The sequence below is a fragment of the Harpia harpyja genome, chromosome 7 (assembly GCF_026419915.1).
Source record: "Harpia harpyja isolate bHarHar1 chromosome 7, bHarHar1 primary haplotype, whole genome shotgun sequence".
NCBI lineage: Eukaryota > Metazoa > Chordata > Aves > Accipitriformes > Accipitridae > Harpia > Harpia harpyja.
In genome coordinates this window covers 36,928,839-37,073,017 of record NC_068946.1, presented here as the reverse complement: position 1 = coordinate 37,073,017, position 144,179 = coordinate 36,928,839, and the positions used below count along the sequence as shown (strand labels likewise).

The 144,179-nt window shown below is 38.3% G+C and overlaps 1 protein-coding gene across 2 annotated transcripts; it reads right to left on the bottom strand.

Annotated features, from left to right (window-relative positions):
* Positions 1–74,036: 74,036 nt before the first annotated feature.
* On the bottom strand, positions 74,037–141,280 carry GRB14 (growth factor receptor bound protein 14). Of its 2 annotated transcripts, XM_052793307.1 has the most exons (14): positions 140,926–141,280; positions 139,135–139,267; positions 103,001–103,157; positions 96,585–96,706; positions 94,590–94,664; positions 87,459–87,596; positions 86,266–86,376; positions 85,979–86,074; positions 85,320–85,400; positions 82,938–83,054; positions 82,779–82,836; positions 82,600–82,687; positions 78,785–78,878; positions 74,037–74,668 (listed from the first exon to the last, which is right to left on the bottom strand). In XM_052793307.1, the coding sequence occupies exons 1-14, from the start codon at positions 141,066–141,068 to the stop codon at positions 74,522–74,524; spliced, it is 1,560 nt and encodes a 519-aa protein (XP_052649267.1). In that variant the 5' UTR covers positions 141,069–141,280; the 3' UTR covers positions 74,037–74,521. The 2 variants fall into 2 exon arrangements, with proteins under 2 accessions (XP_052649267.1, XP_052649268.1); XM_052793308.1 differs by lacking the exons at positions 139,135–139,267; positions 140,926–141,280 and adding an exon at positions 123,690–123,767.
* Between the last annotated feature and the right edge of the window lie 2,899 nt (positions 141,281–144,179).

Sequence of the window (144,179 nt, the reverse complement as noted above, 5' to 3'; positions counted from 1 at the left end):
AGATGCAAGTCTAAAGATGAGGACCAAAACTGACTAGACTACAAATTCCCAGGAAGGAGTTTAAGTCAGCTGCTGTTGAGACTTAAAACTAGCAATCCATCAGTACCCAAATGTTTCACTGGAATAACACCACAGAAGAAGGAATCCAGTATGCAATATTTGCCATCTTTTTGTTTGTTTTCAGTGATGTCCTTAACCTACTTTCTATGTCTTTCACAATTTCTGACACTGTTCAGTTAGCTCAATTTAACATTTTTCTTGCTCTTCTGTACTGCTAAAATAAGTCCTTCCGTTTTGAATTGGAAAACAAGAAGGGAAGTTTTTGATAACACTGGGTGTATCCTTCAGTTTGTTGTAGCCAAAACCCTAGACATTGCTGACAAGAAAGATCTGTGTGTCTTAATTCCAAAATGCAGCAAAAAGCAGCTTGTTTATTTTTGCACAAGTCTGAAATTAGTAATGAAGTTACTCTATGACAAAACTGAGCTGCAAAATTAAAAACCCATAAAATTACTCAGAAAAATCTGTGCTACTTATTTTCTTTTTTTTTTTAATTTTTTAAATGTAGATCACTAGAATTTCAGGAACACGCAGTGAATGTTGTCAAGATTATGCAAGTAACAAATGATTGTGAAAACATGCCACTTAATTGTGAAGACAGCAGAAATTTTGCATGGATGTTTTACAACTTTTCATCACAGATTGTCTCAATTTTAAAAAAACAACAAACAAAAACTTTCTAAAAAAACCCCTTAGCTTTTAGAGAAAATACTATGATTTCAGGGCACACAAAAGTTAATACCTCTTCTTGCCCACTGTACCCAAAAGCAGCATTGAGTACAGAAGTTATTTCATTTTTAAGTCATTACCAGTAAAACCCTTAATCTTTGTTGCTACACTAGGGGCCTTTCCTTATATCCTGCTCCTGAATATACCATTGTGCAATGGTGCTAGATTCACTGAATGTTACCCCAAGAAAGCAACATTAAAAAGGTAGGTCCTTCCATATCAAAAAGGCTTTGTTTTTCCATAGCACATTTGGGATTCATTCTATTGGTCTTCTAGTTTCTGAAGCTTTAGAGTTCAGTCAAGTCTGCATTTCTAGGTTTTACTCTCCTACCATTAAAAAAAAAAAAAAAAAAGCAAGCTGATTGTTCACATATAATCCCGTTCCTATAGGAGTTAAGGATTTCATAAAGAAAGAAAATAATCCTCCCCTCCCTATCCCCCCCCCCCCCCAAAAAATCCAAACATTGTGAGATCTGTGAAACAGAAGATCAGAAGAAAGGATGGAAGTCAGCCATGTCTTCTATGAACAGCAGTATAACAGCCCATTTCCACAGCTAAGAGATGGTGTCCTCGTTTCAGCTGGGATAGAGTTAACTGTCTTCCTAGTAGCTGGTACAGTGCTATGTTTTGAGTTCAGTATGTGAAGAATATTGACAACACTGATGTTTTCAGTTGTTGCTCAGTAGTGTTTAGACTAAAGTCAAGGATTTTTAGCTTCTTATGCCCAGCCAGCGAGAAAGCTGGAGGGGCACAAGAAGTTGGCACAGGACAGAGCCAGGGCAGCTGACCCAAACTGGCCAACGGGGTATTCCATACCATGTGACATCACATCTAGTATAGGAACTGGGGGGATTGGGGGCGGGGGATTGCCGCTCGGGGACTAGTTGGGCTTCGATCAGCAGGTGGTGAGCAATTGCACTGCTCATCATTTGTACATTCCAATCCTTTCATTATTGCTGTTATCATTTTATTAGTGTTATCATTATCACTATTAGTTTCTTCTTTTCTGTTCTATTAAACCGTTCTTATCTCAACCCACAGGTTTTGCTTCTTTTCCCAATTTTCTCCCCCATCCCACTGGTGGGGGGTGAGTGAGTGAGCGGCTGCGTGGTGCTTAGTTGATGGCTGGGGTTAAACCACGACAGTCCTTTTTGGCACCCAACGTGGGGCCCGAAGGGTTGAGATAACGACAAACCTGACCAGAGCTTGTTAAAACAAATTTGTTATAAGCATTCATTATATTGGTCTAATAGTCGCTGGTCATTATGTTGATTTATGTGTTCTTAGAGTTGTTGCTCTGGTTTTTAAAGTTCTGTTATGTATCACCTCGCTTGCTGTATGTAGTCCCTCTTCTGCTGCTTATCATCCGTGGTAGGTGGATTAAGGTTTTTGCTTTGATGTATTGTATAACACTGGTTTATGGTATGATAAAGTCATCGGTTGTGGGATTAATTCGGTATTTGCACTCAGCATTGTCACCTTTATACTGCGGGAGCCATCTGTGGGAAGCTATTAATTATTACACCATTTACCTTTCCTCCTTGGAAAACCAGTCTATGGGTGGGGTACCTTTCTTCCCCTCTCCTTTCTCCTTCAGTCCAGTTACAATGGTGTTTGAGAATTTTGAAAAATTTGAATACTCTTGGGATGTTGAGACCAGCACAGTCCTAGCCCTACTGCTAGGAATTAGCACGCTTCTGAATGTGGTTCAGCTCTTGTTTAAGGTTAAACAACTATTTAAGAAGATCACCCAGAGATCTGCCCCAAGGCTGGACAATTATGAGTGGCAAGGTGTGTGGGGTAGTATGGGCAAGTACCTAGAAAAGTGGGCACCTCCAATGTTTTGGAAATTCACCCCTGAACAAGTGCAGAATCCAGAAGAACTAGTAAAATATTTGGAAAAGGTATGCTGTCACCCCGGCAGCTCCAGAGAGATACAAATCACTGCAACATGCTGGGGCCTGGCCCATGCCTATCGAGCCCTGTTCGACACCACTCAGTACCCTCAAGGGGAAGAGAAGGTCTCTGGACCTAACAACAAAATGATGAGCACTGAGGTCACCCAAACCTCAGCAACGGGCGCTGCGGCCCCTCCAGCCCCGGCGATGAGCATTGCAGCCACCCAGACCTTGGCAACGGGCACTGTGGTCCCTCCAGCCCTGGCGACAAGCACTGCTACTACCCAAACCTTGGTGACAGATGCTGCAGTTATCCAAAACCCGGCGAGCGATACTGCAACTGAACCAGCGGACCAGCCTGCACCAGTATCAGTTGCCCCCATACAGGAAAAGAAATATACAAAAAAATCAGTTCGTTTAGCGAAGGATGAAGGCGAACCAGGGTCATCACGGGAACAGGAGGAAGAGGCAGAACCAGAGGTAATAACCCGGTCCCTATCCTTGAATGAGCTGTGGGATATGTGAAAAGATTTTGGCCGCCATATAGGTGAGCATATTATCACCTGGCTCCTCCGATGCTGGGACAATGGGGCTAATAGCTTGGAATTAGAAGGTAGGGAAGCCAAGCAGCTGGGATCACTTGCCAGGGAAGGTAGCATTGACAAGGCAATTGGAAAAGGGACACAAGCCATCAGCCTCTGGAGATGACTCCTGTCAAGTGTGAAGGAAAGGTACCCCTTTAAGGAAGATGTTATATGTCAATCAAGCAAGTGGACAACCATGGAAAGAGGTATCCAATATCTGAGGGAATTAGCTGTGCTAGAGACAATTCATCATGACCCGGACAACCCACAATTACCCAAAGATCCAGACGAAGTCCAATGCACACGACCCATGTGGCGGAATTTTGTACGGAGCGCACCATCGTCCTATGCCAACTCACTGGCAATAATGACCTGGAAAGACGAAGAGGCACCGACAGTGGATGAAGTGGCTCGCCAACTCCGTCAATACGAAGAAAATCTCTCCTCCTCCCTACAAGCCTGCATTTCGACTCTGGAGAAGCTGTCCGAGGATTTCCAGCAATTCAAAGAGGATATGTCCTATTCCCCACCTGTAAGGACCAATGTCTCAGCTATTAGGAGTGAGCGCTCCTCTGCCCGAGAGAATATAGAAGGTACACACCACGAGGTGCCCTGTGGTTTTACCTATGTGATCATGGAGAGGACATGAGGAAATGGGATGGAAAACCTACTTCAGTCCTAAATGCACAGGTACGTGAGCTGCGAGGAAAAACCACCACAAAAGGGGATTCTACCAGAAAAAATGCTGCTCCAGTTTTCAAACAGAGTAGAAGGGCTGATCTTATTTCTGATCCTCTCGAAGGGAATTCTGAGTCAATTTTACGAGAAGTGAATACTGGATACTCTGACCAGAATTAGAGCGGCCCTGCCTCCAGCCAGGTGGAGGAAAGGGAAAACCGGGTCTATTGGACTGTGTGGATTCGATGGCCTGGCACGTTAGACCCACAGGAATATAAGGCTCTAGTAGACACCGGCGCACAGTGTACTCTAATGCCATCAAGTTATAAAGGGGCAGAACCCATTTCTATTTCTGGTGTGACAGGGGGATCCCAAGAGCTGACTGTATTGGAAGCTGAAGTAAGCCTAACTGGGAATGAATAGCAGAAACATCCCATTGTGACTGGTCTAGAGGCTCTGTGTATCCTTGGTAGAGACTATCTCAGGAGAGGGTATTTTAAGGACCCGAAGGGGTATCGATGGGCTTTTGGTATAGCTGCCTTGGAGATGGAGGGCACGGAACAGCTGTCTACCCTGCCTGGTCTCTCTCAAGACCCTTCGGTTGTGGGGTTGCTGAGGGTTGAAAAACAACAAGTGCCAATTGCTACCACGACGGTGCACTGGTGGCAATATCGCGCCAACCAAGACTCTGATTCCCATCCACAAGTTGATTAGCCAACTGGGGAGCCAAGGAGTGATCAGCAAAACTCACTCACCCTTTAATAGTCCCATACGGCCAGTGTGAAGGTCTAATGGGGAGTGGAGACTAACAGTTGACTATCGTGGCCTGAATGAAGTTACGCCACTGCTGAGTGCTGCTGTTCCAGATATGCTAGAACTTCAATACAAACTAGAGTCAAAGGCAGCCAAGTGGTATGCTACAATTGACATTGCTAATGCATTTTTCTCAATCCCTCTGGCAGCAGAGCGTCGTCCACAATTTGCCTTTACTTGGAGGGGTGTCCAGTACACTTGGAATTGATTGCCCCAGGGGTGGAAACACAGACGCACCATTTGCCATGGACTAATCCAGACTGCACTGGAAAAAGGTGAAGCTCCGAACATCTGCAATACATCGATTACATCATCGTATGGGGCAACACAGCAGAAGTCTTTGAGAAAGGGAAGAAAATAATCCAAATCCTTCTGAAAGACTGTTTTGCCATAAAAGAAAGTGAGGTCAAGGGACCTGCACAGGAGATCCAGTTTTTAGGAATAAAATGGCAAGATGGACATCGTCAGATCCCAATGGACGTAATTAACAAAATAGCAGCTATGTCTCCACCGACTAATAAAAAGGAAACACAGGCCTTCTTAGGTGTCGTGGGGTTTTGGAGAATGCATAGTCCAAACTACAGTCTGATTGTAAGCCCTCTCTATCAAGTGACCTGGAAGAAGAATGATTTTAAGTGGGGCCCTGAGCAACAACAAGCCTTTGAACAAATTAAACAGGAGATTGTTCATGCAGTAGCCCTTGGACCAGTCCGGGCAGGACAAGACATTAAAAATGTGCTCTATAGTGCAGCTGGGGAGAATGGCCCTACCTGGAGCCTCTGGCAGAAAGCACCCAGGGAGACCCGAGGGTGACCCCTGGGGTTTTGGAGTCAAGGATATCAAGGATCCGAGGCTTGCTATACTCCAACTAAAAAAGAGATATTGGCAGCATATGAAGGAGTTCGAGCTGCCTCAGAAGTGGTTGGTACTGAAACACAGCTCCTCTTAGCACCCCTACTGCCAGTGCTGGGCTGGATGTTCAAAGGGAAAGTCTCCTCTACACATCACGCAACTGACGCCATGTGGAGTAAGTGGATTGCACTGATCACACAACGGGCTTGCATAGGAAACCCCAGTCGCCCAGGAATTTTAGAAGTGATCACAGACTGGCCAGAAGGCAAAGGTTTTGGAATGTCGCCAGAGGAGGAGGTGACACGTGCTGAAGAAGCCCCGCTGTATAATAAACTGCCAGAAAATGAGAGGTAATATGCCCTGTTCACTGACGGATCCTGTCGCATTGTGGGAAAGCATCGGAGGTGGAAGGCTGCTGTATAGAGTCCTACACGACAAGTCACAGAAACTGCTGAAGGAGAAGGTGAATCAAGTCAGTTTGCAGAGGTGAAAGCCATCCAGTTAGCATTAGATATTGCTGAAAGAGAAAAGTGGCCAGTGCTCTATCTCTATACTGACTCATGGATGGTGGCAAATGCCCTGTGGGGGTGGTTACAGCAATGGAAGCAGAGCAATTGGCAGTGCAAAGGTAAACCCATTTGGGCTGCCGCACTGCGGCAGGATATTGCGTCCCGGCTAGAGAATCTGGTTGTAAAAGTACGTCATGTAGATGCTCACATACCCAAGAGTCGGCCCACTGAAGAACATCAAAATAACCAACAGGTGGATCAGGCTGCCAAGACTGAAGTGGCTCAGGTGGACCTGGACTGGCAACATAAGGGTGAGCTATTTATGGCTCGGTGGGCCCATGATACTTCAGGCCATCAGGGAAGAGATGCAACATATAGATGGGCTCGTGATCGAGGGGTGGACCTGACCATGGACACTATCGCACAGGTTATCCATGAATGTGAAACATGTGCTGCAATTAAGCAAGCCAAGCGGTTAAAGCCCCTGTGGTATGGAGGGCGATGGCTGAAATATAAATATAGGGAAGCCTGGCAGATTGACTATATCACACTCCCACAAACTCGTCAAGGCAAGCACTATGTGCTCACAATGGTGGAAGCAACCACTGGATGGCTGGAAACATATTCTGTACCCCATGCCACTGCCCGGAACACTATCCTGGGCCTTGAAAAGCAGGTCTTGTGGCGACATGGCACCCCAGAAAGAATTGAGTTAGACAACAGGACTCATTTCCGAAACAACCTCATAGACACCTGGGCCAAAGAGCATGGCATTGAGTGGGTGTATCATATCCCCTGTCATGCACCAGCCTCTGGGAAAATTGAGCGATACAATGGACTGTTAAAGACTACATTGAGAGCAATGGGGGGTGGAACTTTCAAACATTGGGAGACACATTTAGCAAAAGCCACCTGGTTAGTCAACACCAGAGGATCTGCCAATCAGGGTGGCCCCGCCCAGTCAGAATTTTTACATACTGTAGAAGGGGATAAAGTCCCTGCAGTGCACATAAAAAATATGTTAGGGAAGACAGCCTGGGTTACTCCTGCCTCAGACAAAGGTAAACCCATTCATGGGATTGCTTTTGCTCAGGGGCCTGGGTGCACTTGGTGGGTGACGCGAAAAGATGGGGAAGTCCGATGTGTGCCTCAAGGGGACTTGATTTTAGGTGAGAATAGCCAGAATTAAACTGTATGATATTAGTTGCTATATAACCCTGCTACTGTATGTTATCATTACTATAATTGTTATATGCTATATCCATAGTACTCTAGTAAGAATCACTTAGATCAAGCAAGAAAGAACTGTGATAAAACTGAGCAAAACGCAGTAGTGATGGAACCAGAACTGACTCCAGCATGCAACAATCCAACGGTGCACACCATCCTCCTGCTGCGCCAAATGTCACCTGCTCGTCACACCGCACTGAAGCCCAATTCTGCTCTACTGACTGAGAGGACTTTGCACCATCCCTCCTGCCCAGAAAGACTGGTATGACAGATCCCAGAGTCGGAAACTAAATGAACTTAACGAACGTTTAATGAACATAACCCGTAAACTGAAGGAATGATATCTCTGTGTGTGTATACATATATATATATATATATCTATCTCATTGTTCATAAGTCTCAAAGGTATGGAAAAGGTGATGATGATTGACCAGGATGTAACGAAAGGCATGGGAACTGAGCATGACGTCCATGGTATAGAATAAGGGATGGATACTGTCCTAGTTTCAGCTGGGATAGAGTTAACTGTCTTCCTAGTAGCTGGTACGGTGCTTTGTTTTGAGTTCAGTATGTGAAGAATGTTGATAACACTGATGTTTTCAGTTGTTGCTAAGTAGTGTTTAGACTAAAGTCAAGGATTTTTAGCTTCTTATGCCCAGCCAGCGAGAAAGCTGGAGGGGCACAAGAAGTTGGCACAGGACACAGCCAGGGCAGCTGACCCAAACTGGCCAACGGGGTATTCCATGCCATGTGACGTCCCATCTAGGATAGGAACTGGGAAGGGGCGGCGGGGAATCGCCGCTCGGGGACTAGCTGGGTGTCGGTCGGCAGGTGGTAAGCAATTGCACTGCGCATCATTTGTACATTCCAATCCTTTCATTATTGCTGTTGTCATTTTATTAGTGTTATCATTATCATTATTAGTTTCTTCTTTTCTGTTCTATTAAAATGTTCTTATCTCAACCCACGGGTTTTGCTGCTTTTCCCGATTTTCTCCCCCATCCCACTGGGTAGGGGGGAGTGAGCGAGCGGCTGCGTGGTGCTTAGTTGCTGGCTGGGGTTAAACCATGACAGATGGAAAACACACAAGTTACCCTAAAGAAGAAGAATCAGGAGAAAGGTGTAAGTTTAGAGCACCAAATCTAAAAATTAATAAAGGAAAAGGGAGTAAATATGTCTTGTAAACTTTTCCAAAAGCTTGATTTTCTCATCATGCTCTAATTGAAAAAGCTCTTTGCTACATCAGTGCTTATTAACCAAGCTGAGGACTACAATTTTCTGTCAAGGCCAGGGACACACAAAACCCCAGAAAACCCACACCCAGCCACAACCAAAGTAGTGAATAATAACAGGGCCGGTGATGATTTTATAGGAAATCTAACATGATCCAGGTATATAAAAACATAGCACAGAGTTTCAAGAACCTAGCTATTGTTGCCAACAACCACTTGCAAACAGTAAATGAACTGTAAAAAACCCATATCACCCGATTCTAAACAGAATTGCCATTTTATATAGATACTTCATGAATTTTAATAATCAGTTTAAGTCTTTAATTCTCATATGACTACCAAAGTACCCAAAGTCACTAGTCTTCAGGAAATTCTTAAGAAAAAAATAAGCATCACGGTTCATGTTAAGTCCGTGGGCATTCTGCTGCCATTGTTCTTGGTAGAATTACCTTTTCATTAGTGTTTTGGGAGACTCTTAGAAGCAGATGCAGGCATTTTCTGACTTTGGAGTAAAGGAATGTTTACCTCATATTGCGCTAGCAGAAAAGCCAAGTTTCACAAGCTGTGACCAGGTAAATCAACTATGAATATTCTTTGTGACAAAGCAAATCAGTCTCCTGGGTGAAATGATTGGATGTGCTCTTTAAGTAATATCTTGTATAGATTCATAGGACAAAAGAAGCTTTCTGAGAACTTTTTGAGCCCCATTCCCTCTTAAAATTAGTTAATAATCATTTGCTATTTACCTGCAGGAAACTAAATAAAATGTTAAAATGCTCTAAGCCTCCAAACCTGTCTCTGGCAACAGCAAAATAAATACAACTGCCCAATTTCAATCAGATTTCTTTGGCAATTTTTCAAAGATAGGAAGAAGCGTGACATGAGTACACTGCCAGGCCTCATGTGTCTCTGAATATTCTGTAAACAAAAGCACTTCAGCGCATCCCCAATCAAAGTCATACCAGCTGTTGTTCTTCCTGCACTTATTCTCTGCAGTGAAAGGGAAGACAAAAATCATACCGACAGGACAAGGCAAAAAAGAAAAAAAAAAAAAAGCACAACACACATCAGGGAAAAGAGATATTAATGGCTATTTCAAGAAAGAAAAATTTGCTTTTTAGCAGGCATTTTGATACCCTCATAAAGAAATGCCATGATGATGATGGTGCCATAAAAAATAAAACTGTATCAAGCTAGGACTTTCATTTCATTTTGACTCATGCAATTTTACCAGATTTGTGTAAAGTTCACAGCGCTTCAAGAAACAACAGAAAGACACATTAACTCTGCAGTAGTTCATAGAAACTTTCTATGAGATAGGAAATGTATTCATGTTGAAAATATTGAGTCACTAAGCCCTCAGACTGCATTCCAAAAGTCTACCAGAAACATTTCAATCAAGAGTGCAAGTATGTGACAGCCAGGCCATTTGGGCTAAAAAGCACTGTGCAGAATTATGTTGGGCAAATCTAGTGCCCTCTAAATGACCTCATATTATGGCCATGGTATTAAGTCATGGAGAAACCTGTAAGTAAGATGAATAATTTTTTTTTCCTTAAAAAAAAAAAAAAAAAAAGGAAAGGGAAACCTCTCAAGTTCCCAGTAAGAATGCTAAATTACCCCCTCTCCCAATGGAATGCTTCACTTTCATTTCCAAGTAGCAGTAAGCCTATTGACCCCCATGGTGTTATCCTTTTCACTGCTCTTACAGTACTTTCTTTAATCTCCTGGATCAAAGATTGGTCAATAAAAATCATCTCTGCTTTTGTGGGGAGCAAACAAACTGCACCGAGTCCTATGATAATTGTAAATCTTCACTAAAATCCCTAGGAAAAAAAAAAACCAAAACAAAACCAAACCAAAAAAACACACACATATGTTGACATTAACTTTGCAACCAGAAATGTTTGTGTTCTTTTTGTTCTATATTAAATATTCTGAATTATTTTATTTTGAACCAGTTGTTATCATTTTATACTCTTTAATACTCATTGCATTCTTTAATTAAGTAATTTTAGGCCTTGAAAAACTAAAGCTAAATTATATTTATGCTCCGTTATACGATATTTCTAATCAATTGGTTTAAGTCCTAATTATAGAAAAACCTCTGGGTCCTCCACAAAGGTTAAAAGATTGGACAGTATTTTAACAACAAAAATATTCGTTGAGACAGTTTTCAACAGCCTCCAGACTATATGGCATCCAAGGGCTTTGTGTTATACCTTAGGTATCAAATCTAATGAGAATTTGAGCTGGGAAAAGAAAATAAAAACAAAGACACCAATAGAATTTTTTGCTGGAAAAAAAATCATCCAGAGGTATTATCTCCTTGCTACTTCAGCTTATAACCTAACTCATTTTTTAATTCTCTTTCAACTTTAACCTATGCCTCCTATGTGCAGCATACATATCCTGACCTTATTATTCCAGAGTATTTCTAACATCCATCAGCTTCCTTGTCATCTAAACAGAAAGGAGGTGATTTCTGTTTAGCAAAAACTCCTTGAAGTCACTCGTAATCACTGATCACTGCATCTTCATCTGCTCTGGACTCACTGATGAACACAGAGCATTTCCCTCCTACCGAATCTCAAGAAAAACACAGGCTGTGGATGGTCCTGGTCATCCAGCTGTGACACAGGCGCAACTTTGAATGTTTACACACCACATCCTCCATCCCAAGACATAACGCTTGAAAGTCTTGACATCATGCCTTATAGACAATCTCTTGCTATCGCATTTTTATTGCCATCCCCAAACTGCCCTCTTACTTCACCTGTGAGCTGTTCAAACCCATATTGCTACCAAGAAGTCTCTCCATTTCACCCACTGTATTCACCTGGCCCTCAGACAGGTTGTCTGCAAAGCTGCTAACAGATTCTCAGCCAAGCACTCTTCACTAGTAACTCTAGTAAGAAACAACACATGTATGTGCCCAGAACATTTTAGTCATAATAAGAGAGAAATTCCAGCATGCTGGGCTACATCCTCTCAGGGAAGAGATCCCAGACTTGGACCTTAATTTCAGGGAGACTCAAGCCAGGTCTTAACTGTGCTATAAATCATGACCTTGTTTAGCAGCAATTTCCTACTTTATTTTAGATCTCTACACCATTTTTTGGCTCACATTGAAAATAGATCAGAAGAGCCAACAGTGAAGGGGAATGTTTTCTTATTTATTCTATGTGGTGCCTTGTATCCACTCTGGAGTGATGTAAAATAACACATGAGGCTAAATGCCACCCATAAATACTGAACTATAATTATTTTCTCACACATTTATTTCAAGGTCAAAAGTTATTCTACAAGTGCGCTAATTTGAAAAAAAACCAGAACTTCATTCCCAAATCCAGATCCTTCAATTCAAGATGCCAAGGCTGAAAGAACTGCTTGTGTCCGCACATCATACCCCTGCATTAAGGATCATGGAGACGCACTCTGCAAATCACATTTGGCTCTTTGGTTCCCAGGGAGAACCAAAGGTGTTCAGAGGACAGGCAAAGCTTAGGTGAATCCAGATTAGCCTAAAACATAAAGGGCAATCTTGCATTTGCTGCATGAACAAATTCCCCATGATTTTATTCAAAACTTTGAGCATGCAAGCAGGATGCAGCTAGGTTTCTTGCCCAAACCCTGAACAGTTTTTTCCCCCCTATCAAGGGAAAACATTTTGTCACTTGGAAAATAGAGGCAAAAAGTAATTTTTAACCACCTAGGAATTAATAGGTTGCTACTGAAGAAACAACCTTTTGTTATAAGATGTAGAAAGGGAGTCTGCTGGATGTTTCCACAACAGTGTCAGTGGTATTAGTGCACAGAGAAGCTAACAAAAGGCAGCCATGCTGTCTGCTGCAGCACTAGAAATGGAGCAAAATACAGTAAGGTGAGGGGAAAAAAAGCAGAACAAGCTAATTTCAAGATCGATTTCAAAAACAGATTTGAAAATATGAAAATAGAAGTTGATACTTTTATGATGGCCTAAGATGACACTGATTTAGTTACATTGTTATAGTAACCTCAGAAAAACATTTCTTTGTTTAGAGAGACTTCATCGCGATTCAAAAATAGTACATAATTTATATTTTTTCCCAAATCTCAGTGCATCTGACACATATATCACACACAGCACAAAGCATAGACAAACACACATCTATCAATATATTCTTATTGTTACACCATTTATAAGATATCCCACACATTGTAATAGCAACTGATTTAAAATATCAGGGTTTGATTTTGTTTTTTTAAATAAAGCACTCGGATACTAAAAATGGAATACTTCATATAGAAAATAGGTTGCTATTGTCTAAAATTGCCTCTAATGTTAGCTGAATATTAATAAAATCCATAAACCATTAGTACATTATAGCTGCTTTGTTCTGAATTATGTAGACCTTTTATGTTTATTCCTCAGTGAAAATGCATAAAAAAATGAAATCCTCTCTAATTGTGCTCTCTGAAGATAGCTGGTAAAATCATTTCTAGCAGCAATAAATCAATTGTAGTATTAAAATGACCTGCCAGGTGCATCTTCTGGGTATCAGACTAATTAAGGGAATGTATTAATTGCAACTATTCATCAACACCACCAATGTTGTTAGGTAACCCTTACAATGAATCTTTTTACCATATTATCCAGCAATGAAACTGCAGTTTGACCAAATATAAGGGATTGAAGAAGAAAAAAAAAAAAAAAAACACCTATGCACAGCTTTCTTCATTATACCACTTTGGTCCCAATTCTTTGCTAGTAAATCAACCAAATGCAAGAAGACATAATTATATGTGCATGTGTAATTTATACATATCTCTATCTCAGTAGAGAGTTTTCCCAGGTTTCAGAGACTGATGTGGGTTTTTTCCCCATCCCCCCAAATCTAATTCTGATATAAATTCATATGCATTTTCTGTAGCTATGAGCCAAATGTGACCAAATTTGGATCATACAGGCCTTCACTGGAAAAGATAATTTATTTCTGAAAGCATGGTTTACTGGTATCTTCACAATTTTTCCACCAGGACTTCTTTATCACTTTAATCTATACATTCTTATTAAATGCAGATTACATAATTCCAGCCTGTTATTTTGTATGGGTTGCTGGTTCCCACAGTGTTATTTTCCCTGCTAAAAATAAAAGCTGCTCTTCAAAATCTCTGATATATTTTATCACCACCTTCTACAAGCAAAAACTTGGGATCGCACAACAACTTCATACATTTCAGACAAAACTCTGGAAGTTGCAGGATGCATTAAAACTCCTACCATACCAATTTCTCTGCCATGCTTTTTAGTTTAGAAGAAAATTGGGAAAGGGATATGATTATAGGCTGACAGTGAGGGGAAAAAATATACATGTTCAAGTTCAATTAGCAAAATACAAAGAGAATAGTACATATACAGACCAAATTTAAAAGACACAACGAGGACAAAGTTTGGCCCACCATATCAGAGTTCACATTCTTCTCTCCAGTATGCTGTAAACCCTCATATCTAGGAGAGTGGTTCTTGTTGACTCACTCTATCTACACCTTTTAGGTATTTCTAAGCCACCCTGGTATCTAAGCACTAAAAACAGTTAGATATATAACTATGACTTTTCCATTGCCACGCCCACAACTATCACCATCATTCTCTGTCCCAGGTGAACCAGAGATTAAGTAGTACCTGTAGATGCACAGGAGGTCATTCTTGTGCCCAGACAAAAATTTAGCTTCTCTTCGGCTGTAAATCCATAGATAGGCAGTGAGATAGTGAAACCTGTCATACTTCACACATTCGGTCACTTGGCTATGAATCAGTGCACGCACACTTATACTAGAACAAGAACGTCTTGGTTTTATTCAAAAAAGGAGGGCTGGGGGAGACTTCACAATCTTGTGGCTCCTGCTTGTGCTTTTGCAAAATTATTCAAGGCCTACTTCTACAGAAAACCTGGAGAATTATGTGCCGTGTCCTGAAGGCCACAGTACTGGATACTGGTAATCAAAGTTAGGAAGCGAGATCCAGAAACATCAGCATTACAGTGCAGATACCCTGGTAGCAACTTCCCAGATGACTTTAACCCAAGTGCCCGGTGCCAGGCAGAGAGCACGCCAGGCACTGGGGCTTATGGCAGCCAGCCTGTTCAGCGCCCACGGCCACGCACAGCACGGTCACAACGCTTCTCTTCACACGCAGCTCTGCAAACACGCTGCATTCCTGACCTCCAACACTGCTTATTGTGGTTTTGAATCTTTCTTGAACAGCTACTGCCAGAATTGTCAAAATGAATGAAATTCAGAGAAAATAGACCCGCAGTGAAAAACACTCGATTCATTTTTATTTATGACTCAAAATAAGAATATACACCTTCCTGCTTTTAAAGTCTGTCAAATAAAATAATTATTTTAAAATTATGTAAATGATTCACAACCAGCAATTAATTTTAAAGCCAGCCACCTGTCTCCAGCTTGTGTCAATACGTCTCAAGAAATGCTCCCGATCGCCTTTGGTATTCAAAGAGTTAGAAACAGAAGTTCACAAGTAAGATATTGTTCCCGTCTTTCCCTTCACTACCCAGACTGCTTTCTGATCTTCCTTTTGTCCTCAATCCGTTGCTTATCCTTTTCACCTCTCTTTCTCACTCTCACTCCGTCCCCTTGATCCATCAGACACAGCCAAGCTATCTGACACCTATGCCTTAAAGTAATTTTGGACAGAAGCAAAATGCCCTAGAATCCTTAGTAATCCTCCTCAGATCCATGTACTGAGCCCCAGTTTGGCTCCTTTATAGCCACAAACAGTCTTTCAGCTAGCTAGCCTGGAAACTGAAAGCTGTTTCAGTAACAGACGAAGGACAACAAGTCCTGAAAGAAAATGAGCTTGCTCGGGAAGAGGGAAAAAAAAAAAAAAAAAAAAAAAAACCACACCACCACCACACACCTTCTTTGGTGCTAACATTAATATAAGCTAGAACAAACCAATCAATAGATGAACGTTAAGAAACTCTCTAACTATAGGAGGTAAATGGGGAGACAAGGAGTTCATGGGGGCAGGATCTATCCTTTCCTTGCAGTTGTATACACTCCGTGTCCTGGTACAAGACAATGGTTTATAAACACTGGTGGCTTTGTGAATTATTGAAACAGCTACAGTGTTCTGTCAGCCCGTAGAAAAATGTCTTTCACCCCTTATCATTCCCTATTGAGTCAAAGTGTAGTTTTTGACATACCAGAATGGGATTTTTCTTTGTCCTTTTCCAGTACAACAAAATCAAAAGCCATATGGAATTTAGAGAGGTAAATAAAAAATAAAACACAAAAATCAATACACTACTGCCAAAACCCTGTGGATCATACTAAAAAAAAATCAGAGTTAAATTACCTTGCATGACTAAACAAGAATCTAGAAAAACTGAAGAGACTACTTGTACCACACTGAGTTACAGAGCTGCTCTCCCCCAGGCTCAGAGTGTACCAGCACTCACATTCCTCCGGTACAAAAGGTAGATTTCAGTGACAGGCTGTGGGTCCTAAAGCTATCTCACCTTTGAGAGGAAAAAATATTTTACAAACTTATACTTCTCAGTGTGGGAATGTAACAGATCTTTCTTTTTGCAGTCTAATATAAGGCCTTGTTGTCCCTCCACTTCCTAATCTTTTCATAGAATCATTTAGGTTGGAAAAGACACTTCATGAGCCAACCCTTCCCAGCAAAACAAAACAGTTGGATACATCCAGGGAACATAATAGGTGATGAAAAGCAATGAAGGATTATCTTTAAATTATGAGTATTTGTACTGAAAGACTGTAGGGATTTTTGGAAGGGGGGGTGAAGGAGGAAAGAGAAGGAAGAGGAGGAAATTGAGGAACCAGAAGCTGCTTCTTTCTACGAAGGCCCATCAGACTTTGGCAAGTAACAGGACATGGAGCCTGACACCATGCACGGACTATCTCAGTGTAAGGACTTAATTCTTCCTCAGCTCTGCCTTGTTGTTCCCGTGGTAAATCCCCAGGGATGATGGATGTCAGAAGACTTGTATCAGGCTTACTCTAGCGTAACGAGGAGCAGAACCTGGCATTGAGTTGTAGCAAATACAGTCAGATGAACTAATTTCCAACACGTCTGTCTGCTGATGATGTTAGATTAGTTTTTTGCAAGTTAAAAACAGAAGCTCAACCATTCTCTGCAATTTAAGTGATCAGCCATTTCTAAGTCTACTAATTGGTATTTCTCTGCAACAAAACAAACAAAAAAAAATACTGTACAAGACTTCTCAAGGAAAAAAAACAAAACCAAAACATCACTGAAGGAAGTGGAACATACCTGTTACTAAAAGCTATGATACAGACGTGACCAGCCCCTCTCCTTTCCCCAAAGAAGCAATTTACAACAGTGAGAGGACGTAAGTCAGGGGATCAAACACAAGAGAAGTTTAAAAGCAGGTTTTGGCTGCAGTAGTGATGCAACCTAATGGGGGCAAGAACAACTTAATGCCACACAAATCCATTTTTCTGGTAGGGCCATAAGGCTCTGAGACAGCCTGACAGCTGATTCCACCTCTCCAGGATGTCAGTAGGCAATGCTCTTTAGAAAAGCACAGCCCAGACTTAAGAAGCTTTACTCACTCTTACTTCCTCATGATGAATTGCAGTATGTGCCACATCAAGAGGCGAAGACTTTCAGCATTGCCATGTCCAGTGCTCCTAGCATTAAGCTCTTGAAACAGACTGGGTTTTTTTCTGAAAATCCTGCTTCTAAACTCCATTTTTGCTTACAAAAAACGGAAAAGGACTGGTTAATATAAGCTTAGCAAATTAAAGTTAAATAAAAACACACTGCCACAAAGCGATCATCACAAAAGTGTGAGATTAGACTAGCTCGTGATTTTGGAAAAAAACCCTGCTTTTTGACTGCTTTAGTGTGGCAGTAACGGCTGTATGAGAACCTAGGTGAGGTAGATCATTTTCTGTTCATATCTGTATGTTCCCCCATAATTAACAGAAAAAGTTTAGGAAGAACAGTCTATATGAGTTTCTGGTTTGCTTTTATTTTGCCAAAACAGGCATTGTCAAGCAGGAACTGGACCCTGACTTTTGTGGATGGCTGACTTACATTTGCCTAGTCTGCTTTACAATAGTAATTTGTTTATTTCTCCAGTAATATAGTAACGAGGTAAAATTTTTAGTCACAACCACTCTAGACATCTGCCAATATAAACGGCAAATAGGTATTTTATTTCCAAGTGTCAATGCTGTGCGGTAGGACAAAAATTAGGTACCCCTCTTTTATAGCTCCTGCCTACAATCTAGTCAGTCAAGATACACATAGGAAGACATTAAAATATCCATAATCTTTCGCATGCACTAGTATATTCTGTGCTCTGTTTTCTTAAAGAGGCATTTGGCCTTATACACTTTGTCCACAACAGCAGCAGATCCACTACAAAGCAACAACAAAATCCATACCTATAATCTGCATTTTCTCTGATTGTATTGGTACACCAGCTTCCAGCCATTAGCAATAACAGTTTACTAGTTTCTTTCTCTTCATCTTAGTTAGAAAAGAAAAAAGGGGGTTTTTTTCTCTAAAACCTGTCTCTTGATTCTAAAAGCATCTCCTCCTTACCATGTTTGTTCCAATAGACTGTTGTTCTCTTTACTCCACTATTCTTTTCCTGTACAGTTATACTTTAAAAGGAGCAGTTGCTTTCTTCTAAGTTTTATATGGATTTTTGTCTTTTACTTACAGCAGTGCTTTATCCTTAATATAGTTGTAGAATATACCACACTTTGCCCTATTTTCACATTTTCATTTTGTAGCTGCTCTTTTTTTCTGAAAGGTGTCATCCTTCATATCAATTTTTTAAACAAATGCATGAAATCTAACAAAATTTTAACTCATTAACAAATGCAATTGACAGATATATCACATATAATACAGGTATAAGACAACTGTCAATCTGCAAAAAATCTGTTGCTAATAATGAACCATTATTTAATGCTATTACATAGCTGAAAAATTCTAACCAGACGTTTTATTTAAGCATATTTTAGGTGGCTGGACCTCTTTTAGCAAAACAGCCATCTGTCTTCCATTGCACATGTAGGTATGAAAAACAATTGTTCAGGACTTCAGCGGCCTTGCCCAGTGCACAAGTCAAGCTGATTTTTGCTGAATCAGGGTCTTAGTTCTAAACGATACCAATTTTTCATTTCACACTTCAGATTTCCTCTCTTAAAAAAAAAAAAAAAAACACACACAAAAAAAAAAAAAGAAAAAAGATGAGGGGGAGGGGGGTAGCAGTTTGTTTACCTATTTAGAAACACTGGAATACTAGAACTTCTGTCAGTGAACACACACACACCAAAAAAAAAAAAAAAAAAAAAAAGAGTATGAGGATGAGGTCTACTTTTATCAGAAATTTCCAGTAGAGTTACTCTGGTTAAAAGCCATTAGTCTTAAAAAATGAAATGGAAACACATAATTTCCATGATGAAGAATAATAAGCCAACTATTAGATTAGCAGCATAGTTACTTCCATATGCTAGAAGATATTTACAGCATCATCCTGTACTGTTAGTTTTCACTGCTATGATAACAGAAAATTATCAGCAAGGAGCATGGTACAAATTCATTCATATTGTTTTTCACTTTGGAGAAAAGTACATCAGAATAATCACACCAGACAATTGAGTTTCTATAATGACAAATGCCATTTTGAAATATTCTGGGCCACAGAAGCTGAGAAAGTATGGCAATTTTGAATGGTCTTTATTTTCTTATTAAATCCTAAAGGACTGTTGATGGTTTTGTTTCCCAATTCCTATAAAAATACCTTTTTATCATGAAAAAAATTAGTATTTTGCTAAAGGAAATGCTTCCAACAATAATGGTATTAGTCTATTTTGAAACTTAACTTTACCCAGTATGTTTTATTACTAAAACAATATATTGCCACTGAAGGAAATTATTATTCTCTCAGCTCTTTTCAGTGACACAACACTGTCATTAGAAATCCAGCTTCCACGTTGATGTATCACTAGAGATACAGGTATTTCTTCATGTAAGTTGTATGTACGCTTATACATATACATTTCATTCAAACTGCAACTAAACATAAATACATTTGTATTCTTGCCTTTTGTCCTTTTCATCCTCATTTTCCTCAGTAGTCCAAACAATTGAGAATTGCGCATTTCATCTGTTGCCAGTGCCTCAATAATTATGATGGAGCTATAAAGGAAATGATACACTCAGCAGATGATTAAATCAGCCTAAACATTCTACTGTCATGATTCATTGTGGCATGAATGAAGACACCATATTCGTAGCCTTATATCTGTCCTGCTAATTTTCCTTAGCTTCATTATTTTTTTTGCTTGGTATCTTTGACCCTTCTTTTGCTTCCCCCCATCATCTGTCTCTCTCTTTTTTCTTCTAATTAGGCTACTTCTTTTTTTTCCTGTCCTTCTTGCTCCAGGTATACTTCTGTCCCTGCTCTCACCTCTTTTCCACATTATCTCTTTCTCAGCACAATACCAATGCCACACTTTTTTCCCTTTCTGATTTGTGAAAGACTTTCTTTCCTCTGTCCCTGCCCAGGCTTCCTACCCCCTGCCTAAGCTTTTCCTTTCTCCTCTATTATGAGGTATGGTCTCTCTTGTATTTCTAGCTCTAAAGTTCACTGAGCTTTTGGGAAGAGAAAACTACAGCTGTGGGGAAACAACATAGGTTTGTCCAAAACTACTGGTGGCCATTCAATTCAGTTATCAGCTTTGTTTGTTCTCAAGTAATAATATAATCACCCTAATTACTGGAAATCTTGAAATTAAATAAAATAAAAACACTAAGAAAACCCTCAAAAAAACCCAAACCCAACACACCACCAAGGCAAATCTCTTGGGGAAATACAGAAATCCTTTTGCCAGGAGTTTCACAGACTGCCTACGCTCTGCGGTTGCTTTTTAGAGGATTATAACACAGTAAAGCTCAACAGAAATTGCTAGACTTAAGTGATGTAGATTGAAGCATCTCTGCTAACAACAAAACTGCACTAACATAATCCAGGTGAAGAGCTAGTTCTTAAAGTATATAGCTGTATGGTTATAACCCTCATGTGAAATATACACCCTCTACATCTATTCAGTTCAGTTTTTCTGACACCTAATATTTCAAATCAAGGAGAATTTTATTATATTATTTTGTTTGCAGTACTACATAAAGTATAAGATGACTAAGGAAAGCAATGATCAATTGGCAGTCATTTGCAAAGACCTTAGATAAAAGTACATCGAGGAAGAAATGCCATAATAGTATATTCAGTCTCATACTTAGTCTGTCTTGAAGTATGCTGCATTAAGGCTGTTGTAACATTATCAGTACTTACATTCTTTTGTAAAGCAAAATTACACACCTGCACAATGCTCCTTACAAAGCATCCTCTTTTTTCAGGACAACTCTTGAAACTAAACGTAGGCACTTCTATAAATCTTTCCTGATTTGGGTCCTACATTTTAATTTTCTTGTAGCCTTCTCATTTATATTTTATAAAGACATTCCTATTTCTACTCCCATATTGAGAATATTATCTCATATCTATACATCTTTTCAGCAGGAGCACCCATTGCTACAATACCCTCTACTTCCTTATATCTTGCTACAAAACAAAAGGACAGGGAGATTCTTCTGGAAAATTAAGTAATCATAAATTACTATTAGATTAATGGATTCTTTTAAATGTTGCCTTTAGCGCTTTTTTTTTTGTTTTGCCTAAAGGGAAGAAGTCAGAAATAGGCCTTTGCAAAATAATCTGTAAAGTCAAACAGAGTTTTGTTGGATTAATAGCTTCACAATTTAGTATCTTTTCCTCTTTTCTTGACTAAAAATATATTACTGAGCAATATTTCCAAAACTAGGTATTCATATATCCAAACAGAAGTGGACAGTTCTCAGAACTATTAAACATCTAAAGAAATCTTAACGATCACATGGAATACATTGAAAAGAGGCTAGCAGTTCCTAAGGCATAAAAGGTTTACCTGGACATCTAATTTTAGGCATCCAATATTAGAAGTTTGAGGTGTAGAAATTATGGTAAACTTTAAAGGGAAAACATACCTGTGGATAAATATATTAATGACTGCACAGAAACCATTACAGTCAATTTATGGTCTGCCACTCTTCATGTTCAGTAGAAACATACTTGAAAGCAATTCAAAAGAGCTAAACTGTAAAATGTGAGAAAGAACGAAGAATCCAGCCTTTACTAAAAAATGGCATAAACCAGCATAGATATTGTTTCTTCATTAACCCTAACATACAAGTTCCAGAAGGACTTTATTAAAGACTGAGAAGCAAATACATAGGATGTTTGACTGCTGCTGAATGCTATACACTGGATGATGTTTTGCATTCATCCATGAATTAGAAGCAGAATTTGAAATCTTACATTGCAGTAGTCTAGTTGATGCAATTCTACATCCCACTTTAGGAAAAGTGTTAGCACAAGCTCTAAAAAAAATTATATCCCATTCACTGCTCCTATATATTTTAGAGTCACTTTAAGATAAATAGTGCTGTGATAAGAGGGGAAAAAAAAAGCGTTAGTATTAGCATTTCAGTAAAACTATCTTGTTCTGAAAAGTTCTGCAGAAATTACACTATGCCAGTGATATTTAATTGTAACATAAAAATTAAACACCATTTACTTGATATAAAATTGGGATAGTATGTAAATTAAGTAAGTTTCAATTCATGTCTTCTTACTCACATCTGTTGGCAGTTTAAATAGTTTTAGTGTCATTAATTGTTGTAAAAGTGCAAGATTTGCTGTATGCTTGCCACTTAGGACCAAAGGCACAAAAGTCTAATTGAACTAAGTAATTAGTAATTTGTCATTTCCTATTGTCAGCAATTACTTTCCATTAGAAATCCTCACTGAAAATTCTAATTTGAAGTGAGGTTTGCATTTTATTGCTGTCCGTCCAAATTAGTTTAAAATTGACAGCTACATTTTCATTCAAAAATTTAAAGATATTAAATATGCTTGAAGACACTGAGGCATATTCGACCCCATGTGTAGTTGTGATAACGTATTTACTCAAAAGAACGAGAAGGAAAATCCAAAATACTTTCTTTTCTTCAATTACAAAGTATGTACCAGCATTACATAGTAGGCCACATCACACTGTTGCTCATGCGAATAGTCCCCTTAATTGGCAATTTAAATGGGTAACACAAACAGAGTATGACACACAAAATTATATAAGGATTCATTGGATTTTTTTATTTGCTTTTACACAGGGAACCAGAAATAGGTATTGAAATTACAGCTGTAACACAAACGGAACTGTGTATTTTCGTGCCTTGTCCTAGAGGCTTTTCCTTACGGTTTTACTGCAAGAGCAATTTTTCTTTTGTTATTTTTCAGACTTGTTAAAGCAATCAGCACTGTCCAGTTGCGAATGCTCAGCATGCAGCACGAGGCAGCACTTGGGAGGGCAGGAGTGCTGCAGGTTCCTCAGAAATGCACAGGGCTGATTAGCCATGAGGACATAGAGGTTTATAATTAAGATGTGTCAAACAGATATGTACCATCATTTCAGGGCTGATAACATGGAACTGCCTAGCAAGCAGCAACTTCAAGCCTGGTAAAATGCTTCTGCTGCCCAGTCCAACCCAGTCCTGAAACTAGGGGACAACTGGATGTCCCAAGGGGCAAAGTGGATCAACTTTAGTCTGTTGGCAGAAAGGCAAAAATAATAATGGTATAAATTCACTACTGTCCCAGAGCTCTTCTGCAAGCAAGTTACAAATCTGAAAGCAAAGAGCATAGGGTTTTATTGTTTTTAATGTTAAAAAAATGCTCAAACCCAGAAATAAGATCATGCTGTAGTGCCAGTTGACAAAACATTTCAATGGTAAAGCTAAAAGTTTGGCAGAGGTTCATACTAAATGGATATCAGTATCCAGCTGGATATTAGTTGCTATCCACTTGTAAGTAAGCCTTTCATGAAAATACATGCAAAAAATAAAAGGTATATGGTAAGTGTTCACCAGAAAATGGGGGGAGGAAATTTGATGTATAAAGAGTTGGCAAAGTGTGTAGTGATATTTTAATGTATTAATTTACAGAATTAGAAAACTATTAAGACCAGAAGATGACAGAATTACACAACTGTATATCTAATAATGGAACAGTTATTAGAGGTAGAATCAAGCACATTTGCACTTCAACTGCAGTTCTATGGTATACTGCCATCTTTCTTTTTCTTAATTTATGTGATACGATAATTAACCTTTAAATCTAGCAATGGTGATGAATTTCCCTTAAATAGTTATTCTACATTCATATTTCCTGAAAGCACACATCTTTCACTGAAACGCTCTCTGATAACTAGTTAATACACATCACAGATCACTAGCAGTCTATATTAAGCGCACATTAATTACTGTTAATTTAGAACAAAATTCCTATGAAGAAACATATCCATGTGCTTACAAAAAGCTCATCACAATTAATGCTATGAAAAAGAAAAGTGAAGAATTCTAATGATTCATCACTGAAAAATAACAGGCATTGTCCACAATACTTTCATAGCTGAAGTAGACTGTACCAGGGAATCTCTCAGACAGTATCGTAGGCCTCTTGCCTTAAACTGATTTAAGCACTACATTCACTAGGAATAGATTTGTTCCCTCTTCAGAGGAAGGAAAAAAAAAAAAGAGGGTGCAAAAGAAAACAGAACGGGAAAATGTCAACTGGACTCTCAACACAAGTCCACTGGACTGGCAGAAACCACTCCAAACCCCCCACCACCTTCCACTGTTCCACTGCAATCAGTTTTACTTCATACTGTATTGGTAGGAGCTGATTATAACTAGATGTTTGATATGTATTAAAGAAAAAACTGATCTCCAAATGCATAGACTGCTTCCTAATTATGTGTTTCCTAATTCCATGGGGTGTTCAAAGCTAGGGTTTGGAGTTGTTTTCAGAATAATAAAGATAGTAGGTATATTGCAAACCATTATTCTGCTGTTTCTGCAGCTGTGTTTAATTGCCAATAAGGCACTGAACAAAACAGAGAATTAAATTAAAAGTTCAATAAACACTGATCAATATTCTTGTAAATACCAAGTCTATAAAATGATCTTCTCTTTAAATGTAGTTATACTACAGGTACCATGTAGACGATCCGCATTTGAATTTCATGTGTTGCTTGAAAGCCTAGTTAAATTTCTTTCCAGTAAAAACATTTTGAATCTAGGAATGCTGTCAAAAAGGATTATAAACCTGCCTTTATTCTTAAACTGCTGCTGTCTTCTAATTTCGCATTAGCTCATGATCAGCTGAATAAAGAAGTCATCTTCTGTCTAACATCTAAATAAATCATCAGCTTCAGTTACTTTACCACTAGCTGTTTGTCATTCAGAAAAATAATGGTTAATCAATGACTAATCAATGAAGATGTGTAACGTATTAGTTTGCAGTCCTTCATCATCCTATTTTCCTCAATTGCCTGGGGGTTTGTGTTCAGTACTTACAGAATCGATTACAATTGCGAGTGATCATTCAGCTCATGTTGAGAGCTGTCAGCTGTGCTTTCTACTAGGAGTTTTTAACCCTCCTGTTTAATATGAGATGCTAATATTTAGCTGCATCTGACAAGCTAGATACCATAGTAGAAAATTTTATAAGAAGTGCTTAAGTAACTAATTGCAACACTACATGTCACTTGATGAAACTAAACTTTTCCTGACTTCACAATAATCATAAGCATTACTGGCTTGCTGTGGAAAATTAAAGGAAAATAGCTGTCTGCTTGAGTCTGATCATGCCTGCAGGGAAGGTCTAAGAAAGGCAACTGACAATGTTGCCTTTGTGCATAACTACAGGGGGAAAACATATAATTCTTCAATTTTCATATAAACTGACTTTCTTCACCATATGACATTCATGTGTGTGCTCAATTTCCTACCAGAGCCACTAGAAAAGTTGGACCCACAGACTTTTGATACACAACAGCATAAATGAATAACAAAGGTTTCTATAACGAAAGTAATGTTTCACTGCTTGACAAGACTGTTTGCTTTGAAGCAGATTTAAGCTTGTCACCAACATAAGGAGAAAAGATTGGCTGTTGTTCCCACACACACGCCAAATATATTACTACCAATGTATAGGTTTATTCACTTTAATTATTGTTTTCATACTTCTCTTAGAAAATGCATGTCAGTGGTAGTCATAGGGTGTGATGGTGGAAACTAATAATTGTTAATGTATTTCATTAAATATTTAGAACTGAGCAGTATTGATTAAAACGGCAACGCGTAAGTGCGCATTTCTAGTAGTTTTAGCTCCAACAGCTCCCTCTTGTGATTGAAATGTCAAAGCTCCCTTGCCTAAACAGCTACATTTGGACGTCATGCTAAGCTTACCGGCGGCACTCGTTCCACAGCCGATATTAAGAAAAAGAGGGAGAGAAGTTGCCTTACCTCTAGAAAATCATGCTAATATATCTTTTTAACTTAAAACATTGCAATGTAATTCAATGATCAAGGTTAATATCCAAATTTAATCTAGAAAAGTAGAGAGTCATTTCTCCATTAATTTAAAGGAATGTATGTCACCTAAGAATTATTTTAATATTGTAAGATTTTGTTCAGTTGCTTTATTTTTAGCTGATATGATGGACAGGGAAGATAGCAAAAGGTTTCAGGAAACAAACACTTTCCTACCACAGAGGCTAAAACCTGCACTGATATCCATGGCACTGAAAATAATCAGTGCCTGGTTTTTACATAGTGCACAGAAACAGTCCAAATACATCCTCCAATTCAAAACAATAAGTGACCCATTAAAAATAGCTACAAAGCAATATTATTGCCTTGCTATAGAGAAGAGCATTCCCAGCATTAAATCTCATTTTGTTTCTATGTTTTAGTCCCTCATCTGTATTGGATATAAAAGTACCTTTTGCAAAAGAATAAATATTCAGAACTTTTGGGGTTTATATACAGATTGATTTAAACCACCAATTTTTACCATGATTAGAGAAACTGATTTAGTATTACTGCATACAGCAAAAATAAAACCAATTAGCGATTAGTTACAAGACTGGTACTAGACAAATAAAAATATAAGGCCTACAAATTATGTGTAGCAATGATCTCCCTACAGTCAAATAAGAAGCAAGTATCATAAAGGAGTAAAACTTCATGTAGCTATGTAGTCACGTTATCCACAACAGTTGTAAAAGCATGACAACAATCATTATATTTAGCCTCCATTTTGGAGGAAACTGGTGTTTTAATTTAAGATTGCTTGGCTAAGCTGTCCCCAAGGATCTGAATAAAATTCCTACTGGTAGCTTGGTTGTTTTCCCCCTAAAGCTTCCTATAGTACACAAATATTTAGACATGGTCAATTCATCTTAACGACATCTTGAACACCCACCCCAGCTCCCAGCCCTTCAGAATGACAACACAAATAATTGTTCTGAAATCACAAAGTAAAAGAAAGAACACTTTAAATCACAGATAGCATTTTTAGTGCGAATGCCTATTGTTTCTCATTTCTTAAGTTCCAGCCAAAGACTCAAAAGAACACATATAGACAAAACAGATACATTCCCTCTTAGTTATTCTATGACTACAGAATAGCGTATTTTGTTGGACCAGTTAAGAACAAAAAATGCTTGTCTGCTTATATCAAGTTTATACTCTGAATTACCTTGCTTTGTCAGCTGACACTCTGTCTTTTGGCCTGGAAGGCCCCCGCTCATGGCAATACTATTATCAACAACAGCCAGGCTATGGTGACTACATGTGACTAAAATCTTCTCACTTATGACTTTGCAAGCCAAACTGTGTTCTGACATTTCATGAAAATGCATTTCTAGCATACTATTCTTCAGTGAAATTGCTAATCTTTGTGTTTAAAATTAAACATTTACACCAAAACATCTAAGCAATCATACTACATAAGAATGACAAAAGTGCTAATTTTATCCAAACAATTGATAAGTCTTATGAACTATGATATGATTCCTGATGCACAGAACATTTTTCTTTCCCCCCCCCTTTTTTTTAAAGATATAATCATCAAAACAATGACAAATGAAAGACTCAGAAAAGGTTATGACTTGACAAAGTAACATTTTTAAAACTTGGACACCAATCAAATTGATATAAGCATCAGTGATGCAACACTTTCTGACACTAAAGTCTTTACCACTGTCTAAAATATATAGAATAGCCTATTGTGATTGCTTAATGTCAACTTTTGTTCATAAGCTCTTTCATAAAAGCGAAACAGGGAAAAATGATTTAAAGCAGTTCAATTTGTCTATTTACCTTAATCTTTAACTATTCCCATATGTCTTAGCTACATGATGTATGACTCGCCATAAACCAATTTTTCAAAGATGTACAAGACAGAAAAAAGTCAGGCTCCTAACCTTTTATGCACTGAACTTTCATAGACAACTGGCAAAACAAAACACTTCTAGGCTTCAGAAAAAGCTCAAAGGTTATTTTGCTCTCTTGCTTTTACAAAACATTTGCATCTGTTAAATAAGATGCAGTTAAAATATTTCATCATGGCAAACAATCTCAAGGGAGAAAGATCTTCTTAAAAATTTGAATTCGACCAAAAAGTTGATGGCTGCTATTTTAATAGAACAATCAGACTTCCATTTGGGAAGCAAACACTAAAGTTCTGTGCTCTTTTCTGAAACTAGCCTGTGACACTGTACAAATCCTGACATTGAGAACTGCAAGTGGTGTAATCTCACTTTATGGTCCTATGTATAACTCAAGGCACTAAGTCTAATGACTGCTTTTCTAAGTATTTAGTAGTAATGCTCACTTTAATACACATCAGTCTGAAGCACAGGGCCACGTAATGCACACTTTTGCTTTAGTTTAGCAAGACCTTCACTGGCAATTTAGAAAATAAGAAAAACACTGCAGAATAAAACTCTGACTCACCTAGAATGGTTGGTAGACTGGAGCAAGGCAGGGACGTGTTAATTAGCAGGAAGTTTCTGTTCCATCCAAGAATTCGCAGCACAGGATCCATTTGGGCATTGGGAGTAAGCAGGGTAGCAGGTAAGATTATTCAGAAACTTATTACTCCCACTCTAAAAAAAAAATTAAAAACAAAAACAGAGAATAAAAATATGCACAGTTAGAGATGGATTTTGTTTTCTTTTATACAATAAAAATATTTATAATTCTGTCTACTGTGGTAAACCAAATAAGAAATATGATCTTCAGTTTATATTAAAAAATGTCATTCATATTTTTTGTTTCAATTTCAAATATTTAAATAAACTTCTACATTAAAGGACAGAATCATGAACTTCACACCTCAAGACAGCTTCTCATATCAGCAGGAGCTAAAGCTTTTCAGTAAGTCTAGCAACATACATATTGTCTGAAATTTGGTATTGCTATGCATTTCAAAAACATTTGGTGTCAGAGACAGACCAGGTAGAAATATCTGACAATGGGGGGGGATGGGGCTGTGTGTAAATTTCCTAAGACTGTATTTTCAGAAACCTCACTGTCATAAAATCTGTTTGTGCTAAAACAAAACGATAAGAAGGTACATATATGGGGGGGTGGGAAGGGCAGAACAAATCACAAAAACCCACCTCTTAAACTTACAACTTCAGAGAAAGAAAAATAGTTTTAATCCAGAATATATATTTATATACATATTTTGGATCCTAGAATTAAAATGGCTGTTTTTTAAACTTCAAGTAAGCTTGAGAAACTGACTGCAGATCATGTATACAATGTAGGGTCAATGCTGTATTGAATTTCTAGACCATTTTCAGACTACCTTCTGGCAATGGAAGCATTTTGACCACTGACACTCCCTATGGGTATATCTGACTATCCTGGTACAATGCACCATTCCCCATTATTGAATCTACAACAAACTGCTGTAGGTTATTCATTGATTGAGTGTTTAAGTGTATTCTTTGGGAGCAAATGGAGAATGAAATCTGTAAACAATCACGCACACAAAATCAGCAGAATTCTTCACTCCAAGATGGTTTTCAGTTTCAGCACTTAATTATCTGTATTCTTTGATAAAAAGCCTGTCACTTTATTTAAAGATGCACAGGAATTTTGCTTTTAAAAGATATACCAAGCTACAACGTGGAGCTGCACATTTTATCTCAAAGAAAAATTAAGCCATCATTGGCTAGCATGACTACATCGGGACATAAGGTTTAAGCACATCTGCCATATTTTATGCTAACATCTTTATCTAGATCAATTACAATATGCACTATCACTGTTAAATAACCAATATAGATGCAGACTGCAGCTCTATAATATTCCTAATGGAGGTTAGAACAGATATTAAGAGCTACATTTTCATAAGCTCAAGCAGTAATTGTGTGTGCTTGTACGCCTGTGCATATCTTCCATCAAGCTGTATTTTGATATCACAGGGAAATGTTCCTTTTTCCACTTTAACCAGTGCAAAAACCTCTTTCTTTCTCATATATATATAGCTCTGAGTTCATTTGTACAGTTTGTCTGCCACTATGTATTTATAGCTGTTGCCTGAATGAGTGGTTCATGGAGTACTAGGGAACTAAAAAAAACAAATAAGACATTGGAAGCTTACTTCATCATAATTTCCACCTTTGATTTAACAAAAAAGAAGAGGGGTCATCCTGAGAGTATATACAAATGATATAATTTCAGCTTGAGAAAACTGTATTTGTAGGTGTCACTGCAGTACAAAATCATAACAGAAAGTTTACATTCTTAGAATAAAATCTTTAAGGTTAATTTTACCAAAAATCTACAATGCAGCTTTATTATTCCCTCCCATTCTCACTGAAAAACTGTAACTACAATATCATTACTTTGCATTTCAAAATGGCACCCAAACATCAGGGATACAGGAGTCTGTGTCATGTGAAGTCCTTTCCATACACGTAGCAAAGATTTGACTGTGCTCCAAAGACCTCAAAGCTAAGCAGTTTGGAGCAAAACACACAACGACATGTTGAAAATAACTTTTTTGCTCTATGAACTGAACTTCAAACTATGTTATGACTCTATTACATTAAAGTTTTGAAGAAGGAGGAGAACCTCTGTGGACGAAGACATTGCAATGTAAGTCCAGCATAGACTAGGTTAAAAAAAATAGCGTCTGATCTGTCTATAAGCCACCTAGATATGCATATTCACAGACAAGAAAATATTAGGGTGCAGCACAGCAGGACTCCACAGGTATCATAATTCAAGCATTTTAGCTACGCATGCACTGCAAGACAACGCTGCCCTGTGCCTGCTGGCACCCAGACACATGTGTGGCTGTGTTCAGACTGCAGGTTAGAGTGAGGTCTTCAGCAGCGTCCCCTTGGAGAGGTCCCCTCAGAGAGAACCTTAAGTTCATAGTCAATCCAGAAGGATTCAGTTTAGACAATCAGGGAGTAAGACTGCAAGTTGCACCATGGAGAGCATCTGTTCTGCAACTCAGACACTCCCAATAGGCGCTTTTGAGCAGACACTCAAGTGTGTTATTAAATTGTGGTAAGGTATCAATTTCCTCTGCTGTCTGACAACGTTCAAATCCATACGTCCTACCTCCCCAGGGGGCAGCTTAGCCATCTGGCCAGTAATCTCAGCCTATGCCTTCCCTTCCACTTTAGTGGAGTCATGCACACATACTTGATGGGCTAGAGTGGGACTGGGCAGATTCATGTTCAGAAATCTAACAGTACCAGCCTCTAGATGCTTGCTTAATTCCATAGATGTCCAAAGCTGTGCCCAGGCATGGGATTCAGTTGCAACCCATTACAAGTACTTTTGTAGGAATCCTGGAGTATTTTGTCTGGTCTCCAGCTGCCACTTCAGAAACACACAGGTTTCCCATAGTACATCTTCTGGCCATGTGCAGATATGTTGAATGCTCCAAGACTGTCTGAAACAGCACAAAGTATCTACATTTTGACGCAGCCTACACTTAAGCCAATAGCCCATAAGATTCCCGGGTCATCTCAGATACCAGAAGCAGTCTAACCATATTAGCTTTCTTGAGATGTGATGATCAGCACAGCCAGGGTAGCCACTGGTAACATGGTTTCATTTTTGAGCCTGTAGTTCAGGTATCTCTTCACAACACTCACTGGACTATGGGGACTTACTCTCTTCTGCTTCTAAATACACCCAGAAGCCTCTTATTCTTGAGCACTGAACAACCGTGTATTCAGATAGCCCACTGGGAAGCTGCTTTTATGAACAAGATTTCATGCACTTTGTATGAAACAGTTAATGGGTAAAACACAGTCACTGGAACAAGAAGCAGAGCACAGATTTCCTGTTCCTAGCAAAGTGCTCCAGCCAGAAGTCCTGCTTGTTCCCTTCAGGCCAGCACATCTTTTCTGCAAAGAAGGAGGGCAAGAACAACCTAGATATACTACAAGATAGTGAGGCCTCTCACTGAAAAAGGAGATTGGGTTTGAACCTGATATAGGTTCAAGCCTCCACCAGTCTGACTGATGCTCCTTCTGCTGAACACCTCATAGCAGCAGACAGAAATTCCTTTCAGGAAAGGAATATCCTATTTTGCTTTTTGTAAAGAAACAGCTCCAAGGATCAAACACCAAGAGATAACTTAAAGTTATAGATATCACATAGAGGTAGATGTTCAAGCTCTGAAAATTTAATGCAGTACTTCAATACTGCTTGTAATCGTGATTTCTTATTGACTAATTTAGATGGTTGCCTTATAAGTGTCTTTGCATAAGAGATCAGTAAATCTGATCATTTATACTATCGGTAAATCTCTACCAGTCAGAAAAGCCAAAGTAGAGGTTTTATGTCGCTAATGAGGCCCCTAAACATCAGTGTCAGGTATTGCTACATCTGGTGTCATAACAGCTGTACTGTGACCCTTTAAGGGCATGTATACCTGCAGGTCCAAACACACAACTAACTGTATAGGCTACACAGAGGATTTGGAAGCACTTTAAACCTCACCTTGAATCTCTTGTGGCTGACTAACTTCATGTTAATTTTGTTATGTCATAGGGCTTTCTTTGGAAAGCTTTGAAAATGAGAGCTTATGTCATCATGGGACTTTTCATAATACTTCAAAGCAAGGCAATCACAAAACCAGATATAGCAACAAGAAAAATAGAAGTTGTGGGGTTTTGTTTGGTTGGGGGTTTTTTATAATCAATAAAGTTCTATGGCACTGGTAACTATGCTCTCTTTGTAAGCTCATCTTATAAGGTTGGGTAAACCTAATAACAGCAGTATTTAAAAGAAAAGTCACTCCAGAGTTTTGTATTCTTGTATTTCAGCTGGTGGATGAAGAAGAAAAAAAGGAATTTCTTCCTCTGCATACTAAACACGTACAACAAAGCAAACTATCTTCATAAAGAATTTTTCCTTTGGGACAGTTCTCTGCACATACCTATCTTTAAATTATATTAGCATGGAAAAACTAGGGCATTCAGCACCCTTCTGCACAAAAATCTATTATGTTCTATTTCCTATCCTGAGTAAGACATCAAGACTGCATGTAATCACCTTGTCACTGTTTCGATTTAAGTATGGTCAGAACTTGTGTTGTAAACTCCCAAAAGTGGGGCTTAGTCATTTGACAGCAGACATTTCACTCTCCAAGTCAACTTTGTTGATTTTTTGAAAAAAATTGGCTCTGCTGCAATATTAATTTCAAAGTTGTTTTGGTTTAAACATAGAGATCACCTTATATGTGATTACATTAAAAGGGCCGCACGAAAGAAGTCTGAGCCCATTTGGATGAGCAAGTTGAAATCTGGCAGGGATGCAGTTCTTGACATTAAGGCTGCTCTGGGAAGAGCTCACAATCAGGAAGTGACAAGGCTTGAGATTACACACACTGCATTAGCTCTGCTCCCTGATTCGTATGTATTACAACACAGTCTTGAAATATATGGTCACTTTTTCAGTCATAATACGTGCTTTCTGTAGGTAAATGCACGTAGCCTCTTATGTTACATATTCCATGCAGATAAAGTCTTCTAGAACGTCTACAATGTACACGTACAATAAGGAATATCATTCTAGAATATAGCAAACCAAGTGCAAACAACTGTTTCATGCTTTCATTCTGCCAAGTGCCTAGTTACCTGCTCCCACCTTTTTTATTGTACCTAAGGGAGTCCTCACTCATGGCTGAAAATAAATTTGTACCATGGTTGCTAGTTAAGTCCATAAGCTTGCCACAGGGGAGAAAGTCTTACATCTTTAGGGCATACCACTGCCACTGCTGAAAATATGTTACTAGGATCATTCTAGGTTTTACCGAGCATGTATAAGTAGGCACTGTTTTAGGAACCATGGGGTAAAGGAAAAACAGATTTAGTTTGCTTTTCACAAATAGTCATAGTCAACAGGGAGAACAATTATTATTTTGCTTTTCTTTTTTTAGGACAAGAGGAATACATGATCATAGAAAATTCTCTAAAGATTATTTAGGCAGGGGTCCAGCTTGACTCCCTAGTACCTGGAAGTTACCTCCCACCTTGTCTTTCTCATCAAGGACAGCTTCTTCTGTTCTGATTATCACAACTCAGAATTTTATCCATTCTGTAGTAAAAAAGGATGAAGGAACAAGTGTCTTAATAAAGTTGTGTTACTGCTTCCACTATGAAGGGGGAACGGCAGAAGCAGGCAGGGCAACTTGCAAGAATCCTGGTGAATCAGACTCATTTAGGTTGGAAAAGAACCGTAAGATCATTGAGTACAACTGTTAACCTAATACTACCAGGTCCACCACTAAAAATGGTGATATACAAATAGCCTGATTCTCTGCCTGGACAGCTGTTAAAGTCTCACATTTGGGAGATAAAACTTGAGAATTAAGTAAAAGTAAGAATAACCTCAGAGTCCTATACCAGGAAATCTAAAGAGCAAAATGCCTCAGAAAGAGCCTTTTGAAAGGATTGAGCTCTGATCCACCCCAACCCCAATAAGAACAATTTCCTTCTTAGGAAACTATTTGAAGAGAAAAAGAGTGACAGTTAAAAGGAAAGATTTCTATATTTTTGAAACTTTATTACTTGCAATTAGTAGATTTTCTGGGTACAAGATAGTCTCTTAGTAATCCAAGACTTTTCTACGTTAGAGGTTTGTTGGTCTTGCACCTTGACAGATTCAAAAGGCCCAAAATAGAAGCAATACAAGCATGTATCTTATATCTTCAAGTGTTATGTGGTACTAAAGGAGAAAAGTAATTTTAGAAGCTAGACTATGACACCTGAATGCAATAAAGTGACTTTTGAAGGTGCTACATTTCATTTGTATAGAGTATAAGTGAGGCAAATGCATTTTTTTTTTTTAGATCACAGCTCAGAAAATAACTGTTGATCTAGAACAGCTGGAAAAAATTAGTTATTGACACATCAGTTTAGAAAAGGCTTAATACAGAAGGACAAGGAAAGGATTGCATGTTTAACATTAGCATAACAGAGTGACACTTATTGCAAATTTAATTACCTAATATGCATATTTGAAAGTTGTCTGAAAATTATCACTGACAACTTATTGTAGTAACTGAAAAATTAGCAGCTCCAACTGCTAAGGACACTAGAGGCTGGCAGAGGCAATGCTTGCTGCTGTCAGAATGAACGGAGAAGTTGGTGGGAACATTGGCACGTTTTGGTTAATTAAGGTACGACTATTGCTAGGGTATCTGGTGCAGATGGTGGGTAAATAGTCAGTTCTGATGGGGGATAACAGCTAGGAATAGTATCTGGTAGACTGAAGAACTTTCTCTTCTTCATATACTAATTCTGCTACTTCCAAGTTAAAAAGAAAAAACCAAGTATGTCTAACATGGTGGGGAATCAAGAAAAGAAATACAAGGCCACTTGATTGCTGCTTACAAAATTGACCCTTTACTAACCTATGAGAAACTAGTCAAACAGACTTTGCCCGTAGCCAGCTGAATGCATGAGGTGAGCAGGGATGGCTGTGATTGATAAAACATATAACACTTGGAAGCCCTGGAGCAGAGAGACTAATCCATGAAATAAAAACCTGAAGAAGTAAAAAAAAAAAAAAAAGCCAACCAGACCAGATTGCAAGCTCCTGCAAGCTCCTCCCAAGGATGAGAGCTGTATAAACTTTATCGCATGCCTTTTGATGAGAAACAGCTCTGATGATGACATATCTACATTGTTGTTCCAGAGGCACCTGCCCCATAAGCACCACCAGCCACCAAGCTAGCTTAGTCAAGGCCAAAAGGCAACACAATTCAGCAAGAGCTATTTTAGTCTCCTGCAAAAATACTTGAGTGCTTCTGCATTGATGTCAGCTAAAAATCACTGAAAATTAAACATAAACATGAAATTATGTACATGCTACTAAGCAACAGAAGTCAAGTTTAATTATGTTTGGCTGCTTGGTACAAATATTGCTTCCAGACATCAGATAACACAATTCAGAAATCAGGAAGTTTAGACTGTGATTATATTTACCCCATATAAATAGTTGCAAAGATTTCACTAGGACTATTTAAATGGAAGCGTGATTGCTGTTACAATAATTCATTCTTACCTATTGCTTTCACTACCTAAATAATCTCCAAATGCCAAGGCATAAAACAACGCCCACAGTCATACAACAGGGTTGTCTTACCCACCTTTCCATTGACTAGGATATGCGTTTATCCATTTTAGGATTACAGAAATGAACAAGGGTTGCATGATGCAATATTACCTTGCCTTATTTTTTTCAACTGTAGCATAAATAAGGTCATCTCCTCTGCAACGCAGAGACTGGGCATGGAGAAGAGCCCATTTAAGGGTGTTCCTTAATTCAGGAAATTAAACTGGGGCCCTTTCTATCCTACCAGTCTCCAGCAAAAGGGAGCCCAGAGGGGAAGAATGGTAAATTTGCAAATCAGATTAAAAGTGGGTTTGATTTCTTAGGGATCTGAGCTAGAGACTGTCACTTAGAAGAAGAAGGAAAAAAAAATTGCTTATGAGTGATCTACTGTGCAGCAGGACTTTGGTTGTGTTTTCTTGCAACCTGCTCCCTGACAGTTACTCATCCGTTCTGTGCTCAGTGAGTCTCAGAGCAGAAAGAAACACTGTCCTGCTGTTAAAATTAAACTGCTCTTCACAAAACGAGTGGACATAAGCATCCAGCCCTGTTAAAACATACACAAGAGTCACTTGACTCCTTCAAATGCAGTTTAAAGTACACTGAATTTCTGATCAACAGAAGATTGTTTTTCTTCATACAGGCACAACTGCAAAGGGAGCATTTGTTTGAAATTGATCTTCCCAGTGCAAGTTTTAATGTGTTGTTAAACTCAGCCATTTAAACCAGAACCAGTGAAATAAAACTCTGATGACTCTTAAAGAATTTAAGATTAATGCAGGAGGAAATTACCTTGCCTAGTCATGCCTACTTTTATTAGTACCCTGCAGTTGTGTTTCATTTTGGATGTGGCAAAAGTATGATTTGAAAGTCAAGAAGGCAACTTCTTGCATTTTGTATTTAATTATTGAACACAGAACAATGCTAAAGCTGCATTTCCAAAGTTTGTGGTGGTGTGTTTTGCAAGTTTTACTTAACAAAACTGCAGTCATGGCAGTAAGAAATTACGTCTTCCCATGATCATACTGAGAAATCGCATGTGTATTTTTTGAATATGTATGTCCAGTAATCATTATACCAGCATTGCAGAATTTGACAATTTACTTTTTCTTTTCTTACTTTTAGATTGGATTTTTTTTTTCTTTTTAATGTGGTGAAACAGATGCAGTCTTCAAACATTTTAGTAGGTTCCACTGATTACACACATGGGGTACAAACTTTGAGATTATTCCTGGTGTATTGCTTTCAATTTTTATTGTAGTATGTGGTTTTAAGGAGAAAGCTAGTTTCAGCTTATGGTGAAGCTGGTTTTATTTATAAGGCTACACTGTACAGGGAATTCATTAGCAAAACGGCAAAACAAACTATACTAACTGGGTTAGAGAAGTTCTAAAACATTTATCAAATTCTTCAGATGAACTGTACTCCCCTTAGCACATCCCAGCACACCATGTGGACTTCTCCCCAACCCTCTGCTCGTGAGAACTCCACAGCTATACTCTTGTGCAAATGTTTCAGTGCCTAATCATTAGCTACATAACTCAAAAGATATTCAATGTATGAATTAATTTTAAATTAATATAATCTGCTGTTTACTTAGGCCTGCCTTTAAATGCAAAGCTGAACTGAATGAAGCAATTTTATCACCTCCCTTACACTCTTATCCTTTCCCTACCCACAAAAGTAAGCCTCCAGAAAATGCCTTATCAAAATACATGTATATTAAATAGCACCAGGCTCGTGGAAGGCAGTATGCTAGTGAGAAACACTGAAGAGCAACAATTTTTATTTTAGCATTGGTGAATACAAGGACCATACAAGAATAGCATTTGGTGCTTCGTGATTATATTTTGATGGTTGTTCATATGACCAAGAACCAGAGGAAACAAACCAAGCAGCAGTATTAAATTTCTAAATATTTCCTAAATATTCTTCCTTTTCTGGCCATAAGAAAAAAGAAAAAAAAAAAGAAACTTTACAGAGAAGAGTAGCAAACATTCTTAGAAGTACTTTGAACTCTTCATAAAGAAACATGAGACAAATAGTAAAAATCCTCTGAGGTATGAAATGCTTTCATCATGAAAGAAGCTATTACATGCTGAGATTCAAACTTCAACTATGAATTACGCAGAACTCCTTTTAGCTATTTGTGTGCATGCAAGTGTTTAGCACAAGGTCGACAGCTCTAGAAAGAGCTAAGCAAACGGTGACTGCCTGAGTCTATGCTTAAACATGTCTGGTCCACATTGAAGGTTTTTATAGCACTCAGCATCACCAGGCAGTATTGTGGGGAAGAAAACTAAGAGCAGATTTTCCATTTGAAAACAGCAAAGATATTTTTAGGATGGCAGAATGTAATTACTGAAGCTGGAATTTGGCCAGGTCATTGGCATTAACTTTTCTCCTCTTATAAATAAATAAATAAAATAAATAAATAAATAAGTAAATAAATGTGCCATGAAGTTTTTAATGACCACAGGTGGTCAGGACCTTGAATTTGCACCTTGGCTGAAAGACCTGAACTGTGTTATGCAAGTATGCATGGAAAAAGAAAGTCTTGAGCTGTCAAAAGGGTAATTCTTCTAGTTAAATTTAAATGTCAAGAAAGACTTTTAAAAAAACTCTAACACAATCTGATCCCTGAACCCCTAAACTCAGCGAGCACTTTTCATTAAGTCACTAAAAGAAATAAACAAAAACAAATTTTAGAAGTTTTAATTTTATGTCCCAGAACTCTTACATGCCTTCAATGCAGACTGGACCTTCATCTGAATAAAGGAAGCAAGAACACCAGCAATTTATTAAATCAAGAATCTTGCAGGGGGCAGAAACAGAGGGAGCTAGAGAGAGGGGAGGGAAAGAAAACACTGCAACGTTTGAGTGTATGCTATGAGGGTCAAAGAGGAAGGCAGTTGATCATACTGATCAATTTATTTTTATATTCAGAGCCATTCACTTGGAGACAGGGGAAGGGAGAAGCTGTGGGATTTTTCAGTTCCTTTATTCAACAAATCACAAGGTATAACTGAGCATGACACATCATTGCAATGCCCAGTCAACTTCTAAATGATAAACCAAACAATCCTGCTGACCAATGGGCACTCGTCTCAAGGTTAGGAGAGGGGACTCAAACTCTTGAAAACAGATTTTGAAACAAGAGCAAGAGCAATCCTTAGCCTTTTTTTCCTGCCTCACCTGGAAGATGTATTCACTGATATTCACTATTTTCTAGTACACCAGTCCTGAGCCCAAAAAGGCCATTAGATCATTAACTAGCATTCAGATGTTAGCAAGGGATCTGTCACACCAGAACTGCCTGAAAGCATTAGAGGTATAAAGTAGTTTGTCACCACAAGCCACTGTCATTCTATTTGCGCTGGAGAAGACAACAGTCAGCAGTTCCAGGTCACTCCACAACAGTCATCGCCTCTTGTTCTCACCAAGAGAACATACACTGGAGTCTTCACCTCAGGAGGCAGCTGTCACACACCAGAGCAATTCCTACCCCCAAACTCTGGCAGCAGTAGGGACAAGAAAGTTTTCTACCCCACCGCTCCCTTGGGATCAGCCCTTCCTTGCCCTGTAATAAGAGCCAGTGCTGTCCCTTTCAGCAGTACAGAAAGGTGCCAGAGCTCATGCTTACAAAGAGCATGTAGCAGTGGAGGTAAGCAGGTGCCTGGTGGAAAAATAATAAATACACATTCTGAGGAAATGGTGAGGGATGGATTCAGATATCCTGGGAGGATGAAAGTAAAGAAGAAACCAACCTCTTCCCCTAACTATCCATCTCAAGACCTCAACACCAGCCCTTCTTCCCCACTCTTCCTCAAAAACCGTCCCTACGATCACCAAAATTATTTAAATTCTGCTTATACTACAAAGAAGTCTTATGTCAGCTGAACATCTAGTAGCATCAGTCTTCAGCAGGACTTAAAAACTGTGTACAATTAAATATACATGCAACTTCATCTTTATCTTGGAACGCTTTCAGAAACATTTGCTGCAATTATCCACTTGCCTAATTTCAGCCTTTTGCTAATATTGAAGAATCCCCTTCCCTCTTGCTGCTTGCTCTTAAGCCCTTGCCATGTCTAATATTCATTTGCACAGCCAAACTATATGTGACTACAAAAGATTATTTTTTAATTCATCTTCAAAAGTCAGTTCCTCCCATACACATATCCCCAACAAGATTTTTTTCTTTATCCAAACTCCTCATGGTTTGTTACTGTAAGTGGCTAGGATTGGATGGCAAGAATGGCTAGATTTTATCACTACTTTGGCCTGAGTAATTAGATAATTCCTAGGTTCTTGAAGATAACTTCTTTAGTTCTCTTTCTGAGGATTTCTGGTCATATTTTTTTCTTAGCAGCTGTCAGGCTTATTACACAGAACATAATCCCCTCTTTGAACACAGTAGGAGGAAATCAGACAAGGAAAGTTTATTTCTTCGTAGTGGAAGACTTTCCAGTCACACCTAAACAAAAACAAATTGGCCCTGTTTAGCTGATAGAAACAGGCCATGCTGTTGTATCTGTAGGTTTGGGGTTTTTTCCTCCTATATTTACACACTACCACATATAGCTGCAATTAAACTGAATTTGCACTGCTTACCTGTGGCATGAGAAAATCTGTCTACACCACAGTTCATGTGCAGTACTGGATGGCAGCTGATTTGCTTTGCCGATAGTTACATCTCCATTCAGACATCATTAAACAAGCATTTAATCATTCCTTCCTACAGCCTGTCAGAAGGCAGCTTGCACAACTAGTAACTCTGGCAAGATGTTCTGATTATACTGCCAAGGGTTGGGCAACACTTATGGATGTGAAGCTGTGCTAAACTTTGTGGTGTTTCTGCTTATCTGTGTGATATCTAAGTATTTCTAGGGTTCTTGCCATTGCAACATGTAAGCCTACACTTAAAAGCTTCTCTCTGTACCCTGAAAAATTATGTTCACTCTACAACGAGCAGGAACAGCCGAAAGCACTGAAAGCACAGCAGGACAGGGTTGGGGACTTCAAAGGAGCAACAGTTGTGTCACCAGCCAGGTTAGCAGGGAAGCTGCACAGAGCCTGTGCAGGGAAGCTGCACAGAGGATAGAGGATATTAGATGTAATGAATTTCAAATTTTGAGAAGTGCCATAAAAATTCAAAATCAGACAGAAATAGTCCAGCTTGAGCAAAACTAAAAAAACCCAAATATACCACAGAGAGGAGGGACAAGCATTTCAGAAGAAGAAAATAGGAAGAGTTAAATAACAAAGGTTGTGGTGAACAAAGAAACAAAGAACAGCATTTCTCCAGGCACGCTAATAGGATCACAGCATTACCAGTTACAGTCAGGATGTCCAGAAGCAAAATTTTCCTGAGCTTATGCACAAGACTAAATACTCAGGAGAAGATCTGAGTCTCCAAATATACTTATGCACCTCTGTTCACTAACAGTGGTGCTGTTGTATTCATGATGTTCTACAGTCATTAAGTAGAAGAGATGATCCCTCCTTGGAAACTTAGGTTTAATCAAACTACATAAAATTGGATTTTTAAACAACGGTGAGAAGACAGACAGGTTTCCAAGCACAGAAGCTCTTCTTCAGGTGTTTTGGCTTGTTTCTAAATTGAGAGCTTTAAGTTTCATTTGATTAATTTGGAAGAGGAGATGATCAAATCCCTCTAACAGTTTCTCTTCAATAACAGTTTCTGAAACAACAGCACCAAAAGCACAGTGTACCCAAGCTGCAAAAAAACCATAAGAAACCTGCAGACCTACTCCACAAAAGCCCCAGGCCTCCAAATACATCAAAAATTGCCAGAGGACAAAGACAGGCTCTCAAACACTCCTTGACTTGCTCTTATAACACTTTGAACAACCCAAGGACACCTTGCAGATGCTCCTTTAACCTAGACCCTGGGGACTTTCCTAACTCCTTTAGGAGACTACTCTTCAAAGATGTACTATGTACATACTCAAGATAGAGAAGCGTCCAATACATCTGTGTCCTAGATCGTCATCTACCAGCCTTCCTTGAAACCTCATTAAGCCATTACAGTTTATACTAGGAGAAGTTCACACCTGATAAGAAATTCACTCACAGTGGAAGATTCTGCTTTTAGTCTTCAAACCCCATAAGCCTAAAGCAAAACCCATCACTGGAATCATATACCCCACAAGCCATCCTTTACTTAATGGAAGCAGGCAATCACAGAGTAGTCAAGACAGAAGATGGCCATTAATTGCCATAACTACACTGTGCTAAAAGTATTTACGCCCCTTACAAAGCTATCCACAGCTTCAGCTAACTAATTCCTAACAACCACTGTGAACTCAAATGAGACTAGAGAACTGATAAAAGTGACAGAAATACTAATAATTACTGCAGAATATTTTTCACAAAAGAACTATTCCGTATCTAACTTCTCAGCCTTGAAGTGAGGAAGAGATGAAGAAACAAGTAAGAGACAAAACCAGAACTAACATTCATAGCTCTACAGTGACAACTGTAGTGACAAAACAAAGTGACAATGGTTTTTTGGAATACTACGGTTTATTCACCAGCCTTCTACCCCCAAATATTGCCTTAATGTTCCACAAATGATAATTAACTGTCTCTTCCTCTGTGCCACAGAGGTTAGTGACCTTGTCACCCCTCTCCTTGTTAATACTTCCCCTTTGCTCCACAGGTCCAATCACCTTTTCTTTCAAATTGCCTAATTGATGAACATAATCAAGTTAAGCTCAGAGCAATTGTTCTCAACCTATATTTAATTTTGAAGGTTTTTTTGCTTCTATTTCAAACACTAAGAATGGCTTTGTGTTCAAAGGATTGTTTGCTCCTCCCCTCCAACCCTGCAGTTATATCAGTTGTTTTCTTATCAGTCTTATCAAAGAGCTTGAGATAGGGAATAAAATTTGTTCAAACTAACCAAAAAGCTGAAAACCGTACTGTTATTACCTTACTTAAGCTTTCAGATATATGGAAACTTTACCTAAAGAGTCAATTTATATCTGTAACCTGAAGTTCTGGAAGAAGAGATAGGAGAGCACCACATACTTATCTGCAGTTATTTTTTCTAGATCAATAAAAACAGAAGCTAAGAACGAGATGTATCTAATGCAATGATAATAGCCCTAAGCCTGATGCAGAGTCCCATGTTAAGACAATTCCCTCCTCCTCAATCTCTAAACCAAAATTATCACAGCTGCAGCAGCAGGCTTTATGCCAAGCAAAACACAGAATTTTCCAAGTACCAGTGGTACAGAGCTATGGCTAAAAAAAAAAAAAAGTGAGACTCTTAAACCTTCTTCCACCTTATTTTCAACAAAACTTGGGCTCCCTAAGGTATCTCAGCTCCTTTGAAAAGATTGATAAAATTTCTGTTGATGTCATCAGGCTCTGCTTTAAGCCAAGCCATTAGAGACACAGACCTTCCTTCCTGAGCACAGGGAACAGATGCCAACTAATGTTGAGTCCCTCAACTGCATATTGTTCCAACGTTGGGGGATCAGGCATGTTGGGACAGGATAATTCAGTGATGGGGTCTAAAGAATCAAGCTGAACTTTGCAAGTCCTAATACACCTACTATCTGCTGGAAAGATGCATGCGCTCTGTAGTATCAGTGGCTCCTTGGTAATAAAAACCAAAATGATACTTAAAGTCTTCAGTGAAGTTAATCACTGTATCAGTTTTTCATTTCAGAGCTTTATTTTTTCCTTCAAACTGGCACTGTTGTTTCAGGTCCTTTCCCCCCCATACAAAAGGACTCAAGTTACATGTTTGTCATACTTTACTGTTATATACTTAAGCAATATACTTTTTAGTCGTTAGTTCAACATTATCAATGAACCACTCCAAATCACTTCTGCAGCCTTCAATTTTAAGTGCCTTGGAAAGAAAAATAGCTATTTGTCAGCTGAGGCAAGACTGATCTATTGCTTCCCTCCCCCCACAATACTTCGGGGTTATTTTATTTCTGCTGGAAGCAACCATCGATTTACGTTTGCCAACTTGCTTGTCACTGAATAGGCATCCTCACGTAAGCACACCAAGCTATTCGAGGGCTGTAGTGTCCCTGCTTTCCAGCTCTCGACGTGCTTATAATTGAAGCTGCCAATAGCACTGAATTTTATGGTTTTAGATGGCAGCTATACCAGCAGCAAGGGAGAAACCACCAAATTGTTCAGCACCTGCAATGTCAATAAGATCTGAATTCAGGTCTCCTGAGGTGAAAGGAGAGTGTATCAAGCCCACCATGCCACCTAGCCCTCAGCGTATTAAGATATTAATTAGTCACTTTCCTTATTATTCAGTCAAAATATGCTGGATTGAAACAAATTAGATTTTTAGCACATATTTCACACATTGGATCAAGTCTTGCAAGGGTTTTCTTTTATTATTTATAAGATCATGTGCTGTCTTCCTGCTGAAAATGAGATGGTCTGCATGAGGAAAAAGGTAAAAGAAAAGCAGAGAAATGAAAATCAGATATTCCCTAATGATATTTAAAAATAGAAATTTTGCTACTGTTACATACAGCATGTTCCATCTTTTGAGATTTAATGGCTCTCTTGTGGTTTAATGGAGAATTACTTTCAGTAATTGATTATTAAAATTTAAAATTGCTAACCATCTTCATTATTAGATGAGCGAACATGTTATCCTTGTAATTAAAAAAGCTTAAGATTCACTTTCATCCTGTTGACAGAATGGGCAGATAGGCTCAGCACTCCAGTGTGATGGTTTCAGGGTTCTTGTTTGACAAAAATAGCCAGCAAGTTATTTGATGATGAAAATACAGAACATCCACAAAGACCGAGCAAAAAATAATGAACAAAGATAAAATAGTAATAAAAAGCCCTACAAACTAATTAAAGTTTTCAGTCCAAACTATCATAGGCAGAATACATAGAGTATTTTCCAATGAATGTCACTTGAGTTTAGGAAAAAAAAGAAAAGAAAAATATATGTGTATTTTTTGTGTTACAAATATATATTATGTGATACACTGGAAATTTTTTTCTTAGATGCAGGCCTATTTTCCCCCTTTGGAATTCAGTGCTGGGCTTCCTACCTGCAGAAATACAGAAACATGTCTGGGATGAGTCTGAAGACTACCATCTTCCCCCTTAAGAAAGCCTTACAGCTGAATGAAGGGAAGTAGACGGACCTAGTACCTTCCATCATACTAGATTGTAAGGAAGGAGACCCAATTTTAAGATAACCTCTTAAGTACAATCCAAAGGGCTGAGGGTTTACACAAGAAAAGTAATTCTTTGGCTTTTCTGTTGAGAATACCAACAACATTTAATACCACAGGCAGAACACAAGAAAATTTGAAAAAAGAAATATATTTAATACAAAATTTTAAAGTTAAAAAGCGTACCACCTTTCTGGAACTGTCTGCATTATATGTCAGTTCATTTGCAAAATGATACAGGACCGTCAAAAGTTCAAGACTGTTACACAGTAGCAGGGCCTCAATCAGCCTGAAAAGCATCTTTTCATCCTATATATTTAATAGTAGTTTCTTTGCCAAAGACATTGCTCGCATGAATCTATTGGTATATTTTCTCCAGTTTCTTCAGTGAGATGAGAAAATTACCACCTACATTGCTTATCCTGAAAAGCACAAAGAAGTTTCCAAAATATATTGCAAAAATATTGAAGAACAATTTTGCCATTGTAATTAGAGTAGGAAATATGCACTTTTTACCATCATATTGTGTGATCTTTCTAGCCAAATGGTAATATCAGTGCCAAATCTCTGTGAACTGTCAGGAGTACAGTCCACAAGCCCCACAGCATTTATAAACACATTCTCCTGGCTATTCCAGGTTCTGTTTTCTTCTACTCAGTTCTTGCCCAAGACAGTTCTTTTCACCTCCTCCCAAAGCGTAGGAATGCTGCTTACTGTATGTATATGTCAGCATAGGTTGCACTGTCTCAGCACAATGCAACGGCAGATTAAGAATAATTAACAGCAGGCATTGACACATTGTTCGCCAGTAACACCCCAGGACGTAATGTCAATAATACTTTCAAAATATGCCATAGAAGGAAATGCCAGATCCTTAGCAGAGTATTCTCCAAGACATAATGTATAAAAAGTAGTACCAGTTTTCCTCCATATAGCTACTAGCAAATGAAGAACAGTAAGTATATTAACTATAAAATATATACTGTATTACTTTCCAGTGTTAAAAATAAGTTCATGTTTGTTACTGTGTCCTGAGTGGCTTACCCAGAAGCAGTCTTTCCAAGCACTATTGCTGCCTTTGCATTAGTGCTAAAAGGTCTATTATACCACATCCCTAGTCTAATGCTTCAAGAATTATGCAATAAGGGCATTACGCTATAGTTTAAATCACAGAGTAGGACCTATTAAACAAAACTTTCTAAGTTCAGTGCACCTACAAATCTCTGTTAGCTAAAGCGTATTAGTAAAATACAAAATACAGAGCTGTCAATATCTGGTAACAGAGAGCCCCTTTCTGATCCCATGCCTGTAGGACAAAAGAAGTGTGCTTTTTAAGGATCCATTCTTCTATTTACATTATCCCAAAGAGACAAAAGACTTTAAAGAATTTACCTTTTGAAAGGAAAAATTAGTATGGTTTCCTACCTAACAGGATGCAAGATATATGTAGCCATTCAAAAAACCTATGGTTTGTTTATAAACATAGACAATCTGGAGCTTAAAGTGTGATGGGTTATGATTTCATGTGGCTCCTGATACACATATAGCTCTAAAAGTTACCTACATTTTACATAGATCTGAGATTCTTTTCATCCTCCAAACTGCAAAAGTATTTCCATCAGAAATGACAGAATCACAGATCAAATTAGAATAGATTCCAATGAAGGAAGAGTTCACTATTTCTAACTTTCCTGCATGAACCATTTTGCATTTTTATGCATCCCTCATTTGAACACTAGACACCTTGAGACTCATTGGCAGGTAACAAAATTCTAAAGTTAAATTATTTCTGTGAGCACTGTAGGGTTAGGAGCAGGGAATTACAAATTGAGATGCCGATAGGATTATTTACAGGGATAGAACCAGAAGAACTGTATCTTTAATTATACAATTCAAGTTCTCCCTGTGGTTTCAAAAATTACATGGAAGTTGTTTGCACATACCTGTGATATTCCGCAACATTAACAACCCCACTGTCCATTTTACTTCATTGTGCCTGCACTTCACACCAGATATTTAACGCCTTAGCAGTGTAAGGGTGAGGACCAGCTTTCACCCTCGTTGGTCATAGGCAAATCCATGTCACAGAGGCATCCGAATGCTAAAGACATAGATGGGGTTGGGAACATTAAAAAAAAAAAAAAAATCCTGAATAGCTCTGTTTTCAGCTTCATCCTGTGAGGCACAGGGCAAGCAAAATACTGGCAGACATCAGCAAGGTCTTAAGAGATACAGCTGCTTTTACACCCTCAAAACATCAGCAAATTACCTGTTAGGCTGAGATTACAGCTGAGATTAAGGTTAAAAAGAAGGATGTGAAAAATTAGATTTGTTGATTCATTTGAGCTGGCTATTATAGATAGCAGGGAGTATTTTGTAGATATCCAATGGATTATGCTTCCTTTTGGTCCTGTTCTGTTCAGTTATGAAGGCTTGGAGAGATGGGTGTTGAATGAACTACATTTGGTAATCTCCAAATAGTCCCACAACTACAAGTACTTTGGGGGGTAGGGAATGGAGGGAAGCAGAAAAGGGCCAGGTGGAAGCAAGTCTCAAAAGCTTTTATATAAATAGTAATGCCAATACGGTCCACAGAGCCTAAAAGCCGTGTCAAAGATAGGGGAAGAAAAGGCAATTTACATTTGCTGTAATCTGCCCTTTCCTTTAAGGGCATTGAATTCCTAGTAAGCAAGCTGTACCACAAGCAGTGCCAGCATGAAGCATCTTTTCAGATGTCTCGATGTAAAGAGCATAACTCTAACCTTTGTTTTGGGAGAAGATGGGGGTAGTCAGGGAGGGGGGCAGGGGGTGAATGCTCCAAAAATGTACAGATACAGCTTAGCAAAAGAACCTCAAGACCCAACTATCCATGATATGCAGTCACGCAAAGCTAGTGCAAATACCCATACAATCACATGACTATATGCAGCACATGTAAAAATCAAAACCCTGTGCATGCTTGTGTTTTTCTTAAGTAACTCATCACACTCTTCTGTATGAAAACACTAAATCCCTTGAACTTCACCAAAGGATCTATTTCCATAAGACACTTATTAAAATTACAGATTGCTCTAATTCAGTATGTCATTAACTAATGTTGTTGTGGCTGGATTACAATCTCATTGTCACCCCTACACGTGATACACCGGATATCAGTGGGATGTTTGGCTCTGTGCCTGGTTACAGCATGGGAGACCCAAACCTTCAAAGCTGGCCTTGTGTCCTTCTTCCCTCCTGAGAGGGTTTCTCCTTGTCCTTACATGGCTCTGCTGTGCTCTTATTATAGCAACAGAATACCTAAAACCTAGTGCAAAGACAAATAAATCTCTACCAGGAAGGACAGAGTAGAAATGAACTAATCAGGCAACATATTTTTTCCAGAACTCCATTAATGTTAAACTCACATCTTCCTGCACTTACATTATGTAATGTACATGCAGTGCTTATGCATGCAGGAATCCCTTTTTCCTCTCTTTGTTTTGGTAATTGCATACTCAGTCTTGGGTCCAACACGCATCACCCCGCCCAAACTATTTCCATTCTGCTAATATTCTAAGTGACTAGCTTATAGTAAGCAACTTCTTGGATTTTGTAGTTTTACATACAATGAGACAGCAAAGAGAACTAATTGGTTTCCTTTTCAAGTGAATCAGCTGAAATTACATGTAATTTAACACGGATGTTTCTTTAACCAAGATCCAGAGAAAGAATTTGATTCTTAAACTTGCTTAGAAGCAGTTATCAGAAGTCTACTTGTACTGACTACAAAAAGCTAGTTTTATATTTTAAAGAAACATTTAGAAAAACTGAAGCTTTTACAATGGAAAATTCTACATTAGGTTTCACAGAGGAAAAAAAATGTATAAAAGCAGGGAATTTACTTTCAACTCTAACTAGAATCACACAAAACAGAGAGAATCCAGAGAAAAACCCCACCACACCAAAACCCCCATGCATCATGTTTTTTGCTGCTTCTGGATGCAGATGAAATCTGATGCTAGTGATGCTTGTACTATTATTATATACTGTTAAACATTACCATTATAATTTTTCATTCATATCCACATTAATTCAGGTAATGAAAGAATCTATCACATGGTGATTAATGCTTCATTTACAAATGGATGCACAAGTGTTTAGCTACTGCATTTGGAAGGGACAATTTAAGACATTAGTATGTTTTTCAATATCTTAACTACCAGAACACATCAAATTCACAACATCACAACTGAAGTACCAGTTTGAATATTGTCCCAAAAAGATAAAGGGGAAAGTTGGAGTGCCTTGAAGACTCTTCTCCAGACAGTGCTAATGACACAGACAGATGTGATACAATCTTATTCTATGGACACTTTTCAAATAAGCCTGAAAAATAGCATTCCCATTAAGTTGATATTTTTGTTAAAAACTAACAACTTCAGCTGAGAATTATAACAAGCCACCACACAACCTTTTTCTCCCTATCAAGCTATAGTCTGTACGTGCTCTAGATTTAGAAGCCTATGCCACAACCTGTGCAAGTACAGTAAAGCGGAGTATCACTAACTGAAAATAAGACTTCATTAAGAGAGGCTTGCTTTATTTTTATAATAAACTATTAAGTGATTGAAATTTTACACTGTTATCTTCACCCAGAAATTTTCTGATAGGCTTTTTCTTTCTGTTGTTGTAACCATGACGATTGCTAACTATAATATAGCCATCCATTTAAAAATATCTTCATTAACATAAACAGTATCAACTTCAGTCAGTTTTGATCTTGCTGCAGGGAGTACAACCTTCAAAAGATTGATAACTATCTCAGCTAACTAAATTTTCATGCCATAGCAAACCAAACAATTGGTTTACTGATGCATTCAGCAAACAGGATTTATGAAATTCCCCCAGTCAGGTTTTTCCATTGCTTTAAATCTATACCTGCTCAACTTGCAGGATCTGCTTTAGCTTGCTAAACTCCTGCAAATCCAGTTCTATTACAGTGCCAGCGGGATTTATATGTGGGTTTGCTTTTATAAACCGCAGGTTGAAGACAAGCAATGTTTGACACCTCTGAGAAAGTGACCCAGTCTGGCACACCGATGACTGTGAATCAGAAGTGGGTAGATTTACTGACAGACACAGGGAGCCTTCTCGGGGTACGAGGAGCTACAGTCAGCCGCCCGCCCCCACCACCTTCAGGGAACTCAAAGCTCCACACCACCAGTCCTATGGCACTCACATGCCCTGCGGCAGGGGACAAGTCATGCCTCTGAACACAAAAAGCAGCTCTGGAAACTCCTGACTTCCACGAGCTCCCTGACTTCCTGCTACCTCTGTGCAAGGAGCTCTGCTCAACCCCACTGTCCTGGTTTCAGCTGGGATAGAGTTAACTGTCTTCCTAGTAGCTGGTACAGTGCTATGTTTTGAGTTCAGTATGTGAAGAATGTTGATAACACTGATGTTTTCAGTTGTTGCTCAGTAGTGTTTAGACTAAAGTCAAGGATTTTTCAGCTTCTCATCCCCAGCCAGCGAGAAAGCTGGAGGGGCACAAGAAGTTGGCACAGGACAGAGCCAGGGCAGCTGACCCAAACTGGCCAACGGGGTATTCCATACCATGTGACGCCATATCTCGTATAGGAACTGGGGGGAGTGGGGGCGGGGGATCGCCACTCGGGGACTAGCTGGGTGTCGATCAGCAGGTGGTGAGCAATTGCACTGCGCATCATTTGTACATTCCAATCCTTTTATTATTGCTGTTGTCATTTTATTAGTGTTATCATTATCATTATTAGTTTCTTCTTTTCTGTTCTATTAAACCGTTCTTATCTCAACCCACGAGTTTTACTTCTTTTCCCTATTTTCTCCCCCATCTCACTGGGTGGGGGGGGGTGAGTGAGTGAGCGGCTGCATGGTGCTTAGTTGCTGTCTGGGGTTAAACCATGACACCTACCAAGGACATCTATCAGGATATCAGGTCTCTCTCCAAATCATTACTGAGCTGCAGGAATGAGTCTCTTGGGTCTTAGATCAAAGTACCATGAAGTCCTCTATCCTACAAGCTCCCATTCCTCTGATTTCGTTCTCTTTTCCCAGCAGAAAAGAGTCAATGGTCCTCAGATAACAGTCAGCTCCTGTTTAACTAAATTGTTCATAAGCAAGGAACATAAGCTACTAGCAACACTTGGATTTTGTGAAGGTACCAAGCATCACTGCAGTAAGGTGTCTCCAAATAGCCAATTTTAGTTTGGTTGTTTTAGCAGAAGAAAGAGGCAGAAATAAATAAGTAAATAAAAATAAACAACAAATTAAATGCACACAGGTAAGTCCAGAAACAAAGAATACCAAGTACACTCACATCAATGCTTTGCTAATTAAGCAATAAATCCACCAACTGGGCAGTAACTAACTGTAGCATCTAGCCCACAAGATTTAAACAGGTTTTTTTCCCCCTAAAATAAACAGAAAACCTGATGTACATGCATATGCAAACAAAATATTTTTATCTCTTTATAGAAATCATACAACATACTATCAGAAAGTGTGCAAACTGAGGACCAAGTTCTAGTCTGATAGCATGTCCAAAGCATAGCATTTGCCTCCATGGGAAGCAAGATGATGGGTGTACAGCTGTGCAGAATCTGACCAACATGGTGTAGGTATCCTATCATTTCATGGGAGGCATAGTGAAAGCAACAGGTTTTATTTGCTCTCTGCTGAAAATATCTTTTCTTCTCTGCAGTATTTTATGAACCTTGTCACTATTCCTTTCTGCATAGAATCAATACATGAGTTTTGTTTGTGGTTTGGTTTATTTGTGGGGTTTGATGAGGGGGTTTTTGGTTGTTTGGGTGTTTTGTTTTTGTTAATTCAGAGTGGTCATGCATACACACCGACTCACCACCTTGGGAGCTACATACCCTTCATTACAAAATGTTCGTGGACCAACAGGAAAACTGCATGGCAGCCCTCATTTAGAGCCACAGGAAAGAGTAGTTAAACTACGCTTATGTTAACTAAAAAGCATAGTGCACTGAAAATAATTCATTTTCTGTTGCTTATACGATTTATATTTTTTCCATTCCATACATTTGCACAACTACTGTGATTGCAACGTCCAAACTGTTGTTTACGGTTTAGCCCTCAAAGCTTATAATTTAAGGAGCATGACATACCATAAATATACACAGAATATTGAGAATGTTAGCCATCACTACAGAAAAAAAAAAAAAAAATCAGTGCAACTATTGTAAAAGTATGCTGACCTCTGAACTTGTGGCTATTGTTTAGCCATGAAATCTACTACAAGCATTTTGTTGTTGCTTTATAACATGCCAAATAGTTTAGGTTACAGATGTTTGGTTTCTCAGTCCTGCCTTTGCAAGAAGAGTGCTGAAAGCCTGTAGCCAGTCTCAGACTGTAGACCAGCAGCAGAGTACGTTACAGTTCCCTGCTGTGCTCAACACACTGATATGAGAAGTGTAACAGAACAAGGACAAAGCTTTGCCTCTCCAGCTCTAACAGTTCTGGAGTGCCATATATAACAGCCAAGACAGCAGGGCTTTTATTTAGCTAGACCAACCTAGAACCTAGAGTACCAACTGTCCAAAAAAGGACACCATCTTGCATTAACTAAGAAAATGAATTGAACTATCGTGTTTTATCTGGAGCCAAAGCAGTGCAAAAAAGCAATTTAGTGGCTGCCAGGAAGAAATAAGTGCTGCTTCCAAAATTGATTAGGTAAAGAATTGCAGTTTTAACCATTGTCTTGTCTCTTGGGTTGAGGGGAGAAACAACAGACAGAGACATTTTAGCATTGTAAATATGTGTCTTATTATACACACACATACACACACACACAAAAAGCTGCCAGCTCAAATGGGATGTTTTCCCTTCTCTGAAGGATTTTGAAAGAGACACCATTTTGATTAAAACTCAGGGGAAAGTTGAAGTCATAAGACCAGAGGGAACAGCTCCTGCTCAGAACAGTGAAAAACAAAGATCCTGTTGTTCATAACTGCTCTGATCCCAGGTCATGTTAGCTTTTAAGCAGCCGTTGCCTAATGCCACAAAAACCTGTCTTTCCGCAGTCCAGGGGACAAAAACACAGCAGTGTAGATCATTACTTTTCTGATAACTCTAAAAAAACCTACGGTACAGCTGAGCTGCTAATAAAGCCTGCAAAAGCCATTTTCTCACACCCCACATACTCTTCTGGTGTGTCTTCAAGGCACAGTTATTCCTTTTTAATCATATATTACGTGTCAGCAGCTCTTTGTCAAAAGATTCCCACACTCTTTTCCTTTGCTGTGTAAGAGGTAGCTATCACCTGGTCTTTCAGCTTTCTCCCTCAATTCCTGCAGAAAAATCTCACCCTCCAATCCTCAAGTCACAAGTGTCCCCCTCTGCTCAGGAACTGTCACCACCTATCTTCTCTTGTCTGGTTGCCCAGCATATTTGATTCTCTCTCTCTTGAGAGAGAGTTGAACACAGCCTTTTACGCCTGCCTCCTTAGGGCTTGCAGACACACTGCTCAGCCAACCAGGAAGGTTTCTAGGCTTCTCTTCTGCTTGGTGGAAAGGAAGTTGTTCCTAACACCAGCTTAAGTAAGTATTACTAAAGCTTATGATCCTTTTGGATCTTCACATCACTCTTACAGGTTTTTATCAGTAAACCAAGTACAGATCCGTGACCTTCCTCCAGTCTCTCCTGCACTGGAATTTCAAGTGCAGTAATTGCCATTTTGTTTCAATAGGATTTTTACCGCTATTAAATTTACACCAAGTATGAGTTGCAAATTACTTCTAGCCTAGGGCAGACACATTTTACTCCAGGGCTTAATACTTTATTTGACCCTAGTTTGACTTCATATCAGGATCTACAAGACTAATCAGATGAGTAGCTTCAAAGAAGCTTCAGGCATTATCTTTTTAGGCCTTTTCCTTAGAAATTGTTCCTCTAAGAACAACCATAACACAAATAGTAGTCAGTGTAAGAACAACAGGGCAACTCTTTCCACAAGCTTTTCCTTTTCTTCCAAATAGGAACGCAAGATTCAAGGACCCACAAGTCCTCTATATACAGCAGTGACCTTATCTAAGAAATGTTACATATAAGGCAGTAACAGAGGTACTACAAGGTAGAATACCAATGTGCACTAGCAGCTTAATATGTGCAATACTCAATTTATCCTCTTCAGGAATTCTGACCTCCTACAGAGTCAAGAACAAACACAGACTGCACCTATAATAAATATGCCTATAAGCAACAGTAGTCATATTTTGCATTTACAGTAAACTCTCTAATGGATGCAGATACACAGCACTTAAAAGGTCTGAAAGCTTGGGATCTTCTTGTTCAGTTCATTGCTTAGCATCTGGAAGGGCTACAGGAAATCTTTCCCCTACAAGTTTTTGACCCTTTTGCCAAAATTCATACACTTAGTATCTTATGTACTGTGATAGATGAAGCTGCTTTTTCACCTCTGTTTGCATGCAATCCCTAAAACTCATGGCGTTATTAACCTCTGTTTTTCAGCATCTAATAGATGTCACCAGAAAAACAGTTTTAATAAATGCATCCTGGAACATTCAGTTTGGAATTGAGGTACCATATATGAAAAGGAAAAATAATGATAAGTGATAAATGGGATAAAGATTTTAGGGAAATTTTATTGTATTTAATTAATCTACCATTTTTACTAAGTTGCTTTCAAGTGAAATGGCTTTTTACCAACTCCTTTTGAAAAGGTTAGAAGGGTATTCCCTGAGCTACAATCATTAGCATATAGATGTCTCTAAGTGTTAATTTCTGTTTTCACTGAATGAATGTAATTTAAAATGAGGCCCTTTCAAATCAGTTAACTTTGGCCATTTGAGAAAGATAAGAAAAACAGACTCAAGCATGAGCCCCAGCAAAACCTGCTTCTTAAGGATAAATATATGTCACTATTTAAGAGCCTCCATTGCCACATGCTGCAAATGATAGATTTCAGGAAAATTATGGGAAAGGGTGGGTGCTGGGATTAAAGTCCTACCACTAGGTGATAGAATCCATTAATAGGGTTAACAATAACAAAAAAGAAGGGTTACTGTTATAGTTCGTTTTTTAGAAGAGAGTTGAAAACCAGCCTAGAATTTAGAGTTGTGGCAATTAGTTTTATACCTACAGCAAAACTCGTTGAATTTCTTCTCAGTTTTATGCAACAAAGGAAGAATAATTTGGAGCTGATCCAGCTCCTAAATTAATGAATGGTATACCAACTATCATCTTCAGCTGGATCAGGCTCAGGAGCATTTTGAAGTTTTCATTTTAAAATAACCTAATACAGATTCAGAATGATGTACAATGAACCTCTGACAGCTGTCCATCCAGGCATGCCACATTCCCCAAGAAAAGAAGGTTTCTCTTCAGCAGGTCTCCAGCATATATGCACTCTATAACATAGTTAATAAAGACAGAGAATATTTGTAGTTAAACATGTCTCATTCTCCATCATAAAATCATATCCTCACCAGATCATAATTTTCCTGAAATTACATTTTTCCCAGAGTGATCATTTCTTGCTTGAATATCTTTTAACTCATGGGAGGAAAAAAAGAAACAACCAACTTCAATCTTGGAGAATATGTTTTCTCATGGGAAATATGAAATTTGGGAAAGTGAGTTTCCCTAACCTACACAGAAATTCCACCTGTTCTGGCAAAGCTACAAGGCTTTTGATTATATTTAATTTGCACATACCAAAATGATCATTGCCATATTTTGGCAAAGTCCTCAGAAAGTGTGTTTGCTCTAAACATACCAGGATCTGGAGAAGTCAGACCCAGGACACACTGTTTTCTTGGCAGCAGGAAATCCCCAAGGTGGGGCAGGCACTAGAAAGGAAACCAGGAAGACTCCTCTTCGGTTTTACCCATACAAGATATCATTATATTAGGGAAGGGAACAGTGCAATGATCAGAAAGTCAAAACCAAGAGTCAGTAAGAGGAGAGACTAATGCCTTGTCAGCCCTCTTTCCATAAAGAGAAAGCAACAGCAGCCAGAAGACTGAGTCTGATAGATGAAAGTTGAAGAGACAGAAAGTCAGACCATGAATACATCACACACATCAAAAGTATGAATCAAAAAAAATCCCCCAAACACAGGTTCTTATTCACCAGCAGAGGTTAAGTAACTTCTTTTTGCCACTTCTACAAGTTGCTCCATTAAGTCAAGTGAAGTGAAGATTCATACCGTAGGATATACTAGATGGACTGACCAAGAGAGAAGTCAATATTGTTTCTTACATACAAGTTTTCTCTTGTTCCCTACTTTATCGTCAAAACCAACTAATTATACTGAAAGAGCACTGAGGTTGCAAAGTCAACGTTCAACAGGGAGGAAACACTACATGAAACAAGCACTGACAATTACACATATCCAACCTACTCTTTTGAGTTCAAATGAAGTTGTGTTCCTGAGAAAGGTAATGTCAGTGCAAGCTTTCCCCTCTAAATACTCTAGTCAACGTGTCTAAACCATGCTCGAGATCAGTTCTCTTGCCTTGGCCTTCCCTCTCCTCTACCAACAGCCGAAAGGTAGGCCAGCTGATGTCAGCTGTAGTAGGGATAGAAGTCTGTTTGGACTTGGACTAAGACCAGCAACATGGTATATGAAATAAATTGAACAGATGGTAAGAACATTCAGCTTTGATATTCTTTTTTACCCCAGTCACTTTTCTGCATCAGACTTGCTTGAAATATGCTGATTATGCAAACCCTGAAAATGAGCTTTATAGTCTTCAAACAAATACACGTACACTATCTAATCTAATATCGTAACAGCAAATATATAAACAGACGAACCCCTAGCTGGTATTACTATGAATCCTTGCTAATAAATCTAGTTTGTTCAAATAAGTCATGCAGTGGCACTGCAGGTACTCCAGTCTCTACGCTTGGATATGAATTGGCTACAGAATGAGGGATTTCCCACCGACAGAATTCTTCATAAGATTTCCCAAGTTTACAGTATGTATGAACTTTATCTACACTGCATATTGGCTTCAACAGCTCTGTTCTGTGAATAACAAGCATTTATGTGTAAAAGGCTGAGTGGAATTTATAAAGTCAACTTCCACAGTTACGAGCATATCTATGCCATCCTTCATCCAGTGCTTCAAATAAATTCTAATTTAGACTTTTATTTTGGTTTCCATTCTCGAAGATATTCAGGAAAAGCATGATATACTTTTGACTCTTATTTAAATCCCTGAGATTCTATTTTGCTTTTTTCAGTTTTTCTATGTATAGTACCCATACAGTTTCAAAAAAGTTCAATAGCTAAATTTCTTCACATTATCTCTTCCACAACAAAAACGTAAGCATGTTTTTAGCAGAGTTGCAAATAAAAAATGCCATCATACTCTGTATTTTTTGCAAGGCTCTTCGTGCAAGCAGAATCCTTGTGCTCTGTTCTTAGTGTGTACGAAATGTGCACAGTCTTTAGAAATGCAGATAATCAAAAAAAGAGCCACTAGGGAAACAAAGTAATAACATTAGCTAATGCCACACAGTAATGTTTATTTAACAAATCTGTGTTGCATGCTTGACATTTCCCCTGGCATCAATTTATTTTGTTTTGCTTTTCTCTGATAGCAGCACAAATGCATTTAAAATGTAAACTTATTTTACACCTACCAAAGTGTATACACAATATAATAAAAACATATACATCTTTTTTAATATCTTATGGGAATACATTCTGGAGATGTGCAGAAAGCCCAACAGCCAAAGTAAATGATCTAGATTATGGAAAATGTTCATTTTTAGCTTTCCCAATAGCTACTAAAACTGCAATTGTCAGTGCACTGTACATCACTGCATTATGTTATTTATAAAGTGCCACAATGTGACAAAATGATGCTATCCATCAGGATCCAATCTTAACTGAAAGTGGCAGGGGAAGTGGAGTGGATGGAAAGATATCTTCACAGTCCATTCAAACTGGCAGTTTGGAATAGTTACAAATGGCAATTTTCAGAAGTTTAATTTACTGCTCATTTGTAAAAGTGTACACAAATGATTCTATAAACCAAATTAGAAAAAAAAGTTTCTACTTTCAAACTTCTCTGTAACCAAGCAATCTCTTGCTCCACTTTCCTTCCAGGCAAATATCCTACTGTTCCATTCATGCCACTCTTGCTTCTTCATTAGAGTCCTAGATTTGTCAGCCTTTATTTTCAGGATCAGTACCTTTCTTCACTTAGAAAGCCAGCCCAGCCAGCTGTGTCCAAGAAACCCCCTTTAAATTTCCCTTTTATCTGTTGTCCAGCACTCTTATCTTTGCTACCTCACTGTACTTTTTCAGAACACTGAAATCCCAAATTTCATGTGTTCTAAAATATTCAACTTATATCAAACACCAAGGACATCGGACAACACACCAGGCAGGAAAACATCATCTCTCTCACATATACCCACATGCTACTTTCACAGTAACTAAATTTTTTAAAAAAATAGAAAAATAATAAAGTGTCATTAATTTCAAAGTAATGGGAAAGAATTACCTGAAGCATGCACATGCAATGATTGGCCACAAGTTAGATACTACCACTCCAAAAACATCAGTTCAATGTTCAGCAGAGGTCAGAAAAATAAACAGAGTATTAAAAACCATAAAGAAGGAAAAACAAGAACAAAAACAAAACACACCAAAAAAATAAAAACGTTATGTGACTTTGTAAATCCAAATACACACAAATCTTTCACTCTAAGTGCAGCACTGTTAACCTCATTAAAGGAAAGCAGAGTGTCCAGAAAAGCACAAGAATCATCAGGAATATAGAAAATGTCCAAAAAGGAGAGAGTTCAACTCTTCAACTAGTCTCTTTCCCAGCAAAGACAACTTATGCCCATGTCTATAAAGTAACAAACGGTGAGGTAATGGTGATGACATGTCACCTGCTCACTACTTGTCACTTACAAACATTTGGTAAACATATCAAGCAGCATGTTTAAAAACCCACAAAAAACTTTGTCCACATAACGAGAAGTGCAACTCTTTGTCTGAGAGGTGGTGGAAGTCAAGAGTATAAATGGGACCAAACAGAGCTGAAAATAGTTCATGGTCCAGTAATGACTAATTAAGAACAGAGAAGGTGCAGCCTACTGTAGGGAAGTTCTCCAATAACAGACCAGTTGCAGAAAGATGTGCAACAGGGAGGGTCCCTCCATATAGCTTCTGTTTCCTATTCCCTATACTAGCATTTACAATTGACCACTGGTGAGAAGAGAACATTGAGTCCATTTGATTTAAATTAATTTGGAGACGTTACCAAAAATCATAACAAGCATTTCCCCACCCAGCATTTTGGGGATGAGGGAAGAGAAATCCTTACTCTCAAAGTAGCTGTTCCTGGAGGCAAAGGGTACTCGTTGTTTCAAATTGCCTAATCTCATTTCTTCAGTGCTCCATTGTGCTTTCTCAATCTCTCATACAGAACCAGTTAGCCTGCATTTCCACCTCTAGCAATCATTAGCAGTTTTCCAGGTGGAGGAATCTGGGGCAGAAGGTTTCACAGGACAGAGGATACATCAAAATTATTCCTTGACCCAAAGGAAATTATAGCCTTCAACTAATCTGCATGGGCCTATACCTCCAGTTACAAGCCAAAGTATTCAGGAATTGAAGAATGAAAGTAAGCAGACTGGAAGAGGTTTAACAGGGAACCATACACACATAGGTAGTTTTGACTAGACTATGAAATTAATACTGCAAGGTTTATGTTTTGTTAAACTATCCTTAAGAAAAAGGCCTGGATATAGAAGCTGTTTTATAACACGGGAGTCTTACTGCTATTGCTGCCACAGCAGAATCTGGAAGGATACGCTAGGATATGCTGCCATATGGTCATATTTGCTCAGTTGGCCAGCTCCATCTATTTTCTTCTCCAATACAAGAGCAGCTTGTGTTGTGCAAAAACCCCCAAAACCATTAAATGAAAGGTATTCTTCTAGGTATAATGCATCATTTAAAAATCTCTTAGCTGAGATATAAATATCCCTGTTTACTTATTTGACTGATAATTCCTTTACCTGGCATGAAAACAGAATGTGAACGCTTACCCAAAGACATAATAAGTTTTGCATTATAAAAAAAAAATTTACAAAGTCTCTAAGCAATAATACTCACAGCTGAATGCCATTAAACATACTAATAGCACATTGATATATTTGGCACACTGCTCTTCACTGTTAGTATATACACAGTACATAGGTTATACTTAAGAATATTTCCTGCTGGGTACCAGTAGTATAACACTCGAACAAGTTCTATGGAATTATTTTGAGTCTGCCATCTTAAAAACAGCTTAGCTAATGTTCAATAAAAAGCAAACAACCAAAACCACACCTTGTTATCTGACCCCAGGGTATCACACCAGCACAATTCTTCTCTGTCTATCACCAGGATCAACACTGAGTAAACTGGCAGATATCTCAATTACAAAGTGGAAGACACCTTCAACATCGGGCACCTAGTTCTTTGGTACTTTCTTCCACAGTTTCACGTAGTCTTACTCTCTATTACCTCTGCAGAAAACTCTAATCTTGTTCAATCTGCAGAGGAAAACTGAAATTCTTCCACAAGTAAGAATTTTAGTCACTGTATTTATTCCACATTCAGCAGCTTGATATAATGAGCCTTTATCATTCTTCCTTCTAAAGATGTTTTTTCCACCACAAACACTGGGCAATATAGAAGTGTTTATGTCAGACTAATATGCTACTGGCTGTAGTCTATGTTGCTTTCTCTTCTTCAGTGCCAGAGTTGTTTATCTTCATATAGCATCACTCTAGTCCTTTCTCTGCCACAACTGTTTTTCCTAAACTGCTAGTTGCCCTTGTCTGGGTCTGTTATTGCCTCTAACCTGAGTTCAGAAACCCTGAGAAGTTACAGGCAAGATTCCCTTTTGGAAGTCCATGGTGTAATCATTATATGATTTCGGAAGGGTCAGCTGTAGAGAATGTGCCAAAGTCACTATTCCTTGAAGCCTCACTTTTTCTTGGGTTTCCACCATGTAAAGCATCTCACATTCATATATGAATCCTTTGGTTTGGATGCACAAGGTGTTTCTTTTAATATTATTCATCACCTAAAAAAGATTTTTATTTATATACACTCACATTGGGGGTTGTTTCTCTGTCCCTGCTTATGCCAAAGATACCAGAACATGTTACAAAACATAAAACTGAGGCAGGAGTCTAATTCAATACACAGGAAAGTAGTAACGCCCTGGGACTGACAAAGAACTGCTGCTGACACACTTGATAAGACATTTACTCCTCTTCCCACTACCCACAAATAACATACGCATGTATTATCAGGGAGATGAAAATCTGTTTGAGACCACTAATTAGAAATAAAGTAGTACTTTGCACAAACAGATTCTCCTTTACCAGATGGCTTCCACTAATACTCACTAATAGAAAGCCTGTTTGAGGAGCTTATATTCAGTGAGATCAGAAGAGGCCAGAAACAGCACAACTATGACAGCAATTAATTTCATTGGAAAAATTCTGTGTCAGCTCTGTCCAGGAACTCTGTAGCTTTTACAATTTCCTTTACTCTGTGTGGATTTAATTTCTCCAGTGCAACATACCTGATAACCTTTCCCTAGCAAAACTGTATTTTTTGGCTGTTAAGACAAAGTCTTAAATGAAATCTTAATATTTGAATCTGCATGTATTAATGTGAATCCTTGAGGATTCACCTCATAGTTCTACCTCAGTCTTCCATTTACTATCAAAGTAAACATACTATCTAGCTATCAAAAGTTTTGAACCACTTTACCATGACAGAGTTCAGTCAACATATCAAAACCTTTATCATAAATATTGTTTCTATTGGCAAGGTACTGATTTATCTCAAGTGTCACCAAATGATTTTCAGTAACAGTTCTTTGTTAATTCAAGTAGTAGGGAAAACAACACAGCACTGGCCATTTGTCAGAAGATCTAAGGTAACATACACATTTAGGCATGAAATACAATCCCTTCCCAAGCAAACTTAAAGTATCATTATGTAAAACCTAGAAGCTATTTGCTAAATATGACAAAATACAAGTAATCAGATTATACACACACATTTTGGATATGAACAGTAGCGACAAAAATCCCTACCTACTCAAAAAAGAAGGGAACATCCCTGCCCACCCCCCCCCCAAAAAAAAAAATCACACTTTGTTTCTTAATGCCCAAGAGCCATTCCAACCCAAGGTCTTGTCCCTTGCTCAGCTCCTCTCAGCCACCTGATGACTTTTTGACATCTTCCCATGCTCTTTCTTGTGGGATTTCTCATTACTGATCTTCATTTAAAATTATTCTAGCTTCTGAATACCATCTTATCTCCACCCACACAGAGCAGACCAAGTTCCTCCTCCTCCCTCCCACACCAAAGAGAAAACAAACCTGAGGTCACAACCGGTTGTTTCTTGTTTCTCAGAGTCTGCATCCACAGGCAGAATACTTGAGCCTCTGTACCAATTACGCTTCTCCAAACTGGGTTAATATTAAGTCTCTACTTTACTGAAGCCAACTTAAATATGCATGTACCTTGAATGTACTCTGACAGAAAGGTACTGAAAGAAGAGATTGTCTGAGATCTTGTTCACTGTGCAGACTTTATTATATGTCCAGATACAGTATGAATAGAACAAGAGAACCTCTTCACCAAGACTAGTGCTGGAGCCCAGAGATTTAAACTCACATCACTACTCCCAGGAAACAGAGATTCTTTGCAAGAATACTGTACAGAGGTACAGTCTATGGACAGGTCATTTTGTCTCTTTAAAAAGGAAAAGAATGGCATCATTGATCTTATTTGACACTTCAAGTCACTATGTAATGTGTTGTATTGGTTTTGTGTGGCAAGGTTTTGGTAGCGGGTGGGGTTACAGGGGTGGCTTCTGTAAGAAGCTGCTGGAAGCTTCCCCTGTGTTCGAGAGAGCCCATACCAGCCGGCTCTAAGACAGACCCGCCGCTGGCCAAGGCCGAGCCAATCAGCAATAGTGGTAACGCCTCTGTGATAACATTTTTAAGAAGGAAAAAAAGTTGGGACGGCAGTATTCGGCAGCCGGAGAGAGGAGTGAGAACAGGTAAGAGAAACAACCCTGCGGACACCAAGGTCAGTGAAGAAGGAGGGGGAGGAGATGCTCCAGGCGCCGGAGCAGAGATTCCCCTGCAGCCCGTGGTGAAGACCATGGTGAGGCAGGCTGTCCCCCTGCAGTCCATGGAGGTCCACGGTGGAGCAGATATCCACCTGCAGCCCGTGGAGGACCCCACGCCGGAGCAGGTGGGTTCCCGAAGGAGGCTGTGACCCCGTGGGAACCCCGCGCTGGAGCAGGCTCCTGGCAGGACCTGCGGATCTGTGGAGAGAGGAGCCCACGGAGCAGGTTTTCTGGCAGGACTTGTGACCCCATGGGGGGCTCACGCTGGAGCAGTCTGTGCCTGAAGGACTGCACACCGTGGAAAGGACCCATGCTGGAGCAGTTCGTGAAGAACTGCAGCCCGTGGGAAGGACCCACGTTGGAGAAGTTCGTGGAGGACTGTCTCCCGTGGGTGGGACCCCACGCTGGAGCAGGGGAAGAGTGTGATGAGTCCTCCCCCTGAGGAGGATGAAGCGGCAGAAAATAACGTGTGATGAACTGACCGTAAACCCCATCCCCGTCCCCCTGTGCCGCTGGGGGGGTGGTAGAGAATCCGGGAGTGAAGTTGTGCCCGGGAAGAAGGGAGGGGTGGAGGGAAGGTGTTCTGAGATTTGGTTTTATTTCTCATTACCCTACTCCGGTTGATTTGTAATAAATCAAGTTAATTTTTCCCCAAACTGAGTCTGTTTTGCCCGTGACGGTAATTGGTGAGTGATCTCTCCTATCCTTATCTCGACCCACAAGCTCTTTGTTATATTTTCTCTCCCCTGTCCAGTTGAGAAGGAGGGGGAGTGATAGAACATGTGTGCATTTTTAAAAATAATCATCTGCATTATGAAGTTTGTGACATCATGAAAGATTCTTTAAAGTACTTTATAAACTGTGCCAGTTATATATGTGAAAAGAAACTATAAAAATCAGAATGAAAGAACAATTCTTAAATTAGTACAAGGGCAGAGCAACAGCTTTTTTCAAAAATGGCTTTTATGCTGAACATGTTTGCAGTTTTCAAATTTATGGGTGTAGCTGTCAACATGTATATTCACTTCTAGAATATCGTCCTGGCTTAATGAGGTCTCCTAGAATGATTTCTTTTAATAAAAAGTTAACATGCTTACATATGTGGTTTCCACCTTTCTACTTTTTTTTTTTTTTCTTTTTTAATATATATACTACTCTTTAGCAGAGAGGTCACAGCGAAGTTTACTTTGAAACTTTACAGTGCATTCAACTATTTCAACATTTCAAAGTCAGGCAGGTTCCAATGAAACTTTCAGGTAACAATTGTTACAGCTAACCCTTAACAAGTAGATCCATATCTTCAGCATAAGAAACCTAAGCCAGAAAGAAGTCACAAGACAATCGCATTTTAGTTACAACAACACGCCATCAGCAAATGGTGCCACATCACTAAATAAAATACGACTTCTTACTACTCTCTCCATCTTTGGTCAAGCCTCCTAATTTTGGCACATACCACGCATCTACCTCACTTCCATCTTGCCATCTCTCCACCTACCTCCAGTTTATGCTGTTGTTTCTGTTAAGCAGAGCATAAGATTAGATTCAGAAAACAACCCCCACCACCACCACCCAGAATAAAACTTCCCCTTCAACATCAGGCTGCTGAGTGACAAGTTCAGAGTTATTCAGTAAAAATACTGCTGTTTCACTAGCTCAGAATTGCTCCATGAGACTCCACAGGTGACTTAGAGTTGGTGACAATTTTCAAATTTATACACATCCCTGAAAGAATGCCTCATAATCATGGGTCAAACAGATTAAGACTCCTCCCCTGCCCCAAACAGACGAAGTAGTTGTTTTTCTCTAACTTCTTCCCTTCCATTTCAACTTCTCATTCACTCTTCCACTTTTTAGTGTTTTTCAGGGTTGAAACTGCCACAGCCTACTTGGCTAAACTGCCACAGTTCTCCAGCTTTTACTTGGAGGTCACTTCCTCCAACCGCTTCATCATCATGGTTCTCTTCTTCAGGAGCTCTCCATTTGTTTCATTTTTCTTCTCTTGAGCTACCCACAACCAGTCTGATATGCTATAAGGCAAACCACTCCACTATAAAGATGTTCAGTTACCTCAAGCCCGACTTTTTTATCTGTACAACCTAGTATAGCAGAATTTCTCCACCACCACATTTCTTTGCGAGGAGCATGCATAAAATCAAATACATATTTCTCCTACTGTTATGTCTTTGAAAACATCCTGAACACTACATGTGCATTAATCCATTCAGTATCATGCTTTCAGCACTAGATTCAGCAACTGTAGATACAGAACTAATGCTGCTTCCAGATTACATCAAAAACTTGTTAAAAGAACTGCAAACCAGTGATACTCTTCATATAGCAGAGGGTATTTTCCTCGTTTCTACAGAATAAATTCTAGGAAGATAAATAACTGACCAAAAAAATATTTTGAAGAGGAAGAGGTGAATTTCTGCAAGTAATAAAAATATAATTTAGAAAGAATTATATACAGAGGGAAAGAAAAGTTGAAAGCCTGGAAGAACGTCAATAGTTAACGTTCTTGCAGCTCCTTGGATGAACACCATGGCGAAAGCATATTCATTCTTCCCTGTGTTTCTAAATTCATACTGGCTGATATGGCCTTATTTCAAGTGGAAGTAGGAGCAGAAGTGGAACACACATTCCTGCAGACAAAGGAGCATTTCATTTCATCACAGAACAACGTAGAATTCATTTCTTGCAAACCCCCATTATCTTAAGCAAAGGTGCAATACAATTCAGCTGTACTGCTTTGCCATGGGAAGGCCCTTTTAAGGGCCACCTGTACTGCTGATACTCTTTGAATTAGTGTGTTAGTTTTATTTCTAGCAAAGAAATAGAAACAATTAGATCACTCCCACAATGCTTTTTAGTTCCTAACTCTACAGTGCTGAGCAATGAGGAACTTTTTCTTCAAAAGTATCATACATCTTACACTTTCACAAGGCCAAGGCCACTTCAAATATAGATTCCTCCTGCAAATCCTTTCTTGTAAAGAAGGCTTTGGGTTTTTTTTGGTTGGGGTTTTTGTGTGTGTTTTTTTCTTAAACAGACAATACAGGATAATAAGTATAAATAGCATTATCAATGTACAGGTACTAAAGAGGAAAAACATTCTTAATTTCTAGTTCAACTTCATATACTTTTCCTCATTTACCTCAAAAATAGAGATGGTTATTGTTCAGTCACATGAACCCAGTGACCACAGTCCATCATTAAATATAATATCAGCTACAATTTCCACTTCAGCACCAATTGAAGTATCACCTTATTACACTTTGTGAATTTCCACAAGCCCTCCAAGTTATTTTTGATGTCTTTGACTCTGATCCTGCCAACGCTTACACACATTATCTTAAGCATACTGAAATCCATAGCATTATGCGCAGCACACAAACAAGCACATGCATCATTTCAGAAATGAGGACTTCATTAATTGTTCAATACAGAAGCAAACCCCTTTAGATGTGGTGTGTACAAGCTAGGAAAAAAATCACTCCAATAGCGTATCTATTGTTGTTCCAAGTGTTAGTATCTCTTTTAAAATTCCTTCCTTAGCCTTCCATCCTCCTACACACATCACCTCCTTTACATTCTCCTTAAATGCCTAAAAATAGCTAACTATGCATATGGTCTGAGCACCACAGCCCTATACCATGTAACTGGGGAGAAAGTATTTTAGTTTGAATAGCTGACCTTACATCCATCATCAGAAGAGATTTTTCCATGAGTTATTTCCCAGAACTTAAACATTTCACATAGGCTGTAGATTTGGCAATTACGAAAGTTCTGCACAATTTAACAGAATAAGGGTTTTTTTGGTTAAAAAAACCCACAACAAACTACAAATAAACAAACAAAAACCCCCAAACTGTGAAAAATTCATGCATTTATTTCTCCCACCTGCATCCTCTTGTGCTGTAAAAAATTTCATTTCCCTCAGTTTAAGGATTTTTCTTCACATTAGAAAGTTTTAGATGACATCGAAAAACAATCTAAACTTATGATCCCACTTGGGACCCTATCAGCCTACCCCATATTCAGGAATGCAAGACTAAGGACTCATTCTTTTGTTCAGCTTCAACCACCAGGAGGAAAGCAGGAAGCACCTCATTCAATGTCCTCTCAAGTTTTTCTACCAACTTGCTTACCCTAGTTAATGCTCTTTCCTCTGCTCCTTCTCTTTCCCCAAGTAGTAGCTGGCATAATAGAAGGGGAAGCTAAAATACATCTGTGAAAAGTAGTGTTTCAATTTAGCTCAGAGCAAAAAGAAAGCAAGAAAGGGAAGTTGTACATCTGAGTCAATGCAGAGTCTCCCAGAAAACTAGAGAAATACTTCCAGGACTGTGCTCTGCTAAGGAAGTTCCTAGGTCACAGTCTAATTTCACACCATCAAAGAAGAACACCTGCTATTTTGGATAAAGAACAACCATTTTTACTCAGACTTAACCTCCACAGCAAGATCCTAGCCATGCAAGTTCAGTGGTGATGGCAATACAAACACTTTCCTTGAGTCTTACTCTAGAAATGGCTGTGCTCCAGTTCTGCTGCCTACTACAGCCAGGGCTAGAAACATACACTGCATTTCACATAACTGAAACCTAAAGAATACCACATAGAGCGTAAAATTAAAAAATAACGGCACTCTAATTTATAAACAGAACAGAAAAAAAGGGCAACACAACAGTTACACAACAACCTCCCCTCATACTTTCCCCTCCCCACCTCAGGCCCCCAGTCTTAAACAATTTCACTCACTACACATGCTGACCTCAATTTGACAGGTAACACACCTCCCCCAAGTACACACCTACTAGTCAAACCCAGAGCACTCATATTTATTACTGGCAACTCTTTAACTCTGACAACCTCCAGCTGGTGGGGCTCATCAGCCTCACCTGAGGGGTGACTCCTCCCTTTCCAGGAGGCAAAGGGCACAGTAGCAGCTTCCGGGCTGTTTGCAGGCCCCTTAGCACAGGGCCCCCAGGAGAAGCTGGGGCAGGCCCTCACCTTCCTTCAAACCTTGTCCACAGCGACTCGCTCCCATGGGGTGCCGGGGGCCATCGGCCGTGGTCTTCGGTGGCACTGTGCCAGGCAGGCCAGAGGCAGAGCTGGAAGGAGAGGGAGAGAAAAGTAAGCTTCAGCTCTCCCCACTGCAGAGTGCAGCACCTGAGGGGTGCTGCCTACCGCCTACCTGCCCCGCTGGGCACCAGCACGGAGGGACGGCAGGACGAAGCTCACCCCAACCCTCCCCTGCGTAGCCAGGTCTTGTCACCTCCCGTACCCTCTCACGGAGGCGTTACAAAACACCTAACGCATCACGTGTGCCCACACACGTGCAGATGCCGAAAGCTGTGCCACGCCGCCAGCGTTGGCTAGCGCCAGCCGCGTAGGCTGCTTCCGTGCCACAGCCGGTGCCTGCTGCCTTTGCTCTCCAGGCTGCTCCTAGGCTGCCATGAGGGTTCGCTTCTCCCAGGGAAGCGGAAAGCAAAAAGCCAGGCCCCAGGGCTGCCTCTCTGCTCTAGCTATCCCCTTAATGGGCAATAAAGTCATCTATTTTCTTTCCCCCGTGGGAGGGGAGGACAAGCCCTTCCCCTCCAGGGCCAGCCCTGCAGGTTCAACAGCACCCGGCTGCTCCCGCTCACCCAGAGGCTCCGGAGGGTCCCACCTGCCCCCAGCCCCAAATCTGCCACACACACACACACACACACACACACACCCTCGAAAAACTGGTGTGGCGGACAGCCCCTCTTTTGGAAACTTTACCTGGCATTTGCCACACTGCCCAGCAGCTCCCTGGTGGCATTGATGTACCTGAGCGGTTCCCATGGAAACGCTGGGGTTACTCGCATGGCTAAAATCCAGCATATGCTTAAAGGTTGGTTAATAAATACCAACGCATCGTGGTATGGTTTAGTTTTTAACCATAAAGTTTAGGGGAATCGTCTGTATTATCAGCATTAATCGCATAAAGTTCTATTTTGAAAATATGACTCACTAGTGGATAGAGTTTTCCCAAATTGCTTAAAAGATTAATAAAATAATCAACTTAGCAGAGGGGAAAAAAAACACAAACTATTCCTGTAAGGAAATGACTTTATTGCCTATACATGTGAATGAGCTGTTTTAATACTCAGGTTCACTGCCTCCTCTGCATTTAATCTTTTCCCTTTTATGTCCTACTCTGATTTTTTTTTAAAAGACTTTCAGGCTTTTTTAAAATTAATTATACAAATCATTAGTATTAAAAAGGTAATATAATGGTTTCAAGAACAAGCTTCACAGACTATCTGCATATTTAATCATCTCTGCTAATAAATTTTTAATCACTCATTGAGTTCAGGTTCTTGTCTTGAAGCTTAACTTGATAACAAACCTAGCAACTGGTAGAACTAATTGGTACAGAGTAAGTGAATAATTTATAAGAGGAAAAAGCACTGGGTGTTCTGGAGGTGTGCAGAGACCACAAGTCACAGATATTTCTGGGAGGAAGCAGGAAAACAGCGGTTGATTACAGGAATTTTGTGATACACTGCTGACATCCAGAGGCCAACAGTCAATACTGTTCACATATGTGAACCAGGCTGTAAAGCGCACTGTAAAGCCAGATTCATTAAGTTTTAAATATTCATGCATTTCATTAAAGTTAACATTAATTGCACTACCATACACATTGATTATGCATAGACCATAAGTGTTTAACCTTTGAAAGCTTGCAAGTATATTCAAGTAATGGGGTATGTCCCATCTTCGATGATTTCAGTGAAAGCTTCAGCTATGAAGTTGAAATTAGAAATGGAATGCATTACAGTGCTAAGGAATAGTAGTTTGAAATATCAGAACAGTAGTAAAAATAATTGTTTTACTAACCAAACAGAAATGCTGATGTAAGCTCTAAGTTGCTTTGTATTTTTCTAAACCAAAGTAATAAAGGTAACAAAAATTATATGTAACATTTCTTACTGACAAATGCTAGACTGATTTGCAAGCTACATCTATTAAATAGGTTTAAACAGTTAAACCTAATTGGTGGCTGAGTGGCTTCTATTTGGATGAAGAGGAGTAGCTTCTAAACAATGTAACAACAAAAAAAGGCTATTCTCTTGAAATAAGCTGATTTGCGTCTTAAAATGAGACACCCCAAACCCACCTACACTACAGAATAATTCTACCCCCAGGGAAGCACAAAATGCTACAATTCTTAAACCAGGATGTAACAGACAACATTTGACAGAAATTCAATTACCCTTGAAAGATCCTACTTGTAGTTAGTTACATATGTAATCCTCTTTTATTTAATGGGTTAAAGCTCTCTTTCAAAACATTTAGTTTGATGAACTGAAGACTTGGTACATTTCAAAAAATTCATTAAGTGACTTAATAAGATTGTTAAGTAAAAACACTCAGAAGTTAAAAAATGTCATTTAATGCTGCCCATGTAACCTTAATTCCGGCCATGTATGTATATGCATTATGAAACACCAGTGAATTAACTTTTAATCTCCTTTGAGCCAAGAAGATTTTAAGATTGGAAACTAAGGCACAAAGGGCATGCCAACAAATACAACGCTGAGCTTTAGAGCAATCTCTGAACTAGCTCACATCTTGCAGAGCATACCCCTGCAGGGCTAATTACCCCAGATAGAAAGCTGGGCTTGTACAGTTACACTGCTTCTGGTACCTCCGCATGGCAAGCTTCATTCTCCCTTCCTGGCACTGCGCTGTGCTGCACAACACAGATACACTTACAGAAGTATACAATTTTAAATCTGAAGAAAGTATGAACTGTTTTTCAAATATCCTGCTTCAAACCTAGGTGCTTTGGCACTGATTTTCCATCAAGAAGTTTAAGAGTGTAGATTCTGACCTCCCCAAAGTAGAGGTAAAAACGTATCACTTACTTATGATTAAACAAGCCTTCTGCAAACAATACCAATTTCAATTATCATTTTTTAAAAAAATCAGTCCTTAAATGCTCTGTGAGGTAAATATAAGGTTGTCCACATTTTGTAGAGAAGCAAACCGTTGGAGACAGATAAGACTGGCTTGCCCAAAATAGTACTGATTTGTCCCTGAGCTGTTAACAACTCCTGATTAGCCCATTTTCTTTGTGAAGGTGGGCACCAAATTGTAGTATTCGTAATTAGAAGCCACAGTTAACACACTGAAATTCTGTTTAAACAGCACTGCCTACACCCTCAAAGAACTTCATGGTCAGACATATCCTGGGAGGCATCATAAAAAACCTTGTCATTTTTCTGACAAGAAAATACTGGTTGCTAGCAAGGATCTTGCAAGTCATGTGTCAACCACCTGTACCATTTAGCATGTTTTAAAGTAGTCTGGGATATCAAAGAGTTTTGATTGGTTTGGTTTGGGTTTGGTTTGGGTTTTGTTTTTACACATTAAGACTACCTCCTTCATGCTTCTTCATTCATTAATATCTAAATAAGGAGGTAGCCTGTTATGTCATTTAAACACCAAACTAGATTTTATTGGTTTTACTGGTTTGGTTTTTATGGCATAGTCACGAACAACCACAAAGTTCAAGAAAGGTATGCACATTTGTAAAAAAAAAAGATTTTGTATTCTCAGCAAGATTTCAGTTTAGATTTTAATTGAGAGCTGTCAAAGTGCAGGAGGTGACACTTTACAGAGTAAGAATGCTTTGAATACTTGCCAGTTAAAAACTTTCAAATGTCCAAACACCAGGCTCTTTAAGCGATACTTCATTTTACTTAGGGTTGTTTGATGTTGGCTTTTTTTTTTCCTTTTCACTCGTGAAAAAAACCTGAAAAAGCAGGCGAAGATTCTTGATGGTTGGTGTCTCTCCACCACATGACATAATCCCCACATTCTCTTTTCTTTTCTGATAGGACCAAAGGTGACAGGTACTCACTCACCAAGCAGTTAGCTTCTCTACCAAGCATGCTAGCAAATACATAAATACAAATAAAAATTATGGCAAAGCTTTCACATGTCCAGGTTAAAATGGACTACAGTAGACAATTCATTTTGTTTGTCAGAAGATGATCAAACAACCAGGGATGCAGAGGAGAATGTTTCTCCTTATTCTATACCAATCTTTGAAATAATACTAGGCCTGAGAAGTAATCACATTATTAAACTAAACCTGAAGAGGTCTTAATTAAAACTACATTTTTGAAATTATATTCGAGTTTTAAGAGTTAAACTTATTAGACTGTGAAGAGTTTTACAAGGCATTTCTAATGTAATGAGCTTAGGCACCACATATGTTGCATCTTTGGTACACGTTATGAAGAGTTGCTTTTTTAATGAGCTTTAAAAACTGTATTTGCATACCAGAGGAAAAGGTCAGTGATGTGTGGATCAAGTCAGTAAATTAAGTATCACAGTATTATGTTATCATGATTGCCTTCCACAGACACACAATAACAAAACCATAAGCTATAGTGACCACACTATTTTAATGCTTCCATCCACATGACCTTGTCAGCCTACACACAGTGGCACTGCTGTGCCTCAGGTCCACCGTACTCCATCCCTTGCCCAGGCCTCCTCCACCTTCTCTCCCCACCAACTCCTACAGCAGAACAGCTGGTATGTCTGACAGTCAGAGAATCAAAGCAAGCACAGGGAGGAGGAGCTGGATTCGGTGTGATGGCCCCTTTCCAAGCACTACCTTGCACTCCAGCCTTTACCCCAAGTAAAGATACCCACGGCCAGGTCCTGAACCCTTGTAACAGTATCAAACCTATTGGATAGCAAAGCATCAGGACAGAGATACCTCTTTCAATCCAAGCCCCATTCCACTAGAGTCTTTGTTCAAGGATCCAGCAGTATCACCTCTCTTTCAAAACACAGATACCGAAAGTATTTTTAATGCTAAGGTCCAAAATTTGATTCAGCCTACCGTAACAGTTCTTTTTAGCTGGAATGTTAGACGTTTGGTAATCTCTGAAGACTGGTTGACCGGTAGCTATACTGAAATTTTTATTCGGTGATAAATAATAAAATAAGCTAGGAACTGACTGCAAATACACTCTCACCAGGTTTTCAGCAAAGAGTAAAGTTCACTGGATTCACCTTTATTTGTAAGTATTTTAAATACGATAAGTATTATAACATTACCTTTATTTTTTAAGGGCAATTGAAGTTGATTCCCTCCCCAACTCTGCAACAATCCACAGCACTTAACAGGTCGGTCTCTCCCTCTCCCTGTGTTAGAGATTGTAGGTATACACTAAATCCCGTTATGTACTACATGATACTTCAAGCACGTTTATACATATCACAGCCACATGACACTCCAGCTCTCTATAAAGAAGATTTAGTCATCAGAGAAAAAAAATCCTTTAAAATACTACAACAGTAATAGCACAACTCAATACAACCAATCAGTTATTAAGTAGTTTTAATGATTTTTCACTTTTTGTATGATAATCCTCAAAGTAGCATTCAAAAATATAGTGCAAAATATTTATTCATTTTATTTACAAATAAAATGTGCAGTTCAGCTTCTTACCCTCACCACAGTAAATGCTAATTCTTCTATGTGATGAATAGAAATTAAGAGACATTTGAAGAGACAAAAAGTTAATTTTAAACCTAAGAACAAAGATCTTCCCTTCAGTTATATTTTTCTAGAAGTTATACAATATTATTTTTTTAAAAATTCTTTTCAGTTGAAAAAAAAAACCCAAAGAAGTCCAAGACAACACTAAAGAATTACATAGGAAAGAATGTTTTTTTAAAACCATAAAGTTAATTTTGCTGTGACAATCACAAAGCAAAGTTCTTATCTATCTAGAATATAAATTTTTTTTTGCAGCTTAAACATAGAATTTTTACAATGTAATGCTTTTTCCCTTCTTACTATACAAATTGCCTTTAGGGGAAAAAGTATTCTAGTATCTTCCTTTCCCTCTGATGAAACAACAGATGCTTTGGTTAAAGAGCAATTCGCGCACAATAGTGTTTTAACTTGCAAGGCAGTACTCCTTTATTAAGTTGGTAGAATTCCACTAGCTGGATGAGATCAGTAAATCTGGTATGACCATCATCAAGGGTATAGAATAGCTTCCCATCATCTTCGAGCTGTAAAAATGGAAAAACAAGATAGAATAAAATCCTCTTTTGCTATGGTATTTCTTCCTGATCGAAATACTTGTTTGAAAAATCTTCTTGTAGACCAAGATATTCATAATCTTGTGACTACTGAGAGAAGGAAAAATACAGTCGTCATTCACAGCAAGATCAAAAATAAACAACAGAAAAAAAAAATGCATTCTTTAACTTCCCCTTTAAGTTGGGTATATGCCTAAAAGGAAAGAACAGTTAAATAAGTATAGGAATATTCTTTCTGCACTAACAATACCACTTTATGCCTTTGCTTTGGAATGATAGCTGGAGTTAATATGAACACTGAGCTTTTACAGAGTGACAGCAAACAACCAAGTTTCAACTTACTCATAGATTTCAACATTCACTTTCTGTGTAACTGCTACATTTTGTATCACTTATTTTGTAAGGTGCAATGAGGCTACACACTAGTGCCTTGGTGTACTGGATGGTATGTGCTACACAAGAAACTGCCCATCACAAAAGTAACATGCTTGACATAGTAATATGTTCTTTCTTGTAGGACAAAGAACTGCTGCAGCTCCAAATGCATGTATGAACATAGATACAGGAGAGAAAGAAGAAACTGCAAAACATACCTTAAAGATTACTTTTGACTTTTAGACGCTTAAAAATTTACAATCAGTATTTCCCTATTCTCGGTTACTGAACATTAGCTCTTGCACAATTTGTATTGCACTGCTGACTATGTACTTCCTTGATTTATATCCCCTACTGCTGATATGTCTAATATCAAGAAGCTTCAGTGCAATAGTGACTAATTAGTATTAATGTAAATAGAGAGAAAAAGAACCTATTTAAACTATTTTTAAAAAGAAAAGGGAAAAAAGATACTTCAGAATTTTGAGAGAGTAGTGAACAGAAGATCCTGAAGTAGGGCTAGCATAGAGTAGCAGATGGTGTGCTAGAGAAAGATGCAACTATGCTACTTGAGTACAGGGGAAGGGAGAAGATATAATTAGCTCTCTTACCTGTAATTAAGATTCTCATCTGAAGCAGCTGTTGAACTGCTTATGATTCCTGGTTATTCTACCCCTTTCTACCATATCTGGAAGTAGTTTGTAATTTCTTTGTTCTCAGACTTTGGTCAATCCAGGTCAAACACTGCTAGTTAAGGAATTACCAATGTGTGCATGTGTAAATTCCTGTGCTCCAGTCAAGAACCTGAAAATGGATTATCATCCATTGGCCTTTCCTTATGCATGCAATTTTCCTGCCAACACACTGAAGACAAGGAAGAGTTGACAGTTCAGATGCCTGTTGACCAGGATTTCATTTTTAGCTTATTTTCCCCCTCCAAGTTAATTCCAAACCTTGACGTGAACACCAGACAGATGCCAATTCTAAAGTAAAAACAAAGTAAAAACTTGTATCGAAGTTATGTTGCCCAGGAACTTAACATTTTCTGAAAGCTAAGAAGGCTGTTATGAGAGAACATTTATTGGAAAAAGACAGTCCTAGAAGTGTATATCAATTCTTCTTCTTTCACATGGACTACAGAACAGCTAATTTCAGGATAGACTACACTGAAGTTAACTTGTATCAGCTCGGAGTAGTAAGGCTGAAAAATACATTTAAGCTATAAAGTTTTCCAATTTTCACAGTGTGGGATCCCAAATGTATCCCAAAGGTTTTCTTTTGAACTTTTTACAATCAATTCCCTGCCACCCACCTGCAATACCTGCTGCACATGTTACCAATGTTAACATGATGCACTTGTTAATGTGGGGGAAGCTTGAATTGGCAGGCTGCACGCCCTGTCTGAAAGGAGACATTTTTAAATGCAGTATAACCTGAAGCAACCTAAAATGTAAGAGAAAAATAATTCATTTAGAGACTGAATGATTTTTAACTTGTAAAAAGACCTTCTAAATGCCATTTATTTATTTACATTTAGTAGGAAAGTTTATCTCCTCTTCCCAAAGACTGGAAAAAGGCAAGAGTTTAGAAGAACAGTAGGATTTGAAGTTCAAAAAGGTAACCTTGATCTCCAACTAATAAGCCACCAACTTACTGCAGTAACACAAAATGCCTTGTTTCTAAAAGAATGATAACTTAATTTAGAAGATCAGCAACAACTGGAAGAAAAACCTTTTCCTCCTCAAAAAATACTTTTCTGAACTCCTTAAAAGAGTATTGTTCTAGCAAAACCAGAGCACGCGGTTAAGTCAGGGTACCGAGAATGGCATGAGGCTACTGAATGCGACTGTAAACTAAATGACAGAAAGGAATTGAAATATGCCTATGTTTGGGGAACTAACAGTTTCTGTATTCACATTCTCTCTCTGGATTAAGTTGTTCTCATTACGCATTTATTTCTTCTGGTAACTAGCATATGATAAATTGCTCTACTTTAAAAAAAAATCAAAAAAATTTTCCTTCAAGTAAGACAGGTTTTGCATTGAAGTGGTACAGGTCTTCTAGATCATCAGCATGGAAAAATTGACCCAAGTCTGTAGACAATCCATGTCAAAACAAAGATTTCCTCGTTCCACCAAAGACTCTACCACAGGAGAGCAAGGTTTTAGCATGCATGTATATGATTAATTCCTCAAATGCACTGCTTACATCTGCAGAAGAACATTAGAATTGATTGGATAATTTTTTTGAAGGGAAGAGAAGAATCATCCAGCTCAGAGGAAACTGAAGATAACTGCAGCTTCCTGCTACATCTGCTCTTAGAGAAGGGAGGGTCTGTTTCCTGATAGGGAAAGAAAAAAGTGGTCTCTTAAATTTGAGAGTTAAATGACATCCCAACGAAGTAGAATCATACAGTATTTGTACGGAGTTCAAAAGGTTTTCTAAACCACACAACAGTTATCCCAAAGTAAATACTAGAAGCGACCACAGTCAATAGAATTACAGAGATCTTACACCTGGGATTCTGATCACAGAGCATATGCTGACACTTGCATGGGATCCAGGGCATAACTATCACCTTTGGATGAAGGACTCCTCCACTGTTTGTAGCTAAACACAACAAAAATCCTGGGCAATTCTTTTAACTAACACTGATTCACTCCTTTCCTCCTCCCAAATAATGCTTCAGTTTTATTCTACAGGAACTTTTTTAGGGGAGGATATCAGCTACAAGCCGTAGGTAAGGAATACAGAAATTTGGTGAATGATCATAGGGGATCACCAGATCAGAAGCAAAAAAAATGCCACTACACTCATTTCTACTGAGAAACAGCAGAAACTCCTAGAAATTTCAGTAGGAAAAAACATGGAGGCTAGAGTATTATGTATTCTGGAAGAAAGGTTCTTCTGAAGAGAAAAGAAAAAGCTATAGGTTTGCTCGGTTATGTCAAGCATCTGTGGCTAAAACACATAATGCTAAAGTGTTTCTCATCTCAACAGAAGCAGCCTGTAAAGAAAACAGCATAAACCACCTCTGCAGAGAGTGGAAGCGATGAGAAAAGCTGGCCATTTGGGCAGGAGAATTGGATAGTATCTTCAATGAAAACTGATGCAAATATGATTTCAATTTAGGAAATTTCAGCTTACCTATAAGTAGCTGGACTAAATAAGGATATCAATTTTTTTGCTAAAATTGTCCTCCTGAAGAAGACTTGGACATGAATATACCACAGTAACATGAATCAAGAAGAGAGGTCAGCAAAAATGTTTGGACTCCAAATACTGAGAGAAACTATCCTGAACAGATAAGTCAGTGAGATATACACACACACGTCATAGGCAGTCCACCTAAACAGCTTACTAAAAAGAAATTGTGCACATATTCAAAAATGAAAAGGCACTATGACCTTTACTAGCACATGATTTTCATGCCATCAGGGTTGCTTCTATTCCAGTTCAAATAGATTTGTCTATTTTTTCAAAGCACTTTTTAGGATTTCATAATACTAGTCAACCTTTATAACAAATCAAACAGCAAAGCTTAAAAATGTTCAACTCTAGTCAAGAATACTAATTGTTTTTAGTGACACAAGTATTATGTTTACATCTTCCATATAACAGCAAAAGAAAAAAAAATCCATCAATATTCTATCACAATTATTCAATTGTTTTGTTTTACAATTGTATATATAAACTGAAAAATTTACTTACTGGTACAATTTGAAAATGCTTTATTTTTAATCCATGACTCAATGACAACACAAATGTTTTGGGGTTACTTTGGCTATCACGTACCAGGAATACCCTAAAAGAGATTGAAAATTTTCACGGTTAGATCACTCTGGAAAGCCTTTTGTAAACCTCCAGTTAAAACTTGTAAATTCATTACAGTAAGTATTAGTGAAAAGCAAAAATAATATTAATTATGTAAGTTATGCTTTTAATCAGTATTTCTTTACAAATGTACAACTGGAAATACTTTTTCTTAAATTCTTCTTCACCTTGTCTATTATGTGAAAAATATGCATTCTCAGAATGAATGACACTGTAGGCGTTAGTTTTTACGCTGCATAGAATTACAATGCATCTCTTCAGACAGAAAAGCACCCTCAAAGTTTCTGCTCTGAACAAGAGCTTTCTTTGGACTCTGATAGTTACCTAAATCACAAGTGTTATAGGGAAAATTCAAAAGGTAGTTCAACAGGAAGTTTACAGAAAAGGTAATGCAAGACATACCAGAATGATTTTCACATCCGGCCAATATTCATAAATGCACACTCACTTCTGCACATCCGCAAAATTCCCACTCTGCTCACTTTATGGCATCATTATTCAAATCACAACACTCTCAATGGCCAACAGTGTCACTGCAACTAGTTCACTGATAACTCATTCCAGCCAGGTTATGGACAGACATAATTTCACCATAATTCTGGTAGGATAATCTGATACAGGCAAAGGATGGTTACCAGCAAGAGACAGCTTTCACTAAATCGCTGGGTTTGGAATATCAGCAGAGAACAGTTTGGAAGACAGAGGGAAGTACCTGATTCACAGCTTTGTAGTGGAGAGAGTCTGAACTGTTTGTACCGTGCAGGCCTGGAACAGATATAGCTAACCACTGTACCAAAGAAGGGAAATGGAGGGACAGCCATTGGCAGGCATGCTCCTCTTTCAGGACACAAAAGAAATGGGCAAGATGGACTTGCAGGCATCAACCAAGCGAGCACTAGTGGCCACCTACTTTTGCCCAACCACATACCAGGAACGACAGCACAACTACTACATAAAAAGAAAGGATTTCAGGAGAAGAAAGCAGACAAAGGCTTCCAGTGGATTTTCACTGACTAACAGCATGGATCCAAACTACTAATTTCATCCTCAAAGTTTTTAAAGAGTTCTGTTTTTACAAAGTAAGAAAACACCTGGAATTAAGAAATTTGGAGTCCATAATCATTAACATTTCTACCAAAATCCCCATCCAGTCTAATTCGGAGCTCTGATACTAATTCAGTTATTAAAGAGGGATAATTGCCAACTCCCCATACGGCTTGTAAGAGCACACGGCAAATACAAGACCAAACAAGACTTCTCAATAGACTCAGGCTCTCCTAATAAGCTCTCTCTCACCACCTAGTGGCCTTTTACCCTCTCCAGGACATGAATTAAATTTTTCAGAGCACAGTTAGACAGATCCTTTGTATGAACTGAAATCTTTTGCATGTCCGTCATTAAGGACTGGCATTTTATTTTTTTCAGAAAAATGACACTACAAGAATGTGCTACTTTGCAGATATCCAAAATGGGGTCTCTACACCCAAATACTGGGATCAACATTAAACAATATGCAAAGTAATCACATTGCATAGGAAAGAAAATACAGGTTGATTAGAACTGCCTTTCATCAGTTCTTTTAAAGTCCCTTTTCTTACTTTTTTCCTTGTTTTAACAGCAAAGATAAGTAACATTTGGCCTCCTTCACACAAAAAGATCTTTACTCTTTTCTAACCTTATCACAATATACCTACTTTAGTTGTCAAAGAACCTTTAAAAACTTTATTATGAAGAAAGGGGTTGTAGTTCACAGAATCATAGAAATGTTTGTTGGAAGGGAGCTTTTTAGACATGCTGGATGACTCCAAACAACTGCTCCTTCATAAACTTACAAGGAATTCTCTGAACTACCAGTTGCATTTTGTCATGAGCCTTTCGGTAATGCTATTATCCCATTCATCAATCAGATGCCGTCAGTTTGCAATCCTGTCAACCATTTATCACTGAAAAGTCTTCAAATATCCTTTAGGGGGCAAAGTATGAAATCTACATTATTGCTACATAAACTTCTTTAAAGAAGTTGGTTTGACACCAGAACAATAGATCCAAAAACTTTATTCCTTCATAGCACACCTTAAGATTGTTGCTGTCCCTAATTCTGTTATTGGGTTATCCAAATACTGAGACTACTGTAGAGCCTTTATATAATAGTCCCTTCTATAAGCCATCATGAACAGCGTATTTGTTGGTACATTCGGCGTTACAGAGGTCCTACAATCTCTGACATATATGCAGGAGATCTCCCTGCTTTGGATCACCTTAAAAGGCTCAACATGGATTATTTTCTCTGCCCCCGACCCCAGAAACTAAAATCTTACTATTCCCATGAAAAACTTCTGTATTTCTGGTGATAATTCATTCTTTCAGCCCATCAAAAAGCACAGCATCTGTCACATGCTGTAATGTATTCATGACTTCATTTAAACTCCTGAATATGTATCTGACAGCATATGAGCGCTCATACTAGCATGTTCTAGTCAATTCTAGACGGTCAATGCAAGAGGATCATCCTCACCAAAACCACAATGCGTACCTATGAGTAGATCCAAGAATATAACATGAACAACACTGATGTTAGCAAGGTATTCACTGTCTCATCTCAAACACCAATCCTCTTTACTTGCCAAATCTACTGGGTTTCATTTAACAGTTTGTGTGTGTACTCACTGAAATAGACTGGAAGATTCATCAGCCCTACAATGACATAATACTCAGAACTACATGTTGGATTCACCCCCATGTCCCATCCCTCCCATGTAACAAATGCAAAAATGAATGCAGAATACAGAAGCAGTTTCAGGATGATTGGCCAGGCTTAAAAACAGGACCCCCAAAATTAAAAAAATAAAAATACAAAAAGGGAAGTCCAATTAGCCATCCTTGTTCAGTATGACTATTTTTATCTCCCTTTCCATTGTTTTTTTTTTTTCCCTAGAGCCCTTTCTGCAGATGTAGAAAACAATATTGCAGCATACTTAATCTAAAACTGAAGGAATTTAACCAGTAATCTGATGTTACAGGTACCTAACTGGAAGCAGACTCAGAGAAACTTAAGCTTTTATGGAATTACTCGATGAATGAAGGAGGCCCAAGTTTACATTTAATACAGGAGTAAGGATAAAAATACAGAAATGAAAAACAGGAGGATTTGAACATAAAATACCTACTTGCTTTGTCATTTTTTAAAATTAGTATTTAAATGAGAGAAAAATAAAAGTCTTATCCTAATGTTTATTGTATACCATTAAGGGATAATAAAATTTTTAGTCATTTAATGAGGAAAAGCATACTTTTTTCAATGGCTGTCCCTGCACAGTTCACCTTAGAATAATGTTTTCAGGCTTTCTTTCATTCTTTCAGCACTAGTAAGAGATACAAAAGACACTGGTGCCAAAGTTGACAGTTCCCAGAGAATATTGTGCAAATACAGAGCTCAAGTGCCTGGCTCTGAGCGGACATAAGTAATCTGTCAGTGACAGAATCAAAGTGTTAGATCACCACTTTATTGCTTCCAAAAGATATAAAATAGAAACCAACTGATCCCCAGATATCCTTATATAAAATAATTTTTATTTCTATTAAGTGAGTGCAAAATCTTCCTTCGTCCATCTCCCCCCAATAAGAAGTACCTGAAAATAGGAGTTGTTGACTAGAAACGTGTCTCGGAAGAGTTATGTAAAGAATTAACTTACCCATCTACAAGTCCATGCTGCAAAATAAGTCTCTGAGCCTCTTCTCTAGAGATTTTATGATGAAACCATGACTGAGATCTGTGTATAGCTGTAGAAATAAAGATCTTTAAAAAACATTTTGCCTTTATTGGAAGAACCAGCTATTGCATTTCTCTGGCAATGAATTAACTCACACATACCCATGTTAGACATGGCAATAGGACTACCATGTGAGTTGAGTCGCAGACACCCTCTCCTCTGTATGAGAGAAAAGTAAAAACATGATTTCAAAGCTTTTTTGTTTAAAAAAAAAAAACAAATTAGAAAATACTATTCTGATAAAGCAAAGGTGTTTATACCCGCCATGCTAATCCTTCTTCAACTGCAACTGAGAGGGCTTCTGTTGGATTTTCTATAATTCTGCTTCTGTCTCCTGAGAAATCCATTGCTACTAAAGAATTTTCTGAAATGCTTCTCTGCAACAAATAAAATTAAATTTAGTTTGTTCATTTTTTAAAAGATCCATCATTTAAAAGTGAGGTTCTGAGAAAACATTACGGTTTTTAAGTGGTGTTTCAAGTATCTGCAGTGTTTCCCATCAGAGGTAAACTCATTTTAGCCTAGAGAGCATTTGTAATTCCAGTATGCTGCTGCAAAGCTCAATTTTACAGTCTGGAAGGATACATCATCTTTTGGCATTACCGCAATGAATGATAAATACATCGCTTTACCATAAATTCCATTTATACTTTTAACTATAACTAGCCCTTTGCATGTCAAAACAAGTCAGGAAACTGTTATTAAGCTATCCAAGTAACAGAAAAAAGGTAAATACAAAATTCTTATACATAACCACCAAATTAACAAAGATTTTAAATATTTTGTTAGAAATATGTCAAATTTATGTATTTTCTATATAAACTTTCACTCAAAGTTTACTGGATTTAAGCACTGAAGACAGCCATTTCTATGGAATTTAACTTCTATTTTAATACATCCCTTCTAACTCTTATCACAGACTCAGTAACTGTAGGATCTGTTATAAAATTGCTTGGGTTTTTTCCTCCCAGTGAAGATCAAGTTTGTAAAAATAGAATAAAAAGCATTGAAGTGTGACAAAATAGTCTTAAAACTCACGAAAATACTTCTCAGAAACCAAGGTTTACAAAATCAAGTTTAATAGGGATTGTAATAGCTCAAATGTTGGCAGGCACTGGAATATCAAATAATTAAAAGAACATTCTAGCATTCACTAAGTTAAAGTAACATCTCGAACACAAGAAGCCCTGATTTCTGTAGGGTTAGCAAAGCTACCCAGTCCAAAACCAAAGCAGCTCTGTTTTGTTCCTGTTTGGTTACAAGCATGAATATAACTAGAAATGGAAGACAGCAATTCTGTAGTTCACTGCAATTCTTGACACTGTACTCTAAGTTCTGCCTGAGTAACTGTAACCTGTAAAGAACTTTACAAAAGTAAAAAAACCAAGGGCAAAATAAGAGAAAATGTTTGCCTCTAGGAAAGTGAAGGGAAATCTTTGTAGCTGACATGGTTGTGAGTTATTGAGGAATGTGAAACATGGAAGTGGTTCCCCTATGAAGTATGTTCATTAGCCTGTGCACTTAATTCCCAAGTTTATCCAATTTGATGTTTAATTCATGAATTATACACAAGTAGAAAAACAGTGCCATGCTTAATACTAGTTATAGATTCTGCCTGTGCTAGAAGCTACATGAGCTAAAAGGCACACAACAGTGTAAGAGGACAGAGAATCAGTAATGGCTCCCGGATCCGTTATAAAAGCAGCAGCCAGCTATTGTAACAGCTTCACATAAAAGAAAGTAAAGACACAGTCAGTGTATTAAGCACAATTTTGAAGCCATGCTTATTAGCAATATCACTGAAAACTATTTTTGTGAATATCTATAATAGCAAATGCATACTTTAGGCATTTTAACAGCAAGAACTATAATAAAAGCTCAAAAAATCCACCATAAAAATCACCATCACAAGTCCCTGCAACAAGTAATTTTTACCCAATATAGCCAACAAAAACCACAAAAGTGATATAAATCGTCCATGAAAAAGACTGAAATCAAATGACTCGGAAAGAACTGGGATAACATAAGATATTAAAGGACAACCTGATCCAATCCCAACTATCTGACTGAGGAGATGGACACAGCATCTAATATAGGCTGTTGTTCCTCCAAAACCCCGTACTGCCAAATTATGGTGTTCCTCTGAAATCCAGTCAGTAATACACCAGCTGAAATTCATCTCAAGTACTTAATATTTTATATTAAAAAAATAATAATGAAATAGAAGTATTACTATATACCAGAAAGGATTTGTTATAGCTTTAAAATTCGACATTTACAGCATCTGTAACTTTAAACACTTTGCTTGCTTTTTAATGCATTTATAGTTCTGCTGCTCTGTTTCCAAAATCCTCTTTCCATTCTTTTTGACAGCAATAATAAGCCAACGAGCTTCCAAAATACTGGAGATTTGACAAAGGGAAAAAGCCTGTTAACTGGTCTGAACGACTCTATTTGTATTAAGTAAGTAAATTAATTAATTAGCTCTCTAGTCAACCCTGACAGCACTAAAGATTTCAGCAAGCATTCACACATGCAAAGATTTGCAGGATCAGGTCAGTAGTATAACAGACACAAGTTACTTAAAAATAGCATGATGGCAGAAACAATGTATTTATTCATGGAGCTACTATGGGACATACCATAGATGTTATATTCAAAGGGCTGCAGCCACTTCTACCTTGATATGGTTGCATGTAATTCTGATACAGCTGCATCCCATACTAAAACCAGAAAATAACATGGTTAGCATTTTAAATTATAAACCTAAGCCAAGTAAATTTTTGTTCCAGATGTAAAAGATAACATATGCTTTTCTTTACCATTAAAAACCAGGGACAAATGCTGTTAGGATAAGGAAATGCACATCATCATCATTGCTGCTGCTGCCTTTATAAATGTACACTCTGCATTAAATACTACCCATTTAATACACCAACTGACCTATTCCTATTTTGTCACAGACATATTTTAAAAACATGTTAAAAGTTCCCTTCTTGTGTATTCTTGTCACTTTGTTCAACATCACTAAACAATCTCACTGAACTCAACATGGTTACATATAAGCATATGCTTAACATTAAGTATTTGCAGGACTGAGGCTTCAAGACACCATCCCATACCCTACGATTCCAGTAATTTGGTCTCTGTTTGTTGGGATGAAGAAAAATAAACTTTCAGAGTACAAAATTAATATTGGTATTACATGGGAACCTAGAATTATGTTACTTCTCTACCACACAGTATCGAAATTTCAGATAGTAAACTTAAGCAAGAAGTTAACTCCACACAGAAAAATTACCTTAAGCAACCTAATTGCTGTCATCCAACAGGTCCTACTTTGTTCATCATCTGCACAGAGCTGTTTCAGGTCTCTGGTTCCTCCTGATTTGTTAGGCTAGAAGGCCACAGCACATTTTTTTTAGCATTAATGCATATCTTGAAGATAATACCTGTTGAAATAAAAGCCACTAATTCTCCTATTTTATAACAGACAGCTGAATATTGTTTTCAAAAACCTTAAAGAAACTTAAGCTTACCTATAAACTGTGGCTTGCTTTAATATGTATCAGAATAATAAGCTTGTACCTTAAAGCAGAATCCATAGTTTGTTGGTGCTCCAGAAATCTTTTTGCCTGTCAAAGACATGTACATATCACTATTGCTGAATTCACAGAAAAACTGCAGATGCCTTGGTTCCTAAAAAGAAGAGCAATGTAATACAGTTAGTCTATTTTTAGCCGGCCTCTCCAGATAAGAAACTCAGCAGAGTATAGTAGTTATCCTGTTCCAAAATACAGTCTTCCATACTGCAGTTTTAACTGTGACTTCATCAAATCTAGAAAGAGGCAACTCAACATTAATTTTACAAGGCAGATAAAAACCACCTCAAACTAGTCAAAGAGTTCATTCTTCCAGAGAGGAAGAAAAACCAAAGTACAAGTGATATCATTTCTGGCAAAACATCCACTAAATTCAAACGACAATAATATTATGAGCAGGAGTCACATTTTGAGAGCAGTATGCATTTCAAACATCAAAATAAAATATACTTTCATAATCTGAAAAACAACATACTGTAATAATAACTGTCCAGTACTATTTCTAACCATTATCTCCATCCTCTAAGGTTAATTAAGTCAAGGAAGCAAACAAAAGAAATTTGCTGAAGGATACAAAACCAGCTCAATGAATACTCTGGCAGTTAACAGAGAAAATTCAGAAAAAGAAAAAACATTGTTTCAAGTGGTTTATGTAAAAGGTGTCTCAACTCCAATGTATCCTGTTTAACATAATCACATTTAAAGTACTATCATCAAGCAGTCGAATTAGTAAAATAAAAAACTGTCCAGTGACAAAATTTGAGAACTCTCAAAATCTTCCTGTAAAATCCTTCTATACGTAGGTTTTTGTTTATTTTAGATAATGAAGCATTATGTCCACTTTTCAGAGTATCTACTTACACTTCAGAATTTTAACTACTATTTGAAAATTCATTTTAAAAGAGTACTCTGTTAAGTGATTGGAAATATATTAACCAGAACAAAGCAAAGTTTTTAAGCAAAAAGAAACTGCTGTTTCTAAGACAAAACTTTCCCAATACTATATCTCAGTATCTCTCTAGATTTTATCTATAATAAACAGATATTTTTCTTCCTTTTTATCACTGTAAGTTGAAATTCAAATTTTGGTTATTATTACAACAAATGATAAATACATACACATTTGTTCTAACTGCATAGTTCTCTCTCTTTTTTTTTAATTTTTTTTCCTTCCCTTACCTTAGATGTACCTTTAGTGGAAAAATAAAGGCCAGATCTTCTCAAAAGAAAGTATAATTTTTTCCACGATTTTTTTCCCTGCTCCTTTGCATGCAAATAACCATGAATCTCAGGATATGTGCTGGAGCTTAGGAACATCTGAAAGAGAATATCAGACATGTATTTTTCTTTTCATCTGGAACGATCTTTCTGTTTCATTAACATACTCAGACAGGACTAAGGGGAATAAACCCCTAAATCCACTATCACCACAGTAATTCAGTTATGATTGCATCTAATCCCATTAAGAGTGCCTCTGATTTAAGGCATGTAGAATGTTACACAACTCCAAGGTATGCTAAGCAAGTTACGTATTTATATGGAACATATGGTTTGAAATGAGAGCATTAGTTATGCAATATGTTGACTTCAGCAACAAAACCAGTTTAAGAAGTTCTGATCCCATGCCTCAGACCCTATTTATATAAAACTGCAAATCAATGCTACCAATGTAAGGAAAAAAAAGCGCCATCTCTCCTTCCCGCCTGTGTTACAATCCAGATAAGGGAACTGACCTGAGTTAAAGTTAATTCAGCAAATAAATCACAAAATCTGAATCACAAAACCATGCAGGTCAGGCAGATATTACCATTTTCAAAAGGAGGGAACAAAGGTCTCAGGACCTGAAGTGCTGCTTAAGTAAGAGCTTTAGGACCTTTAGTTGAACCAAAAAGAGAAGAGGCTGAGCCAGTCACCAAAACAGCTCCTGCCTCCACTCAAGACATTCAATGGCTTCTCTTTAGCCATTTCAACCAGACATTGTCAGAGTGCAACGCAGCTGTTATCCTGCTAAGACCAAGGACACAGTTTCATTCAGTCTGCAAAAGTACCCACTAAAAGCTGGCAACCATGTTAACTTTATTCTAATTCCATGTAATGCATTCATTTTTATTACTCTTCTTCCAATAAAACTTCTCAGTATGACTCACATCTAAACATACTAACCTAGAATTCTTCAATTTCCATCGTGCAAAGGAATCTATGTTATCACTAAGCTCTTCAAGGAACCTTGCCCCAGGCTGGCCTGCAGTATCATAAATACTATCTAGGCTTATACAGAAGCAGGGAACAAAGGATTTTCTGGTTGATATCTGCAGCTTTCATTGCTGCATTTTCCTCCTGTCCACTGGCACTTCCAGAAAATCTGCTTTGAGGACATGAAGCAACTGATTACCAGGCAAAAGACAGACTGGCCAGTACCAGACTGCAGCAAAATGATGAAGTGAATGTGATTTTGGAAGTACAGCAAGTTCTTTGGCCACTAAATAATGCAGCCCAACCAAGACACACAAGGTTTCATTCCCTTTTATTGTTTTCCTACCTTGCAGTTAGAGGCATGACTGTACCACCTGTAGACCAACCTGAGCTAATTCAATTCAGCTGGTGTGAATACAGTAACATGGGCAGGCTTCATTTGATAGGGAAGTGTCCTAGCCCACAACTAGAAATGCATTATGAATAGCTTCACCACTTTTCACCTGAATAGCTAAATTACAATAAGACTATGTACATCTATCTACGTGTGCTGCTGGTACACAGCTGTGGGCAAATGCAGTTTAAGCTATTTCAGCCACATTGAAGCAGATGGGTAGGTCCTGGTACGTGTTCCAGCCTGTTAATCTTCCCATTTGCCATGTATTAACAGGTTCACTGATGGTGAATATAAATGCTGAATTGAAAAAGCATTTTAACTCCTGCCCCGATTTTGGCTGGGAGAGAGTTAATTTTCTTTCTAGTAGCTGGTATAGTGTTATGTTTTGGATCCAGTATGAGAATAATGTTGATAACACATGGATGTTTTTAGTTGTTCCTAAGTAATGTTTAGACTAAGTCAAGGATTTTTCAGCTTCTCATGCCCAACCAGTGAGAAAGCTAAGGGGCGCAAGAAGTTCGGAGAGGACACAGCCAGGGCAGCTGAGCCAAACTGCCCAAAGGGGTATTCCACACCATGTGACCTCACGTCTAGTATATCAACTGGGGGGAGTTGGCCTGGGGGGTCGCTGCTCGGGGACTAACTGGGCGTCGGTTGGTGGGTGGTGAGCAATTGCATTGTGCATCACTTGTATATTCCAATCCTTTTATTATTACTATTGTCATTTTACTAGTGTTACCATTATTACTGTTAGTTTCTTCTTTTCTCTTTTATTAAACCGTTCTTACCTCAACCCACGAGTTTTACTTCTTTTCCTGATTCTCTCCCCCATCCCACTGGGTGGGGCGGGAAGTGAGTGAGTGGCTGCGTGGTGCTTAGCTGCCTGCTGGGGTTAAACCATGACAACTCCATGAACAAAGTCAAATGGAAGCTTTAGGAAAGTCTAAAAGAGTCAATTTAGGTAAAAACAAAAGAGCATTTTTTTTAGTCTTTAGTATCTCTGCTGAAGATGAAAGGAGTGGTTGGCTCCCAGCCTGCACAAGTGTCTTCCCCAGGATTTCTGCCATAAGAGCTTCAAACCAGAAGTGCTGTCATGAAAAATGCTTTTCTTACTCAGCAGACCAAAGTGGAAGAGCAATACAAAGCTCAGCTTCAACAGTCACTGTTGTACCCATGCTATCAATTAAAATAAAGTAGCAATAATGCTAGGGAAAAGGCAATCCTAGATTCAACTTTTTCTTTCTAAGACAGCCAAGGACTGTGTGAGAAAATATAACACAAACAAGCTGTAGACAAAACCATTAACTGTCAGAAGGAATGAGCAGTAAAAATATTTCAGAGTGTCTGTAAAAAACATCTAAAACTAAAGATAGTAGAAAAGATAACTTCCCTGAGGTTTTTTTGTTGCAGGTTGGTATTGGTTGGGTTTTTTGTTGTTTTGGTTTGTTGGGGGTTTTTTAGTGGAGGTACATGGAAGTTTCTTATAGAGGGGAATGGATCCCTGTTTATGCAGATAAGATGTAATCAAAATAGGACAAAAATAAGAAAAATAAGAAAAGTCCTTAATGTATGAAGAAGAAGTGAGGAGAGTTAAATGATAGTATGCTGCAGACAGGGATTACTGGTCACACAATATGCAGAAATAAGCTTGCACCCTCTCCCCCATCCAGTGAAATATATAACGTGATAGGTAGGGTGGTGTTAAATGTCACCATGTCTTTCAGATACTAATATAGGACAGCATCAAGGACTCGATTATGATTTGATTAGCTGTAAAACCAACTAATTTAAAATCAATATGAACAAAACCCAAAGCAAATAAATGTGTTTTGTTGGAAAAAAACAAACCAAAATATCAAATCAATCAACAAGTGAAAAAACAACAGAAGAGGAAAAACATTGCACTGTCTTGGGGGAATATAATAACAAAAAATGCAGAAATACTAGATGTCACTGAATGCAATAAAGATTGAGAGCTGCACTCCCAACTATACAATTTATTTGTCTGCACATTCAACATTTTCAATGACAGAATGGTTGCAGTAGCGAAGACAACAACATTTGCTAAGGTGGCTGCTTCTTGAGCACTTACACACTATTTTGGAGAGTTAAAGAAACCATCTGTGAATCAAGTTTGAATTTGATGACTGATTTCTTCAAAGATGTGATGACAGCCAGCCATGATCCAGCCCAATGCTACTAGCAACGAGCAGGATTTTCCCCTCAATCTGCTGATAAATTTTGGGGGCACCAAGTAATTCCAGTGAAGAACTGATACTGATTCTCAGTATGGTCTCCTATAAACTTCAGTCAATCCGAGGGGTTTAGACTGGGAGAAAGGCCAGCAAAACCTAGACTGGAAGATAGGGAAAGGCAACGGGCAGACTAGGACACATCTAGGAGATTGACAAGAGGCTGAAATTCAGTGCATGGCTATTTCAGCCTGAAGACTGGAACAGAGTCAGATGAGAAATTGGTCAGAGAAAGAGGGACTTGCTGTGGCAGAGAGATTTAAAGAAATGAAAGCTTGAATCTTAAATCTGTGAAAGCAGAGAATGGGAACTAAGAACTTGGGGCAAGAGATGGCAATGGGGAAAGGGCAAAAGGAAAAGACACTACCAGTAATTCTATCTTTCACAAAATTATGAGGGTTTGTCTTGGTAATCCTGTTCTGTCTTTAACTTAATTTTTGCATATCTAACTTTTTTTTTTTTTATGTTTATTTAGGAAAGACATATGCTCCCTTCTTTAATATATTCAACATCAGGTGCAAGTTTTTTTTCATTGTTCTGGAAGATGGCTTGGACATGTGCTATTTACAATAGCTTTTTTTAATGTATTCACATTATATGTAAAAAGCTATCAGAAAGAAGCAGCTAAATTGGTCAACAGAAGAATTGAACTCTAAACTTCAAGTCTACCTACAGAACCTGAGTATCAATTGCATCTCTTAAACAATGACAAGGCGGGGGGGAGGGGATAGGTCTATTCTTAAAGCAAAACCAGAGAAAAGTGTAATTACCCAAGTAATTTCATCCTTCTACTTTGAAGATGTCACTGTTAAATTTAAAACACTGGTTGACATACTGCACAGTGAAAAGAATTCTGCTATAAATACAATCAAAGATTGAAAAAACAGAACTACAAAATTGGAGAAATGTTATTTGCAGACAAAAACAAAATGAAAGAAACCTAGGATAAAATTTTGACCCTTCAAAGTAATTTAAAAAAAATGTATTGACTTCAGTGAGGTTAGGGTTTCACCTACTAACTCAGGAGGACTCAATTATGTCAACACTATCTATGCTGTGCAGTCTATTCATTGGAAATGCTGTCATGAATATGAATACAAAAGGACCTAGTACATACATGAATTTGTCTAAAATAAGAGTTGTTCCAATAAGCAGACAATGTTTTAAACAAGTCACAAGCCCCATTTAAAATTGCATTCAACAACAGTTTCACATCTAATTAGACCAAGTGAATTAATTTTTTGCTCACCTATGAAAGTTGCTAATTCTCAAAAAACAACCAACCAACCCACCCCAAGTTCTGAAAATAATTAATTACTATGAATAATTCATTACTTCATTACTATGAGGAGAAGCCTCAGATTAAAATCTTCATACTACGTTCATTTTTGACATGTTTTAAAGCATCCAACTGGCAAAAATAACCTAAAGCAAGTTCCAAATGATCCACACTGCCTACCACTAGACATGTACATACAGCATTGTGTCTCAGAGCAGACATACTCTAATCCACACAATGATACACTTCTTTTTTTAGGCTAAAGATCTCCACGGCAGAGATTAAACCTCTCTCTTCGGTATACATAGACATTTGGTATCTGTCAGACCTAGTAGTTTTACTTAGCACATGCTAAATGGATAGAAGACAGGTAAGCTTTTTTTTGGTTTTGAGGCTATTTAGAAGCCCTGATCTAAAGTCATCAGCCAAAATGCTCACTCTTTCACTTTCAATGAAATTCAAGAAAAACATACTTGAAAAACATTTTACTTGCTTACAGCTCAATCCACAAAAAGCTATAGAAGTATCACAAGTGATTTTTTCATCACTTGTAAGCATTGAGTTGTTAAAACTAATGTCTCTCTTGATACTTGACCAAGCACATCACAAATAATAATGCAAGCCCATTAACCTGTCTTAATGAAAGTTTCCAAGGAAATAGCAACTCACTGTAAACAATTTACCCAACAGCTTCTGCTGAAACATGCATAACAGCTGCACAATCCACAAAGGTATTCTCTACTTTGTGCCTAGTAAGTTTTATTTGATGAAATACAATTAATCAGACAATACAACACAAAACAGCAACAGAGGAGACCTCACAACAAATTTGTTAAGCTGTCAAAATGGGATGTAAATATGTATATTTAGAATTATTCTTAATCTTACCCACAAGCTCTGCATACATTCTACATATCACAATATAGGCTTAAGTAAGTTCTGTGCAAGAGTATATGGGCAAACAGTTCCATTATAAAAGTCCTTATTATTTTTTTCAAACTACCAAATTACATTTGCAAGCAAAAATATAAAGTTCTATTAACACAGGGAACAAGATTTTCTAAATTAAATGTTTACGTTAAACTGCAAAATCTATTTGCTATTTAGGTAGCAAAAGTGAACCAATTTTCATATAGATATGCAGCACCTTCTGAAATTACAAAGTTTTTATTTAGGTTTGTATGATTTACAGAATCTAGCACATGTCAAATTTAATTTGAAACATTTTTTACTATATTTGGGATAATCTTAACCTCCTGACTAACACCCGCTTCTATAAGGATATAACTATTTAATACAGAAGAATGCTTTGAGAATTAGTTCTTTAATGTTTTTCGTTTACTGGTGGATGCTAAGGTAGAATTTATTATATAGATGCAAAAAAAATTTTGTAATTTCTGTATTTTAGTTCCTCCTTAAATATCTTGTGTTATTCTGCTGCCTTTCCAGTCATTATCCTCAAAACTTACACATAAGGTTGTTGTCCTAAGACCAGTGAAAGTTCTTCGATTAATTAATTTTTCTAGTGACAAGCAAACAAGAGTGATGTGTATGTTTCCACCTTTATTACTCATTTTTCCCCTCTTTGAGAAGTAAGATGATGATCCCTGATATGGTCATTCTGTGAAATTATTCCCACTGTAAATTAAAATCTTGTGTCCACTTAAAAGATGACTAACACTGAGTGACCTACCGTATTTTTTTTCGAAGGCTACAGTAGCCTTCAAGCTAACAAATCATACTAGTCAGTCTAAATTTTCTACTCATTAAATTTAACCATTTAACTCTTTTTTTTATATCCATTTGTATCACATTACCAGTTCCTCAGTGTTCTACCAAGGCCTTCTGTTAAGTATGTGCTGAGTACTGCAGCACTCCATCTTTTTAAGGAAACAGGGTCTTTTACCTAAAACACCCAATAAAGGTATTAACCATTTTTACTGCATTTTGTCTGCTTTGGCACTCTTTGATTCTGAAAGAATGTGCAAGTTTCCAAGTGTGGTCATATAATAACTGTCTGGAAAGGACACATCACTTCATATCTCATAAGGAAAAAAAGTCATTAACCATGTTTTGAGTTATTCAAACCTAGCAACAGATCCAACAGTGACAAAGAACTATGCTCACACAACACAGACCGTGGGAAATTCTGAGCTATGCTGGCTCATCTTCATTCAAAGATTACATACCTGTAATATCCCAGTGTGGCTTACAGCTGCATTGGTCTCACTTGGAAAAGATATCATATGATCTGGAAAAAAGCTCTGTAACAGTAACAATTTGTATCAAAGTTCCATAAAAATAAATATAAAACTTCCTATCTCTTTTGGATGTAAAATTAAAGTTCTCAATGCAGTGCAATTCTGCAGATTCTCTGATCCAATAATTTAAGCTTATCTTAATATCACTCCTAAGTTGGTGACATCCTATATATTATTTGCTGAAAAACTTAGAATTTTGAGAAGACATGAATGGTCTCTGGAAGCAAGAGGGTTTCATACACCAGTGCAAGTTGTATTGCAGTACTTGGCCCTTAGTGTTGTTTTTCTAGTAGTAATTTCTATTGCTGCTGACATATAAGACTTGCCTGGGGATTCAATATGCTACAAAGTAGAGGATATACACCAACATGCTGAAAAATATATTGTTTTCTATTGTTTTCATTATACTAGAAACCCAATAAAATATTCTGGAATAACTTAGATTAATAGAGAACAAGTCCTCTCACGTTTTTTTAATTGTCCATTTTTTATGATACGAATTATCAAAATCTGACTACATTAATACCATGTGGTTAAAAAGTCCACATTTCAAGTGCCAATTTCATTACCAAGGAAAGCTCAAGGGGTAATTTATGGGACTGACCTGCAGCTGGGAAGTTCAATATAGTCATGCAGACATGAACCAGCCAAGAGTTTGGGCATTAATAATAGAATTTTCTCAAGGCTTGGACAAGTTTGAAGCTAATATTCCCGTGACCATTCAATGTCCACTGACTTTCATTTTTAATAAAACTGAACTACTGGTAGGGTTAATTCATATCAACTCATTTCTGATAAAGCATTCTTGCTACACCTGGGACCGCAGTACCCAGAAGAATGACTCAACAGGAACAGTAAGGACTGATGAGCCACAGCTGCTGACGCTAGTCATAGTTGCATGTCTGCCACACTCCATAGATGGTTCCACAGCTGGTTCTCTACTAACTGGAGACCATCTCAAGCTTAGAATTTTTCACTAGTGCAGTGGTATCTCCGTGTCAGGGGATTACATGATTTGCCCAGATAAACAGAGGTGGAGCAAGAAAAAAACCCTCAGATCTCTTCTATCTTTTGATATCTTAATATTTACCTTTTCATCCTTTTCACAGGTAGGTAATTTGAGTTCCCTTCTACTTTTCACCTTTCAAGTCTTCATACATATCTGCTATTTCTCCCTTTGACATCTGAAACAAGCTGGCTTTATAAGAGACAGCATTAGGAGTGATCCAAATACACTATGCATTTGAGCAACCACATGGTGAGTTTCTCCTGCTGAGCCAGGACTGCTTCCGTGGCCTTTGCCATCAGCCAAGGTCCAAATCAGCAGCATTAACCTTTGGCAACATCCTTGAGTTATGAGTTGTGTCTACTCTCTTTCCACTCCTTACATACACTAACTTTGGCTTCACTTTCACTTACTCCTAATAGGTTATGGCTGCTCATGGCCTTTTGTGTCAGTTGTCATTTAGCTGCAGCAGTGAGAAGCTGCCATTGGGCAGCACTGGGCCATAACATTCAATTTTCACTTTAACAATAAAATCATCTTTGCTACAGATGCTCCTCCTCACACTGCTTCATTTTATATTTTGTTGTCACTTGATGGAAACTTCACTTGATTTCAAAAATTTTATTTTGTCGTAGGTCGTAGTGTGCAAACTTCAATAAAGTTAAACCCATGTCTGCCTCCCTCACCCAAAAAAAAAGAAGTATGAACATGGATGTTTTACAATCACAACAAAGGGACAGGCCAACAGTTACATGCACTACAATATATTCCTATATCCCATATATTCCCTCCCAATTATTCCTTTTGACTCATGTTACACCAACAGCTTTATACTCTGCCTATCTGTGTGCAACAAAAAAGACTTTTCTGCAGCAACAGCAATTGCACCACTTCACAGACGTAATGTTAGGACTTACCAGTGGATTTTTAAAAAACTCATACTTTGCATAATTTTTTCTAAAATACAGTTTGTTTTCCTCTTCCATTACCCAATTTGACTGGACTTCCATCACTAATTCATGGTCCTCTATAGCTCTTCCTGTAAAAAAAACCAAACAAATTAAAAAACCCCAACACATAACCTGCACCAAAGAACCTAAGAGTAGAACATGAAAACAGAAGGGTCAGATAATAAAAATATTATTAAATTAAATTAATTTACATGAATACAAAACATGAAACAAGCAATCTGAACACAGTCCATTAATCAGGTCCACGTTACACCACATTACTGTTCCACCCCAGTAGGGCCCCATTTCTGAGGTAGGTCACAGGTGGGTGGGGGGGGGGGGAGGGGGGGGATGTGTTTTGTTGTTGCTGTTTTCTTTTACAGGGGCAGCTGAGGGCTTTACTCCATTTCATGGCCAGATCCACGTTCACCCTGCAGAAGCCAGGCAGTTCCTGGTGTGTGATGCATGGGGCAGGTGGCAGCAGAACACTTTAACCACTCACTCAGCCTGCCTGGGGTGTCAGGAATGTCCTTCTAACGCTCCTTTCTCTAATGTATCATTCGTAAAGTGAAAGTTATCTGCAATATAGAAAAGCACGAGTTTGTCATCTTCTCTCCAGGCCCCTACTATATCCTGAAGCATTTCCAAAACTGCCAATGAACTTAGGGCATTTCAGTGCGTTAATGTTTTTGCACAAACCAGGGATACTGAGAATTTTAGCAGCCATAGAAGTAGCATATGCAAAAGGAATGGTAAAAGTAAGCCATGAAAAAAACCTAAAAAAGAAAACAAAACAGAAAAATAACCTACAAAGTGAATCCTAATGTGTAGCTTGGCTTTGCAGTGGGGCGAGGGGAAGAAAAGCCAAAGAATTCAGTTATTTGTACCACAGCACTGGCATTCAGAATCTGTATTCTCACTGCTATAGACTGCTTCTGCCACTCAGATTGTTGAGTGAATTTTTCAATTTTACAGCAATATGAAATGCACTTACAGGAAAGATAGAATTTAAAAACTTTCCTGTAGATGTGCTGTGTACGTTGACGTGTTGCATATTCTGAGTAATGCAATGGGACTACTCATAGTGCAGGAGGTTAAGCATAAATCCTGAAAGACTATGGGTAATTCCTGTACGCCACTATTTATACTTTCTTTTTTTTTTTTTAATAAATTTCAGCAGCTTATGAAATCATGTTACAAAAAAAGGATGAACAAGCTTCCAAATGAGTATACAGTTTTTGTGGCCACTTGTACTTTGTTGTAGACTCAAACTAATGAGAACAAGATGAAGTTGAACAAAGTTGTCGATTTTATTTAAATGATCACTGGCACCTCCAAATTTAAATTACACTCTAACAATGAGTTACGGGTTAAGAATAGGTTTGAGATCTAAATTTATGTCTCCTTGCCAATTATGGGGTTTTAACATCCAATTCTGATCACAGTTTCAAAGGGAAAAGGCAATTAAAAATATATTATAAAAAACCATGTAACTCACAATCTTCTGATCACATTTTCTCCACTTCACTGAATTACCATAAGGGATTTTATGATATACTTTAAATGAATGTTGATGCTCTCATACAACTGCCTGTTCAGAAAACTTTTTAGAAATCGTAACAGATAAAAGAATAGTATAGATTTTTTAAAAAACTAATTAGGTGTAACATTAAATGAATGTAAATGGTAAATTTTTGCAAGTGGTCCTGGCTAAACAAAGAACTAGAACTATAGCATCTTTTTATTGATCTTCTCTTGCCACCTCTTTCGCCAATCACTGCTTCATGCTTCCGCACTGTCCAACCTGGTGGGTAACAGCCTTATTGTAGCCTGCAAATCTGTAAGCTTCTTCAGTTAGTTTCCAGCTAGCAAATTTAGAGACAATACACTCATACAGCTAAATTTCATCTCAGTAGGAAAATATCGAGCTCACGACTAACAGAAGACAAAGCACTCTCATGATCTACAGATCAAGTAGGGAGAAGTTAAACTTCCACTGATTTTAACTCATTCTTCATTGAATTTAACTCATTCTTGAGCCCATAAAGACAGAGATTAAGGATGCTACACAGAACTCACATTTTGTAAACAGATCAAATGAAGCAAATAAAAACATAAAGCAATTCAGAAAACAAAAAATACCCCCAAAATACTGAAAGAAAAGTGAGCATTTTAAAATCTTGTACAGGCTGCTCTACTCCAAAACACATTCTTCAGATGCAGGGGTAAAGAGCCACTAAAGAACTGTAGCTCTTACTGAAAGCCAGCATTTTTTTTCCTTTCAGTTTTATATAGAGAAAGTGCTCCTCTGGGATGACATTTAAAACTCTTAAATGCTTGGCATTGTGACATTTAAGAAAATACCATTTCCTCAAGACTTACTTCTTGTACAAAAATAAGACATTCTGCATCACCCCAATGGATAGGTAAGGATGCTGGTATTTCTTTATTTTTAAGGTGTCACATCATAGAATATTTTACAATTGATTCAACTTACTTTCTTGAAGGAACTGAAACACTGAGTTAGTGCCCTCCAAAACACAGCCCTGTAATCAAATCCCTAAATGTTGCCATGAAAAAGCTGCACTTTGGTTTAGTTAGATCATTTTTTCTCTTCCAGCTAGCCTAGAGAGTGTCCACCTTCCTCTCTACCACCTCTTTGTTACTATTATCTCTAACATGAGGAGCATCTGCTACAGTCCAAAACAGTCTCCTTAATTATGGAAAGTACCTAAAGCGCATGAAAGAAGATTTAATATTGAAGTGCATGACAGAACACATTTCAAATAGCCTCCTCTCTAGCCACCCAGCAGGGGGAAAAAAATTTAAACTACATAAAAAACAGAAAAGCCATTGCCCAGTACTATTGCAGAGATAGAGCTTTGTGAGCCTTTAGACTACCTAAAAGAATGCAGATAGTGAAATCAAAATGAGAGACTGAAACACAACAATGATGTGCCTGTTTTGTCAAAAAAAAATTTCTCACTAGCAAAGGAAAAATTTCAGGATGAAGACAGTACTTTCCTTGAAAAGGAGAACTGCTGTGGAAAACTGTTCTGTTTTCACCGCCTGCCCTGTACAGGGGAATTGCAGTGGAAGTATGGGACTCCAGCACCAAGGTACCTAGTAGCAGGGATGACATGGCATCATCCAAATCTAGGCATACCTCAGCTGCCTTCAATGATCTTAGACAAGGTGAAAAACATCCAAGAATTTCTTTGAATTCAATAGCTTCAGACAAACAGGACACATACCAGAAGCACACAGTTCTGAAATATATTGCGATTTATAGTGCTGTAATAATTGTTGTACTTGGAGCCCAGGCTACTGCAAAACTTTGGAGGCGGGTAGGAAGGCTGAGCATCCTGGGTGATGAGGCAGCAGCAGTGGGCCGAGCACAGCGTGGGTGCCCCATGGCAGGCAGATGGGGTGCACCGGCCAGCACCCCGGGGAAGCAGTGCAGGTGGAGGAAACATCTCACCTGCCCACTCGCCCCGAGTCAACACCACATGTTCAGCACTTGTCATGCAAAGCAGTGAGGACACAACCATGCTTAATGTTCAATAATACAGCTTCACAATAAAGGACATAGAGGCTTGTGAAAACAGGAATATACAGACCGTGGGTTTATGTTTTCTTTTAGGTGAGATTTTTTTTTTTTTTCTTTTTTTAACCTTCACATGCAGATACCTCCACACAGCAATAAAGTCACACTCCGGTGATGTAATTAATGTCTGTCTTGATTAAAAGCAGAACACTGTGCTCAGCTCACTAAGATTCATGCAATTATATCTAATTCAGGAGTATTCAGACAGCTGTTAGATATTAAAGAAAATGTTCACTAATTGATGAATGAATTATTAATCCCCATCATACTGGAATTTACACAGACACACACACACTCACGGTACTTCTCCTTTCTATATCCATTCATTTAACTTGGGAGCAGAAAAAGACTGACCAAATTTCCATGGGTAAAACATACAACAGAGTAATAAATAGCAAATAGTCCAAAACTAAATCATCATTTGAAAAATATTTTTCCACGCTACTCATCCAGTGCTTAAGAATATACTTAAAGCAAGTCGAGAGCAGTATGTTAAACCTTTCAAACAAAACCAGATCTAACAGTATCATAAAAATAAATCCATTATTATTATTCAGTATAATTAAAAAAAAAACAAACAGATTATATCTCAAGTTATTCCTTTCCTTGGCTACTAATGCTGAATTGCCATTCTCATCATCTAGGAAATAATTTTATTTTAAAAATGAAAAATTCACCTTTTCTAAAATTATGCCCAAAGCAGCTGGAGCAATCAGAAGACCATATGGTGAATGCAGGTCTTCAGACCTGCATGCCAGCAATTTTGAGAATTTCAGAATCTTAGGAAAAGCAACTTCGCTAATGATTTGATATTGAAATCTTCCAAGAAATGCTTCAGATTGAAGCAAACACACTACTTGACAAAAAGCGTATCGTGCAAATAAATAAACCTAGAGAAACAATGCCACTATTGTTCTGGCATGGATTGTCAAAAGTGTCTTCTTCAATAGTTGCTACACTACTTAAACACCAGCCACACTATAAAATACAGAAAACACTTCTACTATTTATATAGTAGTGTTGTCTAAAGCCATTTTTATACCTCCTCTTCTGTAGCAGTCAGTCATTTATAGCCTCGACCCAGATTTAACTCTGACCTTACTCTGGGCTGGAAGCATCTTACAACTGATACGTTCAGTGCAAAAGGTTATAAATATCTTTGAAATGTTACAAAGCAAGAAAAAAAAATTTGAAAAATGTTTGTGGCTGCCTTCATAGGATAAAGGTGCAGAAAAGGGCAGAAAACAGTTTTAGCTTTCGTAGTTCATCTTTAAAATACGGCTGTTAAACATAATACAGTCAGAGATGCACAGTCAAGTTTATTTTACACAACTGCACGAGTCCAGATTCCCTAGATACACACACAGAAAGGGAGTTTAACAATAGCTTTCAGTCATATATAAATATCCATGGTGTGTGTTGGGGGGGGGGGGGGGTGTTTGGGGTTTTGTTGATGGTGTGTGGGTTTTTTTAAATCAACAGTACTGGAATTACCAGGTACCAGTGCAGACTCTTCTGAGAATTAATGACTCCAAGGAGTTTTCAGTGTATTTTAGAATGCAGGAAGGCCCCCAAACCATCCTCTTTCTCAAGCCACACTTTGCACTAGCAGCTGGAACTGCCCTTGACATTGCAGAAGTAGTACTACCTTTGGTAACTCTAGTACAGTGCAAAGTTCAAGAATAATATAGAAACTTTGAGTGACATGAAATTAAAACCATATTTTTTATGGCATTTGTCTTCTAGTAGATTTTTCTGATATAATTCCCTATCAAAATGAAACACAATACAGTACTGAAACATAGTGCTGCAAAAGGAAGTAAGATTGTCTGACTAGAGTATCAATTCAGTACTACATTCTAGCAGTGGGCTTCTAAACTCATCTTTTGCTGAGTGAAGTCTTTCCTGTGTTCTGCATTTTTTACATCTCTGCAAACATCCCCTTTCTCCCTATATTTAATTTGTCTTAATGTGTTTTTATACCACAAAATTAGGTCTATACACTACAAAAAGGAATAGAGACCAGAAGTTAAAATCATAGTTGTAATCTGAAACCACAGAGTACACCTTTTAAACTGTGTAATAGAAAAAGGGGGTTTTTACATTAGAGGAACACTGATGATGTGGAAGGAGTTCAGAGCATTTCGTTTCCAGCAACTTAAAATACTAAGCATAAATTAACTTCAACACAATTCATTGGTCCATAACTGAAAGTTTAGAAGAATGGTTTTCTTTTGCTTTTTAAGTAGTCCTATCCAAACTGACTGTATTGAAGGAAAATACTGACAGCCTACTCTGATGTTGCTTCTGAAGACTGAGTCCTATTGTCCAGATAGAATAGCACTGTGTAACCACTTTCTGTCCTTGACATCAGAGATTTCATTCAGGTGTGTTGGAAACAACAAAGATTTTATTTGCAATGAAAATAACCCAAGTCTTGCTAGAGATAAGCACGAAATACTAGTAAAAGAGGAAGAACTGCCAAAGAAAAGCAAGGAAGAATTTGCAGTAAGAACCTTAACGGTCAGTGTCTTCCAAATCACTCTTACAGAGGCAGATCAAGCAGTGTGAGGAAAATATACTATGACAAAATGTACTTTATAGCCATGCTTTCAAAAAAAGAGAAACAGAAGGAACAAACCCCCAAAAGAACAAATTCACATAAGCCCTCCCATCATTTTGCTTCCAAGCTTTTCTAATACAATTGTACTTCTACCTGAAAATGAAAACCAAACACCTTATTTACTGCCATACCATTGTATAGTATTAGCCTTACCTAAACCTGTGTGGGTAAGTTGTTCAAACAGAGTCCAGCTGTGGTCATCAATATAGTGGTTCTTCAATATCAACAGCTGACATACATCCCTGGCTGTTATATCACTTGGTACTTCCAAAGCTCTGCTAGTATCATCTTCACTATACACTTTAATTACCTGCAATAAATACAAAAGCTAAAATATCCGTAAGTTTAATCTTTGATTCAGTTAGTCCAAATACGTTCCTCTCTCAGCTTCATGACTGAAACAAGAACCTATACACTTAGGATGCAATACTAAAGACAGCCATTTCTCTCTAGTGCAATGGCATAATTGAGAACAAAACAGCTGAGCAAAGCACATCCCAATTCTAAATCTAGCTAATGGACATCCCTTGCCACAGGACACTGGACAGATTGGTGCATCCACTTTAAAAAAAAAAATTGTAATGGAGAGGTAAATAAAGCCAGTGAAACTGTACATTCTTATATAAACTAAAGAAGAAACCACAGAGGATAAACAGTGAAACTCAAGAACTCTGTGACTGCAGAACTGCGGAAAGATTTGATAAAGCTAGAGTTAGTTCAGAGAACGGCAATCAGATTCGAGATGCTCACGATTCTATAGAAAATAAAAATAGGAGATGCTAGAGAGCTGCTTCAAATTTTGACAAGCAAGAACTGGAACTATGAGTAAAAAAAGGCATATATACATACATACAGAATCAAAAACATCATACATGGAAAAGAATTACCATCATATGAGGACCAGGAAAGTAAATAAAATGTTCTAGAAGATATACATGCAAAAAACTTATCACAAAGTAGACATTTTTTATTGTGTTTTACCTCAGTTGTTTTTCCAAGTTTATTCTATTAAGTACATTGGGGTATGGGGGGGAAGGAGGCAATACAAACTCTCATGACTTATCCTTGTCATTTCAACTTTTAAATTTCAGTAAAAAGAAATTATTTTTCAACATTGGTACACATTTTAGAGTCCTGAAGAATGGGTGTCCATTAAGTTCTTTGAAGAGTTGAAGCTAAACCTGCTTACACTTAGTTTCAAATGAAAAGGCTGAGGAAGTCTTATTGCATATTGACTGTTTGAAAGAACGCATGATCATTTTGGTATTTTTTCCTGTATTTTTTCTCTGAAGAAGGATGAATCAAATGATTCAGATGAATCAGTGAATTGGATTGAATTGATGCAAATCACTAGTGCTCTGTCTTCAGAAGCTCTGCACAGTGACTAATCCCACTAAAGTCAACACAGAAGGGGTTTTTGTATAAGAGTAGAAAATAATTTCATATTCCTCACAGCAGTCAAGAAACTCAATACTCTGTTAGATTTCCTCTATTTCTCATTTTTTAAAAGTAGACAAAACACAAAAAGTGAAAAATATTGAGACTCTTGACACAAAGATCAACTCTTATCTGTGGTACTGTATCTTGGAATAGTAACATAGTTCCTAAAATAAAACAGATGTTTGAGATTTTTTTATAAACACAAACAGGCAGGTAAACATGAGCAGTAGGTAGAGAAGATTTGATGCAACATTAAACATGCCATAAAAGTTTTCCAGGTACTCAGAAACACAGTGAGTGATCAAGTCCAGAATGCATCTTTTTTACTCTTTGTATTTTCAAACAAGCATTTTCACCCAAAAGCCACTCAATGTCATGAGATTGGGAAGTGAATGCATGAATTCATCTGTAAGAATGGGATTTATTCCCCAACATTTACATTTTTCAGTAGTGTGAAGTAACACTGAGCAACATTATTCCCTTTCCATCTAAACAGTAAGAGTCTGAACGTCCCTCCGCAGTGCAGTGCCTGCTGTGTACTGTGCCAATGGAAACACTAAGCAGCTCACTTGCTAGTGACACTCTTGACCACAACAGCAAGGAACTCGGCACAGGTTAAACTACCCTGCCTACCCTGCCTGTCCCAAAGAACAGACATCCTTAAGACAAAGGGCATCCAAGATGTTTTTAATTTATCCCAAAGATCCTCCTCTCAGTTTATTCAATTTATCCATATTCATCAGAATACACATCTAACCTGAACTTCATGCACAAAACCTAAATACCATTGTAAACCCTTCATTAAACAACAAGACACAAGTTCTTACTTTAAAGACAAACAAGCATGTTATTGTCAGCCAGTCCTTAATTGCTACCTTACTAAACACATGCTTATTTCAAGCATCTAATGAACTATCAGCAATGTATTGTTGCCCTAACTTGTTACAGCAGCCCTTCCTCTGGTATCTACAGAAGTTGGCAGGAAAGTGAGCAAGGAGCTGCAACTGTATCTCCTGCCACCTGCTTCTCTCCAACTAACAGAAAAAAAAAAAAAAAAAAAAGAAAAATCACATCAGCTCACCCATGCTTTCCAAACATCAGAACAAGGAAAAAGGACTCCATTTGAAAACCACATAGAGATTAAAGCACACTGATGGCCCTACTCCTCTCCAAAAACCTGCTTTTCTCTATAGAACTACATATACAGCAATTGTTACAAACTTTGGCCCTGCATATTAGATCAGCATGAAGTCCATGACGATTTGCTTTAATATTTCAGCTAATAAATAATGACAGCTCAAGAGTTCCACACGAGGTTCAGCCACCCTTGTCACAACACCAATCTCCAGGATACAGCAAACATTAAAATCACGCTTCTAAAGTAGTGAAAATCTCTCTCTTCTCATGAATGAACCATCTCAAAGCAGAGTCTTCCATGGAAAACAGGCAGACCTTGGAGAAAGTCAATCCAAAGTTTCCACAGGCCTAAGCTACAGCTCAGTACTTACATTTCATACAAAATGCAAAAAGACCACATTGATATTGAATTCATTGATTGATACTGCCCAAGCAGCCGTGGTTGATGGCTACAGTTGGTTTTATACGATGTCTATGCTTTGGCAACATTCCCGCTGCTAAGCAAGTGAGACTGGTAGCAATGCAACCTGCTTGCAGTGGGGGTCTTGTTCCACACACACAACTTACTTAAACTCCTACTCCAGTCACACAGAAACAATGTTCTGCAGTTCAAGATAAACCAGCATGAATTATTAAATTCCTGCAGTATTTACAAGGATTCAAAGATGAAATTAAAAGAGGTGTCTAGCAGGGTGTGCTGTGAACGGGATGGTGGGCTGTACAGGTGAGTAGACAAAACAGCATCCTATCACCTTAAAACATGTCCTACTCTGGGCAGCACTGAAGGTCAGGGACAGCTTCATGAGCCTCTCCAGTAAGTCTGTGTCAGGCTGAATCTAAAAGATTTTACAGGCTGAAGTGCCAGAAAGGAGAGAGACAGTATACAAGGGGAAAGGAAAGGAGAGAATTAAAGTGACTTTTCTAGTATTGGACTAGATGATCACTGTCGGTCCCTTCCAACTGAAATACTCTGTTCTATTTCTCAATATTCTCGCAATACAGCCAGGGTAAGAATGCACGCCAGTGCCCTGGCTAGGGACCCTGCCAGCACATACTAGCAACTACAGTTTTCTCCAGGTACTCATCAAGCTAGGTGGTGTGCTTGTTTTACAGCAAGAGCACGTACAGCCCATGCTGAGGCCCTTGACGGACGATTTTTACAGAAATTCTTTTTAAAAGGGTTAAGAGTCACAGTGCAGATGACTACACTCTTATTGCTGAAGAAATAGAAAAAGACTTTTTAAAATGCTGAAGACAGCAACACAAGTCATGATAATGAGCTGCCTGCGGCCATTCAACTCGGGGAGTGGGAAGCCTTGGAGGTGGCCTTGGACTACAGGAGCACAGCTAAAACAAAACAAAACAACACAACAACAAAAAACAACGGAAAAAACCCACAGAGTTTATATTCTCTGTGAGTATTCTCACTCAGCTTTCTCAGTATAGGGAAATAAATCCTGCGCAAGTCTAGGACAAGGGATCACCCAGCTCACAGCTGTGACACGTGCTACCTTACAAAACACAAATGCTGTGCCCTTTTTCTCTTCCTTGCAAGGGATTCAAATACAGCAGGAGACAACAGACAGGCAGCCACCTAATAGACCCTTCTGAACTTCTGTTACAGTTTTAGTTTAATGAATTGAATGTGATGGTGTAAATCTCATCAGTTAAGAGTGACCTTTGAGGGGTTTTTTAATTAGAAAAAGTTGCTCAGTCTGCACTTTCTGCTGTGTTTGAAGCAAAGCCTCTTGTAGGATTTGCTGGGAATGTATTTGTTCCAAGGGGAGCGGACCAGATGAAAAAGCATAAATTCAAAATCCCGTTTTTCCTTGGAAATATGTTGCAATAAATACTTCTCTTCCCAGAAGCAGAGGATGCTTCAACAAAGGGTAGCAGGATTATGCTAAAGATGCAGTTATGCTGACCTCCTATGGAGATGAGGATGCTTGAGTGACCACTTCTTTATTTTTATTAGCAGTTATCATCATGCATTAGGCTGGCCGATCATCCCCACTCTCTTCCATTTTTTCCCCTGAAAATTTGTCTGAGGAGTAGCACGCAAGAAAAGAGCTGCTAATTGAGAAGAAGTTGTCACTACAGCTTTCAATACCATACACTCTCAAGCTTTGTTCTAAAGCAAGCTATTTAACTTCCCTTGACTACACCTATTAGTGGACAGTTACACAAAGTTGCCTCAGTAGTGCTCAAATCTTTTTCTTTCCTGTCTAGTTTATAAATACAAGGAGATTTTAGTTCTTCCCAAGGTCACAAAAAGAAACATCTCACCAGCTTCCATTTAAGCCACTGGAAGTAAGAAATTAGTAGCTCCGAGATCTTCTTATAAGAGGAAAACATCAAGCTGAGCATGACAAGCGTCAATCATTTTCATCGCCTATGGGAGCAGGCAAGGAGGTACAGCTTTCCTACGCATCCTCTTTCCATTTTTCAATATATTAAAAATCAGCCAAGATCCCAGCAATGCATCTTTATCCCTCAAAAAAATTATTTTTGTAAGAAATGTTGCTTCAAAATAAAATGTATTATTGTTTGTATTCCACTGATCATCTATACTCAGAATGTAAAATCAATGTTGAGAAATATAACCCAGTATTTAACACCTGGGTTTTATACTAAAAAATAATCAGAAGGAGCAAAAAAATCAGAAACTGTTCCAAAGAATAAGTAAAAGAGTACATAAGGTAATCAGTGTGGGAGGAGACAGGAGCAAGAGAATGCTGGACTCTACTCCCCCAAGTCTTCCTCCACACTCAATCGTCATCACTACAATAATTAAATAATGTGTTTTGTAGACTTTTAAGAAAGGGTGTCCAAGTCTGATTCTTCAGAATCTTCAAGCCATCTGTTTTGGAAGTTCCAATCTGCAGAAACAGCACAAACATATGGAAGGACCATACCCTGCACTGAGGAATTTCAAATTTCAAACAAAGTCCTAACGTGTGAAAAAAGCCAGGTAGGTGCAACAGAAAAAGAACCTCTTAGCACATGGAGTCCATATTTAGGTGCCTACATCAAAATGACCTGACATTTACATGACTCTTAATGCTCCTGCATAGCCATTAAGACAGTGGATGGTCAGCACCTTTAAAAAAGGCCACTTTTATTTATAAAGATACAAGCACCTAACATTAGCTTATCATTTCTACAATTATTTTTCCCTCATGAATAAAACATTGCACATTTTGTACTTACATTACAATTTCAGTCACATTTATGTTAAATGCACAGTTATTGTATGCAAAACCAGGCCTTAAAAAGTCTTACACTCCAGGGTGCCATCCTTCCCCTGAGATCCTGCCTGATACTGTGCTAACCTCTGTCTTTAGTGTTAACTAACAGGCTATTTGCCTGAAGCATTTGTTCTCCAACTTCCAACCTTGCCCCCTGCTAGACAAAGTTTTTTGCTTATTGATATTGGCAGAGGGTATGGGAATTTGGAGTGTATTTGAACTACAATGGAAGCACTTGGAAATTTCTAGCATTTTGAACTATTTTATGACTTCTAGCAATAGTCTGTCTTGGTTTTAGAGAGAATCAGAAAAATTCTGCATTCATAAAAATATTTAAGGGCAGGTTAACTCACAACTAGTTAAAAAAAGAAAAGCACATTAGTAAAGTCTACTGTCTTCGTTATGAGGTGTGAATGCAAGACCTTCCCTTTAAATATCCCAGTTTACAGTTAAAAGGCCAGTTTCCAGTATTTCCTCCAAAGGGAAGAATCCAAAAGGATTCTCATGGTTTTCAGAAATCTACACCTGTCACTAAAAAAAAAAAAAAAAAAAAAGTGCACACAATGATAAACTGTAACTGCTCATTGTAAAGCAACTGTTTTCTCAATCACCACAACAGGAGATTTCCAAAATTTGTCCTGTCCCTGTGAGGAATGAACAGAGAGAACTGAAGCACAGACACAAAACAACAGAGGATTCATTAATATTTTAGGCACCCAAATCCAAAATGGTGGTCGTTAAGCCTGTCAACCTCTCTTCTGAAGAGGGTTCACAAGGTACCACATGATTTCTGTGCAGACTTGTCAGCGTGTATAATTGGGCAGGTAGGAACTGTCACCCAGTGATTAGGGACAATTACCTGGAAGTCTGTCCATAGGGGAAGAGGGCAAATTGGAGTTCCAGCATGTAATCCAAAAAAACAAATTTATGTAAAATACATGTCCCAGTAAATCCTGCGTTCTTATTTGGAAGACAGTATAGCTTCAAGAGGCAGAAGGAACACTGCTCCCATGCAGAAAACTATACAGGATATATATACAGTAGCTTAGGTGACACTAGCGTTAGACTTAAAATCTCCATCATGCACAGACTCCTTGTATTCCTGTCAACTTCAGGAAAGGGAATTTTAAGATCCTGTTGCTGGCAACATTTTCTATTCTATAGCTCCAACGTTCTAGAATACCTTGCTTTCTTCTCAAGGTACAAACCAGAAAATTTATAAAAGCCAAAATAGGCAGACTGGACACTTTAGAAGTGACATGAAATGAAATGAAATGAAACTGTCATCTTCTTCAGTAGGACTGTCAAGACTATTAAGGAAAAGTTAAGCACCTTGTACAACTTGTGAAGCCATATATTGAAGACTTGGGAGATCAATCTAAAGAAACTGAAGGTAAGCCAAGTCACTGATTACAAGGACAGCAAACATCAAAGAACGAAGCACCTGCCCGAAGGAGGAGGAGCTGTTCTTCCAAGTGACCAAAAGTGAACTTTGTATACACTTACCTATTATTGATAGACTGCAGTATGGTCCCATAAGCACTAAAAGATATAAACCCACTAATAATCAATTATGTCTGTCTTGCAATGAAACCAAAGTGCCAAGAAAGCAAGAGCAAAGTCTAGGAAAATTGCCTATCTTTCCTACCACAACCTAGAAAAATCTGATATTTTTTCCAAAATCTAGCCATTTTTAAAATCACATTTCAAAAAGCAAAAATAATGTCAATTTCCAGCCTTTATTCAAATATAAGACCACTGACAAGCTCAATTTCTCTAGCAACTCATTGATTTGTTGCCTCAAAACACAATGAATTTTTTTAGACCTAAATATTCGGTTAGACCATATTAAAAAAAATGTTTTATTTCACGGTAACAGTATGCACACATTATCAACTAAAACAATTTCTATTTATTTTCTGTAGTAGTCTTCTGATAGTTTACTATGGCACTATGGCAACTGTCTATATTATATAGCCTATACAGTCACTCCTCTCCCCCAGACTCTTAGTACAGACTCTGTGCCTTACCTAATCCAGCACAAGATTGACCATCCCATGAATGAAAAAATCATACAAAAAAAAGGAATTGAATAGCAATGTGAAGCAGTGATACAAAATATTTGAGATTACCTATAGGCAAAAAAGGTCCAATTCTTAGTTTCAAAATATGTATTTGCCATCTGACTTTGGGCAAGTCCGTACTAGTCCCTTGGTTTCCTTTTTGTAAAATGGGGCAGGGTAACTGAAATCCGTTTCTGTACAGCAGGGTAACAGATTGAACTCATATAAGATTTGTAAAGCACTTAGACTTCCTCATATGACTACTGCTTTAGATGTGTAAACACGTATTATAAAAAGGGAGGTTAAATTATGCAGATCTCCAAATTATAAGCAGCTATGTGCAAAAATATATCAGCAAAGTTCTTTCGAACTAAGGTTATGACAATCACATTATGATATTAGAAAAAATGGCAGAATGAGGACAATGCTGACATGCAATCATCTCAAAGACAACGTCAGTAAAACTGAAAAGAAACAAGGTTTGAAAGACAACAGGGAAGTTAAAATATAAATATCATTATTTAATCCTGAATTTGACACATTCACGTTTTCAATATTGGTCAACAGAAGCTAGTTATAAATAGTAATAAAATAGTTATAGAAGATTTCATTTCTCTGTATAAAACTGAACAAAAGGCAAGGTCTAGAGAAAGCAACTTCCATGCTTTGGACAATTAGCTCATAGTACAACTATTTTTAGAGCAGAAAGTGGGAGTATTGTTAACTATATGATAACTATAATTATATGACACTTTGCTCAAAAAGTTACTATAATTACAGTAATAAATAACACATAGATTAAACATAGAAAGTGAAAGATTTATCAACATCAACAGCCATTACCACTACAAAGCACCGAATCAGGAGTAAGAAATGCAAAGGCATCTATAGAAGTAAAAACCACAATAAAGTCCTTAGAAGGAATGCACATATTATAAGGACAGGCGGGCATGGATGGGACAATTTATTTACATAGAGAGTCTCAAGTTATTCTGCCTTACCAGAGATTTTTGTCAGACTATGGAGATTCCAAACAAAATCAGCTAAAGAGGCATTTCAAGTACAACTGGTAAGATGCGTATGAATAACTTGAAAGCTGTGAGGAAATTTAAACTTCATTAGCAAAAATTTCAAATAATACAATTCCATGGAATAGGAGAAATTAAAGAAAATTAGCAGGTCTGTCAAATGATTAAGCAGTCAAAGGATCATTTATAAAAGAAAAACACACTGCAGAGCAGCTAAATTATTTCTTAGTGTTAATTATTCACAACAGATATGGAAGAACACGATCCCAGATCTACTCTTTACAGGTGAAATAAAATTGCCAGTTTAAATAGAGGGGACACTGGAAATAAAAAGGCAAAAATCAAATAGTTAACAGAAGGTTTAGAGTCTAAAATTTAAAGAATCTTAAATGGCAAACCTCAGTCTATCCTAACATGAACAGGAATGGAGACTTAGGCTTCATCTATTACTTCATCTGATATGCATAGGGTATAAACTTCTGTTGAGTCCTGAGAAAGAGGAAAAGCCCAAGGGCTATTGTGGCAGATTAATTTTGGGGTGTTGTATTGCAAATTTGTGAGCCAATGTTGCCAGGCAGATAGACAAGAATCTACTAATACTACCTGAATCTGTCTCTTCCTAGAAGAAAATCCACTCTTAAATTTATGAATGCTTTTCCCCATCTTGTTCATAGCAGTTACTAGAATGGTTTAGAGCAATCATCATACTTCTGAAAAATCTCAGTGGGCTAATGCAGTTCACATTGATTGGTATCAATAACTTTTCCCAAGTCCTTCAAAAGAAGAGCTATTATGAAGATTAAACAGTTATAGAGTGAAAGACTGCAAAATAAAGATAAACTTGGAATGCATGGTTCATTTTTGGAACAGCTGGCTACAGTCAAGTAATTTCAGACTCATACTAACTTTGAAATCAGAGTGGAGAACCCATGTCTTACAAGCCATGATAAAAATAAGTCTCAGTTATTTTTCATTACGTTATTGAGTAATGTTAAGCGTGCACATTAACATCTGACACAAAGCTATTTGAAAAACCTCTTGGCCCTGGGAAAGGTAAAAGGTTCCCTATTCCTGTCTTCTATGTACAACCTACTTACAGACAACTAATCAAATGTAGGTCACTCCTCAACCTCAGTGCACAGTACATGTGGCTCCCCAGTTAACCTAAATGCAGTACATAGACATGTAGATCTCAGTTAGGAAGACAAGAGAGTTTTACATCTTCCTATCCATTAAAAATAAATAAATAAATGATGATGACAATCCAGTGAAACTTGGGTAAAATTCTTTAACCAAGGGAAAGTAATTGTAAAACTCAGAGAACATAACATAATCCAACTTCCAAACAAGTACATCTGCGCACAAGCTATTCTCCCTTCCAGCCATGCATCACGACCTCTTAGTGTCAGAATCACCATGCTCTTTCATATAGTTCAGTATGTCCAAACAATACAGCTCACAATACAAAGCTTAAGTTATTTAGGCCAAATGTACATGCTTTATGACCTATTATATTCACTTGGAGCTACCTTAATATTTCTCATGAAATCCATAGCAAATTGCTAAAATAACTAGCAAGGTACAAGACTCACATTGGTAGTGGCTAAGAGTTTCATATTTTGCCCTCAAACCACATCCTTTATGATAAAGGTTCAAAAGACTTATTGTTCAATTTAAAGAGGCCAATATTCAGACTGGACTTGATTATTGCATTAAGGTTAATAAGAGCATACTTTCATGTGAACTTTTCTTCATGAAAAGTTAATTTAGTGGAGGTGAACAGCTTATCAGCCCTATTAGTAAACTTCACGGTACTTAGTATCTTCAGTCCTTTGCTTCCACACTGCCTGCTAAGTCTTAACTTTACATAGCTTTTACAGATTTAATAGTAATACACAGTTTTACATTTTACTATATACAACAGCAACATTTAGAATGCGCTTACCATATACTGATGGAAAAATATCCAGTTAGACTAACTGGACTTAAAAAGAGGGAGGAGATAGAAAATCATACTAGAGGATTCAAAGAATCTGACTTGAAGGAGGAACTTCAGTACTTCATTAAAAAAAAAAAAGTTTGTGAAATAGAAAATGAACAGAAAATGAAAAAAGTTCCCAGTGCACCAATGTTCTTCATCCCCCGAACTAGAAATACAGTAGCAATTATCCGCATACTGCTCTACTTTCCAAAGAAGTCATATATGAAAATCAGGGGAGAAAGAAATTTAAATATAAAGCCACTAAAATACACATCTGTTTTCTGTGTACAGAAAAGTTAAGGGCAGAATGTTATCAGCCTCATGTTTCAATAACTTGTCCCTATTTATGTCAAAGCGCTAACATTATTTAAACAAGGCTTTCTGTATTTAATAGTGCAGTTTGTCCAACATATCCTTCACTTGTCAGAGATAAACAGAATGCTGTGTTCCAGTACAAGAGAAAGCAGATCTGTTACTGCCACTTTCTGGCTGCACTCTATGTTTCTGAAGAGATACCAGCTATAAAAAGAAGTACCTATTGTTTCTACCAGGTTTTTCACACTATGTTGCTGGTTTCTCAGTAGAGCAGATCTCTTGCTGAAGCCGAGAAAGACCAAGTCTCTGAATAACACCATTAAGAAACCAATTAGTTTCCCATTTCCTTTGCAGCAGTCCTAATATAGATTCTCTAAATTTTAAAAAAAAAAATTTCTTAAAAAGTCCTTTCACTTTTACAATTTTATACAGAAGTTCTGACTTGAAGTACAACACAGCTTCAAAGCAAAGAACGCCTTTGTCATCACCTTTATCACCTATGTATTCCCGTGGAGGTCGCTAGAGGAGAAAAAAAAATGTAGACTCTGTAAGATTAAACAAAGTTTAGATTTTTAACTAAAGAAGATACAGTTTGGAAATTTTCTCAGAATTTCTGGAGTGGTACAAGGAATGTCCAGAGCAAATATGACAAAGGCTATGTAGGTTAACCCACTATAATAAATAGTTGTTTTAGAATGCAGAAGCACTTTGCCATTTGGTATAAGACCAAAAAACCTGCCTTGCTGGGTCAGACTACAACATCCTTCAAGCCCTGTACTGTCTCTGGGTATCTCTGGTGGTATATAACAGCAAGGTTTAACTGCTGCAGAATAGTTATTCTGACACAACATTTTATCCCTCAGCACTTTTCAACTTGTCTTTCATTTTATTCACATAGCATTGTTCCCTTCGGCCAAAGCATAAAACCCAAATAAAGAGTAAATCCTGCAATAAAGCTAGTAAGTCTACTCAAACCATGTAAAACCTTCAGCTATACACTGTGGCATTATTACAGATTTGTCAGCATTGCCAACAAATCCAAACCACTACAGGAACAGAAAAAAATACCAGGAACACCTGGGCATGGAAATCAGGCCCTGTAATTGTTGGCAAAAAATGTAATAGTCATCTAATGCAGGAGACACTCACTAAAACGAGAGAGCAAAGTGGAGCTGAAAGATAAAGTTAAGTGGATGATGTAGTAATAAGGAGAGACTAACCATTTCAGAAATTCAGTGTATTTTGACAATATTTACCTCTAATCATTTGTTCTAAAATGAAAATGAGGTATGTAGACTGAACAGCCTTCAGTCATACAGGAAAACTGAGAAGTCAGTAGCATATTTCTCATCTCTACAGATGCTGCGATACCCTACATTCAGAGGTCCTTTGGGTTGTCTGGCTGCTGCTTCTCTTCCCCACACACAAGCCATGTTTATATCATCATAAATGTATGTATTTATTTGTGTTATGATCATCCTAAAAGTCTCATCAAGCAGGATACCCAAAAGGATGGTGACAGACACGACCAAGTTACAATCAATAGGACCAAAAGAAAAATGACAACATTGAGGGCTTGCATACACAGCTGGTGGGTAATTTGATGAGCTAGTTAAGTCTGGCTGTCAAGCTAATACAAGACAAGCAGAGCGCTCCAATTGCTATTCAGTCTAGATACCATTTAATTGCTAACCTCGTGGAGAAGGGAATTAACTGGTTCAGAAAAGCAGTCTAAGTGGTCTAAGAAAAAAAGCACAATGTTATGTTAGGGCAGAGGTCAGAGATGGAAATGATACAATATGCAACAAGAGTGATGAAAAAGACTGTGAAGAAATCAGAGTACACCGAGGAATAGTGAAAAAAAGAGGATTCTAGTAAGAAATAAAGGAAAAGCATTAAGGGTGTCAACTGAACACTTCCTCCCAGGTCTCAGTCCTTCATAAGAATTTTAGTGCTTCCAAACAGAAAAAGTATCAGCAAAGACACAAATAGCAGGAAGTTGTAACCGCAGGCATGTGCAAGGCATGAGAAAGAAAGGAACCAAAGATGTCTCTCCAAGTTAACATTTTTGATGCCCAAGCACGTGTATTGGTAGAGATATAGGTTGGCTGTCCAGACAGCCATCAGCATCTGCCAGAGAGGGGAGATGAAATATGTTATGAGAAATATGATGAAATATGAGAAGTATGATGACAGCCTATCAACTCTGGCTCAAGAAGCTGGATATGTATTCTTGGAAAGTGTGACTTGGGAAGTCTGACTTGCCTTGCTTTGTACTGTTCCCTAGGCACCCATTATGTACTGTACTGTGCCAGAATAAATCTGTTCTCATATAACTACTTTAAACTATGAAAAACAGGTTGCCTTGAAATAATGTAAACATAAATAAAGGGTTGAAAGCAACTGAATAAGGACAACTTCAAAACAGAAACTTTAGTCTCTTACACTTGGTAGTGACTTCCTAGGACGGACTGGAAGCAGGGTAAAATTTCCAGTGTTACAGCAGAATTATAGTCATTCAGAAGCTTTGACCTGTGGTGGGTTGACCCTGGCTGGACACCAGGTGCCCACCAAAGCCACTCTATCACTTCCCACCTCAGCTGGACAAAGGAGAGAAAATATAACGAAAGGCTCATAAGGACAGGGAGATCACTCAGCAATTACCATCACAGGCAAAACAGACTCAACTTGGGGAAATTAGTTCAATTTTATTACCAATCAAAATGAGAGTAGGATAATGAGAAATAAAACCAAATCTTAAAACACCTTCCCCCCACCCCTCCCTTCTTCCCAGCTTAACTTTACTCCTGAGTTCTCTACCTCCTCCCCCCACAGTAGCACAGGGGGGACGGGAATGGGGGTTGCAGTCGGTTCATCACATGTTGTCTCCTTCCTCCTGAGGAGAACTCCTCATGCTCTTCCCCTGCTCCAGCGTGGGGTCCCTCCCATGGGAGACAGTTCTCCATGAACTTCTCCAACGTGAGTCCTTCCCACAGGCTACATTTCTTCATGAACTGCTCCAGTGTGGGTCCCATCCATGGGCTGCAGTCCTTCAGGCACAGACTGCTCCAGCGTGGGTCCCCCACGGGGTCACAAGTCCTGCCAGAAAACCTGCTCCAGTGTGGGCTTCTCTCTCCATGGGGTCACAGGTCTTGCCAGGAGCCTGCTCCAGCACAGGCTCTCCATGGGGTCACAGCCTCCTTCAGGTGCATCCACCTGCTCCAGCGTGGGGTCCTCCACAGGCTGCAGGTGGATATCTGCTCTACCATGGACCTCCATGGGCTGCAGGGGGACAGCCTGCCTCACCATGGTCTTCACCACAGGCTGCAGGGTATCTCTGCTCTGGCGCCTGGAGCACCTCCTCCCCCTCCTTCTTCACCGACCTGGGTGTCTGCAGGGTTGTTTCTCTTACATGTTCTCACTCCTCTCTCTGGCTGCAGTTGCACAGCAACTTTTTTTTCCTTCTTAAATCTGTTATCCCAGAGGCACTACTCCTATTGCTGACTGGCGCAGCTGTGGCCAGCGGTAGGTCCGTCTCGGAGCCAGCATTGGCTCTATTGGACATGGGGGAAGCTTCTAGAAGCTTCTCACAGAAGCCACCCCTGTAGCCCCCCCGTTACCAAAACCTTGCCATGCAAACCCAATACATGATCATACAGTCATAACTTCTTCTTTAGGTCCTTAAGACAGCTGGCGTTTTGTTGGGTTGGTCCTGCCTCTGTTCCTGACCCAAAGGCAGAAAAACAAGGAGTGGGGCAGCACGGGGCATGGCCAGTACCCATAGCAACAGCATGAAAATGAGGAAGAAAGTGAGCTTAAATATGAATAATTCCTTGGTGCAAGGTGATGAAATTTCTTTGTATTCACTGGCATATCTTCAATTTATCAAAAGTAAATAAAATCTTCCAATTTTTCAGGTACTTGCTTATGTATTGTAGCATGTTGAAAGTAACACACAGAAGACATATAAGTAAGGGAAATTCGATTTTTCGCATAGGACTGACACTAACACCTCGTGTGCAGTTTGTTGAGTTTCTCCCTTCATATACAGCAATGCAGCATAATCAGTACAGGGTTTACTACCAGCAGAAATAACTATTCAGCAATAGCTCTTGATACACTTCAAGGCTAGATAACACAGTCTGAAGGTCAAGTTCTGACTTCTTGAAGCCTAATTTATTCAAGAGGAGACTAAAGTACTAGAGCTAGAAAATGGCCAAGCACTTTCTTCAATTGATGAAAAAGCTGGTTTTTTTCCCAAAGGATTTCTGCCAACAGAAAAGGGTTATGAGCAGAGTAGGGCACTAAACACTGCCAATTTCCTTGGTTACTGTATGAAGAACGTTAGATGTTCAAAGAAGGCAAGAAGAAACTGAAAAACATATCAAAGATTTGTTCAAGAACTGAAGACAGAGAGGACACAGAGTGCAACGTTAATTGTGCCACTAAACCTTGTCAAACTATACAAAGGACAAGTAATGACCAAGTGTATTAAACCTCTGAGATTTTAAAACACTTTTTAAAAAGCTGTGTGCACTTATTACTCACCCTCTCATACACACACACACACACACACACATACATCCCTATCTACCTTTCATGGTAACTATGCAGCATAGTGCTATACATTTTAAATTTCAAGATTGTTGATAAATTTGTGTACAAAATATTCTGTAAAATTTGATTCCTTGTAGAGACTGGAATGTCACAGGATAGAAAAAACCTCCCTCTCCACCCCAGTAGCTGAACCATAGGGACTGCTGAAGTCAGACCCATTTTTATTTCATGTATACATGTGGGATCATTTTTATACACAACAGAAATGGTAGGAAGCTTTACTGGTTTCATGTTATTCAAAGCAGGAAACATGACTGGGCAACCAGTATATGACTGCTATACCAGAACCCACTTTTAGGTGCCTGCTTGAGTATAAAGAGTACACATTCAAAGCAAAATTTGGTCCTAGAACCATTCTCAAGTATAGTATCAGATCTAGATTTATTTGGCCAACATCATCAGGGAGTGCAAAAGTCCTGCAACACCTTCCCCTGAGGAGGCCCCGTCAGTAGTTCTCTTCTCAACAGTCCCTGGACCTAACCAGACCTCTTCCGCAATGACAGAAAATGCTAGTCTGCCACCCTCCTTCTTCCCTATCATCCACAACCTAAATCTCTAGCATCACGTCTGCCTCTACCATGAGTAGGTAACTTAGCATCTGCAAGTACAATATGACGGGTGATTGAATTCTAGGCAGTTCACGAATTCTTTCATAGCTAACAGGAAAGTTGTATGCTCCTTCAAACAAGTATCTGAGGTAGATACTTGTAAAACTAGTTTTGCAAAGTTTTCATGCATTATCAAGAGGAAGCAAGAATTCCAGATCTTCCCAAACAAAATGCAGCTATCTTAGCACATGTTAGATACACAAAGGTGGCAAGACCTTTGCTTAAGCCTACATACTGGCTTGGCCTTCTAGCAATTTTAAACATAAACTTTTTTTTCAAAAAACACAATAACAGTCTCCTGAATCCAGTTTGGGTCTCTGCCCATTCCCATGTATATTCCTCCTCCTCAGCCTTCCTCCATTCTTGTTCTGGCTCACAACCTTTACTGTTTGTATCAAACTCTGCAGATCCAGTAGCAGCACATCCTGATGCTTTATTCTGGTAATTTATCTCTAAGATCTAATTCTATACTGAATTTCCAGTCAGGCCCATCTTACTGTTTTACCTGTGGTTATCCCCATTATCTTCTCTCAGACCCCCCAATAAGTCATGAAACAAAATATTCCATTAAGAGTAAGACCTTACAGTGATTCAAATACTTAACCACCACAGGTTTTCCAACCACTGCTCCTAAAGTCTTTAAAGCACACTCAAGTCCATCACCCACTTAAACCTCTCATCTGTCTTCAAATCTTTGCAGGATGTTACCCTTTCTTTTATTTTATTATTTTATTATATTATTTATTATTGTATTTCTTTTATTTTTATTACTGTACAAAAGACGAAAAGTGTACAGGTGTTGTTTATGCATCTTCAAATGACTATTTTTCAAACTGTCCTTATGAAGAGATGTTTCATACATGAATGCTTTGTCTGCCTCCAGTTATTTTATAAAAGGTATCCATTTAATGACACCATTATCATGTCACTTAAAGTGCCTTATGTAAAATTCCTGGATTAGCGCATTGGCCTTTCAACTCAGGGAACCCAAATGCAAAACCGAAAAACTACTTTCATGCTCTTAGTCTTGCAGACAGACATTACTAATTCTCAGTACGCTTTGGCTTAAGTGACCATTTTTCCTTGGGGGAGGGGCAAGTGTTGATTAAAACAGCGTGTGATTTCAGGCCAGAAAAATAGATGGAATAAAGATGCAAAGAATCTTGAAATTTGCATGCTTATACCAGTCCTAGATTTGAGCAATCTAAATCACATCCTCATTTTCTAATCAATATTTCTTCCATTTAAAAGACACTATGCAATTTCTTCAAGAACCACTACAAATTGTTCTGCTGCAATACATACTGCCTATGTACCCAAGGCTTTTTAACATTGTGTGACCTAGCATGCTATGAAGTTCCCAGCTGCTGTGGAAAAAACTACAACTTTCACTGTTTATACCTCTTGCATCCAATATCAGGTGCATAAGTACTCTTCTACTTATCACATAACAAGTCTAGTAGACTTGCGGGTGTTTGATCAGTCTTTGACTGTAAAACAATGTTTTGAATGCATTATAACCTTTTAAATCTAATTTCTTAAAAACATTTTTAAAAAAGTACTAAGTTATTCACACAAAAGATAAAGAAGACATTTAGTCTAACTGTGTTGGATTAATTATACGTCTAGTCTATATACACACCATAAATCTGGTTGTAGTAGTACTCAATATGCATAATTCCCCATGCTTATTAAGCAAGACATTTTTCTGCCTGTGCTAAAAGACCCCTTGGAATCTAAACGAGGCCCTGTAGTTTTACTTAAAAATATATTACTTAAGAATAAAGCATAGCAACTGTGATAAGTACTTCAAGTCAGACTTTAAAACAGAAAGAAGTATGAACTAACTTTGGACAAAGCATATTAGATATTTGGAATGAAAATGAGAAAAACCCATGAATTCAAGAAATTGGCAGAGCAGCCAGATTAGTACATTGATAATGCAAAATTTTACCTTTTGTGAAAGAGAAAGGCCGAAAAAAAAAAAGGCCGAAGACTTGCAATTTTTGCAGTACCATAACTAAACTAGACTACTTACATAATTACCCATTCCATGAATTTAAGAAATAATGACTGGGGATGATCAACAGCCTAAAATAATACTTTATGAGCTAATCTTTAAGTTTCTCTTGACTATGCAGTGCTAATGTAACATTTTTACATTTCCAGGTCCTTCTTGTATTACAAAAAATAAAAGTTGCACTACTTTAAGTCAAAGGTGATGTCTAAGGTTCTAATGTCCACAAGAAACAAAAACAAATTTATACATGCATATGCATTCACAAATATTACCCCTTACAAGCAAGGCTCTTTCTTGCCTGCCTTCCTGCCTTCCCTCCCTGCAGTATTCCAGTTCCAGAAATCAGGGTATTGCTACAGAAATAACAAAAGCACCTTCTGAACAGAGAGAAGAGATTCTTTCAGGAGGAATTCTACATGCATACATACAAACATCAGAAGCATAAACAGGACTATTAAATTTGGCATACAGTGAGCCCTCAGTGAGGACACATGCCTTTGAGAATTTTTGCAACTGTGTGTAACCTAATACCTACGTACCTAAGGCAACATCCTGTGCTGCTTCCTCCTCCTACTTCCATTATTTTTATTTTGAGCTTACAAAGTGCACAGATAAAGAGAAGTAAAGCCAGTAACTGTTGACAGCTAATTTGATAGTAGTGTGAAAATATTTGTTTTAAAATAGGAGAGAATGCACAGAAAACAGTCTTACTCACCGTGCACTGTCAAAAGAGAAAAAACCTTAAGTTTCCTCAGAGAACGATGCTCACCTCTCAACACCAAAAGAAAAGCAATCCATTAAAATATACAGTACAGTTAAGACTGAGTTTCCTAGCCTTCTGAATGCTAGATTGAGCAAAGTTACACATCTCTCCCCTCCCACACAGCACCAAGTACTGCTGTGTGCATACCAGAGGAGTCCAACACAAGTACATGCTGCAAGAACACCCTCATCTCCTAACATACAAATAACCAAAGAACAGCCCAAAATAAAATGACAACTGAAGATTTGAGACTGGGTGGGGTCTTGAGGGGAGGAAGAGAGGAAGGGGAGGGAACCATAGGATTGAGAGGCTGAGAGCTGGGAAGTTAAAGTTAAACCACAGTTTTAAAAAGAGTATTTTTGAGGAGTGTAAACAGAGATATACCAAATCGTTCGGATAAAACTTTGTATGAGCACATCTTGCATGCATCTAAATCTGAAAGGGAAGTTACTATACCAGAAAAGTAGTATATGATCATGTTGTTAAGACAGTAGTATAATCTAATCTGTACCAATGAATCACACTAAAATTGTATGTTCACAGGTTTTCCCTCCAACTCAAACAATGAAGTAATCTAAAAGAATACCATACATCCCAAATCAGTAAGAGCTATGTGTTCATATACTACTTTAGACCCACTGGACTTACGCCATAAGAAGTATATGCTGTGTCCTGTGTAAATTGCTCATGAGAACCATTTAATACTGCAGCAATATTTCAGTGGCATTTCATTTTTCACACTGCTGGTATATTAAAAGTCTCTGAGTAACAGAAGAGTCTATTAACAATGATTCAGGCACATTATACAGCAATGAATTTTTGAAAAATATCTACACATTTACAAAATAAATCGAACTACTGAATTACTTACAGTTTGTTTGAACTAAGTTCTTAGAAGTTAATATATCTGACTTAGCAGAGAGTCATATTTCCATACTTCAGTTCTGTGTGTATTTTTAACTTCATAGATACCACCAATGCATAGAGTTACACTAGGCAATCCTAGTGCACATAGGCGTAGTGATTTTGCATTGCTTCCACTTTTTAGGTAGATAACAAAAAAGGCAAGCTACAGTGGCTACAGAGAAACACCACACAGTGTTACCCTGATTCCCAAAATACATGATGGACCATCCACTATTAAGGTGTTAGCCAGAGAGGGCGAGGAAAAAGTATGTTGTGTTTAAGGCTGATCCGAAGCCTGTGGAAGTGTACTCCAATAATCCTCCATTAGGAACAGTACCATAGCCTTCTACAGCGGCATATTTTAATATTTTGAAATGCATTTATGACACTATATTTAAAAACTACATTAATCTGTAAGCAAAATCAATTTCTTGCACAAGGTACAGAATTATAGTAACAGAGAAAAGAGCACAGTAACAAATATTCAATTATGTACACATATATATGTATATTATGCAAACATACTTCATATGATGAAATAAAAAAATCTACATTTATCAGAAAAGAAAAATTCTTATTACACCACAGAAATAAAAAAATCAAGTGAAAAATTAAATATAGCCCTGTTTATTTTAAACATTGTTTATTTACACTAAGCAAATGTATTACCAACCCATACTAAAGTCAGAATCACAAGACTGATTTAAATGCCATACCCATTTCTGCAGAGTTATTGGCATAACTGCAGGCAATGTTACTCTTCTTGAAGACAAACTCATGTCTGCTTTTCAGAGAACTCGCCAACCTTCATCCAGGTGATAACATGAAGCAGAACAAAGTAGTTAGCAATATTCCTTGAAGCCTAACTTTTCATAACCCAAATATTGGAGAGGCAGTGCAAAGAAAAGACTAAGGATGTAGTAAATGTCACTCTGTTTATGTGAATCCAGTCCTACTCAAAGCCAATTACAGAAGACACTGGGGTAGGAGTAACTAGAAATCAACCAACTGAAGAGCTTGAAAACTCATCTTCTGTCCTTGGAAAGGCCCACACTGATACCTCTGGCTATAAAAATAACCAGAACAACATGCATTTCTATCACTCAGAACCTAGTCTTCACTGTCAAAACAAAAACAAAAAGCAAATGGGTAAAGACTGTATTCTAGCACTTTACACCGAGTGGTTACAGTGTTGCATTTTTTCCCCTGACTTCTTCCAGCAAACAAAATATTCTTCAGTGCTTCTGATCTTAGGGTTTCAGGAAAGTAACTGAGCATAAGAATAGATGCACTGAATCCACGGAGTTTAATTCTATGATTCTTAACTACCTTTATTCAAAGCGGCAGCAAAACTCCCCTTTTACTTAAAATAATGCAATTTCTACCTTTGCAATGCAACAAAGTCCTGAAAATGTGTCACATAAAATGTTACAAGTGAAATTTAAGACTGTTTTATGAACTCAAGTTGTTGATCACCCCACTCACATATTTACTTTATGTATCAAATATCTGCATAACAAGTCTGGTTTCATTAACGTGGTTCTACTAAGGAACTCAGGGTTTTTCTTTCCTTCTTCGTCAAAAAGAGTAAAATTTTGCATTGCTTATATGGTAAGGCAAGCTATAATCTTTTTTTAAAGGTCTCATAACGTGCTTAACAGCAAAAAAAACAGTTTTCTGGTTTTATGCAGCATGACTAAGCAATAATCCTGTTGTAAACCAAATTATTAAAACAGATGCTAGAACTGTGGTATTGGATATTTCTTTCATAACTCTTGAACAAGCAGTTTGTATCAGAAACATTGCTCACCATAGGTGAAGACTGCAGACATTCCGCAAAAATTATTTGTATTAAGCAATCATAATTCTCAAACAATAATGTATCAGATATGCAGACTACTGTAGTTTCATAGGAAGTTACTGCAAGTATATTATTTCGCATACATCTAATGTATATGTCCTAGAAGCATTCAGAACTGACTTGGCAAATATTACAATAATCCATGCTAAAATTCACTAGATCATATTGATAGTGCTTTTCCCTCAGTAAGTGGAGATGAGCAAACTCTGCAGTAATCCCAAAACATCTAGAAAAAAAAATCTTGTCTCCAAGACACACAAAACCATATACTGGCAAGTTAAAGATAAACAATATGATTTCATGTAATTTTCTGTTTTGACAGTTTTGTAAGTGGCAAAAGCTATGTAACAGGCCAATGGCACCAGTAAAATACTTCAGAATCCATGGATTCAAAGCATCTATTTTCATGCTAAATCACTTTCTCAAAATCCTAAAATCAGTAGGGCTTAGGTAAATTCTGTTGATGAACAAGAACAAACACCGTAAATACAAAAAGAATACAGCTCCCTCCCAGGAACTAAAACCTACAATGCACTGGCATTTTACCTGCAGATTTCAAAAAGTCATAAAATACTGCCAAGGAATAGGAAGTGAAGACAAATATTTTCCTAAACTTTCAAAACCTGTTGTCCTTGATTGAGACATACAAGATGGAAAAAACCTGGTAAGAAACTGATGCCAAGTCACAAAGAGAATTTGTTTGGAGACAGACATTTGATCCTTGTTCAGTTAGCTTTAAAACAAGAGCTTTTAATAAAGCCATAAAACCAGTTAAAATACAGCAGATATTATGCATTTCCTCAGCTCTATTAATAATAAAGTTTCCGGTTTAACTTTCACTCATTTTACATTGAGTCTATAGCAGCAACAGGTCCATAGCAACTAATCTTCTAGGTTTACGGTACTGTATTTATTTACTTTTATTTTTCTCTCTTAAGCTCCAGTCCAAAATCCTTATTACTCTTTTGAGAAATCAGAAGAATAAAAAACTATTCTAGAAATCAAGTTTAAAGTGTTAATTCTGTAACATTTGGAATGAACATCCTTTTCTACTAGAGATAGCTATGATAAATGTCAAGAGTTTGCAATTAGTTTTTTACCTTTCAGGCACACAGTTTTTATTTCCTATGGGAGCATGTTGTCAAAATTCTATAATATAGCTTCAAAATTTTGCTGTAAGATTCAGAAAACAACTTGTGGTACCAGAGCCTGATCCTGTAAGCATTTTACTCACAGGAATATTAGACATGCATATGTTTGCAGCACCAGAACAAAAAACTCTACTATCTTTTTTCCTTGGATCTTACAGAAAAATGTTTGGCAAACAGTAACTGTAAATCTTGGTGCATCGCATTAGTGGCTTTATTGGGAAAGAAACAAAAATAACCCAAGCCATTCTTCCTTACCCCTGAGTACTGAAGGTCCTTGGCTCTTGAAAAGCACATGCAGCTTTTTATTCTATGAATAATATTGACCTATTTGGCTGCAAGGTGAAGCAGAGGATTATTTTCCTCAGTGCGATTATCTGTATTTTATCTTCTCCAGTCAGATATACAGACCAGACCTATTTAGGAAGTAAGCAAAAACTTAAGTGTTGTGTTAGACTTTGTAATAAAAATCTAATATTCAGATATGACTTGATTTTAAACAAAAATACTACAGTAATTTACTTATACTAATGAAAGTACACATCAGTTGCACTGAAGAGTACTAAAAATGACATTGAGGAATACTTTCATCTCTTAAATTTCACAAACACCAATAAAATTAAAATAAAATAAAACAAAAAAAAAACCAAACAAAGGACATCTCAACTTCTAAGTACAAGCCTTGCAGAACCACTTCACGATGTGAAAGTCAAGAGGAGTTCTGTTGATAAATGTGAGATACCGAAAGGCTTTGAAAGCCAATTATGCCTTCAGGGAAACATATATAACCACTTATTTTTTTTTATACAAGTTAAAGATTCGACTTGTCCATGGCAGGTTTGCAAAGAATTTTGCTCATGCTGGTGGACAGGAAGGAAATCAGATCCAGCTCACTTGCCTGAGAGCTCTGTAAAATGACTATGTTCATGCAGCTTTTCACTCCTATTTTTGTCACTAAGCTACCAGATACAGTTCTGAAAACACTGTGCAGACACTTTTTAGATACTTCAAAATATAAACCACTTCTACTTCTTGCCACTAAAGAAAGCATGACTAAATTGAGTGGGCAAGAATTGAAAAGCTCTTACTAAGAGTTAGTAGCTCTAAGTAAGGGTTTTATAACAACATATGGAATAGAGATATCATGCTAGTAGAGTAAGGTCAGTGATGTACTTAAGGCACTGGATATGGACTCACAACGGCTGATCTATTCCTGGCTCTGCCAGACATAACACAGGAATGTGGGCATTTATAGGGAACAAGAGCAAATCAGACTCAGTTTTTGCTTCTGTAGATGAAGAAAAATTCTACAGAGCATAAATTCATTAAGGTTTATAAAAAACTTTGATGCTATTTTTGGTACTTGTTTTTTCTTTAAGCTAAGGCAGAAAATGATTACACAAGGCCAACATAAAGTCAGGTGAGTTATTTGTGGTACTATCCGCACTTCCTTGAGAGTGTGCTCCTGTCTGCTTGGCACAGACACTTTGTCTCTTTACTAGAAGAAGAGTCAGTTAATACCGTCAACATGACTGTGGAAACACATACAGGGTATTTTTTGCATAGGTACATTTGCATACATTTGGCAAATAACTATTTTCTTTAAAACCACCCCACAAAAGAAAGGTTTTGAAGTGATTGAGTTGTTGTCTTTCTACTCTTATAGTCCTTTACACAAAGAAATGTAACAAGGTCTTATTCCTCAAACAGAACATACAGTACACCCTCTTAGAGGGTGATAATGATTGATTCCTATGCAGAAACAGTTGCACTAGAACAGACTATATTACCTGTAAAGCAACATACATATTATAACGTACCTAGGAACTTCACAATGAAGTTTGAGCCATCGTGATCTCTCTTCTTCTGTCTCTTCATACAATTACCCACCTATTAAATGCTTCTATTTTAAGAGACTAATACACCACAAAAAGAACTAGCACAATTCAGTTTTAGCTCTTCCTCTTCTAGCCTTTCCATGGATGAACCAGGCATTACAAACAACACACCATGCTGGAGCAGTTTAAGGACAAAGCAAGATAACCCTAGATCCCAAACCTTGCACGGAAAAGCCAACTCCAAATATGTCATTTCATAGTTCTCAGCAGATGGCTGTCCTTTTGCTGGCCAAGAAACATGTACCACATGAACTCTGAACTCCTCCTTTTTAATGCTATCCTTCAATTACTAACCCATGTGTCAGCTTCCTTCTTTCCCCTGGTTACAGCTACGATATAACTGGGTCAAACTGACCCTTAAACATACTTAGAACAAGATTCTTCAATAAAAATTCTCAGCAACTGTACTTTCTGACAGTCAAGATTACAGGCTGGTTGTATTAGAAAACAATTTTTTATCGCGTCAGTTTTCCACAGGAAAAAGTGTTTAATAATACACAGAGAACCAAAGCAAAGAGAAACACAGGTTGCAGGAATAAAGTAAGAGGACAAAGACACATAAGGCAGCTTCTTGGTGCCACAGCTGAATCACTGGCTTCAGTTTTACTGTCTCTATATGTTTGCCTTTTGACAGAGCTAGTTTCATTTGAGAAAAAGAAGCCTTTCTCATGTTAGTATTTCTGTTACACAGAAATCAACCAATAGCAGTCAGTCAAGCAAGTATGAGACCTCCACAAACCATTTATTTTCCTCACTGTACATTAAGACTGCTTGGACTGGAATCAGTAATGTGTTTTATCTCGGAGTCACAACAGTAAATATTCTCTTCAATCTTATTTAGAGGAGTCTATACGAATAATTTCCCAGGTCATGATTTTTGTACTTAGGTAAGTACAATCTCTACTTCAAAACTGTAATGCTGCTGGAATAGTTTAGGAAGAGATTAAGAGCGATTCATAGAAGGTATATATCAATGTATAAGCCCCAAATACAAAGACTGGGACTATTTTTTCATCACTTCTCCACAATACCTCTATAGTAAAAGCCTAGACCTACTCATCCTTTCCACTAACTTACACACTGCTTCTTTGCAGTTATCCTACAAATGCCCCTCCTTTGGGCCTGAAAAGCTGAGTAGTTTCTGTTTTATAAACTCATTCAGGATTTGGGAAGTCTCCATCCCAGAAGAAAAATAACACTCAACCATGATGAGTTCATCATTCAGCTGTTCCAAAGACCTCTTACTTTAGAATATCTTATGTCTTCTGTAGGGCTTGGTTGACACAGCAGTTACATATTCCAATTTTCCACAAAGTCTATTCCTTACATAAGCTTTTGCCAGCTACTGCCAAAGTGTTAACATTGCAAGACTGACATTATCTTTCATACCTATGACTCTTCTATCTGTTTGCCCAATGCCTGCTAAAAAAGAACAGTTACAAACCTCCTACTGGATACTTAACTTACTTCAAAAATGTATTAATGGTTAAACTTCAGCGTTATTTAATAAGGTCATTGTCTCATGTGCGGAAGTACAAAGGACAAAGTACAAAACTTTCTCAGAAGTAACTTAAGAGGAACTCTTTTCCAAAATCCTTTCAACTGACTTCTGATCTTACGTTAAGAAAAAAAAAAAAAACAAACTCAAAAAAAACCCACAAAACCCACAGCATATCCTTTTCATGGTTGTTCCTCATTTCCATGAATGAGAAGGATATTATCCTAAGATCATATTAATGAGTAGTTATGTGGACACTTGGGTAAAAATGGATCTCATTGCCCAGTGAGTTGCCCAGAGGAGACAACACGCAAACTTCCTTTGAAAGCTCCATGTTCTGAAGTTACCTGAATACAATAAACTCAAAGTAATTTACTATTACACAAGTGACTAATCATGGACTAGAGCCTATCAGAATACTGCCAATTAAAACTTTTAGCTGTGAAATATCTCTTTTTTTTTCAGAACTACTGATTATAAAAACACTAGGAAGAGCCGGCTTTGCTCAATTTGGAGCAATGACTTGCTATCCACATCGCTTCAAATTGAAGAAAGGATTTAAACCTTCTTCTTCAGCATCACAAGCAGTCTAAATGACCTTGCTCTTGTGGGATCTCAAAGCCTTGTTAATGCATGCTCTTTGCAAAGCTTTTCAGCTGCCTATTTTCACAATCAATAGGTTCAAGCCCGATTGAAAAGCACACTGATAAAAAAGTTCTGTCGATTAAGTTATAAGAAAACCCTCATATTGCGTGGGCTTCCCTCTCACTACATAGCAGTAAATTCTAGTGATTATGAGAATAAATTCTTGCAAACTTCCAGCCTGTTTCTCAACAGTTGATACCATTTCTGTGCCATTATCAAGTGCTTGCAGCTGTTCATAAATTCCAAGTCTTAATGTAATCAGTAACAGGAGTTATCATAACATAACTAATATAAAAAGGCTATTTATAGCCTAAGAATGCAGTCTCTGAAAAATCTAATTCTGATCACAAGGCAATCTACTGTATCTTGTTTTCCCGTGGATATAATATCAAGTTAAGAAGCAAAGAGATAGACATACTGGTATGCAGCATATGCATACATACCAGAAATAGGCAGGAACAATTCATCAGTATCCTAATTACATGCACAGTCACACCTCTAAGATAACCGATATACATTTCTCTCTCGAGACTTAAGTATTAAATATCATATACACTATTGGGCTAAAATATGAGCTGATTAGCTGCAAATGAATGTTCTGTGGCTGAAACAGGAGAAAAGAAAGTTCACGCTGTTACTAGAACAGAGAGGTCTAGTTTCTTCTTCCTCTTAATTCCTCCTCCCACAGCTGCCCTTCTTGAAAAATTTTCTTTGGCCTGATTAGCTTTTTTTTTTTTTTTTTTAATCTTCCCTTTTGAGGTGACTCCCATCAGGACTCTTAACATGAGAGACACGCTTAAGTACGCTGTCTTGAAGGTATGCCTTTATCTTCATTTCCAAATTAAAGGCAGTCATAAAAGAGTGAATTCCCTCAGAAGTAACAGCTCTAAACATGTTGAAGACAAACAACGCGCGCACACACACATACACACACACGCAAAGAGATCAACATCAATTGCCAGTAACAGGATTCTGATGCCCTTCCACTGCCTGGCCATCATAGTTCCTGCTATACAAGTACCAAACAGACCACTCTCATCCTAAAGATACTCATCTAAGTAATCTACAGATGTCAAGACTTGGATATCAGTTGTCCACTACTACACTGTATGAAATAGGGTGGTGAGAAGGCTGAGAGATCTCAGGTTTATTGCCAGTTTCTATACTTTTTCTTACACAATGGAAACTTGGTCCTGAAAGCAAAGGCAAGTAAAGCATGGAAGAGATGTAAGGAGGCAATTTAAAAATGAGGAGTCCTTTTTCTATCCTAGTAGTCCCATATCCGACTGGTCCAATTTCCACTACAATTCTAGCTAGATCTCTTAAATACATTGGCACAGCATAAAGATTACCACTGCAAAGAGTTAAAAAGATCATGAAGCAAAAATTGGGAAAATAATAAAAAAATACTGTATTAATGGCTCTGCAATTACCATGTGAAAGAACAAGTAAGTCCTCAGCTATCTCTTTTAAATAATTTACAAGAAGATACACATGTATAACAAATATAAAATTGTTTTACCAATCATAAATATTTAAGACTACTCTATATGTATGATCAAGTTAATTCCACCTGGTGAAAACTCACCAGGCTTGATATTGATGTTCATATGGAGGTATGTTTTGTTTATGCAAAATCTTAATTATTCTTACTGTGGCAACATTTATGCACAGAAGTAGGATAGGGATATTCCTCTGCTTGTTTCTATAGTTCTCAAGCTCTTCTTTGAATAGATAATAACTCTCAGAACATCAGAAATGCAACAGTCCAAGGATATACTAAAAATTGCACCAAAACTCCTAACAGAAATCGATCTGAGTTTGAGCTCCATTCTTCAGTTAATGCCCTAACACTAGGATAACAAAGTTTTACTATGATAAAATAATAAAATTCACGATCATCTTATGTTAAAGCACTGTAAAACATATGGTAAACTGCTTGGTATTTTCTCCATCTGTTGCACAGCTTTTAATTCAAAGGGGGTCAAAGTTTCAACCCACAATAGAAAACTTGTAAGTTGCCAGCTTTACCAAACCCATAGCATTTCAGGTAATTTAACTATTCATCATTAACTATCTCATCTCATTCAATACTACGCAACTATTACATTGTTTCACAACTATTAAATTGTTTATGTTGTAAAAATAACAGAACATGAAATAAAGCAGGTGTTTACAATACTGGTCAATGAGATGACAAAAGTAGACTAGAACAGGACCGCAGAGGTTTTATAAGACCAGAAGAGAAAGTTGAGGAAAAACAAAATGCAGAAAAAACACAAGAGGAGTGTGTTTTGGGAGGAGTACTGCTTCAAAAAGCAACAGAATTCAGGTCTTCTACTTTAATAATGCCTTTAAATGGCAATCCACATAATTTCTTCAATATGAATCATAATGTTAATCTAGAATAAATTATACAAATTATGAATGTTACTAAACACTATTCTAATTAACCTAGACTATGTGTCCTTGGAAGTCATATGGGAATGTTTATCTGGTTTGATCAGACAGTGGTCTGTAAGGGGAAGATGTCAATAGCATTCTGTTGTTACAATACTGATGCATCCCCCACTTACCACAGTATCACTTACTGACAATGCCACCAATGAGAAGCCACCTGGAAAAAGATCTGTCAATAAAATATTTACTTAATCATGGATCTGTCTATGGCAGGTGACAAAATGACCTGAACTTCTCAGTTCTCCAGTCTAACCCTAAACAAATGCACCTATGCCTGGGAACAATTACGAGTAAGAACAGTGTTAGTATCTATCATATCTCATTCTTTTCTGAAAATTATGAGGATTCAAGCTCCATTCATCAGAGTTTAATCTTTTGAAGCCAAACTCAGTAAAACTGAGTTATCAAAAGTGACTCAGCAACATTAAAGCAGAAGTTCACTGCAGTTTCAGCTGGCTTTAACTGTCAAGTCGCGTGTATATTCAAAGAAATTGAGACTGTTTTTATCCGTCTGCTCTAGCCACCTGGTAGTTACATAGTACTATAGAAGTGTCACAGGACCGAACTACCAGGCAGTCAACTCAGAATTCAAGACATTAATATTAAAGAATCACTTTTTGGAGAATCAGTGTTTCCAAATTCACAGAGAAGGTTTTCTACGTGAAGAATTAGATCTACTGCAACGTACCAGACGTTTCTTGTTCCAAATACAACTTCCCAAATGGCACAGAAGAGGCAGTTTCTTGAATTGAGAAAACAGTCCTAACAGAAAAGACAGCAAACTTCAGCTTTGACTTCCAGGCTGATGAAGCCCAAAACAATCAAAACCAAAAGGATGATTAAAATCATTCCAATTTGACAAACACTGGCAAAATGTCTACCAGAATCTTTGACAGTACTGATGATTTCTTTATTTTAGTACAAACAGTAACAATTTAAGCCTAACAAACACTTTACTGATGTAAGTGAATTAAACAACAAGCTTGCAGAGGCAATATCTTAGTCACCAGAAAAGTTAGAGTGACCTTGTTTTCTTGCTCATTAGAAAGGAAAAAAAAAAAACAGACATGCTATTTTTGTGAAGTCAGAATGTTTAGAGTCTTTGTTTGGGTTGGTTTTGGACAGTAACAAAGTACAAGGTTAATATGTAATAACGTTGAGGGCTGATGTGAAGTTTGACAGAAAGCAATTGTCTCTGTAAGAAAGACACTAATGAATGAACCAACGTAAAGAAGATAAAGTAAAATACAAAAAGAAAAAGAAAAGACACAAACAGGTGATTATTTTGAAGTTTTCCCCAGGTTGATGTATCAGACAGCTTGTGCTAGGCCACCTCAATATAAACCAGCTGATATTCCTTATTGCTCAAATGAGAAACTGTTCAACTCCGCCTCCTCATTTTTTTACCTTTATAGGCCTGTGACTTTCTGCCACAGCGTTAAGGTGACTGGTCAAAGCACAAAGGTACTTGCACTAAAATAGCAACTTTTAATAGGGCTCTAAGTAATTTTAATTTACTTTAATAGCTATAAATCTTTCTTTGGTGGGAGGGTACAGCCATTTAAATGAAGAGCAGAGCACAGAAACCAGATGAGCAGAAGACCACCAGATGAGACACCACAAAAACAAGTCCAACTGAATCAAGTCTTAGAGACTTCAGGTAAAAACCTTGAGCTCTGTAAGTTGGTTCTGCACAGGATGTTTTTTCTGTTAATCTGTAAACTGGTTGGAAAGACTTTTTCCCTTCTACCTTTCAAACTCTTTTTTGTGTAATTTAAGGGGAAGACATGGGAAAAACAGATATATGTTTAGGAGCTGGAAGGAAAAAAAGACTGAGAACTGATAAAGTAAGATATGTGCAATGCTCTCCGACCTGGAAAGAAATCTGGCAACAAATAGACAGACTGGAATTACAGAGTAAATTTAACTAATGCATCTTTTGGTTGGAAAGGATATTTCAACCCTTGGAAATTGCTTGGAAATTCATGAATTACTACATTTCAATAAAAAATCCTTTCATTTTTGCATTGTTTAAAAGTCAAGAGAAAACAGGTATTTCAGCCAAAAAATCTGTCATGAAGAACTCTAAGTACCAGTTACTTAGCCATTTATGTCCTCTAATAGAATTATATGCAAAATTTTGAAGAATGAGGTTTCAAATGGGTACACTAGAGGACCCTGAACTATAGCTGTAAAAAAAATAAATGGTACTCCAATTACAACAGTCAATACTCAGTATTATTCATAAACTTAGAATAGCACACATTTAAAGAAACATCTGCTCTTTGTCATAAAGTTCCTCTCAGTTCTTCTTTGCCAGAGAGCTTTACATGAAAATCTTTGTTAATGCAAAAACAGAAGTGCCGTTCCACTACAATCAAATGTGTATTTGAGATCTCTACACAACTGATTTCCTGGAAAGAACACTGTGGGAGAATATTTGGATTCTAAATGATAAAAATATCTACTTGTTTAGAACATCAAGAAAGACAAAAGAGGCGAGATAAAAGTCCAAAGATTTGAGTGTTTTTCACCTTGAGATTTACTTGAGTTTTATTTTTGCACTTCTAATTTAATTTAAAGAAACAAGGCACTAATTACCTTGAACTACTTTTGTGATGAAACACTTTTTGGCTTATCCTTGAGCAGGGCAAGAACTGTCACTCCAGTGCAAATGATTCCGGGTTTGTTTTCGGAAAAACTTAAAAATCTAAGCTTTCATAAAACTATAGTAACCTCTTCTTAGTTCATTTGACCAAAGAAAACCAAAAGTATATTAAAGAACAGAACATGTTTCCTTACAGTTAACATTTTTCCCTACTAATATCCATTTTGATCATAATTAGAGACAAAGTACAAAGTGTTTTATATTTTCAGTTTCTTCTCACTTCTTAGAGAACACAGACTCCAAGACACAATAAGATTTTCCACACGAGTTCACAAACACCACCTAATAACAGCAAATGCCTCAGAGGAAGGCAACATTTCCCACCATGCACCTAGTTGACCATGCTGTGTTTGGACATGAGAGGAAAGCTGGGGTTTTTGGCCTTTTCAGATAAAAGTCTTCCACCCTGAAGCATAAAATTCAGTTTATCTGAACATATATAAATGTAACATTATTCACGCCAAAAGCACCCAACTCCCTCCTACATTTCTTCCAAGGATAACAAACTTGATGATTTCTTACAGAATGGATTACGCAGTCCAAAATGGTCTTGTCATCCGTATGTTCAGCTGTTGATTTCATCTCCATATTATTCCCTTGAGGATGAGGACATTAAATACATAAACCCACTTCCACTTGTGAAAAAACTCTAAGTTCCACCTTCCCAAATACAGGTGTGATACCATAACATCAGCTTCACGGGGTCACCTCCAAGAAATGCTCCACTGAGAACAGCTCATTTGAGGCACAAGTCTGCATGTTCTCAGCAACTCAATGCAGGCCTGCTCTTTCCATTCTCCCAGCTCCTAGTCCACCCTCTAAGATAATAAAATTTGTCACTATACTGACTCTATACTTTTACTCCTTATTTGGATCCCCATCATTCCCCCTCCCTTCCTTTTTTAAATTAAAAAGAGAAAAAAATAGTCAAGGTTGCCTCTTAAAGAAAGTTTGTTCTAATTACTGTGAACGTGTCATGATTATGAGTCTGTGAGGATGTAACACAAAACTCTTCCAAACTGCAGGGGGGAAAAGGAGATGGACAGCTGTATTGATGAGGCAGACCAAACAACGTTCAGACACACAGATGTCCTACTTCCCAAGCACAGAGGCAACTCACTATTCTGCTACATGGCTTTTACCAATTTGCTTTTATAAATTTATTTCCAGTAAGTCAACCCCACAAACATACATGCTGTTCAAGCAGCGTGTTCAATGTTTTGAGAGGCTTATGATAAAAGATCATCAGAAGACAGTAAGAACTTCAGCTTAGAAAAACAAGAATTCAAAATAATGTTAATAATCTATTCAGAAGAGGAAAGATTTCAGATGTCACAGGTGTTATGAATAAGAGAGTAGATATTTATGACAACTTCTTTTTTCCCTGCAAGTAGAAAATCTTTTCTGGAGAGAAAAATGAGACAGAAGAGGCATAACTTTTTTCTTCTTTTAGGAAAACCTATTTTGATAATAGTTACCTACTAGACAAAAGTAGAAATTCACTCTGCAATTTTTCTTTATGATGCCTGAAATTAAAAACACAGCAGAAAAAGAAACTAAATCAGAAAGAAAGCAATCTAAAAGAAGAATCACTGAAAACATATATAGATCATCAGAGAGACAACAGAAAAAATTCTGGCAGCTGTCAACACTGTAAAAAAAAAAAAAGTGCTTAAGTGTAGCTGGTTTCTCTTAAGAGTTGGGAAACTATCAAACTGTAACAGTAATAATCATGACCTTGGGGGCTATATTAAATGAAATTTTTGTATACGGATTAGGTATTTGCAGACAGAGCTGTTACAAAGTTGGCAAAATAACAACATGGGGTGGAAACACATTTCCAAGCACAGCCAACTGTGGGAAGTCAAAATCACAGCCAGTTCACTTCTCCTCTTTGCACACCTGCTTAGCATTCTCTTTCCCTCCTTTTTAAACCTAAGTAATTTTGTAAACACCTTAGAATACTTCAACCTGAATTTCAAAGATGAAAGTTTAACTCAACAGTTGCCATTTGGCCTTAACCTTTAATAACTTTAGAGGAAGAACATAAGAACAGTCATGCTGAGTCTGACAAAAGGTCTACTGAGCCCAGTACCATCTCTCCTGCAATGGCCATAAACATATGCCTAGGTGAAAGGCTTTTTGACAGAAACCATGATCTTGTTAAAATGCCTCCAGAAAATAACAGGAAGACCGCTCTCAATTTTTCTGGTAACTGGAGAATGGATCAGGCCCTCCATAGACACTATTATTTTAGCTCACTTCTGTCAGTAAACCAGTTGTTCTTGATCCCGCTTTTACCAGAGAGCGCACTACATTTTTAAATGGAAACAGGAGAAATGAAAGGACTGTGAGCAGAAATTGTCACAAAAGGTATGACAAGAGCCTTTACAAAGAAACAGAAGTGAAATCAGTGAAGCTATGAATTTCAGCTTCCGAGATACTGAAGCTAGCACGTAGCTGGCTTAACTGATCAAGCCAGTCAGTAATTTTAAACATGACAGGCCACAAAAGCAGATAGTTGACCTTTGTGTGTTAAATCATGCTTGGGAAATCTACTTTGCAGTTGCAAGCACAAAGATTACCACAATGAGTGCAATTTAAGCTAGCTACATCAGTAATTCAAACTAATTTTTTTAAATGTGACTTCTAGTCCTTATGTTCTGAAAGATGTTACCAATTCAGTGTTTTTCCTGCCTCTGCAGAGATAGTCAATGCTTCCACCTTGCCCAAGCATGATACTAGTACAATTTTACCCCACTGCATTAGCAACGTTTAGATACACACTGACCAGAAATGCTTCAGATTAGCATTGCTGTTGCGGGAAAGAACTAAAAGCAATAAAAGTAGTCCAGAAAGACACCATAGTTATTTTTAGAGAACATGCAAAATATGGCAAGATAGAACCAGTGCAGTTTCCCAGACACATACATGTTTTTCACTGGAGAAGGGGGGAGAAGGTTCCTCCTTAAGACGCTGGCCAAGACTTTGCTAGTAAAGTTCTCTGGCCACGGCCACAGAAACAGCCATAGCTGGTCAGCTTCAGAAAAGTTAATACAACTACAAGAAACTTCAACTTCTAGACAATTTCTTCACGTAAATCTAAAAACTGAATAAGCAGCAGCAGTGTAAGTTCTTACACCTCCAATATCACCCCTAAAACTGTTAAGACATGCAGATCACCAAAAAAGAGAATGTGAAGAAGGTAATACCCTTAATCCCACAGGTGTTCCTTGTCAGAACTCTTTCCAGTCTTAAGAAAACAAACAGAAATGAGACAGGTAAACTTTCAAAGAGTGAAACAGATCTTTGACACCAGTAATCTCCATTAACTGGAAACTCTTCCTCTTCAACCTCTACCCCTGCTCAGGATAACAAATACACTGTGTGTGAACAGTACTAAGACAGAGCACTGCCAGGTGTGTCTGCCCACTCAGAACTTCCCTTAGCTTACAGTCTAAGATATTTATGGAAATATAGTAACATCAGCCATACACAGATAAACACACATGCATATAAAATACAGCCATGTACACAGCATTTGCTCCTTCCCCATCAATTTCAGTTTTATTCAATTATCCTAGCAAAAGTAGACCTTCAGACAAAAGAAGCTGCTCAGTGACTGTTAAAACCCTCCATGCTGTAGCACTGATGACAGTAACAGGAGGTGGGGAGGAAGGGAAGAAAGAAATTAACTTCTCATTTAAGGACATAAAGTACTGCCTGCCTGCCCCTGGTTCCGCTTTACCCAAAAAATCTGCACAGTCGCATGTAGACTCTGTGAAAGTACAGTCACGTCTTAAGTCGCAGATTCCAAAACCTCATTTTCTACAATTATCAATGACCTACAGAGAAAATTTCACCAAATTACAGAAATATGGAACACCTTTCTTAGAAAAATAACTTAATAGGTAACTGAGCTTTTCCTCAAGCTTTCATGAAAGCAATTTAGAATTTGTCAAATAATAGTTTATAAATCTTACCTGCTTTTTTCTTGAAGTTGCCTTGGGCAACAGACTGGCTGACAAAACTGATGCAAACGGAGAGCAACACAGCTCGGGAAAAGGATTTGGAATTGATGGGATCTCCAAAACATTGTCATCTTTCTTTTTTATCCTATTTCAACAAAATACATAATATCAAGCGATAATTGTAACAACTGCTGTTAAAATTGCAATATCCAACCACAATCCATGAAATACAAAGGCACGAATACCACGATACTTCTTGGTTGCAGCAATTAGCTTTTTTGTGCAGGTTTTTTTTTTTAATCAGTAGGCTGAATCTATTAACATACAGTGCTTAACACTATTTGAAAGCAATCCAAGTATTCTGCTCTGAATATAAAGTTGTTTGAATATGTGTAAGTCTTTACAGAGTAAGAGCACAGATATATTTATATTGGCTCCTAAGGACATTAGTAAATATTTTGTTGTCCCCGTGTTCATGCCATTCCCTATGTACACATATTACAACAGTGGATGCATGTAACTTCTCAGTAATACTTCCCGAGTACGTCACAACTGTATTTTAAACAAATGGAAACTTTTTTCCAACTGAATCAGGAGTCAAAGTGACTGACAAGACAAAATAGCGCAAAGCAATACGCTCACTTCTGTTTTCAATTACTTTTGTATTTGAACCTCCATAGCTCCATCATGAAACAAATGTCTCGGTAGTTGCTAGCTACTTAAATTTGATTGTGTCGGAAGTATCACCAAGCAGCATTTGCAAGAGTAGTGAAGATAATCGCTACTGTGCTTGCTGAAGAGCTCAGTTATGCACTGGTCTAAAGTATCACATTAATAATGTGGTTGTTTAGACTGCTGTGTACATTACAGTGCATGGTTTTCTCACACGAAATATTGAGCAGCACTTTGTCTACTTGATTTGGAGAGCAGCACCCAAAGCACCTCAAATATTTGAGTCTGCGAACATATAATCAGATTTTTCTACATGTGTGAGTTGATGGCTCCAAGCTTAATATTTAACTTTATTACCTTCATTATTATCACTCCAGATTTCGCATACTAATTGGTACAAAGCGGAGAAAACCATCAGAGTAAGGTAACGATGCACAATGGAGATGCTTTACTTTCTGGAAATCCTCACCGAACATTCACCTGAAGTGATATTTAGCATTAAGGAGTGAAAAATCCTGTATGCAGTATTTTAAGATTTTGTAAACTTCGGTCTACCAAAATGGATTAGACGCTTCACGAAAAACCTAGCTCACAGTTTCCTTTACTAAGAATAGAGACCAATGCCTTTAAGAACAGCCTGAGAGGTAACGAACAGGGTGCACATCACTGACGGCAATTACAGCGGCATCGCTAACGGTGGAACAGTTTCTCTCACGAACACTGTAAGACACTACAAGGAGAAAGTAGTGGCTCGGTTCAGTTTGAAGAGGCTGGCTCGGCAACGTCGTCTCTTTTCACCTCAAACTGCGAAACCTCAAAAAAAAAAAAAAAAAAAAAAGCCGGCGGGGAGGGGGGGGAGACGCATCCGCAGCGGAGGGAAGTGTCTGCAGGGCCGGGCAACAACTTTGGAGTTCCAGGGGAGAAACGGGCCGGCCCGGGCAAGGCCGCCCCCCTCCTGCGCCTCGCCCCCTCCCCAAACCGCCGCCAGCAAGCCGCAGGGCGCCGGCACCCTCAGGCCCCGCCGGCCCCGCGCTCCCGCCCGCAGGACGCCTGCCAGCCCCTAGACGGCAGCAGGCGGGCCCTCGAGGGAGCGAGCAGGGCTGGCGGCGCCCGCCCGGGCTCCGGCCTTACCTGTCGGAGGGCGAGGGCGGCGGGTCCCCGCCGGGGGCCCGGGGGAGCGGGCAGGGGGAGCCCGCCGCGCCGCGGGGGCCGCCGCCCGCGGGCTGCGCCGCCCGCCCTGCGCCGCGCCGCACACTGGGCAGCGGGGCGGCCATCGGCGGCGGCGACGTCCTGGCTGGGCGGCCGCCCGCGCGGGAGGCACGTCGGCGAGCGGCCCCGGCGCTGCCGGGCGTGTCGGGCGGAGGCTGCTCTCCGCTCCCGCTGCGGAGGATGGGGGAGGCGGCGGGGACCGGGGGGGGAAGCGCCGCCCGGGCGGCGAGCGGCACCGAACGCCTTCTCCGGCACACGTGCGCGGGCGGCGGCGGGGGCGGGCGGCCGCCGGCTCCGCGCTGCGACGGGGAGGCAGCGCGGGGCGGGGAGGGGAGGGGGGGGGCGAGCCGTGCCCTCTCGGCTGCCTCCGCCACGCCGGGGCGGGGAGGGGGGGGGCGGCCCTGCTCCCCGGAGGCAGAGCGAGGCGGGCCCCGGCAGGTGCGCGGCCCCGGGACCCGAGGCCGCGGCGTCACCCAGCCCGCTCGGGGCGCCGGGCCGGGCCTGACAAGAGCGCCGGGGCGGCTGAGGGGAGGGGGCGCCGCCTTTTGCCTCCTCAGGCGGCGGCCGCCCCGCCGAGCGGCCCGCAGCGGGCCCCGGGCGCCGCCCGCCCTGCGCCTCGGCCCCTCCGCCTGAGCGGAAGGGTAGCGCTGCCCTGCCCCGGCCCGGCCGGTAACCTCCTGCCCCCGACAGGGCCGCCTGCTGGCACAGCGGTGCGCAACGGGGCGCAGGCGCGCACCGCCGGACGGGGCCTGGCGCTTCGCTAAGCACACGACAGATCATTAGCTAAGCTACCCCATCCCTCTGTGAGGTCGGGAATTTATGCTTACGCCTTGGCGAAATAAGGAATGAACAAGGCCGGGGGTCAGACCCGTTACCTTTGTGCCAAACAAGCGGCTTGTGGGGAGGCTGGGTTCCCAGCTGGGCCCAGGACTCGCGTTCGGCCACAGCTCCGACGGGAGCGGAAAGCGGAAAGGTTTTCCTCGCGCCTTGGGCTTCTCCACAGCGGCCTGCGCTGCTGAAGAAGCCGGCTCCTGCCCTGCTACATAAGTACACAAAATTGAATGTGGCAGTTCCGTGGCCATCCTTATCGGCGTTCATCCTATTGCAAAATAAAAATACTCCCTCGCTGTATGAAGAACACTTTGACGGCACCAAGCAGAGCGGGTAAAATTGTGTAAGTTGGTCCATTTGATAGAAAGTCAAATAATTACAGCCCAGCCCCTGGTAAAAACAGCTGTATGTAGAAGCCTGACTGCACTTGGCGTGCTCGCGGGCAGTAACTGAGATGTCAGGTGAAAATACAGAACGTTTTGGGACGTGTGCTTTGCTGTTTCCCTGAACCACCGAAAAAATCATCACACACAAGCCAAAATTCCAGTTCTGGAGAAAGGCTTTTCTGACCTAGAAGCAATATTCACAGTTTTCATTCTGGCTGAGTCACAGATGACTGTGCAGGACGTTTCTTTTGAAGGAAACGAAGGATTCCTTGTCCTCTGAACAGCTCATTCTCTGTTATGCTGACAGCCGAAGTGCAAGTCCGAGTCAATTAGCAATTCTTATATACAGCGACTGGCAAACATATCTGGAATTTTACAGTGTCAGATGATTGACTGGATTTGCTCGTTGCTGGTGAACAGCTATCTTTTTACACAGCTGCACAGACCAGACCACTGTTTTTTGCCTAACTGATTCACTGGCATAAATGTGGCATGTTAAACCTCACTGTCTTCAAAAGAATAGAAGGAAGGACAACTGGTGTAGGTGCTCTAGGTAGAAAACTGAGGTTGGGAAGAGATAAAAACCTTCAAGTGGCAATTGTATGCTGATATTTATCAGCATTTTAAAAGTTCAGCCATGAAAAGAAAATATGTTTTGACTTTTCACCCAGTCTGTACAACTTATTGCAGAGATGCAACCTGACATACGTGGTACGTTTTTGTACGTACGACTTTGGCTTAGTCATGCAATTGTTTTAAAATGGGAGGCAAATAAAAAACACAATTAGAAGGAATATTAGCAAATAAATTAAATACTTCTATGTTTCAAAATAACTTTGCTAGGATTCTAATGAGTCATGACAGCAAAAATGCCACTTGTAGGAAAGATCAATAAAAAAATGTAATGCTATTATAATTTCACTTGAATGCAGTAATTTAAGAAACAAATTGACTTAAAAAAAGTTTTTTTCTATTTCTAATAGTCTGTCCTGATGCTTGCTGCTTTCAGTGCTTTCTGTGGCAATAGCATTTTATGAGAAAGTCACTGGAAAACTGAGGCACAGAAAAACCTACATGATTGTTCCATTGTAGCATTGGAAACGTTGCATAGGTGAGAATGTGAAACTAAAGTTCCTCCTGAGTTACTGTCTTTCCTTGCAAACAACTGTAAGGATAAAAAAGATTGCCTCAGCTTGGCTAAAGAGATCTGAGAGCATTTGACCTACACAGTTCAAGTGTAACCTTTTTTAACTCTTTCTTTGAACATGTACAAACCCAGTAATTTCTGGACAATTAATAGTGTTGATATTAAAAGACTAGCAGATTTCTGCTGAGTCCTACACCAAAATATTCGTTGAGCTGTGTGACTTGGCTTCCTTTTCATCATAAATACACCTAAGTTGCCTGGTCTGTTTTTTGATGCTTGCTATGCTTCTGCAGCACAGTGGTCCTTGTTCTAAGACTCAACATTTCCTTGAAACTAAATTTCTGGGCATTCTTCAATCCTCAACTCAGTAGTTTTGTTTTCTCTTTTAATTCTTTGTTAGCCCTAATCAAGTCCAGGTGTTTATCAAGTAAAATTAAAAATATATATTGAGAAAAAAACCCAATGGATTCAAGCTATTCAGTATGCACCCCACTTCCAGAAAATCAAGCTCTTCAGTTCTCAAAAGGCTGTGTGCTAGTTAGAACTATGGTACTTGATTAACGTGACAAAATTATGCCTTTAATTAGAGTAAACTTTCACAGTTATTACTGACAAAGTGAACGTTTAAAAAATCCAAACTATCTGTGATTATCTCTGAAAACTGTAGAAGGTTTTTACTGGATTTTTTTATTTCACTCTTCCACACATCCCTCCTTGCTTTTATCAAGATATTTTCAATGGGGTTTTATACGTATAATGGCTTCACCATAAAAAGCATCACTATAATTTCTTAAAGATGGTTACACTAAGAG

Coding starts and splice junctions, on each gene's coding strand:
- GRB14 (XM_052793307.1), bottom strand. CDS start 141,068: ATGGCCGCCCCGCTGCCCAGTGTGCGGCGCGGCGCAGGGCGGGCGGCG. Junction 83,055..85,319: donor CTTTGAATATAACATCTATG/GTATGTCCCATA, acceptor TATTTGTTGCAG/AGAAGCATTTCAGAAAATTC. Junction 74,669..78,784: donor AGCATTTTCAAATTGTACCA/GTAAGTAAATTT, acceptor CCATTTTTACAG/CTCGAAGATGATGGGAAGCT.